Source organism: Perissodus microlepis, chromosome 11 (genome assembly GCF_051167445.1).
Source record: "Perissodus microlepis isolate ML-2025 ecotype Zambia chromosome 11, ASM5116744v1, whole genome shotgun sequence".
NCBI classification, from domain to species: Eukaryota; Metazoa; Chordata; class Actinopteri; order Cichliformes; family Cichlidae; genus Perissodus; species Perissodus microlepis.
The window spans coordinates 8,014,038-8,158,216 of record NC_140471.1 but is presented as its reverse complement, the minus strand read 5'-3'; the positions used below and the strand labels follow the sequence as shown (position 1 = coordinate 8,158,216).

Here is a 144,179-nt window from a genome sequence, read left to right as displayed (position 1 = left end):
GAGTTTGAGCTAAAAGTACTGACAGGAAACTGCATGCTTTTGCAAAGCGCGGTAACTGCAGGCAGAAAGTGAAACAGAGTGTTTGATCAAAACTTAAAGTGTGGTGTGACGTTGAGAAGTACATAAATAACCTGGCTTCCTTTTTCGTTCGTGTGTTCAGGTCTCCATATTCCGGAATATGTAAAATTAAAGATAATTTTTTTGAGCTTTGACCACTTTGAGCCTTGTGTCTTTCTTGGCCATTCAAGAATACAAAGAACTGGATTTAGTAGGCCTTATCAAGGAGTTTGGATCTCTGGACAAGTTCTTCACTGTACTGAAATCAGAAGATTAATCTTTTTACGACACTATTCTGAAGCACCTAGCAATGAATCTCAGTGTCTTCATGAATCCTCCAAAGAAATCCAAACTCGCCAGGTTTTTTTCAGCAGTGTTAAAAGCTTTTATGAAGCCGTTCAGCTGCTGCTTTAAAGGCAGTAGTGATGACTAAATTGTCATCTTGATTTTTTTCAAATGCCTCTTTTAAAATCTTAAAGCAATCTAGTCTGGCCTCAGAGTTAACATCTGAGGTATATTTTATTTTAAAACTATGTCATTCGACTTTAATTAGACTTAGAAATGTTCTTCATCGTGTCTCCTCATATTATCTTTACCCAGTGTTGGGAAGGTTACTTTTAAAATGTATTCCACTACAGATTACAGATTACATGCCCCAAAATGTATTTTGTAACATATTCTGTTATGTTACTCAATGACAGTAATGTATTCTGAATACTTTAGATTACGTAATATATTACCATGTTTTTTACAACTACATGAATGTACTATTGCTGTGTGATTTATTACTGAAGGTTACTCGCCGTACCAATACCAACTAGATGTTTAAATCTTAATATAAATGAGTAACAGTAGGGTGGACATTAGGTAAGGCTGCACTTTTTGAAGCAATCTCGTATAGAAAACTATTCTGTGCGTATATAAAACAGGTCCGCAGCTCCGAACCGTAGTAAAGGGACCTCTGGCTAATATGTCAGGTTCGTGTCAAAAACTAGCTTTACTTTGTTGTCTGGGTGAACTTTGCTAGCGAGAGACAGAGAGAGGCGTTGAAAGGCTGCTTCAACGGAACTTATTGTTTCGGAGGAAAACGCGAACACAGTGTACAGTCAAGTCTTAATAGCATAGCAACTGGGCTCTTTAGGCACTCTTCTTGGCTGCAGTGGTTATATTATATTTACATGCTTCCATCTCCCGTTTCTGCTCGGTGACAGCTCATACTTTTCCTTTTTCTCCCTCCCTCGCTCACAGACACATAACGGGTATGGCAGTCCATTCTCCCTGCAGCACGGACTACACTGCCCATGAGGCTACATTCTTTAGGGCGATGCCTGTAACACTCTGCCTATTGCCTTCATAAAAAACATTTCTTCACGTCATTATGAGATGCGAGATTGAGACAAAGGCATTTGAACCTCTTAATGCGTCTTTTGTTTGGGTTTCCACCGGCGTGGAATTACCAAAAATAGAGAGGGCATAGCCGAACATATGAAACAGGAAAATACCACCGTGTAATCCTTTTATTTCAACAAAGTAACTGTATTCTGAATACCACCTTTTTAAACGGTAACTGTAATGGAATACAGTTACTCATATTTTGTATTTTAAATACGTAACGGCGGTACATGTATTCCGTTACTCCCCAACACTGTCTTTACCATCACCCCCCACCGGCCGCGGCAGATGGCCGTCCCTTCTGAGGCTGGTTCTGCCGGAGGTTTCTCCCTATTACAGGTAGTTTTTCCTCCCCACTGTCGCCAAGTGCTTGCTCATAAGGGATTATTAATTAATTGGGGTTTTCTTGCTGCTACTGTAGGGTCTTTATCTTACAGTATAAAGCAACTTGAGGAGACAGTTGTGATTTGATGCTATATTAAAAATCTTAAATTTAACTGAATCTAAAAATGCAATATAGCATCACATCACTATTAAATCAACAACTGAAAAATAAAAAGAAATAAAAATAAAAAGCTAAATTAAAAACAGGGTCTGATTTGTCTTGTGCTTTCAAAATATATTGTCAAATATAAAAAGTGCTGCATGTTCTGGTCATCAGTAGTGTTGTTCCTGGCGGGTCGCTCTGCAGTACCATTGAGTACGGAGTACTCCGTGTTTCCCAAAGGCTATAGGTTGTTTTGTTTTTTTACAGGATCTAAAGGCTGCTGTTGTCGTTCTCCTTCTTTCACAGAGGGGTGATCAGTCTGTGTATGTTCATTTCTGTCTGATTTCTCAGACTTTATATCTAATTTAGTTCTGAGCTCAAATAAAATAATTATTGTGGGTGATTTTAACATCCATGTAGATGCTAAAAATGACAGCCTCAACATGGCATTTAGTCTGTTATTAGACTCAATTGGCTTCTCTCAAAATGTAAAAGAACCCACCCACCACTTTAATCACACTCTAGATCTTGTTTTAACATATGGCATAGAAACTGAACATTTAACAGTGTTTCCTGAAAACCCTCTCCTGTCTGATCATTTCCTGATAACATTTACATTTACAATAATTGATTACACAGCGGTGGAGAGTAGATTTTATCAAAGTAGATGTCTTTCTGAAAGCGCTGTAACTAAGTTTAAGAATATAATCCACCCACTGTTATCATCTTCTTTTTTTTGTGTCCCGTTTGGAGCTTTAGCCATCAGAATTGTTGTCTTAAGGCCAAGAAAGATGCCAAGCGGATTTATTTTACCAAGTGGATCATCATGGCCTTGCCATATTGGTCCATTTGATTGACCTTTATTATAATTATGTATTTATTTTATTTTCGGTTGCTACAAACGGGACAGACGTGACTGGGGGATAGGACAGGGAGAAAGAATGAAAGAAAGAGAGGGAGAGAAAGAAAACCAAAGGGGAGAAGAGATGGTGAGAAGGGGGGGAAGAAAGGAAAAAACAAACAAAAACAAACAAAACGCCTGGATCACCTGTATGGAGAAAAAAAACAGAAGAGAAAGCAAACAACAAAGAGCAACATAATAAAAACAGCACCATCACAATAAACTAGCTAGCAGTAGATAACAGTAGATACTAAATAATAAACGATATTGTGCAGCACGCAAGATAGACAGCGCACAATGTGCTTTGAGGCAGCAGCCAAGAAAGGTGTAGTCCGCGTCTGTGAACACCCGTGTGTACACCTGTGTGCATACCTGTGTGGATCAGCATGCTTGTATTCCAAAGGTTTCTCCATGTAACGATCTGCTAGGGAGTGTGGGGAGCCATAGCCCCGTCCACCAGGGTATGAAGCAGGTATGGAGGAGATCCAGGCCCCAGATATCCAGAGGCCCCAGAGTACAAGGACCCGAGGAGGACCACCAAAGGGGGGGGGAACCGTGCCACCCTCCTGGGAAGAGCTGAGTAGAGCCCCAAACGAGAGGTCCCCCCGCAGCTACGGAGCAGAGGCCAGAGGGGGTTGCAGTGGCGTGCCCGCGGGCTCCGCCGGCAGCCAGCTGTGCCAGAGAGGACCGAGCTTCAGGCCCAGAGGCCAGAGGCCTGAGGGCATCCCACCCCCCGGAAGGAGCCCAGCCGGGCCACAGGCCCTGCCAATCGGCCACCAGGAGTGAGCCGGTACATGCATGAGCGCCCAGCCCCAGATGACAAGGACCACCAACACACCAACGTCTAAGGGCATCAGCCACCGGCAGGGAGTGTGGTGAGGGGAGATAGGCCTCCGTACTTTAGAGGGCCTGAGATGTACCCAGAGAGGTTGAGTCTAAGACCCAACCTGACATATAGACACAGACAAACAGGCACACGCGGACACAGACGTGCATTCCCACCCCCATATGCACAACCAAATACTCGGTACTCACCCAACGTGTAGACAGACACAAATAGACACTGCACAGACAGTCGCACTCCCCAAACATACTCTATATCCCAGGTCCAGGTACCCCCGCCCCCAGAGGGGCAAGCCGCACCTAGACCCAGGAGATGTAACCCTTCTCTCTGGGGTGGAGGCAAGCGGACCACCTCCTTATCTGCAGTAGCAGGGAGGTCCCGCATCCCAGACCCCAGTCTGACGGCCAGCACCTCCTCCCAGCCCCCCAGCCCTGACGGCTAACAGAACCGGGGTGAGTGAAGACCTCAAACCTCCCTACGCCCGCTCATATGTAATGTTGTTGTGTGCTGTTCTAAAGTGCATTTAAAACTCAGGAGAGCATGGTACTAGCTTCCTCTCAGAGAGCAGCACGGCTCCTCCCGAAAACCCTCAGTGTCTAAATGCATTTAAAATTGAGGGTAGGGCACCAGCGCCAGAGGTGGGTTGGAGTACAACGACCATCCTCTGGATGCTGTAAAACGTGCCCACCCCCAAGGCCCTATATGTATGTGTTATGTGAGAGTGTGAGTAATGTGGATGTCTAGGTTGCAGAATAAAATTGAGGCACAGGCGGCCAGAAGGGGACAGAGGGGGAGTGCCTCCCCTGCACCCTGGTGACATACCTGCACCCCAAGCCCTGCGTGTGTGGGTGGGTGTGGTAGAGCGGGAATAGGGAGGCAGCTGAGGATGGGGAGGGAAGAAAGGGAGGGGCAAGCGGGCCCTCCCTGGGGCCAGCTCCCCCGCTGACCCCAGTAGGCACCCCCACGCTCTGGAACCCACCAGGGCAAGGAGGCCCAGGCCCATCCGGACCGGGGCCCGCAGCAGCAGCACTGCCCAGCCCCACAGAGTCCGGGGCAGCCCACCCGACTCCACCCCAGAGAAAACTGCACCCACCCCATCATCCAATCATCTCCCAAACTACACAAGACAATAGACACCCAGGTTGAGTTCATTCTCCCCCTCTCCTATATCTCTCCCCCCACCTGCAGAGTGAGCTCCTGTAGTGAGGAGACCACCTGCAAAGATGTAACAACCTCCCCACCAGTTAGAGAGCCCCCTAGTTGGGCCAATGCACCAGAGGTCCCCTGCACTGGGGCTGAGCCCCCCTGCACCCACCCGCCCACTGCTCCGGCGACACAACAGCCAGGACCCAAGCCCCCAAGGCCCGGCCAGCACCCCAGACCGGGGGGCGGAGCACCCCCAGACACCAAGCCTCCACGCCCGTCCCGGACCCTCCCAGGGGCAGCCAGGCTACCAGGCCAGTAACCAACGTCCGCCAGCACAGACCCTCCCCCATCTCCGCTGTACGCAGCCACAAGGAAAACACCATCCAAGAACCCCAGAGCTTCTAACCAGGTCATGGCCACAGCCCCCAGGTTAGGCCCTCCAGGGAAACGTCCCTAGGGACTCCCCAGACGCCCTAAGGCCGTCCCTACCCCCACATCAACCACAATAGCGAAGGCAGGACCAAACCATGACCCCCCACCCCCACTAGGTGATGAAGCCGATCAAAGGAGCCCAAAGGGATTGATCAAATGTGATGGCAGAGGTTGTATCAAGACTAATGTGATCTATTAGATGGTTTTTATATTGGTTAGAATTAAGATTATTTTTATTTTTCCAGTTAATGAGGACCATTTTCTTGGCAATGCATAGGGCCGTAAAAACAACGTGGGCTGTGTTTATTTCTGCAGTGACCTCATCCAAGTTGCCCAGCAAGCATACTAAAGGGGAGGCTGGAATGTTACATTTCAGACACTTTGATAAGTCTTCACATATCTCACGCCAAAATTTCTGAACTGGTGGACAGAACCAAAGAGCGTGGATGTAATTGTCCGGTGTATTTGCTGTGCAGTGTAAGCAGTTGTTGGAAGGCGTATAGCCCATCTTGAACATCCTATGACCAGTATAGTGCACTCTGTGTAATATTTTGTATTGTATTAATTGCAAACTGGGATTTCTGATCCATTGAAAGGTTTTTAAGCATATCTGAGACCAAAGGTTTGGGTCTAAGTTGATTGATAAATCTGCTTCCCATTTTGCAATAGGAAGGGATATTGAGTCATCTATTTTAGAAAGTGTTCTGTATATTTTAGACAATAATTTGGGGGGTTTTAGACTAAGAAATTGTACCACACTTGGTGGTGTTTGTAATTCAGCTTCACTGGGATTAAATTTCTTTTTTACTATGGATTTAATTTGTTGATATTCCAAAAATCGTTTCTTGTTGATCCCATATTGTATAACTAGTCTGTCAAACGAAATAAAGTCTGTTCCTTCCAATATATGTTCCAAGTATTTAATTCCTTTGCAACTCCAATCTGAAAAGTTTATCATATTATTGTTTTGTAATATGTCCGGGTTGTTCCAGATAGGTGTACGTTTGCATGGGATTAATGAAGACTCTGTCATTTTTAGAAACTCCCACCATGCTGTCAGAGAAGAGCTAATATTGATGCTTTTAAAGCATTCATGTCGTTTGATGTTTGAGCTGATAAATGGTAGGTCTGAAATTTCTAGGTTATTACATAGTGCCTGTTCTACATCTATCCAAGGTTCATCTAAGAAGGTGTGTTTAAACCATCTAGAGATGAACTGAAGCCTGTTGGCTAAAAAATAGTGATTAAAGTTAGGCAGATCTAATCCTCCTTTATCCTTGGTCCTTTGTAGTGTTTTTAAGCTGATACGTGGGGGTTTATCTTTCCAAAGGAATTTAGAAATGTACGAGTCTAGAGATCTGAACCAATCTTGTGATGGCTTATTTGGGATCATTGAAAATAAATAGTTTATTTTTGGCAAGATCATCATTTTTATAGCGGCGACCCTTCCCATGAGTGATATGGGTAAAGATTTCCATCTAGCCAGGTCGCCTTCTACTGTCTTTAAAAGTGGGATGTGGTTTAATTTAGTTAATTCTGAAAGTTTAGGAGAGACATTGATACCTAAATATGTTATATTTCCACATTGCAGTGGGGAAGGAGAAGAATTATGGAAGGAGCAATTAATCGGAAGAACTGTTGATTTCGACCAGTTAATTGAATAATCTGAGACACTTGAGAAGGAATTTATCAATGCAATTACCCCAGAGATATTGGTTTGTGAGTTTTGGAGAAAAAGTAACACATCATCTGCATAAAGGCTGATTTTATGTTCTATATTCTTACATTTTATGCCCTTAATTGTTGTAGCCTGTCTAATTGCTGCTGCTAATGGCTCAATAAAAATTGCAAACAGTGAAGGGGAGAGTGGGCATCCCTGTCTGGTGCCCCTCAGAAGAGAGAAGCGGGAGGATGTTTGGTCATTTGTTCTGACACAAGCTGTTGGGGAGTTATATAATATTTTTAACCAGTTTATGAAACAGGGTCCAAAACCAAATTTATGTAAAGTTGCAAATAGAAATTTCCAGTTAACTCTGTCAAATGCTTTTTCTGCATCTAAAGAAAATATTATGGTTTCAGTGTTTTTACTGCATGAGTAGTCTATTAAATTAAGTAATCTACGTGTATTTGTTGAAAACCAGTTTGGTCAGGATGAATTAAAAGGGGGGTTATTTTCTCTAATCTCTTTGAGAGAGCTTTGCAGATTATTTTAAGGTCTACATTAATAAGGGATATTGGACGATAGCTTGAGGGATATACAGGGTCTTTGCCTGGTTTTTGTAAGAGACTGATATTTGCAGAGTTCATATTTGGTGGTAGTCTACCATTTTCTTTGATTTCCTGCAACATCCTGTGAAAAACTGGTGCCAGAATTGTCCAGAATTCTTTGTAAAAATCTGTTGGAAAACCATCTGGACCTGGAGCCTTATTATTGGGCATACTTATCAGAGCTTCCTGGAGTTCACCTGGCGTCAGTGGCGAATCCAGTGCTATTGCTTGGGTGTCTAATAATTTTGGAAGAGTTATGTTGTCGAGAAATTGATCAATTTCGTTTTTAGATGGGTTTATTTGTGGTGTATATAAAGTTTCATAGAAATCCCTAAAAATGTTATTTATTTTTTTAGGATCATATATTGTATTCCCAGATAAATCTTTAACAGCACATATAGTTGTTTTTTCTTTATTGATTTTTAACTGGTTAGCAAGAAATTGTCCGGATTTGTTACCGTGTTCATAATTTTGCAGGCGAAGTCTTTGTACTAAGAATTTAGTCTTTTTATTAATAATTTCATTTAATTCTAGTTTTGTCTTGCGTATTTTGTTTAATATTTCTTGATCTTGGTGTGACACATAGGCTTTTTCTAAGGATTTGATGTTTTTCTCTAGTTCCTGAATTTTTTTGTTTTCTTCTTTCTTCTTATGTGATGAGAAAGAGATTATTTTACCTCTCATCATGGCTTTCCCTGCTTCCCAGAGGACAGATGCTGATGTTCCAGGAATGTCATTAAAGCCTAAATATAGAGTCCATTCTTTTTTAAAGTATTTGATAAACTCTTCGTCTTTGAGCAGTGATGTATTAAATCTCCAGTTTTTTCTTGGTGTAGTATTATTCATCTGTATTAGTGTTAAAGATACAGGAGCATGATCGCTGACAGCTATAGGATGAATCTCAGTGTCTGTAATGTTACTCAGCAGTGAGCTGCTGACCAGAAAATAATCCAGACGAGAGTAGGAGTGATGGACATGTGAGAAGAAAGTATATTCCTTACTATTGGGGTGAAGGGAGCGCCATGCATCGCAAAGACCAAAGTCGCTCATATACTGTTTGATTATATTTGTGGACTGCCAGTTACGCTGAGTTCCTGCTGTATTGAGCCTATCCATTTCTTCATTTAGTCCCAGATTGAGGTCTCCCCCCAGAACATTTGTGCAGTCTAGGTGTTCGGAGAGTGTACTAAAAAAACCGTGGAAGAATGAGGGGTCATCAACATTTGGACCATATATACTTACAATACCTAGCTTTTGGTTAAGTATAGATAGTTTGACGATTAGGAATCTGCCCTCTGGATCTATAACTGTATCGAGTACTGTGAAATTAATATTTTTATGTATTAGAATTGCTACTCCTCTTTGTCTAGAATTATAACAGGCTGAGAACACATTAGGAAACTCAGGTGTTTTAAGTTTATTCAAACCTGTGACAGGCATGTGGGTTTCTTGTAATAAAACAACGTCTGCCTGTAATTTTTTAAGTTGGTTAAGTATTTTTAACCTTTTTTCCCTAGAGCCAGCTCCATGCACATTCCATGTGACAAATCTTAGCATGCCCATAGTTGTGTGTTTGTGGCTAATGATGTACGCTGTGTGTCTCGCTTAGACGGGTGAGGAAAATGGAAACACATCATTTTTTTTTTTTTTGGTAAGTAAAGAGAAGAAAATGCGCGGCAAGAAGCTCCATAGGTCTGACTATGTGTGTGCATAATAACTAATATGAGCAAATGTGTGCATGTGTCCTATATCTGTGTGCGCTGTGTGGCTGTTGTAAATGTGTTGCCTTTAAACGCATGTGTGTGCGTGATCGTGCAGAGTAAGCATGTAGAAATAGACAGTGTCGTTTGTGAATGGATAGGGAAACAGGTGATCGACATAGTGATAGAAAAGAGAAGCAAATAAACCAAAGAGCAAGGTGCGCGACAAGAGAGAGAGAGGAAAAAAGAAATAAAAACAGAAACATTCCAATTAAAGCATTGGCGGAGAGTGACGGTGACGTTATACTAAATTAGCAAACTGAAATTACATAGTTAAGCAAAAGTTAATACAAGAGAGTGTGAGTGAAGAGAATAGTGTAGCGGATTCTTATCTGGTGTGCGGTCAATACAGCCATGGAGTGGTGCCAGGGTCGCGGTAGAGTTGTCCGTCCACGTAGAGCTGGTCCACGGCGATGACAGCCCGGGAGCCTTTCTGGATAAAACTACGTCGGACTGGGAAGAGGACCCTGCGTCGTTCCAGGATCTCTCTGGGGAACTGATCGTTCACGCTGAAATCCGTTCCTTTCAGCTCTCTGCCGCGACTCTTCACCTGCTCCTTCTGCTTGAAGTGGCCGAATTTGGCTACAATAGGACGTGGTCTCCCACTTCCTGTCTTCGGAGCCCCTATGCGATGCACTCTATCGAACCCTATGTTTTTCACCGTGTCCTCCGGCAGCTTCAGGTGGATTTTAATGAAGCTTCTCACGGTCGTTTCCGGGTCCTCTCCGGGTCCTCTCCGGCAGACTCTGGAATACCAGAAAACACCAGATTATCTCTCATGCTACGGGCTTGTAAATCTATAACGGTCTCTTTTATTTTTTTATTTTCTATGTTTAATTGGGTCACATTATCGGTTAGAGATTTGACCGAGTCCCGTAGCGTGGCGTTTTCCGCAGCAAGTGTTTCCACCTGCCGCTGGCTGAACTCCAGGGATTCTTTTAGAGATTTAAATTCCCGGTGTAAGATCTCCACCAGGGACAGCCTTGCATCGAAACTGGACAATCGCTTATCGATTGACTCCAGGATGTCGACGATATCTTTGCCGGCAGGCGATGTTGTGCCGGGGGAGTCTGCCGGGCGATATCTTTTAGATGACGGCGTCTCAGCTTTGGCCGGGGAAGACGCGCTCTGGGCCTTCTTCATTATTAAATCTTCAAAGCACCGGTCGATGTATTCTTGGAGAGCGTCTAAACTCTCCTCGTTGTCCTCCAGGGTGTTAGAGATGATAGGACAGATGTTGTTAGTTATATGACAGTTGGTTAGTTTATTTGGCAATACTGAAGTTTAAAGAAACTTTGTTAAATTCTATGCTACCATTTGCTTTTTTTTTTTTCCGCCAAATCTCCGGCGTCTGACGTCACCTACAACATGGGTTGCTTACCTTTCCCCGTCACTTCCGTCACTTACCTCTCCTGAAACCTCACTTACCTCTCCTGAAACCACTGTTATCATCTTCAATGCCCTGTACCAACACAGAGCAGAGCAGCTATCTGAACGCTACCCCAACAGAGGTCGATTATCTTGTTAATAATTTCACCTCCTCACTACGTACGACTCTGGATACTGTAGCTCCAGTGAAAACTAAGGTCTCTAATCAGAAGTACCTGACTCCGTGGTATAATTCTCAAACACGTACCCTAAAGCAGATGACTCGTAATCTGGAGAGGAAATGGCGTGTCACAAATTTAGAGGATCATCATTTAGCCTGGAGAAATAGTTTGCTGCTTTATAAGAAAGCCGTCCGCAAAGCCAGAACATCTTACTATTCATCACTGATTGAAGAAAATAAGAACAACCCCAGGTTTCTCTTCAGCACTGTAGCCAGGCTGACAAACAGTCAGAGCTCTGTTGAGCCAACCATCCCTTTAACGTTAACTAGTAATGACTTCATGAACTTCTTCACAAATAAAATTTTTATCATTAGAGAAAAAATTACCAGTAATCATCCCACAGATGTAATATTATCTACAGCTACTCTTAGTACCATTGATGTTAAGTTAGACTCTTTTTCTCCAATTGATCTTTCTGAGTTAACTTCAATAATTACTTCCTCCAAACCATCAACGTTAGACCCCATTCCTACAAAACTGCTCAAAGAAGTCCTGCCATTAATTAATTCTTCGATCTTAAATATGATCAACCTATCTCTAATAATCGGCTATGTACCACAGGCCTTCAAGCTGGCTGTAGTTAAACCTTTACTCAAAAAGCCATCTCTAGACCCAGCAGTCTTAGCTAATTATAGGCCAATCTCCAACCTTCCTTTCATATCAAAAATCCTTGAAAGAGTAGTTGTCAAACAGCTAACATATCATCTGCAGAGGAATGGCTTATTTGAAGAGTTTCAGTCAGGTTTCAGAGCTCATCACAGCACAGAAACAGCTTTAGTGAAGGTTACAAATGATCTTCTTATGGCCTCTGACAGTGGACTCATCTCTGTGCTTGTCCTGCTAGACCTCAGTGCAGCGTTCGATACTGTCGACCATAATATCCTATTAGAGCGATTAGAACATGCTGTAGGTATTACAGGTACTGCACTGCAGTGGTTTGTATCATATCTATCTAATAGACTCCAATTTGTGCATGTAAATGGAGAGTCCTCTTCACACACTGAGGTTAATTATGGAGTTCCACAGGGTTCAGTGCTAGGACCAATTCTGTTTACATTATACATGCTTCCCTTAGGCAGCATCATTAGAAGACATAGCATACATTTTCACTGCTATGCCGATGACACCCAGCTCTATCTGTCCATGAAGCCAGATAACACACACCAATTAGTTAAACTCCAGGAATGTCTTAAAGACATAAAGACCTGGATGGCCGCTAACTTTCTGCTTCTTAATTCAGATAAAACTGAGGTTATTGTACTCGGCCCTGAAAATCTTAGAAATATGGTATCTAACCAGATTCATACTCTGGATGGCATTACCTTGGCCTCCAGTAACACTGTGAGGAACCTTGGAGTCATTTTTGACCAGGACATGTCCTTCAACGCACATATTAAACAAATATGTAAGACTGCTTTCTTCCATTTGCGCAACATCTCTAAAATTAGAAATATCCTGTCTCAGAGTGACGCTGAAAAACTAGTTCATGCATTTATTACTTCCAGGCTGGACTACTGTAATTCATTATTATCAGGATGTCCAAAAAACTCACTGAAAAGCCTTCAGCTAATCCAAAATGCTGCAGCAAGAGTACTGACAGGGACTAGAAAGAGAGAGCATATTTCTCCTGTTTTGGCTTCCCTTCATTGGCTTCCTGTTAAGTCCAGAATTGAATTCAAAATCCTGCTCCTCACATACAAGGTCTTAAATAATCAGGCCCCATCTTATCTTAATGACCTTGTAGTACCATATCACCCTATTAGAGCACTTCGCTCTCGCTCTGCAGGCCTACTTGTTGTTCCTAGAGTATTTAAAAGTAGAATGGGAGGTAGAGCCTTCAGTTTTCAGGCCCCTCTTCTGTGGAACCAGCTTCCAGTTTGGATTCGGGAGACAGACACTATCTCTACTTTTAAGATTAGGCTTAAAACTTTCCTTTTTGCTAAAGCATATAGTTAGGGCTGGACCAGGTGACCTTGAATCCTCCCTTAGTTATGCTGCAATAGACGTAGGCTGCCGGGGGATTCCCATGATGCATTGAGTTTTTCCTTTCCAGTCACCTTTCTCACTCACTATGTATTATTAGACCTCTCTGCATTGAATCATATCTGTTATTAACCTCTGTCTCTCTTCCACAGCGTGTCTTTTATCCTGTCTTCCTTCTCTCACCCCAACCAGTCGCAGCAGATGGCCGCCCCTCCCTGAGCCTGGTTCTGCCGGAGGTTTCTTCCTGTTAAAAGGGAGTTTTTCCTTCCCACTGTTGCCAAAGTGCTTGCTCATAGGGGGTCATATGATTGTTGGGTTTTTCTCTGTATCTATGAAGCGCCTTGAGGCGACTTTTGTTGTGATTTGGCGCTATATAAATAAAATTGAATTGAATTGAATTTAATTGAATTGAATTTCTGGTCCACACCACTCTTTGCTGATGCGTTTCACGCAGGCTCCTGCGTACATCAGGGGTGTTATATGCCTTGTGGGGGTTGCTGCTGACATGTTATAAATTGTTATGTCTATATCAAGCTTTTAGCCTAATAACAAGCTTATTAAAGTTCTTCATGACTGGGCAAGGTGTCCTCTTTTTTGGAAATCAAAATATGGTCACCCTAGTATATGTGTCCATATTTGTAATTGTGTGTATCTGCTGGCTGTTGTTGCTTGCTTTTTTTTAAATTTCTGCCAATTTTTCACAGTTGAACAACAAGTACTTTTTGCCAAATCATAGTATTTCTGCTATCATATACAGTTAGCCTTTGCAGTAATTTCCATAGCTTAGTACTGCAAAATCAACAGTAAAAAACTCCAAAGGATGTTTGCAGTTTAGTACTGTAATTTGCATGTCATTGTGGGAAAATTCCAGGAGATTACATTATTTTTACGGTAACTCGCTGTACTCGTGGAAACAGCTGTAAAATACAGCAAATGTAACAACTGGTTATGTTACTGTGATTATACAGGGTGGGCCATTTTTTATGGATACACCGTAATAACATGGGAATGGTTGGTGATATTAAAGTCCTGTTTGTGGCACATTAGTATATGTGAGGGGGCAAACTCCTCAAGATGGGTGGTGACCATGGTGGCCATTTAGAAGTCGGCCATCTTGGATACAACTTTTGTTTTTTCAATAGGAAGAGGGCCATGTGACACATCAAACTTATTGGTAATGTCACAAGAAAAATAATGGTGTGCTTGGTTTCAACGTAACTTTATTCTTTCATGAGTTATTTACAAGTTTCTCTTTGTTCACAGCCATTGACATGTCGAAGAGGTTAACATGTGAGGAGCGGATCAAAATTGTGTTGATATCTGGTGAACGCAGTAACCGGGTCATTGCAGCAGATTTCAATGCAAGACACCCTACGAGACCACCCATCTCCCATGCTACAGTTAGCAAACTGCTTGCTAGTTTTGTGAAACTGGTTCAGTGTTGGATTTGCCAAAATGTGGACGCAAGAAAACTGTCACTAATGAAGAAACATCAGTGGCTGTCCTAGCTTCATTCAGCAAGAGCCCACAGCGTAGCACTCGCCGCATGTCACTGGAGAGTGGCATTAGTCGAACATCCCTTCGGTGGATATTAGCTACTCACAAATGGCACCCTTACAAACTCCAGCTACTGCATCATCTCAACGAGGATGACCCAGATCGGCACACAGAGTTTGCAGAATGGGCAAAACAAACATTGGAACAGGACCCTCAGTTCACGCAGAAGATTTTGTTCAGTGATGAGGCAAACTTATATGTGAATGGTGAAGTTAACAAACAAAACCACCGCTATTGGTCTGACACTAACCCACGTTGGATGGATCCCTCCAAGACTGTTGGAACAACAAAAGTGATGGTTCGGTGTGGTATATGGGGTACAACGATAGTGGGTACATTCTTCATCAATGGAAACCTCAAGGCCACTGGATATTTGAAATTGCTACATGATGATGTGTTTCCCTCTTTATGCACTGAAGCTGGCATGTTCCCTGAGTTTTTCCAGCAAGATGGTGCACCACCACATTATGGGTGCCAGGTCCAAGCATTCCTAGATGAACAGTTTCCTGGAAAGTGGATTGGTCGTCGTGGGCCAGTTGAATGGCCCCCAAGGTCTCCCAATCTGACCCCCTTAGACTTTTATCTTTGGGGCCATCTGAAGACAATTGTCTATGGTGTGAAGATACGAGATGTGCAGCTCCTGAGACTACGGATACTGGATGCCCGTGCTGGCATTTCTCCTGCGGTGTTGCTATCAGTGTGTGAAGAGTAGGAGAAGAGGGTTGCATTGACAATCCAACACAATGGGCAGCACATTGAACACATTTTATAAGTGGTCAGAAACTTGTAAATAACTCATGAAAGAATAAAGTTACGTTGAAACCAAGCACACCATTGTTTTTCTTGTGACATTACCAATAAGTTTGATGTGTCACATGGCCCTCTTCCTATTGAAAAAACAAAAGTTGTATCCAAGATGGCCGACTTCTAAATGGCCACCATGGTCACCACCCATCTTGAGGAGTTTGCCCCCTCACATATATTATTGTGCCACAAACAGGACTTTAATATCACCAACCATTCCCATGTTATTACGGTGTATCCATATAAATGGCCCACCCTGTACTATTACACCATCTAAATTTGTTTAGGTTTTGTTGATTTTAGCTCTGTTTTCAATACGATACTCCCGGACAGACTAATAGTTAAACTGCTGGAAATTGGACTTCCTTCTACCACCTGCCGCTGGATCAGAGACTTCCTCTCAGACTGTGTACAGAGAGTTCGAGTGGGGCCTCATCTTTCCTCAGCCCTCAGCCTTAACACCGGCTCTCCACAAGGCTGTGTACTGAGTCCCCTACTGTACACTCTGTACACACATGTTGTGTTAGTTCCCACCCAGACAACGCAGTCATCAAGTTTGCAGATGATACCACCGTGGTGGGGCTCATCTCTGGGGGAGATGAGACGGCGTACAGAGCTGAAGTTCAGAGGCTGTCAGATTGGTGTGTAAATAACAACCTGGACCTCAATACCAACAAGACAAAAGAACTGGTAGTTGATTTCAGAAGGAGGAAGTCTGAGTTGCAGCCTGTCAGCATCAACAGGGAGTGTGTGGAAAGGGTCTCCAGTTTCAAGTTTCTGGGTGTGCACATAGACACAGACCTCCAATGGAGCTCTAACATCTCTGCGATTTTAAAGAAGGCCGAACAGCGTCTCCACTTTCTGAGAATCCTCAGAAAAATGGACCTGAAGAAGGAGCTGCTGACCGTCTTCTACCGCTGCTCCATTGAAAGTGTGCTGACATATTGCATCGGTGTGTGGTTCTCCAGCTGCACCACAGCACAGAGAAATGCACTCCAGAGGGTCATCAACATGGCCCAAAAAATCATTGGACATCCTCTTCCCTCCCTGAAGGACCTGTACAGCACTCGCTGTCTCAAGAGGGCACACAGCATCCTACAGGACGGTACACGCCCAGGGCACCGGGTGTTTAAGCTGCTGCCATCTGGCAGGAGGTTCAGGCTGCTGAGGTCCCGAACAAATAGACTCAAGGACAGCTTTTACAACAGGGCAATAGCCCTGATCAATGCAAATAGCTGACCTGACTGGCTACCTCCCTGGACTTTTTTGGGGGGGGTTAACAATGGTAAAAACAGTAATAATAGTATATTTGTAAGGTTAGTATTGTGTTAGAGTAGAGTATATTTTAAGTATACTCTTATAGACTGGAAAGGACATTATGCTAGTACATTTATGTACTAGCATAAAAGGTACATCTAAAAGTTAATTTCAAGTATACTTTTATGTACTAAAACGGGGGCCAATATAGTCCCAAGAAGCATTATTAGTATACGTACTAGGTAACGTATACTTAGGAAATATACTTGAAGTATACTTCATGATATGAACTTAAAGTATACTTATTTTTTTGTAGAGAACAGAGACTAATTGTTACATTTAGAGTAATGTTTAAAAATGACTTCATTTAGCAGGGTGTTGCTTTTTTCTCTTCTTATTCTTTCTTATACTGTAACTTCATTAGTTTTTTTTATATGGTGGTACTTTTTAAGACACCTCTGCCTAACTACAGTGAACTAACCAAAAGTCTCGGAATATTTTCTGGTGGTCAGTTCAGGCGTCACATCCATGAAACCTACACCACTACAAACCTACACCACTACAACTTCACTCTCAAAATTAATAAATTCTGGGACAAGCAGAAACTGTATTTTTAGCGGTGCATTTTGTGAGAGGCCGGACTGCTATTAAATATACTCTCCTAAAGAAATAATTCCTTTGTAGCACCACTTCGTCTTGGTTCAGAATAGATGTCCTGGAAATGCATGATAATGTAACACAGGTTTTTATGCTTGTTCATGTTTAGCACGTTGGGTTGTGTTTTTAAAGCGATTGAACGTTTTTAAAGCGATCGAACGTTTTTAAAGCGTTTTTATGCACCAGGTGTGTGTCGCACTTGTTGCACATCTCAATGGGAGAGCGATTGCCGACACCACACCTTCACCTGACGTACAACGTTACATATGATGCACATCGGGTATTCACTATCAAAACAACAATTGGGGAAAGAAAATATTGATCAAGGCGGTTAATGATCCTTTCGCAGGTTGCCAACTACCATTAAATAACAACAAGAAGAAAATATTGATCTGCTTTTCTTAGTTTTGCATGTTTAAGATGCAATTCAGACTCTAACAAAGCTGCAAAGCAGGAGAACAACATGACCATCAACTATTCTGTGCCACAGATCCAGTTCGCTGCAGCACAGAGTTATGATGAGATGGTGGAAGAACAACAGAGACAATTTACGGACTGTTAACATGTGCAACTTAGGATGGATGGACTGGATGGAGCTCAGTCAGGTTAAATGCACGGTTGATTGGATTATATCTGAAGATTGTATGCTATTCATGACAACTCTGCTAGACTCCAAATTTCTCGTCCATGCGGGAGTATCTCAAAAGTAAATGAAACATCTAAGCTTAACACTTTTTCCCTAAAACTGACTGACATGGGACACATTAAAGTTGGATTGACACCAGCTAATCAGTCTGAAGGTAAGTGTTTTTTCACTTATTCGAGAGAAGTCCAAAACGCGTTCTTATTATTGTTTGTTTTGACTTTTAAGCTACCCTGCCAGGTTATTTTCATTCAAATCCTAAGACAAAATGTCGATAGCTATGAATGTGGAGACTCAAAAAACTAGTTAGTTAATAGTTGCCGATGGATTTATGAGACTTGGTAGAAACTTTGCAACAGGTGAATCGGTGAACTAACGAGGTTGCACCCAAATGCTTAAAGCTGTTAGCTGGTCAGTGTTTTCAGGTGTGCTTGTACTAAGTGTACGGTGCGGGCTGCTGACTTAGTCGGGCTAAAGCCGTTTAAGCATCGAGCTCAACTATCTTTTCATTTTTGTGCACTGCTCACTTGTCTTTTCTGTGCTTTTTGTCAGCACACATTTTCTGTTTATTGAAGCCTTTTGTGAATAATTTTGATCATGTAAAAACTGGGAATTGGTCTCTATTGACAATACTCTTATTCTTTTTTTTTTTTGGATTGCATATGTCTCTTAGGAAAGGTAATTGGTCATTGAACTTTTTGCAACTATGTGTATTTGTAAATTTTGTGGCTTCCGTGCACGCAAATTTATATTGTTCAGTTTGCATGTTAAAAGCCACAAACATGTAGCTAACTATAGGTTTTCTTGTGGAACTGAGAACTGTCCTGCCACTTTCATATCATTTTCTGCCTTTCATTCACATATGCTTAGGAATCACAGAACAAGAAGGGAGACCACTGAGGAGTTCTATAAGTTCACTGGTTACCTCAGCTGTCAAGTTCCTGGATGTGGGTATGCTGCACAAAACTTTACAACTCTTTGTGCCCATCTCAGACTTCACATCAAAGACGGGGAAAAAAGTATTATGTCCATTTGATGATTGCTCTAAATACTTCAGTGTCCGAACATCATTTTCCAGCCATATTTCTCGAAAACATAAGTAGACAGTTCAGCAGTCAAGGCAACAAGAAATTGCGGAACTTGCCATAATACAAGGACAGGACACAGTTAATCTATTAGAAGACAGTTGGCTTTGTGTCATTTAAAAATGCAGGCTGAAATGCTCTTGCCAACCAGCACTATACAGAGCATCATAGAGGAATTTCAGGATCTTCGCAGCTGTGACAAAATCAAAATCAAGAACTTTTTTCATAGAGGACTATATATATCTGAGACACTGTAGGGTTCCTGACAAAGCTTTAAAAGCAAAACATCACTATTTGTTACATCATGCAGCGCTTAACCTTCACTTTAGACCACTCATTCATTTGTGGACCCTTAGGTTTGAGAGCAAGCACTTGTATTTCAAAGCATGTACAAGAACAGTGCATAACTTTGTCAACTTATGCAAGACTCTAACTGAACGGCATCAGTTACTGCAGTCCTACCTCTCGGTGGACCAAATGTTTCCACCTATAGTTCAAATCATTGGAGAAACAAGTGATTATAATCATCATCTTTACAACACTGTCATTCAAGAAGCTGTGGCAAAAGCAGGCTGCACTAAGCTGCACTAAGTTCCCCTCAGCTGTGGACTTTCTTGGAGCTCCAGAGATCCACCCAGCAAGGTTTAAAGGTCTTGCTGGTAATTACCTGGGCAGTGTTTTACCTGTGGCTGTGTTCAAACGTGTTCACACCTGAATCCTCACAGCTCCAATCACGTCTGACACATCCTGATAGGAATACTTCAGTAAAGTACTCGATTAAATGTACTCTGTTACATTCCATCACCGGTCCCATCCACGCTGTCGTCCAATGGGGTCGGTGCCCCCACTGTGGGCACGCCCCTGTGTAGGGGCGGGGTTTAAACTTGATTTAAAACAGCGTGACAATAAAGAAATGTTCTTTCCAGAGTTTGTGTGTAAAAATGATCCAAATAAAGGTTGAAATCAAAGTGAAAATGTGCAGAACGTTGTTTATTTTATTTTATTTATTTATTTAGCACTTTTAATTACAACAGTGGTGCTGTACAAACATACAAATTACACAATAAAATAGCAATATCAATTAACATCAATGCCACATAGCTAATAAAAAATAAGTAAATAACTCTCATGTAGTATTAAAAGCCAGTGAGTAAATGCACGATCACCTCTAAGAACCAGCCTCACCTTGGTGATCTAAGAGCTGTAGGGGGCATATAAGGCTGCAGTAGGTCTGACAGACACCCTGGGGCCTGTCCATTCAGTGCTTTATAAGTCGGCAATAAGATTTTAGGCTTTTAACAGTTTTTATTCATTATCAGGAAAAGCATAAAAACATAACAAAGCAGACAAACAAGAGAAAAAAAACCCCAAAGGAAATACATTGAAGTCATTATATACCTGTGCAAATACACATACTGGGAAGGGGGGGGAGACCTGAAAGAAGAGAGAAACAAAAAAAGAAACAAACAAAAAGAAAAGGAAAAAAGAAAATAAATATTTACTCACAGATTTAGAAAAAAAGATAAACTACAAGAGTGAACTGTTGTCCTTTACACTCACTCCATATTTACCTGAGGACATCTTAGAAGCAGCCCCCTGCCCCTCAACAGTTGGGACAGATCATTTGGCAAATAAAAAAAGCAAAGGGGACCAAACATTTAGAAACAGATCCTCATTTCCTCCTAAAACAGCAGCATAACTTTAAATAATTCCCTGTGCCACAAAGTCACAGAGGGACATTTATCCTTAACCCAGTTAATGGGAATACATTTCCTAGCTAACAGCAATAGTTTATCACATAGTTTGCGCTGCGAGTAATTTAATGTTAATTCTTTTGAGGGTAGGCCGAGAAGAAAATATCCGGCGTCCCTTTGGAGCCGATTCTTAAAAATATTACTTAGTTCTTGAGATATGGAGCTCCAAAATCTTTTGATTAGTTTGCATTCCTAAAAGTAATGAAACAAAGGGCCAGTTTCTTTTTGACATTACAGAAGAGGGAAATACAGTGGCTTGCAAAAGTATTCGGCCCCCTTGAAGTTTCCACATTTTGTCACATTACAGCCACAAACGTGAAAGACCAACACAAAGTGGTGTACACGAGAGAAGTGGAACCAAAATCATACATGATTCCAAACAGTTTTTACAAATAAATAACTGCAAAGTGGGGTGTGTGTAATTATTCAGCCCCCTTTGGTCTGAGTGCAGTCAGTTGCCCATATAGACATTGCCGGCTTCATCATTTTCAGACCCCCGCTCTTTCGCTACTCAGGTTAAACATGATATAAGTCACTCAGATAACTTAAAAATGTAATTGTTTGGCTTTTTTCGGTGTTTTATTTGTTCGGGAGTAAATTGGTTTGGCTGAGATCAAAGTTATTAGATTATTAGATTAAATAAAACTTTATTAATCCATCGGGTGGGTTCCTCCGGGATTTTCACACAGCTGAATAAACGTCTAACAGAAAACTGATTAAACAGAAGTGTGAGACGGTCGAGAATTTACGCCAGTCTCCTGTTATATTTTAGACAGCAAGGAGCAGACGGCCGAGTTTATTAAACTCCACCGACACAGTGGTGACGCAAATCTGAAGGCTAGACCGTCCCATTTCACAGCCTCGCACTTCCGGCCTTCTCGGTCTTCGGAGGATCCGGCCCACGTAGACGGCGAAGGCCGGGTCCCCAGGAGGATGCAGCCGATGAATTGGGACACAGCTCATGTCTGACAGCAGTTTGAAGAGGAAATGGATTCTGTTCTGTTCTTCACTCATCACCTACCTGACAGCTGACACCTCACACCTGTTTCTCACCTGCAGGTCAGACAGGAGGACACACAGAGGATGGAGGGAAGGAGGATGGATCTGCTAGTCTGAAAGTTGGTCTGTCAGTTTCTGGTCAAGTTTTTGTTCAACAGGAAACATAAACAGAAGCAGGATTCATAGCAGCCTCCACTTGAACAGAAGCCTGCTTAAACTGTCTGCGTGTTTCTAGCTGATCTCTGTTTCCTGCTGATGTCACAACTTCTCCATTTTATTTGAAAACTGGAGGTGAAGATGGCAGATTGTTGGCTAAAATGGATGTCTGTGGCATCCTGCATTTAATGTTCAGCATCCTTGTGAAAAACCCTTTAAAAGTTGTTTAACATGTCCAAAAAGCCAAAACTGTTACAGATGACAAAGATGTTGTTTCTATGAGCTCGGCTGTACCTGCTAGTTCACATTTCAGTAGTAATGTTGATGATGAAGATCTTTATTTTTCATTGCTTTAGTTTTTATTCCACTGTTTCAAGGACATGCACTTAGTGGGGACAGCGTACTGGACAGGTCCCAGTCTGTATCGCTCTAAGACAGCTGGGTTAGGCTCCAGCGCCCCCGCGATCCTGAAAAGGATCAGCAGAAGTGGATGGATGGAGGGTCAGTTTATCAACATTAGAAAAACCAACATACTACCTGCCTTAAATGTGAAATGGACGGGCTTTATGTTTGCTCAAAAACTAAAGAGACTTTTCTGCAGCATTTCTCTCCCGACTTCTTTGCAGCACCTTTCACTGTCACACATTTGATCTTTACAGCAGGGCTGTGCCATATCATATACCATACTATAGAATTTTGACATAGTAGCTATATAATGTTAGTGCTACTTTATAGATCTCCATCACCCAATCCTCCGAAAACCTCTTGGAGTTGGCAGCACTCGACTGAGCCATTTTGTGCAGAAGAAGATTCAAATGATGCTTTAAACTCCTGATGTTATCTGAGCTCAGATCCTAAAGCCTAAGTCCAGACCTCTGCATCTTCATTCTTGTGGAAAAGCAGAGCAGATGTTGTTTTCAGGAGGATGCTGCTATAATGGCTTTAGTTCCTTGCAGGTGATTATGATGACAGCAGAAGCAGCAGGAACAACAAACAGCCCAAACTAACAGACAAACTATTAATGAAAGTCCAACCCAATCTCCTCCGTCCCCGTCTCCTCCACTATTTGCATCTTCATCTGTGAAACCTGCAGAGCAGAGACAGTGTGTGGACAAAGTTAGCCGGTATGCAGACATGTTTTCTTTTGTTACAGGAGTTTGAAACACATCTGCAGCTCATTCAGAGGCTTTGGGGCTGTACACACTTCATTTGAAATCAGTACAGCCGATCTCACAGCTGCTGGTTGTTTCTTTGAATCATAAGAACATTGAGACAAACAAGATGATCATGAAAATCATGATTGATTTGGCCTGCGTTTGATGCTGAACTGCGGTAGCTCCTGACATTGTGGTTTTATTTTGTCTGGGTTAGTTTGCAGCACTGCTGCACAGTTTACATTAAAGTGCACTTTTGCAGAGCGGACGACCCCCTGCACGACTGATGGGGTGAACCAAGGCCCTGCATCAGACAAAGAAGGATTATTTCAACTGTGAGTCATGCAAAGCAGCTCTAGTAGAGTCCTGTAAATGAACAGACTGGATCCCTGTAATGTACCACCTCAGTGACCAGTGGAAACATTCAAATGTTCAGGTAGTCATCCTAACTGACTTGGGGTTTCTGCCAGTGTGTTACAAGTGAAGCAGCTTGCCTGGTCTTCACACTGGGACTCATTTCTTTAAATCACCATTAATACAGTTTCAGCTGCTGACACATTCACTAGTGGGTAGTAATTAAAGCATGCTGCACCACTCATGAGTGCTATCATTCAGCACTCTCATTCATTTGTCTTAAAGCTGGTAATTAAACTCCCTGATGCCTCACTCTGTCTCACTCTTTTCTGTGTATGAGAGAAAGAAGATGCAGCTGTGTTTCTAACAGCTTCTCTGGAGGAAGCCCTGCACCTCTATAATCTCACCTGAGTCTGTGACTGTGAGCTTGATGGAGTGCCTGAACTCCTCGATGACTCTCTCACCACAGATGCTGTGGTTGGTTGTAATCTTGCATTCATATCTTCCTGTATCGCTGATGCTGATGTTCCTCACAATCACAGAAACGTCTCGCTCCTTCATGGATGAGCGTCTCAGCTCCACTCGGCATTTGAAGGACTCGTGCTGATAGTTCTCATCTGAGTGATGGCTTTGGAAGAACACAGAGCCGTCTAACTCGAGCTCGGGTCTGCTCCACTCTAATGCTGTGATATCTGCATCTGTGGGTTCCCGACACTGAAGAGTGACGTCTTGTTCAGACCTCACGTTGACATCTGTGTGGTCTAAAGTGAAACTTCACTCAAATGTGTGCTCAGATGAAATGATCAGAAGAGTTTCCTAACAGATTTAGTGATGAGAAGTTTGAGTCAGATCAATATTGCTGCAGTTTATTACTCAAGAATATAAATTTCTATAATTACATAACTATGAGTGTGAGATTATTATATTATCTTATGCCACGTTGTACCCCTAATTAAAGATTGTGAAATTATTATGTAGTTTTAGTTTGCATTATTCTCCAGACTTAGAAGAAGGTGATAACTATTAGATTTATCAAACTGATTTGTATTACATCAGACTGCTGATTTATGGTGAATGAATGATATTGTTTTATGATGCATGATACTGCTGAGTTATAAGAAATACTGTTTTCAGAGAATTATCGCCTTATTTGTCTGATTAGAAAAGAACAGAACAAACTGCACAGGAAGCCGAGGTCATAACTCAGGCTCACTGAGAGAGAGAAAGAATGTGGATGTTTAGCTTGGAGGGGCTGAAGCTATAAGAATGTGAGAAACGCTCAGACACTTGGAGATCAGGCGGACACCCTCCCGCGCTCATCTCCCCATCCGGATGGTTTATGGTCAAAGTGTTTGTATGGAATAAAGAGATTGTTGATTAAGCATTTATACACCGAGTGCTGCTCTTTCTTCAGCCCAAAGATCAAAGAACTGGAATTTTTAACATGAGAAAATCAAGAGGATTTTTTGCATTTTCTGTATATTTTGCAGTAACAGCAGTAGCAGGACAATCCAAACTCACCCAAGGCCGTCACTGTGAGCTTGATGAAGCACAGAACGATCTCTCTGTGCTGTTTTTGTTCCTGAACACAATCCCACACTTGTTTGTGCCGTTATCGCTGATGATGATGATGTTCTTCAGAATCAAAGTGAGGTCTCCATCCTTCAACTCCACTCGGTCTCCAAAGGACTCAGGCTGGTGTCTTTGAAACAAGTTACGATAGAACAGAGGATCTAGGCCATGTCTGCTCCACTGCAGCAGGGTGATGGCTGCAGCTCTGGGACACGGACAGCTAAAGGTGGCCTCTTGTCCGGGCTGCGCTTTGATTTCTGTGTGAGTTATGCACACACACACACACACACACACACACACACACACACACACACACACACACACACACAGATTAGTAATCTGTAACACTCTGTTATAGCTGCTGCTTAGTCTGTGTCTAACCCCTGACAAGTTTAATCATCTTCATAAAATCAGTGGATCTGATGCCAATAGACGTGTGTCTGTTTCTGATCGGTCAGAATCGTAAACATGGGAACGCTGCCTCTTTCATGTGAACACACTCTTACCTCTTGATTGATAAAGTCTGGGGTAATTTATCAAGTTGAAAACCACCTTCATGTGACCTCTCATCAGTAGGAGTAACGCAGCTCAGACAGGTAGGTGGGGTGAGAAAATAGAAGGATTTAAAAATAAATACAAGAACTTGGAAATGTTTTCACTGCCCACATGTTTCTATATCAGTGCTGCCAGTGAATTTTGTCCCCCCTTTCCTTTAGTCTGTGTTTTGTGGCGTCTCCCCGTGCTTTCTTTTCCTTTTCTCCCCCCTTTTACCACCAATCCACCAGCAGATGGCCGCGCCTCCCTGAGCTTGGACCTGCTGGAGGTTTCCTCCTGTTACAAGGGAGTTTTTCCTTCGCACTGTTGCAAAGTGCTTGTTCACAGGGAGCCGTGATTGTTAGCATTTCCTCTGTATTAATGTAAACTATTTCAGTCGAATACAAAATGCTTTGAGGTCACTGTTCTTGTGATTTGGTGGTAAAAAAATAGAGCAGAACTGAAAGTTTTGGGGACTTTGGTGTGAGTGAGCCTCGTATGTTGACACAGGGATAAAATTGCATTTTTTGAAACACACTGTTCTTTACAATCACAGCTCATATTTTTTATAATTTCCTTGTTTGCACATGTTATTAATAATCTGCTATCACAAACGTTTGATATAGACTAAAGCTCGTCTGCGTCATCGTCACCTGACTGCCAGCAGGTGTCAGGCTGACTGTGAACTGCCCGTCTCAAATATACAGTGGCTTGCAAAAGTATTCGGCCCCCTTGAGCTTTTCCACATTTTGTCACATTACAGCCACAAACATGAATCAATTTTATTGGAATTCTAGGTGAAAGACCAATACAAAGTGGTGTACACGTGAGAAGTGGAACAAAAATCATACATGATTCCAAACACTTTTTACAAATAAATTACTGCAAAGTGGGGTGTGTGTAATTATTCAGTGAGTCAATACTTTGTAGAACCACCTTTTGCTGCAGTTACAGCTGCCAGGCTTTTAGGGTCTGTCTCTACCAGCTTTGCACATCTACAGATGGAAATCTTTGCCCATTCTTCTTTGCAAAACAGCTCCAGCTCAGTCAGATTAGATCAGGGGCGTCAAACTCAATCGCACAGGGGGCAAAACGCAAGGCACACTTTAGGTTGCAGGCCAAACAAGATAAACATTTATTGAACACACTAAAACAATGTTTTTTAAACATAAATATGAATAAAAACAGACAGGAATATTATTCCAGATTAAATAAACTTAAATAAAATAAACTTTAAATATTTTGCTCTTCATAAAAATATATCCTGTCAAAATTATGCAAGTTAGAAATATGAACATGCTGCCAAAAACCCCAGAAAAAGTAAATGAAAGCAAACACAAGGGCAGTTTCATGTCGGTTACACTTTGACATACGTTTTAAAAAATGTCTTTTCCTGTTGTTGTGCATCGATTTAATGTTCAATATTTCCTCTCCACGGATGAAGATGGTCAGCTGTGCAATGTCCATCATGTCTGTACTTTCATCCACAGCCGAGTATGCAAGAAAGTTTTTGCTTCTTTCACACAACTGTGTTCTTAAATCAGTGGCCATCTCACAAACCCGATCAGCAATCGTATTTCTGCTCAGGCTCACATTTGCCAAAATCTGCGTTTTGTCTGAACACAAGACACCGCACAGCTTCATCATGCAGCTCTTCAGAGTGGTACCGGGCTGATTTGGCGCCTCTGCTACAATAAAACTTGCTTTCAGAACAGCTTCACTTTGTGATTTTGCTCTGATGAAAAAAGTCTGCTGAAATGTCAGATTCTTCTTTAGCTCTTCTACCTTCTGTAGTTTCTGCATTTAGGTTTTTCAGCTTATCCTGACGTTTTGTCTCGTAGTGCCGTCTTAAATTAAATTCCTTCATTACAGCCACATTAGCTCCACTAATAAGACACACGGGTTAACCAGCAATGTCTGTAAACATATATTCAGTCTCCCACTGGCGCTGAAAGGCTCTGTTTTCAGAATCAACTTTTCTCTCCACCATTGTGAGCGGCTAGCTTCGCAATAACAGAAGTTTGACTTGATTGATGCGGGAATGTTCCCCAGGTAGCCTAGGTGCTTCAGCACCCCCAAAATGAATCAAAGCACCCCCAAAGATTTCTTACTTTTTTGACAATATTTGCTGTTTGTGTGACACACTACTAAAAATATAAAAAGCATACAGTACTGTACTTGTTTGAGACGTAACATTTTAACAACAAAAGTATAGATAACCTCCCCCCCTCCCAAAATGGTTTGTTCCAGCTCCCCCCTGCTCTGGCTCTAGCGCTCTGTCTGCCAGAACGATGGTGGCTGAGACGCAGCAGAGCGGAGGTGTAAGTGCCTGGCTTAAAACAGGACATGTTGGCTGCATTTAACCTTCAGTTACTCTTTATATGGTTAGGTAGGAGTCAGACCATGTTTCTTTTTAGCTGAAAAACATTACACCAGGTAACCTGCTGTGTTGAAAACTTGTTTTCCGACAATGTTTGCTACCCTACGATCCGTCCTGCTCTGTAGTAAAATCAGCGACATTTGGCCGTCCTGTTGCTCCCATTGAAATGTATACAGCCTATTTAAAATCTAAAACTTATAATTGTCCGCAGCCTAAAGTTGTTACCACTGTCCTGTTTGAAATGGATACTGACTAGCTAACTGACTGAATGCCCATTAACCTTATAACTCCTGTTGTGTGTGTGCGTGCGTGTGTGTGTGTCTGTGTACAGAGAGACAGCCAGGTTCATAATGGATATAAGGAAGTTTTTTTCAAAAAAAAGGAGCCACATTCAGGTAAAAGTGTAAAATCAAATGATCCATCAATCAAGAATAATGTTGGATCAGTGTTTCAATATTTATATCTTTTATTAGATGTTCGTGTGGTTTGGTTATTTGCCTTTTGTGGTTGGAAGTACACTGAGAGAGGACTTTTTTTTATTAGTGATCTTAATAGTATTTTTTTCATATTAATGTAATTTTTCATCTAATTGAATACAATCCAGGGCCGTGCAGAGACGTTTAAAGGGGCGTTTGCTCAAAGTTAAAAAGGGGCACATTGAACCAGGCTGAATAACAACAACACACATTCATCAAGAATCTAATATGGAATCGCATCATACTATATCACTGTTGTGAGGTGGCGACAAGGCAAAGCCTATGTTTTACCTGATCGGGTACAATGTTGCTGTTGAGGGGTTGCTGTGGATAGTGCTGGAGGGCAGGGCTGTGTTGATCTGAGACTGTAGACATTAAAAAGTCCATAGGAGAGATGGTAGCTGATTAAACAAGTGTCATGAGATAATAACAAAATGCAAAGATTGGTGACAGCGCTTGGAACCATAAGGCAACAAAAAACTGTGAGAAATAAATTGGGCTCTGCCTGTGAATCACTCTTTGCTTCTCTTCTTCCTTCCATCCCATCATTTCATATATCACTCTCCACTTGCTGTCTATCTGAGAACAAGGCACAACTTGCTATTGCAATAAACTATAATCTAATTATCCACACCTAACAACTCTTGCACTTAATCTATAATAAAATGATGACAGAAAAATGTTATAGCACTGCCTTTAGTAGCCTCACACAGCTCCTACTGTTTCCTCCTCATGTCCTTACCAGCCATGTCTGGACAATGTTATATCATGAGTAATAATTTAAAAAAATCCATATACATAAAACAAACACATGCACGCACACACAGTGACATTTTAGACCTTCTTCAGAATACTGTATATACTATGGGCATCACTGTGCTGATCCAGAATCCTTACATTATTATTTATTACTAGAGCTACAATAATAAAGCAATGAGGAGGGGGAAGTAATAAATATGAAATAATGTATTTATGATGATTCCATTTGTTTCACTATCCACTCTGTGCAGGGGGAAAGCTTATTACATTTTTAAACTGTAGAGATACAATGATTTTACTGCTGTAAAATCCAAATTTTGTCTTATTTAAAATATAAATCTAATATAATCTGCTTCTTAATGTATGTTCTTTAAAATACAGCGTGTGTTTTTTAAAATATTATAATAATGCATAATTATGTGGACATGCATATCAGATCATTTTTTAGTGAAATATAATCCCCCCAGAAAGGCAGGAAAAGCTCTGTAACTTACTTTAAAACTAAATATGTTCACTAAAACGGTGGACAGAGCTACAGACCCATGACAGCCTTACCCAGTGAGCTAGCAGCTATGACCAGCACTACTTGTGCAGTTAATAAAAGGACAGGTAATGTTCGTCGCGCTGTTGCAAACACAGCACGCTCATTTGTTTCAGTTCGTCAAATTGCCACAAGACAACTTACCAACGTGTACGTAATAAGCCAATACTCCTGGGTGCTATACACTACAGTGTACGCTGTACACCTACTTACTGGTTTTGTCGCATCAGTCTGTATGGAATATGTCTGTGAAGGTTCTCAGTCATCCAGGTCATCGTAGTCAAAGGAGCTTGCAAAGAAAAGCGTCTGGACTTCTTTAAGTTTACTTGAAGACGTTTCACCTCTCATCCGAGAAGCTTCTTCAGTTCTAAGGTCAAATGGTGGAGAGTCCCAGATATAAACCTAGTGGGAGTATCCCCCCACAGAGGGACAAAAGGACCCCCTGATGATCCTCTAATCGCCTGAGCCAAGGTGTGAAACTGGGTGTGGGTCCCAATCAGCCAGAGTTTCGGGTGTGTTCATTGTGAAACCTGGCCCCACCTTATCATGCGAATTCCTGAGGTCAGATGGCCCAGGATGTGAGTGGGCGTTAAGGCGTCTGGGAAGGGATCTCAAAACTGGATTATAGATGGCAGAGAGTTGGTGTCGTAAACCCCCGCCTCTGTTCAAAGATGGTCGCTCACAGTGGACATAGATGGCTTCTTTCACTCCTCTTTCAAACCATCTGTCCTCTCTGTCCAAAATGTGAACATTGGCATCCTCGAAAGAGTGTCCTTTATCCTTAAGATGCAGATGGACTGCTGAGTCTTGTCCTGTGGAGGTGGCTCTTCTGTGTTGTGCCATGCGCTTGTGAAGTGGCTGTTTGGTCTCTCCAATGTAGAGGTCTGGGCATTCCTCGCTGCACTGTACAGCATACACCACATTGTTAAGTCTGTGTTTTGGCGTTTTGTCTTTCGGGTGAACCAGTTTTTGTCTGAGCGTGTTGCTGGGTCTGAAATGCACCGGGATGTCATGCTTGGAGAAAACTCTCCTAAGTTTTTCTGATACACCGGCTACATAGGGGATGACAATGTTGTTGCGTCTGTCCTTCTTATCCTCACTCGTTGGTGTCTGGTCTTCTTTTCTGTGCCTCTTTGCTGACTTTAAGAATGCCCATTTAGGATAGCCGCACGTTTTGAGTGCTTCCTTTACATGTGTGTGTTCCTTCTTTTTTCCTTCAGGCTTAGAGGGAACATGTTCTGCCCGGTGGTGTAGGGTCCTAATTACTCCAAGTTTGTGTTCCAAAGGGTGATGGGAGTCAAAGAGGAGGTACTGGTCCGTGTGTGTGGGCTTCCGGTAAACTTCGATGTTGAGTTTGCCGTTCTCTTCAATGTGCACAGCGCAGTCCAGGAAAGGCAAACAGTTGTCCTTTGTGTCTTCCCTGGTGAACTTGATGTTTTTATCCACAGCGTTAATGTGCGCAGTGAAGGATTCCACTTCTTGTGTCTTGATTTTGACCCAGGTGTCGTCCACATATCTGTACCAGTGGCTGGGTACTCTTCCTTTGAAAGAGCCAAGAGCCTTCCTTTCCACTTCCTCCATGTAAAGGTTGGCTACAATAGGTGACACGGGGGAGCCCATGGCACAGCCATGTTTTTGTCTGTAAAAGCCTTCGTTGTATTTGAAATATGTAGTGGTGAGGCAGAGGTCTAACAGTGTGCAAATCTGATCGGGTGTGAAGTTGGTCCTGTCCTCCAAGGAGCTGTCTTCTTGTAGTCGTTTTCTGACAGTCTCCACGGCCTCCGTGGTGGGTATGCAAGTGAAGAGAGAGACTACATCAAAGGACACCATGGTTTCATCTGGATCCAGGGTAAGTTTCTGGACCTTGTCGGTGAAGTCGGTGGAGTTCTTGATGTGGTGTGGGGTGTTCCCCACCAGAGGAGCAAGGATGGTAGCAAGGTGTTTAGCAATGTTATAAGTGGCTGAGTTTATGCTACTGACTATGGGTCTGAGTGGGACAGCTTCCTTGTGGATTTTAGGAAGTCCGTAGATGCAGGGTATGGCATCCCCTGGGTAAAGGCGGTGATATGTAAGGCGGTCAATAATTTTGTCCTTTTCAAAGTCTTGAAGGCAAACTATAACTTTCTTTTTGTAGCTGCTTGTGGGGTCTCGCTTTAAGGCTTCGTAGGTATTGTTGTCACTGAGGAGAGTAGTGATCTTTGTATGGTAATCTGTAGTGTTTAGGACCACGGTGCATCTTCCCTTATCAGCTGGTAAAACAGTGATGTTGTGGTCTTTGCTCAGGGAAGCGACGGCCTTCTTTTCCTGTATTGTGAGGTTGGATGGAGGGACTTTGGCACTGGAGAGCATGGCTGAGACTTTCATCCTGATTTGCTCTGCTTCTGTCTGTGATAATTTATTAATCCGTATGGCAGATTCTGTGGCTGTGATGAGGTCCACTATGGGCAACTGTTGTGGAGAAATGGCAAAATTGAGTCCTTTGGCTAATACTCTCTTTTCAGGTTCAGTGAGAATCCTGTCTGAAAAGTTCTTAACCCATTTCTCCTGACTGACTTCAGGTGTGTTTTCTTCTCTGGGTTGTGTAGGTTCAGGATGAGGAGTGTGTGTTTTCGAAAGCAAGGTGTGAAATTTCCTGCGTTGTCTTTCTTTTCCTTTAGAGTGTTGGGCCCGCTGAGCCTTGTCCACAAACTTGTAAACCTCTTCTAAGATTGGAGAGGGTAGAAGGATTTCCAGTTCCTGCAGGGTCTGGCTGATCTTGATCTGGAGGGCACTCTGGCTGATTGGGACCCACACCCAGTTTCACACCTTGGCTCAGGCGATTAGAGGATCATCAGGGGGTCCTTTTGTCCCTCTGTGGGGGGATACTCCCACTAGGTTTATATCTGGGACTCTCCACCATTTGACCTTAGAACTGAAGAAGCTTCTCGGATGAGAGGTGAAACGTCTTCAAGTAAACTTAAAGAAGTCCAGACGCTTTTCTTTGCAAGTCTGTATGGAAGAAATATAGTAAGTCTGTGTCTTTGAGTTAATTTGTGTTTCTCCTACAGCTCCGGACTGCAAAAAATGCGCGTGCTCTTTGTGAGCTCGTTCCCGGCTCATAACCAGCGCGTTCTGCCGTCAAGGGCGATCATTGGTTAAATGTGATCATGTGACTGATGCAAGCCAAATCCTTTTATTTAGCAAAACTGTGATTAATAGTACATATTATTGTTGAGGGGCACAGACAGGACTCCGCACGCCCACACACATAAAAAATAAATAAATAAATAAAAAAATTTTTAAAAGTTGCCTCAACAAAGGGGCACTTTGGGCACCCATCAGGAAAGGGGCGGGTGCTCAAGCCCCTCCAGCCCCCCCCCCCTCCTCTGCACGTGCCTGATACAATCTATTTGAGTTCCTGTTTCTCTTTATTCTTTATTCCACTATTTTATTCTAGTTGCTTCCGTACACTTTTTGGCACTTAACTACTCCCTCAGTTTTCAGCCGATTTTCTCCGTTCAAACTCTAAACTGTTCTGCTCTTTCTGCTAATGTGCGCTATGACTTTTGGTGTTTATTGCTATTATACTTTTTAAAATATTACACTTTTTTCCTTTAATTTGTCCCATTGAAATGAATGGGAAACTTCCACAATTCTGCTAAAACTTTCTCTTCTTTGAAACTTAACTACATGCTCATACTTTCACGTAGAAACTCAATTCAAACTTTAAAACGTTCTCAAATGATTGGGCTATTCCTGTGTGATTCAGCTTTTTCAGATCTGTTACCGTTTTCATTTAATGCCTCTTTAAGTTTTCAGTTGCAAAATTGTGATTTTTCAGAAAATACATGCGTTGTTATGGTTGCTATGCAATTAACTCAGAGTGAGCACTTGTCCTTTTTCAGTATTCTCTTCATGTCTGAACAACTTCTTGCTACTCGCTCAATTTCTACTCAACCCCCACAAATTATACATCAAAACGTAGGTATTTTTGCTGGCTTTCAGAAAATGTCACTATCATTGTTGTGGGAGTTGCATATTTTTTGCAAATCTCCTCAGAGCAACACTATGTCTGAAAACTCTCCATAGACAGTCAATGGAGAGTTTATTCAAAATCACCGCTGGATTTCTCTAATGAGGGGCATTTTCAAATTGTCATATCTCCTTAACAAAGCAAAGTTGAGACATGAGGCTTGTGCCAATATATCTTCAGACTCTCCTGATGCTCACAATTCAAAAAAAATTTCCTCACCTATTACCGTTTGGCAATGAATTACATTTGTTTCAGGGTAGGAAATTTGTCCCTCACTCAGATTTCTTCAGATTTCAATCTCTGGAAATGAGGCACTTTTTTCTCTCGTCATATCTTTTTGATGGATTTCCACAGAGCCCTGAAAATTTCCATGACTGTTCACCAAAGCCTGCTGTTTCTTACGGTGAAAGAATGATTTTGATGCTCCATAGAGATTTAGAGTTACCAAAGGTTGTTTGAGGGCAAGTCAAGGCAATTTTTGCTTCGCCTCTTCTCAGTTGCAGTGTGTTACAAGTCATATATCTTTAATAATTTATATTTTTTCTCTGAATTATGAAGACTCGAAGATTCCCCCATCTGTTCTGAACAAAACGATGTCTGAATGACCGTTCTAGCCCCTACGGTTAGGAAATTATGGCCATTTGTTCGAGGGGAATCCTGAATGTCAGAAATACACTGAAGAAAACTCATATCTCTCTAGGTGTCTGTGTGTGTAAGGGCTGATTACAGCAGGTGCAGCTAATTCAACTGACCTAGATATACCAAGCCCAGACTCTTAACAGCTCCTGTTCCCTTTACTCTCTGTGTATGTGTGTGTGTATCAGTATTTCTCCTATGTTAAAGTATTACTTCTCAATCATAGTATTTCAAAACACTTCTACTACATATTAGTACTTCTGCTCAATCATAGTATTTGTGCCAAATCATGGTTTTGGGGCCAAATCATAATATATCTGTTATGTTATAGTATTACTACTAAGTGGAGGAATTTCTGTTATGTTATAGTATATGTGCTGAATATAGTATATGTGCCAATTCATAGTATTTATCCCAAATTATAGTATTTATGCCAAATTACAGTATTTCTGCCAAAAAGCAGAAATAGTACCTTTTAGCAGAAATTTCTGCCAAAAAATAGTATTTATGTTAAAACATAATATTTCTTGCTAAATCATAGTACCCCTGCCAAATCATAGTATTTGTACTGAAACATAGTATTTCTGCCCAATTATAGTATTTGTACTAAATCATAGTACTTGTGCCAAATCATAGTATTTGTGCCAAAGCATTGTATTTGTATGGAGTCATAGTATTTCTTCTAAATCATAGTATTTCGATCAAATCTCAGTAGTTGTGGTAAAACGCAGTACTTCTGCCGTATCATAGTATTTGTACCCAATCATAGTATTTCTGCAATATCATCGTATTTGTGCCAAATTATAGTATTTGTGCCCAATTAATATTTCTCCTATGTTAAAGTATTACTCCTCAATCATAGTATTTGTGCTAAATCAAAGTACTTCTACTACAACTTAGTACTTCTGCTCAATCATAGTATTTCTGCTAAATCATAGTATTTTTGCCAAATCATGGTATTTGTGCCAAATCATAATGTTTCTGTTATGTTATAGTATTACTACTAAGTGGAGGAATTTCTGTTATGTTATAGTATATGTGCTGAATATAGTATATGTGCCAAATCATAGTATTTATCCCAAATCATAGTATTTATGCCAAATTACAGTATTTCTGCTAAAAAGCAGAAATAGTACCTTTTAGCAGGAATTTCTACCAACAGATAGTATTCTGCTAAATCATAAATAATGTTTTAGCACAAATTGTGTGATTTGGCTCAAATACTATGATTTGGCCGAATTTTCTGTGTTTCAGCACAAATGCTATGATTTGGCAGGAAAAAAATATTATTTAGTATAAATACTAAGTTTTAGCAGAAATACTATGTTTAAACTTTAAACTATTTCTGCTAATGTGTGTTATGACTTTTGACCATTGAAATGAATGGAAGACATTATCAATGTGGTCACTGATTTTGCATGCCGGGTTGAGCTGTGTTTTAGCTCAGTGAGATGAGCATCCGTTCTCAGACTGGGAGGCCAGGGTTCAAATCCCGCTTATGGCAACATTTCTTTCAGTTAACAGTTAAACTTTTTTTAACTCTTTTCAACACAAATTTCAGCTTTTTCAACCCTTTTCAGTAGAATTTTAAGTTTTTTCACCACTTTTCAGCACAAATACCAGCTTTTTCAGCTGTTTTCAGCAAAAACCTCTTTTCTGCAGAATTCTGCTCATTCAACTCTTTTCAGCAGAAATTCTGCTGATTGAACTCTTTTCAGCAAAATTTTCAGTTTTTTTCTGCTGTTTTCAGAAAAAAAACTCCTTTCAGCAGAAATTCTGCTCATTCACCTCTTTTCAGCAGAAATTCTGCTGATTGAACTCTTTCCAGCAGAATTTTCACCTCTTTTCTGCCCAAATCCTGCTTATTCACCTCTTCTGAAAAAATTTCAGCCTTTTCACCTCATATCAGCACAAATCCCAGCTGTTTTCAGAAAAAAACACTTTTGAGCAGAAATTCTGCTTATTCATCTCTTTTCAGCGCAACTTTCTTCTTCTTTACCTCTTTTCAGCAGAAATTCTGCTGATTGACCTCTTTTCTGCAAAAATTTCAGCCTTTTCACCTCTTATCAGCACAACTACTTCCTCATACTTTCGCCTAGAACAACTATTCAAACTTTAAAATGTTCACAAATTATTGGGCTATTCATGTATGATTCAGCTTTTCCATATCTGTTACGGTTTTCATCTTATCCCTCTTAAAGTTTTCAGTTGCAAAATTGTGATTTTTCACAAAATACATGCGTTGTTATGGTTGCTATGCACTTGGCTTCCAGTGTGCCACTCTAGGTTTCGCAGTCTTCTCTTCATGTCCGAACAACTGTTTGCTACTTGCTCAATTTTCACTCAACTTCCACAAATTATACATCAAAACGTAGGTATTTTTGCTGGCTTTCAGAAAATGTCACCATCATTGTAGTGGGATTTATAGAATTTTGGCAAATCTCCTCAGACCAACACAAAGTCTCAAAACTCTCCATAGAAAGTCAATGGAGAGTTTGTTCAAAATCACCGCTGGATTTCTGTAATGAGAGGCATTTTCGAATCGTCATATCTCCTTAACGAAGCGAAGTTAAGACATAAGGCTTGTCCCGGTATATCTTCAGACACTCCTGACGCTCACAATTCAAGAATTGTTTTCTCACCTATTACCATTTGGCCATGAATTACGTTTGTTTGAGGGTAGGAAATTTGTCCCTCGCTCAGATTTCTTCAGCTTTCAAACTCTGGAAATGAACCACTTTTTTCTCTCGTCATATCTTTTTGATAGATTTCCACAGAGACCTGAAAATTTCCATGACTGTTCACCAAAGCCTGCTGTCTCTTACGGTGAAAGAATGATATCGATACTCCAAATAGATTTAGAGTTAGAAAGCGTTGTTTGAGGGCAGGTCAAGGCAGTTTTTGCTTCGCCTCTACTCAGTTATGGTGCATTACAAGTCAAATATCTTTAATAATTCATATTTTAATGATAAATTGTCAACACTTGAAGATTCCCCCATCTCTTCTGAACAAAACGGTGTAAGAATGACCGTTCTAGCCCCTACGGTTAGGAAATTATGGTCATTTGTTTGAGGGGAGTCGTCACTATGAGAAATAGACTGCAAAAATCCTGTGTCTCTCTCTGTGCTGCCTGCACCTGTTTTGGCGGGAAAAAGTGCACAGGCTCTCTGATTGGTGGATTCAAATTCAGCATCTCCCAGGCAGCTTGACTGAGCTAGAAACTTACTTCTCTCACCCTTTTATCAGCTGTCCATTTTGCTTTTCCAATTTTTCTGTTTAAGTTATTACTATTGTGCTAAATCATACTATTTCTGCTATTTTATAAGATTTGTGCCAAATATAGTATTTCTGATTAATTATAATTTTTCTACCAAATCATAGTACAGTATTTTTGCTTTTTATATGATTTTTATAGGATATTTATATTACTTAATATAGTATTTCTGCTTTTTATAGGATTTGTGCTTAATATAGTATTTCTGCTAAATTATAGTATTTCTTCTTTTTATAGTATTTGTGCTAAAACATAGTATTTCTACTAAATGTAGTATTTATGCTTAATCATACTATTTCTGCTTTTTATAGGATTTGTGCCTAATATAGTATTTATGCTTTTTATAGGATTTGTGCTTAATATAGTATTTCTGCTAAATTATAGTATTTCTGCTTTTTATAGTATTTGTGCTAAAACATAGTATTTCTACTAAATGTAGTATTTATGCTTAATCATACTATTTCTATATATTTCTGCCAGGTCCCCAGGCAGCCAATCCTCTGTGAGGACTGAGACATTCAAATTTTCAAATCAGGGCCTGCACGGCTTCCCAGCCAATCATATATGTGGGCTGAGGCATTCAAATTTGCATACTGGGGCCTTCATGGCTTCTAAGCCAGCCAATCATATCTGGGGGCTGAGGAATTCAAATCCACAAATCAGGGCCTGCACGGCTTCCCAGCCAGCCAATCATATATGTGGGCTGAGGCATTCAAATTTGCATATTGGGGAATTCGTGGCTTCTAAGTCAACAAGTCATCCATATATCTCTAAAAATTCATATTTTAATGATAAATTGTCAACACTTGAAGATTCCCCCATCTCTTCTGAACAAATCGGTGTAAGAATGACCGTTCTAGCCCCTACGGTTAGGAAATTATGGTCATTTGTTTGAGGGGAGTCGTCACTATGAGAAATAGACTGCAAAAATCCTGTGTCTCTCTGTGCTGCATGCACCTGTTTTGGCGGGAAAAAGTGCACAGGCTCTCTGATTGGTGGATTCAAATTCAGCATCTCCCAGGCTGCTTGACTGAGCTAGAAACTTACTTCTCTCACCCTCTGTGTGTGAGTGAGTGTGTGTGTGTGTGTGTGTGTGTGTGTGTGTGTGTGTGTGTGTGTGTGTGTGTGTTTTTAGTGAGAGAGAGAGAACCCTACCCTTATTTGGCAGCATGTCATTGTAGGATTTAAATTGAATATAGTTAGACTGCTTGACTGGATTAGAGCCTGTGTTTGTGTGTCCCTCTGTGCATTTGTGTTTCAATATGTGTCCATATTTGTAATTTTGTAAGTTATTACTATTCTGCTAAATCATACTATTTCTGCTACTTTTCAGTACTTGTGCTAAATACAGTATTTCTGCTAAATCATGCTATTTCTGCTTTTCATAGGATTTGTGCCTAATATAGTATTTCTGCTTTTCATAGGATTTGTGCTTAATATAGTATTTCTGCTAAATTATAGTATTTCTGCTTTTTATAGTATTTGTGCTAAAACATAGTATTTCTACTAAATGTAGTATTTCTGCTTACTCATACTATTTCTGCTTTTTATAGTATTTGTGCTAAAACATAGTCTTAATTTAAAATTACAATATTCATAATTCATCACAGTGTCTCTGGTAAAACACAGTATTTCTGCTATGTTGTACTATTTTTCTAAATCATAGTGTTTCTGTAATGTTTAAGTATTTTTGGCTAAATATATGCTTTCTGTTACCTTATACTATTTCTCCTAAATTCTTGTATTTTTGAGAAGTTATGTTTCTGGTAAGTTACAATATTTCTGCTAAGTTCTGCTATGCTAATGTATTTCTGCCAAGTATTACGTTTTCTCTAAGATATTGCAGTTCTGCTGAGTTATTCCATTTCAGCAAAGTTCCTTTGCTTCTGCAAAGATTTTAAAATTTCTGCAACTTTTCAGCTTTTTCAGCTACTTTTTGCATACAGCTTCAGCTTTAAAGCATCCACACTGCATTTTCGCAGGAAATGCAAATTTTTCTAGTTGTGTATGATTGTCAGTCCAAAGAGGGGAATGTGAGGAGAAAGTACAAGGTCAGGAAGAACCAGGCCCAATCTGACACACAGACCATAATAATAAAAGTGGAGAATGATCAGAATCATTTCAGAATTTTCAAAGAAATCAAGATTCAGTTTTGGCAGCAGAGCACAGGGATGCACATGAGACTGAAAATCAAGTCTTCTGTATCTTTGTAAGTCCTGTGACTGTCTGGCAGTCGGTGACCTTCACCTCTGATGAAAAACTGAAATTAGATCTTTTCTCAGCTGATTTTAAAAAAGAAATGTGAGTAATGATCCAATCAATCATTGTTATTGTTGGCCAATACTGTGAAGACCAAACTAGGATTCACGTAAACACTGAGATTCAAAGTATAATTCAATGATTATTGTCATAAATGACAGATATAGTATTTTTCTATTTTGTATCGTATGTTATTCTGTTTATCTTATTCTATTGTTTCCCCTTGAAATCACCTCCAGTTTGCGCTGATCCAGGATGTCACAGGTCTTGGATTCAGTTGTGGAGACGATGGTCTGGTAGCGAACACAGATCTTCTCCACGCCCTCCACCTGAGCTCAGTTTGAATCCGTCTCATTTCTGTCACACTGAAATGGAAGAACTGGAAAATAGACTTTTGACACGATTAATAAATAATAAAAGGAGGAAATACATTTATACAAAATCATTACAAATGTCCATTCATCACTGTAGCTTTGCATTGACTTTAATTCGACCATTTTTATATTATAAATGTCTTATTATAATTATTATTGTGCATTGATGAATATCTGATGGATTCACTTGTTTCTAATCTGACAATCATCCACCTTCATGCTCTGCAGAGCAGCCAGGCTCTCCAGCATGGACGCCATGTCGGCCATCTTCTCCAGACGGCGGCAGAAAGAGTCAAACTTCCCGAAGATGTAGTTCTCACTGAAAACACGCACACACGTGTGTAAAGGTTAGCTTGACGCTGCTGACATGCTCTGACTCAGAGTCAGTTACTGATCACCTGAAGTCAAACTGTCTGTTCTCAGGGTTTTCTCTCAGTTTGTCTCTGACGCTGTGGAAGCTTCGCTAATACGCCGCATTCAGATTACAGCAGTCAGAGATTCTCTGCAGCAGCACCGGCCTGACACACACACACACACACACACACACACACACACACGCACACACACACACACACACGCACGCACGCACACACACGTTGCTGAGTCCATTTGTTAGTCTGAGTCTAAACTCTATGACGATCTGAACAGAAGTTTAAGTCTAATGTAAGTTTCAGGTGTGCTGCGGTACCTGCTGTGCTCCCAGACACGCCTCACACCCTGCAGCAGGTAGCTCCTGAAGGTGCTGATCATCTGGTTGGTGACCTTGAGCAGCAGTGAGCTCATCCTCTCTGAGGTGTTGTAGTACTGGGACACCACGTGGATCATCTTGATGCCGTTCATCAGACTGGGAATGTGCTCCAGCATCCTGGTCTGTGGGCCCGGGAGAAAAGGAAGACGGAGGATGAGAGACGGTTTGTCCGGTGACTGATACGAGCTTCAGTGTGAGAAACAAAGCTGCTGACACAGCAGGAACAGACAGCAGCCTCATTACTGACATGTAGAGATCAAATAAATGCACATTCAGGCTGAGCTGGAGAATCCTGTATCCACCATATCTGATGCAGTAACAAGAAAACGGTTTGTCATCAGACACGATGCAAAAGAAGAAATAAAAACCATTAAAAAAGAAGCTGGTGGAGGTGAAACACCCGACTCATCAGCACAAACTGACAAATTCACCATCACAGAAAATACAAACTAATAAAAAAGATCAATCAGAGAAATACTGCTGATAAATCAGAGCTGGAACATCTCAGACTGAGCTGTGATCTCTGTCCTGATGAAACCTGTTTGTCTCTTTGATCTTTTTAAACATTTTTAAAAGTCTGAAACTAAGAAAAGAAAAGAAGTCTTTAGTTTTTAAACAGTCACTTTTATTCTTTCTTCTTCTTCTTAAGTTACAGACAGGCCTTTGTCTCAGCTGTGATTTGTGACTACACCCTCTCTGTGAATGTGTGACGATGTCTTCACTGTTTTCTGTTCCTCACAATCATGAAGGACTCAAACAGCTGCAGACGGTTTTATACAGAAAGACATGAAGAGTGTTTTTCTCACAGGAGTGGATTTTTCCACAGATCCAAAGAACTTGTTGAGGGTGTAAGAATACTTGACATTGTCCTTTGCCTCGTTGGCCACCACAGTGATGTCTCTGTCCTGATAAATCAATAAATCGATCAGTGATGACGTCAGCATCGTCGAGACAACAGCTGTGAACTGAACAGGAAATAAACTGCTGACCAGATCTCTCCAGGCACGCAGGCACCGAGACTGAGCCACCTGCAGGACCCCCAGAGTCCTCTTCACCTGAGAGCCCTTCACTTCCTCCAGCAGACTGACACACACACACACACGCGCACACACACACACAGAGGCACACACACACACACACACACACACACAGTTACAGTTGTTCAAAGGCTGTTTGCTTGTATTCGTGTCAGTGTTGATGTCGTATTTGCACATAAACTCTATATTGCAGCGGTCCCCAACCTTTTTTGCGCCACGGACCGGTTTATGCCCGACAATATTTTCACGGACTGGCCTTTAAGGTGTCGCGGATAAATACAACAAAATAAAACTAGTACCGGTACCGAAAAAAAGAAAATTTATTCATAACACACGTGAAAAGACCCAGGAAAACTGAGTAAGCGATAAAAACGATAACAAAATAACGCTGAAAAACGATAAAAACCCTGAAAACCATACATTTCACACCTGAGCCTCAACTCTCGCGGCCCAGTACCAAACGACTCACGGACCGGTACCGGTCCGAGGCCCGGGGGTTGGGGACCGCTGCTATATTGGACTCTGACACAAAAACCCCGAGAGGTGGATGAATGTGACGTTACACACCTGAGCTCTGAGTCCTCGAGTCTGATCCAGGCTCGTGCTTTAAGACACGTTTCTGTGTACATTTGCTTGGAAGAAGCCGTCTGTGGATAAATCCTGCTCTCCACCTCAGCTGTCAGGTTTATCCAGAGAACGGCCGTCCTGACTTCCAGCAGCCCCACAGTCCTCGTTTCTAATAAACTGGCATTACTGAAATGAACTGTCTGCCTCGCTGTTCAATAATCTGCTCTTTGCCAATTTCCCAGCAGAACCTTCCACTCATATCAGCATTTTTCTGTGATTCTCACATTAACTAAGCATAAAAAGCTGAAGCCAACCTCAGAGTTCCCCGTAGTGAGGAAGAGTTTCCTCTGAGCCACAGCTGAGTTTGATGTGTCCACAAAGGAAGACTGACAGGAAGACAGACTCTGGGAGAAAGGCAGATATTAAAAGATATGAATACAAAGTACGGTGCAACAAACAGCAGATTATGAAGAGCGGTTAGACCTTCATGTGTCCGTCATTTAAATGTGATCAAAGTTACCTGTTTGACATCCTGATAGAAGAAAATCAGCTTCTTGGATCTGTTTGCAGCAAAGAATTCATGGATCAGACTGAACTGGAAGAATCAGACATTAATGCCTCAAAGGTTCAACTCTGAGGAAGGATCACGTCTCTGAACTTACTCTGTCATCAGAGACGATGGCATCTTCCACCGCCGCCTCCTCCAGGCTGCCGGCGTCTGCCAGCCTGCTCATCAGGTATTTATGTCGGGCATCCAGAGCTGCCCGCCGTTCCTCCTTCACGGCTCTCGCCTGTTTGGCTACTTCTCTCCTCGCCTCATTGGACAGCAGCATCGTCCTTTTACCAGACACCTGGAGAAACATCAGCTCAGTCTACAGACGCAGAGATCAGTGAGAGCTTGGCCCAAACATCTGCAGGTTTCTGAGGACCACGTTTGACCCTGACTGGAGGCATCGATTCTGAGTGCGACTGCCTAAACTGAGCTACTGTCCCCCCCCCTCCACTGAGACGTTCTCCTGTGATGTGTCATGGGGGGAAGTGTTCCTCACGGTTGGACTCGTGAGAAGTTCAGTCAGTTTATTCAAACTTTAAAACATTTTCAGTCTTTTCAGCAGAAACAAATGTGAACACAGCACTTTTTGATTGAGTATAAAAGGATGAAAGAGTCATTGATTAGTAACATTGTTGCTGACTGATGCTGTTGTAGAGCTGTCTTTGGATCCTCACGTTCCTGGAAGCCTTCCCTGGATTGCTCAGATATCATTAACTTGTTTGTGTTCAGTAGAATCAGGTGTTGTGGATGGCGGTCGTAGCTGTGTGAGGCCTGTACAGTCAGCGCTGTGTGAGCGCTGTGTAACGTTAGCTTAGACTTATTTCTGTTGTTATCATCCTTCAGGTTAATGTTGTTTTCATTATGCATCACAGGAAGTGTGGGTGGCTGTTAGCCTCACAGCTCATGGAGAGTTGCTGCTGCTCTGCCTCCTTTTTGATGTTTCTGCTCTTTGTGGCTTTGTGTTACTTTGTGTCGTGTCTGAAACAAAGTGAGTCCATGTTACTAACTGTAGTCGGCTCTCTGTCTCATGCACAGCTGACTGTTGTCTGAATGAAAGTATTTTTATACTTTGTGTAATCTGTTGGGTCTTTGAGCCCTTTTTAAACAGCATATGAGCCATATGTATGTGTGTATATGAAAGGTTGTTTGTAATACATAAAATTGTTGCTTATTCTAGAGCTGTTGCTGTGCCTGATTGGTCTACTCGCTCTAAACTAAAGGTTGACTTGATTATTTTGGTTTTTTACATGTTGTCAATAAACCAACTTCTTTATGATTTGAACGGCATCTCTGACGTGTCACAGGCCTGCCAGCTTTCTTGGTGATTGGTATAGTTTTGAGCTTCATGCTCTGGCTGTTGTTGGGTTTTCCTCTTTTATATTAAAGCTTTTGTCCTACATTTGGCTCTAAAGTCTAATTCTAATCCCAGCACTGTGTCTGGGTGTGTGATGGTTGTTTTCCTGCTCTTTCTCATGAAACAGTCACAACATTCTCAGTCCAACTTTCACTCTTTGCTGCAGCTGCAGTGAACATGGTGCCGTTTGCCTTTAAGAAAGTTGTGCACAAAGGCTTTTTCTCTAGCAGACAGCTGTGTGGCTAAAAGTCAGATCACCTCCTCCCATCATTTTTTGCCACCTCAGTCACACTGGACTGAAACAAGAGTGAAACTAGGAAGAATCAGAGTTTGTCCAGTGACTGCACTGATTTTCTTCATATTCACAAACTGATTCTAAGTAGTTGCATCAGCCAGCTAATCACCCGGACACTGAGCGTCCAACACGCTCCCTGAAGGAAACGATTACATCCTCCAAACAATCACAATCTGTCTCTGAATGACTGTAATTATTCTCTGATTTGTGAATAACTGGAATTTATCAATGGAGACACGTTGCCAACATGATGAAGTCAGTCTGAGTCGCATCTCTTTGGCTAACTTAACTCAAGCCTTTCCATGACAGACCCGATCAGGAGCGACTGTCCTGGACACTCCCAGCATCACAGGGACTCACAAACCCGTCTACCACAGTGAGAAGACTGATCGTCACAGGCCCACATGTAGCTTTAGATCACACGTGTGCACTTCCTGTGGTCACTGCTTTAACTCTAGACTCACCGAGGGGCCAGTGGTTGGTGAGGCAGCAGCAGCTGAAGTCATGTGACTAATGGCTCTCAGGTTCTGTCCTCCTATTCGCCGGTGTCCTTCACCTGTCACACCTGGTCCAGAAAGAGTGAGAATGTTCAGAGCTTTAATGGAAAAGAATATTATTACATATAAAAGGCCTGTAACAAGTATTGTAGTGTTAATCAGGATGAAGTCCATCATGAACACTTCAGAGTGGTTCAGACAGTCGGTGTTTCATCCACAGAGCCTCCAGTCTGCATATCAAAGGATCCTGAGGAATGACAGTGAACCCCGAGTTCCCCTCATTACATTCATGTGTGTGACTGTGAGGAAAAGGTGATTGTATGAACGTGTGTGAGCGAGTGAATGAGGCTTGTATCAGAGTGGAGATAATGTCAGCGGCACAAGCTGGACGCTGCCAGGTGTCACATGTGAATCTGTGCATCAGTGTCTGCACCTTTGTGGAGGTGAAGCTCAGGAGGTTTGGATTTGTTCAAAGCTCTGTCTGCTCCATCTTTCTTTCCCTCAGGCCTCTCCAGATCAGGAAGGAGGTCCTGTTCTCCTTCTCCCTCCTGGACTTCTGGATCCAGGGAAGGATCAAAGTCTCTCAGCCCAGCATCAGAGCTTCTGGCTGGGGGAGGACTGGAAGTTTCAGCTGGAGGCTGAGAGCCTGGATCTGCCATCTGAGTCACAATTCAAATATTCTCAGTAATCTCATTTTTAAAATATGCAGCTCATTCATTTTGACTGAATGTGGGACAGGAGCACATCTGTACTGCTTCAGCTGGACCTCCAACAGCACTTTGTAAATGTTGGACTGTTTGATCTTTCAGCTGCTTCATGAAGCTGCAGATCTTTTCATTGGGTAACAGTTCTGACTGCAGCATGCGCTGCTCTTAAACCTGCAGCTATAGTTGTGCATTAATAACCTTCACAGATGTCCAGGTTACCCCTGCTGTGTGCTCTGATGCACATGTGCTAATTTCCTTTTTTCTTACATTTGACTGATGGTATCATCTTTCTGTGAAACTGTGCTGCCATCATCTATCATAAGACCACAGATAAAATGAAGATAAATCTGGTGTTAATAAAGCTCCCAAATAAAAACAAGACTCAGTAATAATAATGAGACGATGTCAGATCAGAAACCAGCAGGGTTATAATACCTGTGCTGACTCACCTGTGTGCGTCTGTCTGAGGACGAGTCTCTGATACTCTGGGACCAACCAGTGAAGTCAGACTAACAGTGGAAACAGGAAGTGAATGAAAGTTTGACTGTCTCCATGGTAACCCAGGCCGGGGGATTGTGTGTGTTTCTTAGTGACTCTGTAACCAAACACACAACAAAGCTGCCTCCTCTGTGGGTGTTAATTCATTTATAGTTCTTGATATCTGAATTCAAACTCCAGCATAAGAAAGCAAGCAGCAAAACTTTATTTAAACAGGCAGAAGCACAACGTGCTGCTCAAAGCAGAAGCACAGAGGAGAGTTTAAACCTCAGTAAACAGATCGTAAACACTGATCATGTGATTCAATAGGTTATTCCAGCATTACAGGTAAAAACAGCTTCAGTTATATTGTTGGAAACTGACGCTGGTCCCAGATAACCTGAGGTGTTGCTCTTCAACCTGTAGATGTGGTTCAGCATTAATGGAGCTTCACATATTTGCTGGTTTGTGCACTAATAATTACTGAGGTCCCAGACTCTGCTTCAGTCCATCCAATGTCCTGCTGAGCATCTAATCAGAGTCCAGGTTTTAACGAGAGGCACTTTCAGAACTAAAGTGCAGTTTAAAAACACGTCACATGAAGATCACAATGACACTGTCAGTGGTCTTTGAGATTCATGGTCACAGCTCCACAGACTCTTTCCAAGTCTGTCTTCATTCAGGTTCAGCTCTGTGGAAAGGCATCGATCCTCCTCACAGAGAGCAGCGATCAGCAGTGAGCTGGCTTCACTTCCTCGTGTCCATCACGTCTCGAGCTTTATTTGCTCTGCTGTGATCTGACTGATTCCATCTCCTGATCATTGATAACATGCTGCTGCAGGAGTTTATCCAGACGTTTGTTTAAAACAGGTTCAGACACTTTTTCAATAAACTGTGAGCGAACTGTGAGCAGCCTCTCAGCTGCTGGGACTCGGGCCTCAGCTGGGACACTCCTCATTAAGGTTTCTGTTCTTGGTGCTGAAGGAACAAAGATAGATAACAGACATGTAACAGGACGCTGACCTGCAGATGAAAAGAGACTTAAGTATGATTTCAGTTGAACTTTTATGAAATAACCAGATGTTTGCAGGGTCATTTCTGCTCTAGCTTCTGGCAGCAACCTTACCTGCAGGTAAACAGTTGATTTCCAGGTTTCTGTCCCCTCTTGGTCTTTGACCATCAGAGTCACAATCTCTGGATTTGTAGTCAGGAAAACTTGAAATGTTGGATGGTAATTTGGGCCAAACTTTAAGTGAAATTGTGTTTGCTAAAAACCAACAGAAAGGTGCCATTTTCATGACCAGTGGGTTATCCAGCAGTTTGATTCATGTCAGCAACATTTAGTTTGTAACTGCTGACTCACCTCTGGCTGTATCCTGCTCTCAGGGTCACAGTGGACACTGTACCTTTGACCGAAGCTGAAAAGACAGTCAGCAGGGGTCTGGATGCATTCAGCACCACGTCCTTGTTGGGCCTTCAGTGACAGGACAGTTTATTATGCTGCTAACGTTAATAAGTCTGTTCACCTGTAGAGCTCATTTAAACACATCAGGTGTAGAACATCATGTGTCATGACATGTCCAAATTCACAGGCTGCATCCTCCTGAGGACCCAGCCTTCAAGGTCTACGTGGGCCGGGTCCTCCAAAGGTCGGGTAGGTGGGAAGTGAGCGGCTGTGATGGTCTGGCCTTCAGATTTGTGTCACAGCTGTCTCGGTGGAGTTTAATAAACTCGGCCGTCTGCTCCTTGCTGTCTAAAATATAACAGGACACTTGAGTAAACTCTCGACCGTCTCACACTTCTGTTTAATCAGTTTGATGTTTATTCAGCTGTGTGAAAACTGTAACTTCAGCCAAACCAAACAAAAAACACTGAAAAAAGCCAAACGATAACATTTTTAAGTTATCTAAGTGACTTATATATCATGTTAAACCTGAGTAGCCAAATACCGCAGGGGTCCAAAAACGATGTGCTGGGAGTTCACTGTTCTCGCCAGCTCTAGTGACCCTGGACCTCCCGGTTAGCTATCGAGCTGGTGGGTAACAGACGTCTCCAAAAACGTTGGAGCACTTTTGCAAATATGTGATATCTTGACAAACCGAGCAGATATTTGAAGTTTACACTCCTACATTCTCAAACAGGAGCCCCAGCAGAGATGGATGGCTGGCGCGGCTCTCTGGCCAGCAGGTGTGGAGACCCCTGGCTGAGGCAGCTGAAGCTGTGGGTGGCTGTCAGCCAGCTCAGGATGCCTTTTGGGCTGCAGCAGCATAAAATCCTCAGCAGCCTGGGTAAGCTTGCGTGAGCTCTCTGTGGAGGCTGTTGCAGCTGAAATGGCTCACCCGAGCCGTGCAAACTTAGTTACCTTCAAGGCTCCAGAGTCAGCTGAGGTCAGCAGTTCAGCCTCTGGGGAGGCCCTGGGGAGGTTACAATCCCTGGAACAGCCAGGTCTCTACAACCAGAAAGTCTTTGCATGTGCAGCTTCAGAACCAGACTTGAAGTTCGAGTTAGTGTTCGATGTCCCAGAAACACTCAGGTGCTCACTGAGCAATCTCTTGAGGCGAACACTCAGAAAATAAAACAGTCTTTGGCTGAGCCTTTGTGGGAACATTCATCGTCTGTGCTGGAAAGGTGGAAACATCTGGGAGATGCAGCCTTAACACACTGGGTTTCACACGTCCTTGGAGGCAGCTCAGTAAACTCAGGGATGCAGACAAAATCAGCACTTGCAGGAACACAATGTGCCCTCTCACAATGAGCTTGGAAGCATAAACTGAGTTTTCCTCACTGACTGTTTTAGACAGTATTGTGGGAGCAACACAAAAAGCAGCTTCAGAGAGCTGGAAACACACAGTTTAGTGTCTTTGCCTGCTCGCTTTATGTCACAATAAACAGAAAACTCATTGTGTCTCATGTCAGAATCAAATCACTCATATACAGGAAAGGAAGAGGCGGAGCTTATTTCCTGCAGGGAGAGGTTAGCAGTCTGTGTCTTTCTCATTTCTGACTCCTAAAGAGCTGAAAAACACAGGCTGTTATTGGCTGGCTGACACTGGGATTAATGTCCTTGAAGCCAGCAGTCTTTAATGTCCAGGTTCAGAACGGGCAGGTGAAAAACAGTCCTTTATGTTCTCTGATTTTCAATAAACCGTCCTGATTACTGAGGGAGCAGAGAAAGTGTCTCCATCACTCACCACAGCTGGATGCTCTGAAATCCTGGAATCCAGCTGTGGAGAGGAGCGCCGGCGGCGTGGACGCAGTTTAGTAATCAGGGAACGGGAGACAGGAGGGAAACACAGCTGGGACCAATTACACACACGAGACAGGAAACACTAACACAGGACTGTCAAAGTAAAACAGGAAATATGACACAGAGTCCAAAGTAACGAGACGTGGGATACAGTGAAGACACATAAACAGAAACCAGAACTATAATCACAAAACAAACTCAGAAACATAAAGAGTGAATCAGCTGATTCAGTGTTTGTGACAAAAACATTGGATCCTGGTTAATAAGTTGTATTTGTTTGTTTCTGTATTATTTTGTGTATCGTTCTTATGAGCTGTTGTTTTTTCAGTGAAATATTATTTAATTGTTTTAAGCTTTTTGTTGACTTTGAAGCGCTTAAGTTCATATTTTTGAACATTTAATTTGTTAGATTATTGTAGAGTGGATAAAACTGTCAAACGCACAGCTGCTTCCAGCATGGCCGGAGGAGAGGTGGCCGAGCAGATGCACAACACACACAGCTCACAGGTTTGCATTTCTAGATATTGCAGATGTTGCAGAAATTGACAGTAAAGAACTCAGAGATCCAGCGCTGTCTCCTGCCCCTGATTTATATACCACAACACAACGACAGGCGTAACTCACACAAACGGGTAACATGAGGCTCAGATGCTTTGGACATGTTCACATATACAGGACACAGAATGATGAAGATGGAGCTGCAGGAAGGAGGAAAAGAGGAAAAACACAGAAAAGATTCACAGATGTGGTGAAAAAGGACATGACAGGTTCTGTTTGTTAGTTTGTTTTTTCTTTATTTGGTAAAGATTCAGAAATAAAGAGAAGATCACATGTTTGAATATAATATTAATGTTCTGTAATTACACAAGTTGTAAAATCTTTCCAGAGTGAGACAGAGACTGTGCAGGGACTGTAGAAGGACAGAGCAGCAGCAGAGCAGTCCAGATACACTGATGATCCTCTGTCAGATCCAGAGGGACACACAGGGATGATGCTGGACATTGTGTCTGACAGTGGAGCTGTTCTCAGAGCAGTTCACTCTGCAGCACTGACAGTCATCTGCACTTCATTCCTCTGTCAGTCACTGCTGGATGAAGCTCTCCTCTCCACCTCCCAGTAACATGGCCCAGTCAGAGCGTCTCTACACACAAGCTGCTGCTGCTTCAACCTCTCTGGATCATCAGGACACAGCTGCTCCTCTCTCAGCACACACACCGTCCTGTTTACCATCATCACCTCCACCTGCAGAGAGAAGGAGGAAGAGCAGAGGAGATAAACGAGTGTTTCCAGAGACTCTTCATCAGCTGTCAGTCAGTGATGCAGCACATCCAGTATAAAGAGCAGCAGGGACTTCAGTGCTGGGACTGTACTAGGACTCATTGTTGCTTCACTTTCTCTAATCTTTGGATTTTTATTGAACTTGCTGAAAATGTTTTTCACTCCTAGTTTGAGTTTGGACTTTCATTCATTAGAAGAACCTTGGTGTGTCCACTCTGAGCTCTGTAGGAACCCCAACAACAAGCCCAACAATCCAGATGGACGGTTCCAGCTGTTAACTGGAGGAATTCCATCCAAACATCTGCTCTCACTAAATTCTTCCTCACCTACAGACTGTGTTCTTCACTGCTTTAAACTTGGAAATGAATGCAGTCATTGGTCTGCGTGCTGCTTTGTTCAGAGAGCTGATTGGCTGTTGACAGTGTTTGATCAGAGCGTGTCAGCCGTTACTATGGTGACCATAAAGGTGAGAAACAGTAAGTGTTTGTGTCCAATCCAGAAGCCTGTCACCATTCTCCTCTCACAGCTTCACTGAGAAGCTGCAGCTTTACAGGAAACACTGGATCTTTGTTTCATACTGACTGTGTTTAGTACAATACTGCTGACAGCACCACCCACTCACTCCATCACTCTACTGACCTCAGTTTCTCCAGTCTGTAGTCTGGACTCTGCTGAAGATCAGACAGCTGCTCCAAATTTGAATGCCACAGGTTGTTTCCTCTCAGGTCCAGCTCTCTCAGATGGGAGGGGTTGGACTTCAGTGCTGCTGCCAGATAATCACAGGTGATCTCTGACAAATCACAGCCCCTCAATCTGTATAAAGAATGAAAGATACACTAAAGGACACTCAAGGCTGGCTTGGAAAGGAATGAAGTCCATGGTGGGGATGCAGAACAAGGAGCAAAGATGAATGTGATGCTGAATCAGCAGAAGACTTGGACTCATTGGATTCCAGCTTTGATATCATTGATTTCAATGAAGAGCTTTGTGATTGTAGCAAAGGGCTGGTAGCTCTGAGAGTCCCACTGATGAGGTGTTTGTGTGGAAATCTCTTAGTGGGACCAAGAGAGAAAAAGCCCTGGTCCTGATGCTGTGGGAGGGAAATGATTGAAGTGTGCTGTGAGGAACTGACTGGGAGATTTTCACACATTTTCCAGTCCTCCTTGGAACAACAGGAAGTTCCCAGCATATGGAAACAAAGGTTAAGTGTCCTATGGCACTTAATTCTCTTTCCCATCATTCATGCTGGCAGTGGAGGAGATTTGGATGTTGGACTGTGTTTTGGATGATGTGTGTATGTTTGTGTTGGACTGCTGTCTGTAAAGCAAACGCACATTTTGCTTTGGATTTCAGTGTCAGACAGACTTTAAGGTGGAATGAAGAGTTTGAGAGTTTCACAGTGAATTATCCAGTGGAGGATTTTTCTTCTTCTTTGAAGGTTTGAAATGTGAACATTGTTCTGCTACAGTCAATGGACTAAACCAGAGAAGAAGAAAACAGACTTTACCATGAAGATCCTCAGTGTGGATCAGTATAATATCAGCCTGATGTCTGCAGTTTAGTGTCAGCACAACTTTCACATCATATTCATCTCAGCACAACTAAAACATGCTGATTGACCTCAGAGTTTCAAGTTCACATCCTGGACTCTTCAGGAAACCACACAGATGCTTCACTCCTGGATCCTGCAGCTCCTTGTTGTTACTCAGGTCCAGCTCTCTCAGATGGGAGGGGTTGGACTTCAGTGCTGCTGCCAGATAATCACAGCTGATCTCTGACAAACCACAGTCCTCCAATCTGTATAAAGAATGAAAGATGTAAGTTTATTAGACAAAGTGTGAGCTTGAAATCATTCAGTGTTTCATCATCTGTTGAGAGCTGAAGAAGGTTCAGAATGTAGAAGTTTAGAAAATGGAAACTCCAAACAGCTGAAGCCAACAGGAAGCAGCTTCAAACAAACACAACAAGAGAAAAAACTCTGAATGTTTCACATTAAAGTCGTACATTTCTCATATAAACAGGAAAAAGACTTGAAAAAGTCGTGTTTTTCCTTCCAGGAACCACATGGCTTCACTTTTAAAGGTGAAGTGTGAAAGAAATGGACATATTTGAAGTCAGACACCTTTTTCCAGTCACATTATTAAAGCAGACAAACTACAAGCTCATTTTCATTCCAACAAGTCATCTTCTGACCTGGACTAACAACACTGGTCTCTATGTGCAGCTGGCTGTGAGACCAGTGCTCAGGGAGCGTCTACAAAGTGCAACACTGAAAGAACATCACACACTCATTTGCTTCCAGCACTTTCACACAAACATCTACTGTCATTATTGTCACCAAACTCTGTGGATCCTTTATTGCAAATTCAAATGGGATCAAATGGTCAGACAAAAGAGGGTTATGAGGAAATATGATGAGATGTTGTGTATTAGCAGCAAGTTATTGAATAATTTTCCTCAGAAACCAAACAAAATGATTGACAAACATGTTTTTACAAACTCAGTGTTGGACTTGGATCAGCAGGATAAGCTGATGTTTAAAGGCATTTGAGTCTCGCTGTATGAGAGTCCAGTTATTACTCAATATTTATGGATGATGTTCTTTCAGTGTTGCACTTTGTAGACGCTCCCTGAGCCTCACAGCCAGCTGCACATGGACCAGCTGACATTACCCAGCATTAGAGGCGGGTGTAAAAAATTAATGTTCCCATTTAAATGGTTTTAATTTGAATAAAACGATGTTGATTCATTCAATCCTGAATCGATGTTTAATATAAATGTATTTTGCCAGAATCTCAGGTTAAAGCTCACAAACTATTTCAACAAGCAGCAAACAGCTAAAACAGTAAATGAGAGCAGCTAAACACACAAAGATGGAAACACAGAGCGTGGATCGTTCACTCGACGGCACGTACACGGACACGCCGTCGGGGCTGAAAGTGGACAGCTCACAGATCCTGAAGCTGCAGGTTTCATCTGTCTCCAACCAAAACTGAGTGAACCAGCAGCAAAAGAAGATCCAAACTCTGCTTCACGTTTGATAAATATGCTCATGAATTCTCTCTGACTTTGGCTGTTCCTGCCTGCACAGCTCTCTCTCTCTCAGTGTACTCCAAGAACAGCTTCAAACATCTGTTTCTGCATCATTCACTATTTATTAGCCACCAGTCTGCTGTTGTGTTCAGTGCTGTCGGCCTCTGACAGGAAAGCCTCATTTCTGCTGTTCCATGGAAACTTTTTAAAATGATGACAGATTACAAACTCTCAGCTGTGTCTGTAATCAAACCTCTGTAACTTTGCTTCACTTCAGCAGCATCAGGTCATGTTCACGTGTTGATTCATGGTTTGCTTCAGTTTTTGATCGACTGCAGAATATTTTGAAGGTCGTCTGCTATAAAAAGCCAGAAGAGGAAAATCTGCTTCATGTGTTTCTGTTTGATCCTCAGTGACTTTGACACAAAGGCCTCTGCTGTGATGATCACACCTCTGATCAAGTCTCACAGTGTCACAACTGATAAATGATCAGAGTTAGAATATTTCTGACTGTCTGCTGTGTGCCGTGACCTTTGACCTGCTAAAGAGAGTCAGCTGTGGATTATTCATTGTTGTGTCTGATACTTAGAACTGTGAGGAAGAAGCTACACAGTTAATCAGGGTCCCCTCTCTCTGAATCAGGAAAGGTGGGCAGGCCGCGTGTGGGCCGCGGGCCATACGTTGAGTATCACTGTTTGAAATGTGAACATTGTTCTGCTACAGCCAATGGACTAAACCAGAGAAGAAGAAAACAGACTTTACCATGAAGATCCTCAGTGTGGATCAGTATAATATCAGCCTGATGTCTGCAGTTTAGTGTCAGCACAACTTTCACATCATATTCATCTCAGCACAACTAAAACATGCTGACTGACCTCAGAGTTTCAAGTTTACATCGTGGACTCTCCAGGAAACCACACAGATGCTTCACTCCTGGATCCTGCAGCTTGTTGTTGTCACTCAGGTCCAGCTCTCTCAGATGGGAGGGGTTGGACTTCAGTGCTGCTGCCAGATAATCACAGCTGATCTTTGACAAACCACAGTCCTTTAATCTGTATAAAGAATGAAAGATGTAAGTTTATTAGACAAAGTGTGAGCTTGAAATCATTCAGTGTTTCATCATCTGTTGAGAGCTGAAGAAGGTTCAGAATGTAGAAGTTTAGAAAATGGAAACTCCAAACAGCTGAAGCCAACAGGAAGCAGCTTCAAACAAACACAACAAGAGAAAAAACTCTGAATGTTTCACATTAAAGTCGTACATTTCTCATATAAACAGGAAAAAGACTTGAAAAAGTCGTGTTTTTCCTTCCAGGAACCACATGGCTTCACTTTTAAAGGTGAAGTGTGAAAGAAATGGACATATTTGAAGTCAGACACCTTTTTCCAGTCACATTATTAAAGCAGACAAACTACAAGCTCATTTTCATTCCAACAAGTCATCTTCTGACCTGGACTAACAACACTGGTCTCTATGTGCAGCTGGCTGTGAGACCAGTGCTCAGGGAGCGTCTACAAAGTGCAACACTGAAAGAACATCACACTCATTTGCTTCCAGCACTTTCACACAAACATCTACTGTCATTATTGTCACCAAACTCTGTGGATCCTTTATTGCAAATTCAAATGGGATCAAATGGTCAGACAAAAGAGGGTTATGAGGAAATATGATGAAATGTTGTGTATTAGCAGCAAGTTATTGAATAATTTTCCTCAGAAACCAAACAAAATGATTGACAAACATGTTTTTACAAACTCAGTGTTGGACTTGGATCAGCAGAATAAGCTGATGTTTAAAGGCATTTGAGTCTCACTGTATGAGAGTCCAGTTATTACTCAATATTTATGGATGATGTTCTTTCAGTGTTGCACTTTGTAGACGCTCCCTGAGCCTCACAGCCAGCTGCACATGGACCAGCTGACATTACCCAGCATTAGAGGCGGGTGTAAAAAATTAATGTTCCCATTTAAATGGTTTTAATTTGAATAAAACGATGTTGATTCATTCAATCCTGAATCGATGTTTAATATAAATGTATTTTGCCAGAATCTCAGGTTAAAGCTCACAAACTATTTCAACAAGCAGCAAACAGCTAAAACAGTAAATGAGAGCAGCTAAACACACAAAGATGGAAACACAGAGCGTGGATCATTCACTCGACGGCACGTACATGGACACGCCGTCAGGGCTGAAAGTGGACAGCTCACAGATCCTGAAGCTGCAGGTTTCATCTGTCTCCAACCAAAACTGAGTGAACCAGCAGCAAAAGAAGATCCAAACTCTGCTTCACGTTTGATAAATATGCTCATGAATTCTCTCTGACTTTGGCTGTTCCTGCCTGCACAGGTCTCTCTCTCTCTCTCAGTGTACTCCAAGAACAGCTTCAAACATCTGTTTCTGCATCATTCACTGTTTATTAGCCACCAGTCTGCTGTTGTGTTCAGTGCTGTCGGCCTCTGACAGGAAAGCCTCATTTCTGCTGTTCCATGGAAACTTTTTAAAATGATGACAGATTACAAACTCTCAGCTGTGTCTGTAATCAAACCTCTGTAACTTTGCTTCACTTCAGCAGCATCAGGTCATGTTCACATGTTGATTCATGGTTTGCTTCAGTTTTTGATCGACTGCAGAATATTTTGAAGGTCATCTGCTATAAAAAGCCAGAAGAGGAAAATCTGCTTCATGTGTTTCTGTTTGATCCTCAGTGACTTTGACACAAAGGCCTCTGCTGTGATGATCACACCTCTGATCAAGTCTCACAGTGTCACAACTGATAAATGATCAGAGTTAGAATATTTCTGACTGTCTGCTGTGTGCCGTGACCTTTGACCTGCTAAAGAGAGTCAGCTGTGGATTATTCATTGTTGTGTCTGATACTTAGAACTGTGAGGAAGAAGCTACACAGTTAATCAGGGTCCCCTCTCTCCGAATCAGGAAAGGTGGGCAGGCTGCGTGTGGGCCGCGGGCCATACGTTGAGTATCACTGTTTGAAATGTGAACATTGTTCTGCTACAGCCAATGGACTAAACCAGAGAAGAAGAAAACAGACTTTACCATGAAGATCCTCAGTGTGGATCAGTATAATATCAGCCTGATGTCTGCAGTTTAGTGTCAGCACAACTTTCACATCATATTCATCTCAGCACAACTAAAACATGCTGACTGACCTCAGAGTTTCAAGTTTACATCCTGGACTCTTCAGGAAACCACACAGATGCTTCACTCCTGGATCCTGCAGCTCCTTGTTGTTACTCAGGTCCAGCTCTCTCAGATGGGAGGGGTTGGACTTCAGTGCTGCTGCCAGATAATTACAGCTGATCTCTGACAGACCACAGCGCTTCAATCTGTATAAAGAATGAAAGATGTAAGTTTATTAGACAAAGTGTGAGCTTGAAATCATTCAGTGTTTCATCATCTGTTGAGAGCTGAAGAAGGTTCAGAATGTAGAAGTTTAGAAAATGAAAACTCCAAACAGCTGAAGCCAACAGGAAGCAGCTTCAAACAAACACAACAAGAGAAAAAACTCTGAATGTTTCACATTAAAGTCGTACATTTCTAACAAGAGTATTTTAAAGACAGCGTCACTGATGATCATCTTCTGCCCAGTAAAACTTTGGTTTTCCACATGTGAGTGTTAATGATGCACAAAGACTGTGAGTGCAAAGAGGGAGCGAGGAGGATGACAGAGAGATGGTACAGGAGCATCAATATGGGCTCAAAATGTGGTCATAAATATTTTGTACTTGTAAATCGGTTTTGTACTTGTATGTGTAAAAAAAATTTGTGTGTGCGTAAAAAAGATTTGTATGTGTAAAAAAAATTTGTGCGTGCAAAAAAGATTTGTGCGTGCGTAAAAAAGATTTGTATGTGTAAAGAAGATTTGTGCGTGTGTAAAAAAGATTTGTGTGTGTAGTACTTGTAACCCTGCAAGTTACAAGTACGAATTTTGACCCTATTTTTCTTCCTTTAAGCTGATTGGTCAATGTCATGTCAATCACAAATTAAACAATCCAATCAGAGAACAGATGGGTTTGGCTGTCGGAGGGGCGCTTTTTTGAACTGCAGGTCCTTGAAGGGTAATCTCTATATAAATATCCGATAGCAGTTAGGTCCCCTTACTTTCAGCAGCTGTTGAAAGGATAAAGTTGTGGTATGTCAGTGTTAGAAATACCATTATTACTTTAGGATTAGTTTAACACAACACCAGGGCTGACCCGGGACCATTGCTGTGAGTCACAGTGCACAGCATAAAAGTCCTTTCACATCAGACGCAGGATGTGCTGCTAATGCTAATTGCTAACTAAAAGCAAAGGATCCAGAATTTGTTGCGCTGGCTGCTGGGCTCTGTGGGTTTTTGCAGCAGCTCTACCTTTACTAGATGCACCTGCTCCTTGTCGTTTTTATCTCTGACTTTATGTCCTCTACAAGAGTTTCTGGGTTTTTTTGCTAGTTCTTCAAATGTTCAATAAAAACATGTATGCTAATTCATAACGAAGAAAGCTTTGTAATGAAGACTCATTTCCAAAACACTGCCCCCCCCCTGCGGTCCGCAGCGCTGTTGAAAAGGCTGTGGAAGTCCCGTATTAAACACGTAGTCCTGTGACACAAAAATCACCAAACTCGGACGACCACAGACTGTTTTCCTTCCTGGTGATGAAGGAAAACGCTGGGTTGGCATGTAAAAGGGCATTTATTCCCTTCAAAGACCTGCAGTTCAAAAAAAGCGCCCCTCCGACAGCCAAACCCATCTGTTCTCTGATTGGATTGTTACATTTGTGATTGACATGACATTAACCAATCAGATGAAAGGAAGAAAACTAGGGTCAAAATTCGTACTTGTAACTTGCAGGGTTTTTTTTGACTAAGTCCACACACAAATCTTTTTTACGCACGCACAAATCTTTTTTACGCACGCACAAATCTTTTTTACGCACGCACAAATCTTTTTTACACATACAAATCTTTTTTACGCACACACAAATTTTTTTTTACACATACAAATCTTTTTTACACACACACAAATCTTTTTTACACATACAAATCTTTTTTACACACACACAAATCTTTTCTACTCACGCACAAATCTTTTTTACACACACAAATCTTTTTTACATATACAAATCTTTTTTACACACACACAAATTCTTTTTACACATACAAATCCTGATTTACAAGTACAAAACTGATTTACAAGTACAAAATATTTATGACCACATTTTGAGCCCATACATCAAGAACCCGGCGAGGAAATGAGCAGAAGGATTTTGGAGCCTGTTGGATTGAAGCTTTCACAGAGACATGTTTGATTGGACACCACCAGCACAGACTTTTATTTTTTAATTTACATGTAGATAAAGATAATAATAATAAATAATTGAAAACAAAATATTTGAAGACTTTTTCAAGCCTGTGTTTAAAAAATAACTCTTTCCAATGGCAGTCACCTTTGGATCCTATCAAACTGTTAGACACATCACCTATGTGGCCCTCCATGGTATGGAGGCCTATCTCCCCCCACCACTCCCCCTGCCAATGGCAGACGCCCGCAGACATCGGTGCGTTGGTGGTTCTTTGTGTCCGGGGATGGGCGTCCAGGTACCCACCGGCTCACTCCTTGGTGGCTGCTTGTCGGGCCTGGAGCCTGGGGCTCGCTCGGGCCCCTTCGGGGGTGGGGTGCCCTCAGCCTCTGGGCCTGGGGCTCAGTCACTCTGGCACAGCTGGCTGCCGGCGGAGCTCACGAGAACGTCACTGCAACCCTCCCTGGCTTCTGCTCCGCGGCTGCTGAGTGACCCCTCATCTGGGACTCTCCTCAGCTCTTTCTGGGATAGTGGTGCGGCTGCCCCTCTGTTGGTCTTCCTTGGTCTCTTGTGTTCTGAGGGCCTCTGGATGTCTGGAGTCTTGATCTCCTCCATACCTGCTTCATGCCCTGGTGGACGGGGCTGTGGCTCCCCACACCCTCTAGCAGATCATTACATGAAGGAACCTTTTAAAAACAAGCGCGTCCATGCTCACAGGTGTACACACGGGTGATCACACACACAAACTACACCCTTTTTGGCTCCTACCTCAAAGCACACTGTGCGCTGTCGATCTTACGTGCTGCACAATAATGTTTAATATTTAGTATTTACTGTTATATTCCCATATATCATCGTGATGTTGTTTATTATGTTGCTCTTTTTTTTTTCTTCTGCTTGTTTTCTCTTTTTTCTTTCTCAACAGGTGATCCAGGTGATTGATATATGTATTTTTGTCTGCTTATTTTGTTGGTTTTTGTTTTTTGCCCTTTATCCCCGTCCCTCTTCCCCGCTGTTTTTCTTTCCCTCTTTCTTTCTCCCCTTTCTTTTCCCCAGTCAAGTCTGTCCCGTAAATAAAATAAAATACAATAAACAATAAAAGGTGAATCAAATAGACCATTACGGCAAGGCTGGGATGGTCCATTTGGTAAAGTAAATCCGTTGGGCATCTTTCTTCGCCTTTAGACAATAATTCTGATGGCAAAAGAGCCAAACGGGACAGGCAAAAAAAAAAAAAAGACACATAACCTATAAGATCACATGAGGGGTTTTTCTTTTTTTTGTTGAACAAAAAATTATATTTGACAACTATTACAGCAGGATCAGTAAACAGCCCCCCCAACCCATCCAAACCAATGCAACCACGGCCCAGCCAGTAACCAAAACAGGGAGCATCGATTCACTGACAGCTGTTCCAGTGTTACCCATGAAAATAAATGATCATGATCTTTTACCCAGTATAATAAAGCCCTTATATTTGATGCCCAGTAATACAACAAAGATTTGCCTCCTGCGCTCCCCGGTCTGTGTAATAAACTCTGTTTCAGCCTGGGTGGCTTTTTGTTCCAAATAAAGGAAGAAATGTGACTGTTCAGATTGTTAAAAAAGACTTTGTTAAAAACATTGGAAGACATTGAAAAAAAAAAAATACTAAAATTTAGGAAATATACTCATCTTGATATTTATTCTACCACCCAGCAAAAGAGCCAAAACTCACATTTTCCAAAATCCTCTTTAAGCTTCGACAATAAAGGAAGATCGTTTTATACAAGTCTTTGTGGTTTTGTGTCACCCAGATGCCAGAGTACTTAAACTTGTTATAGCTGGGTTTAAAAGGGGCTAAAATAGACAAAAACTCCCCAGTTGTCGTACAGATAGACTTTGCCTCGCTCTTCCCAAATTGACTTTATATCCAGAAATTGTCCCAAATTCCTTACGTATGCATTAAGGTGACCTTGAGGCTCTTAAAGGTGCCTATAAATAAAATGTATTATTATTATTATTGTAAGTCTATCCAAAGGTTTGTGGAGGCTATTCGATGGGTTGGAAATAAATAAAATCATGTCGTCGGAATAAAGAGAGACTTCATGTTCGATACCCCCTCGATGTTTTCCCTCAACACCAACACATTGTCTCAGAGCAACAGCTAGCGGTTCAATGGCAAAAAGGAGACAGAGGGCATCCCTGTCCTGGGGGACAGATTATTGTTAGTCCGGACGGCTGTTAGAGGGGAGCAATACAATACTTTTATCCAAGATACAAAATTAAAGCCACATTTTTTAAGCGTATAAAAAAAATCCCATCTCACCCGATCCAACACCTTTTCTGCGTCAAGCCAAATTACAGTTTCCAATGTATCACCTTTAACATGGGTATAAATTATATTTAATAGAGCTCTAATGTTAAAAAAGAGTGCCTAATAAAGCCCGTCTGGTCCTGTGAAATAATGGAGGACAAATACTTGTGTAAGCGACGGGCCAACACTTGAGCCAGGATCTTGGTGTCTGTGATGAACAAAGATATTAAACGACATGAACGACAATCTAAATGGTCTTTTTCCTGTTTTACAATTAAACACATCACTGCTTGATGCATTGTTGGAGGCAACGACTGTGAGAGGAAGGATTCTTCAAAAGTTGATTTTAACAGTGAATTCAGTTGGTCAGAAAACTTTATGAAGAAATCAGATGGATACCCGTCGGGGTAGCAGATTTTCCAGACTGCATGCTCCTTATGGCTGTTTCAATTTCAGAATTAGATTGAGTTCATAAGCATAGCTGCGCAACTTTGAAATCAGATACTCAGCCTGTTTTGTGAGATTGTATTCAGTTTGTCATTGTAACCGCTGTGTATATAATACAGGCTCAGGAGAGTGGCTGTACACAGCATGTAGTTTAGTAATTTCATCAGCTAACTGAGAGAGGCGCTCGGTCACTATTTTATTCTGTTTTGCACAAAATGAAATTATTTGGCCTCTCAGACCTTTTGTAACTGACAAACTCTTCATCTGCTAACAACACTGAGTTGAATCTCCATGGCTGACAGTTGAAGCAGGCATCAGGAATACACACTGAAAAAACAAGAGGAGAAATCACCAGAGTCTTATAATCACATTCTGTAACTAAAGGGAGACGTTTTTCTATACAAATATATGTTTTATGGACATTAGAAAAAAAAGAGTATTGACGTGAAGCAGGATTATGAAATCTCCATACATCAGCTAGCCCATAATTATCAAGAAAGCTCTGAATGACACATGGTGACTTTGGACTAAGTGTACTTTTGTGTGAACTGTGGTCCATAGCAGATAATGAGCAGTTTAGGTCTCCCTCAAAGATGATATTGTGTGATGACATATTGGGGAGCCGTGTAAAGACTTTAGTGAAAAATCTGTGATCGTCCCAATTAGAGGCGTAGATATTTGCTAAGATCAAAGGAAAACCATAAACTATATTTTCTGCACTATAAGTCGCACTTAAAATCCTGTAATTTTCTCAAAACAATAAATAAAAAAATGAATACATAATTTTTTTATTTTTATTTTTTTAAATCTGACTGAGACCCAACCCCCAAACAAAATAGAAGCTACATCAGAAAGGACCTGGTCCCTGTAACCCCCCCTGTAGACAGATCCACATATGCGGCCTGTCCTTGTTTAGTTTATTAGAAGTCAAACCCTCAGGCTCCCGCCGGCCACGTGAAATAACATATCCTACAGATAGATGCACGTCCTAACAAAATATAGACCCTTTCCAGAGACGTTTATATTACCATAAAACAAAATGAACCAAAATATGCTTATCAAATAATTTTCAGTGTCTTAGCAACAAGTGTCTCCAAACTCTTTATCATAACGTGGACGCTGTTAACTTCAGCTGTAGCACAAATGAAGACTTTGTAGGTTCAGAAAAAACTATTTTTGAAACTCAGCAGGAGCCTTCAGAGACACGTGTTACTCCATTGCAGGAAGTCCAACACCTGCTCTGGGGCACAGACTTTTATGACAGTCACATGACAGTCTTTTCTTAACAGAGAGTCAAGATGGCAGCAGTGTGTTTGGGCTGCTGTCCGACTCTGTTTGTACTATGTAACCCACATACAATGAGGGTACTACTTTAAGGACTGATATGAGGAGAGATGGACAGCCTGCCCAACCAATCGAAATGCACAGGTCCCAGTATGTTTTGACCAATGGGAGAGCAGCCTGCCGCTGTATGTCCCGCCCACGTGCTCTGTGTTCGCTGCTATGTGTGGAGGTAGTCGCGTGCTGGCAGGAGAAAAGAGAGACTGAAGCTTTTGAGCTGGAAAAAGTATTAGATACAAGTTGCAACCAACTGTGCTGCACATAAGTTCACTGGTTATTAGCTACCTTTCATGTTAAAAGTAGCCACAGTGAGTAAACAGGCAAATGCTGCAGTTTTCTGGTGACTTTAGAAAGTACCGCGTGGAGCTAAACTGTTAGCCTTTGTTAGCTCTGGGTGCTATCAACTGCCTGAAAGTTCATCTCAATCTGCTTCCAGAAGTAAGGTAACACTTGAAGCGCAACTTATGTTTATTTTCCTTCACGTCGTATTACGGTTATTAAAGAGAGAAACAACATGTCCTGTTACGTTATTTAGAGCCCCGCATTTTCCGACCGAGAGACACCATGCCATTGTCTTCGGCCGTGATGCACTGAGATCGGTGAGCACATGTTGTATGTCTCAGTTAGTTCACGTCTGTTTCACATTTTATCGTTGAGAAACTGAATTAATCTCAATTGTTTGATTAATAATTGTCGCATATGCGACATATATGCATATGCACTGACTTTACTTGGTTTAATGCATAGTTTGTGTAAGAGAAATGTTTTATTTTTGCAAATGTGAGTATTTTTATTGCAAATTGATGTTGAGTGTGATTTCAACAAAATCCTAAGTTGTGAATTATAGCTAGAACAGCATAATTAATATTTGAATTGCTCTTCTGACCCTGTCTGTTGACAGGTCAGGTTTTTTTTGTATGCTGAATTGTTCCTGAGGTGGATTCCTCCGGTGAAATAGATGGCGAGCCTTCCCACCTGGACTTAGAGAGACTGAGATTCGCTTCTTTTCCACTTGATGATCTGTTGCACCTTGCGGTGTGGTAGGACTGTATCACTCACACTTTCACGCACAGCTGGTTATACATAAGACCAATGACTGACATTCTCTCACCCCTAATTTCTTTCACACCCTGGGAATTTTTTGGACTTTACCCCTTGGACAATTTTTATTTGGGACTTTAAATAATGAGCTGTTGTGTAGAACATTCTCCACATGTGAAAAGAGTGTGAGATTTTCATTTGAATGTACATTGGATTTGTGTAATCTGTTTCTATAAGAGTTAAGGAGTCAGGTTACTAGGGTGCACCCGAGCATTGAAACCCAAACATTGAAAACCAAAAGTAACACTTGGCCAAGTCATTGCTTTAGTAGTTTGTTTTACTTTTCTTTTAATTTTTGTAAGTTTCCTTTCTACCATTGTAAAGTGTCTTTAACCTGTGCTTGTCAACCTTATGGTTTATTTCACTAAAGTTGGCTGGTTCTTTTGAGTTACATTCTTGTCTCTGTGTCTCATTTAAACACACCCCTGTGCTCCTATAGTCGAGCCTATTGGCCCGTTGATATATTCTTTTCAACAATTCCCCTTACTGTGTTACAACTAGTTACTGTGAATGCTTGAAAAGCTTAGAAAAACCATTCAACCGGTCAACTTAGAAAAACCATTCAAACACCATTTGATTCCTCTTCTTTTGGACATAACTGCTTCTACTTTTCTCATTTTTAACATTTATACTTTTAAAATTATTCAACTTTATTTAACAAAAATTTATAATGTATTTCAATGGGAGACCCTTCAAATTCTCATTAAACTTACTCCTCTTTCAACTCTAACTACTTCCACACACGTTGACGTAGAGCCACCATTCAAACTTTAAAACGAAGCCAAGACATTGAACTATTCAACTTGTATTTGTATTTTCAATATCTATTATACTTTTTCTTCAGTTCCAGTTTAAGTTTCATCCTTTTTTTCAGCAGTTTCAGAGTTTATAATGGGTGTGTATGGGACGGAATGTTGGCGCTAGAGTGAGACAGCTGAACTGCTAGAGTGAGAGGAGCGAAAAAATTAATCTTGAAATCTTCTCTTTAAACTGCTGCTGTGTCCACAGTGTTTGCTCTACAGGTATGATTTTACCCTCAAAACGTCACCATCGTTGTTCTCTTTCCAACACTGTGTCTTTGAAAGCTCAGAGATGTAAACTTTTTAAACTGTGTGGATCCAAGTGGAGGGATCACTTTTTAGTCATTCAGTGATTCAAAGAATATGCCCTTTTAATATTCATTGAGATGTTTTCTGACTAAATTTTATTTTATCATTACTCATCTTTTTCTAATTTAGGTTTAAAACATTTTCAGCTATTTTCCAAATTCTTCTGTGTGAACATCAGCTTTTAGCAGTTCAGCACTTTTTGTTTCAGGTTAAAAATTGTTTTTTTTTATTTCATTCAAAATTTTTAACTTAAGATTCAGCAATTATTCCTTATTTAAGCTCATACATTCAGATTTCAGCATTCACACTACAGTTTCTTCAGAAAATGCACTTTCTAGTGTTTTAGTTTTTGTCTTCAAAAATGCAAACTCTCTGCTTGTATATGATCACCAAACACTGCTGGCTTTAAGATCTTCTCATTTAAAACCTGTTTATTGCAATCGTGGATATCAGGGAAGCTTCTCTGCACCGTTCCTGTCAGGAGTTCCAGCTTGTCTCCGTTGTGCTTCAGCGCCACCTCAACTGACAGGGTGTCGCAGACGCCGTGGGAAATGCAGTGGCTTATTGGTGAGAATGAAGGCTACCTGGACACGACTTGGAAAAACACCTCAGCCTAACCCGACTGGATTTGACCGCATCAACTACTGGCGCTCTCTGGATATGGCTTACACCTGTCTGACACCTGTTGTTGAGTGTAATACAATAACCCCGCCCAGCGTTCTCCCCGTCTACGCTCAGGTGGAGTAAACCCTCAGAACCTACGGCCGATAGGTCGGGCACCCACATCGGCCGATGAGCCACCGATACCACTAAGAATCAGTCTTGTTAATACTTGATCGCTAGCAAACAAAACTTTTCTTCTTAAGGACTTCTTCACTAATCAGGAACTGGATCTAATGCTTGGAAACCTGGCAGAGAGCCGGTGAGTCCAGCTGTTTTACTGAACTTTTACCTTCTGACTGTGAGATGACAGGACGTGGTGGTGGAGTGGAGGCTGTTTTTAGGAAGAAGCTCGCATGCAAACAACTCTTAACTGAGTCTTATTCAAGTTTTGAACTTTTGATGTTTGTTGTTTGGGGCGTCCCAGCCGACACTCGGTGCAGCTGTATACAGACCTCCAAAACATCACAAGGATTTTATTCAAGACTTTTTAGCTGCTATCGTGCCAAACTGTGATCAAACTTTAATTGTTTAATCCAACACCTTTTTCCAGTCACATTATTAAAACAGACAAACTACAAGCTCATTTTCATTCCAACAAGTCATCTTCTGACCTGGACTAACAACACTGGTCTCTATGTGCAGCTGGCTGTGAGACCAGTGCTCAGGGAGCGTCTACAAAGTGCAACACTGAAAGAACATCACACACTCATTTGCTTCCAGCACTTTCACACAAACATCTACTGTCATTATTGTCACCAAACTCTGTGGATCCTTTATTGCAAATTCAAATGGGATCAAATGGTCAGACAAAAGAGGGTTATGAGGAAATATGATGAAATGTTGTGTATTAGCAGCAAGTTATTGAATAATTTTCCTCAGAAACCAAACAAAATGATTGACAAACATGTTTTTACAAACTCAGTGTTGGACTTGGATAAGCAGAATAAGCTGATGTTTAAAGGCATTTGAGTCTCACTGTATGAGAGTCCAGTTATTACTCAATATTTATGGATGATGTTCTTTCAGTGTTGCACTTTGTAGACGCTCCCTGAGCCTCACAGCCAGCTGCACATGGACCAGCTGACATTACCCAGCATTAGAGGCGGGTGTAAAAAATTAATGTTCCCATTTAAATGGTTTTAATTTGAATAAAACGATGTTGATTCATTCAATCCTGAATCGATGTTTAATATAAATGTATTTTGCCAGAATCTCAGGTTAAAGCTCACAAACTATTTCAACAAGCAGCAAACAGCTAAAACAGTAAATGAGAGCAGCTAAACACACAAAGATGGAAACACAGAGCGTGGATCGTTCACTCGACGGCACGGACACGCCGTCGGGGCTGAAAGTGGACAGCTCACAGATCCTGAAGCTGCAGGTTTCATCTGTCTCCAACCAAAACTGAGTGAACCAGCAGCAAAAGAAGATCCAAACTCTGCTTCACGTTTGATAAATATGCTCATGAATTCTCTCTGACTTTGGCTGTTCCTGCCTGCACAGGTCTCTCTCTCTCTCTCAGTGTACTCCAAGAACAGCTTCAAACATCTGTTTCTGCATCATTCACTGTTTATTAGCCACCAGTCTGCTGTTGTGTTCAGTGCTATTGGCCTCTGACAGGAAAGCCTCATTTCTGCTGTTCCATGGAAACTTTTTAAAATGATGACAGATTACAAACTCTCAGCTGTGTCTGTAATCAAACCTCTGTAACTTTGCTTCACTTCAGCAGCATCAGGTCATGTTCACATGTTGATTCATGGTTTGCTTCAGTTTTTGATCGACTGCAGAATATTTTGAAGGTTATCTGCTATAAAAAGCCAGAAGAGGAAAATCTGCTTCATGTGTTTCTGTTTGATCCTCAGTGACTTTGACACAAAGGCCTCTGCTGTGATGATCACACCTCTGATCAAATCTCACAGTGTCACAACTGATAAATGATCAGTTAGAATATTTCTGACTGTCTGCTGTGTGCCGTGACCTTTGACCTGCTAAAGAGAGTCAGCTGTGGATTATTCATTGTTGTGTCTGATACTTAGAACTGTGAGGAAGAAGCTGCACAGTTAATCAGGGTCCCCTCTCTCTGAATCAGGAAAGGTAGGCAGGCCGCGTGTGGGCCGCGGGCCATACGTTGAGTATAACTGTTTGAAATGTGAACATTGTTCTGCTACAGTCAATGGACTAAACCAGAGAAGAAGAAAACAGACTTTACCACGAAGATCCTCAGTGTGGATCAGTATAATATCAGCCTGATGTCTGCAGTTTAGTGTCAGCACAACTTTCGCAACATATTCATCTCAGCACAACTAAAGCATGCTGACTGACCTCAGAGTTTCAAGTTTACATCGTGGACTCTCCAGGAAACCACACAGATGCTTCACTCCTGGATCCTGCAGCTTGTTGTTGTCACTCAGGTCCAGCTCTCTCAGATGGGAGGGGTTGGACTTCAGCGCTGCTGCCAGATAATCACAGCTGATCTTTGACAAACCACAGTCCTTTAATCTGTATAAAGAATGAAAGATGTAAGTTTATTAGACAAAGTGCTTGAAATCATTCAGTGTTTCATCATCTGTTGAGAGCTGAAGAAGGTTCAGAATGTAGAAGTTTAGAAAATGGAAACTCCAAACAGCTGAAGCCAACAGGAAGCAGCTTCAAACAAACACAACAAGAGAAAAAACTCTGAATGTTTCACATTAAAGTCGTACATTTCTCATAAAAACAGGACAAAGACTTGAAAGAGTCGTGTTTTTCCTTCCAGGAACCACAAGGCTTCACTTTTAAAGGTGAAGTGTGAAAGAAATGGACATATTGAAATCAATGATACCAAAGCTGGAATCAAATGAGTCCAAGTCTTCTGTTGATTCAGCATCACATTCATCTTTGGCCCTTGTTCTGCATCCCCACCATAAATATAAAACTCACATTTTCCAAAATCCTCTTTAAGCTTCGACAATAAAGGAAGATCGTTTTATACAAGTCTTTGTGGTTTTGTGTCACCCAGATGCCAGAGTACTTAAACTTGTTATAGCTGGGTTTAATAGGTGCTAAAATACACAAAACTCCCCAGTTGTCGTACAGATAGACTTTGCCTCGCTCTTCCCAAAATTGACTTTATATCCAGAAATTGTCCCAAATTCCTTACGTATGCATTAAGGTGACCTTGAGGCTCTTAAAGGTGCCTATAAATAAAATGTATTATTATTATTATTGTAAGTCTATCCAAAGGTTTGTGGAGGCTATTCGATGGGTTGGAAATAAATAAAATCATGTCGTCGGAATAAAGAGAGACTTCATGTTCGATACCCCCTCGATGTTTTCCCTCAACACCAACACATTGTCTCAGAGCAACAGCTAGCGGTTCAACGGCAAAAAGGAGACAGAGGGCATCCCTGTCCTGGGGGACAGATTATTGTTAGTCCGGACAGCTGCTAGAGGGGAGCAATACAATACTTTTATCCAAGATACAAAATTAAAGCCACATTTTTTAAGCGTATGAAAAAAAAAATCCCATCTCACCCGATCCAACACCTTTTCTGCGTCAAGCCAAACTACGGTTTCCAATGTATCACCTTTAACATGGGTATAAATTATATTTAATAGAGCTTTAATGTTAAAAAAGAGTGCCTAATAAAGCCTGTCTGGTCCTGTGAAATAATGGAGGACAAGTACTTGTGTAAGCGACCGGCCAACACTTGAGCCAGGATCTTGGTGTCTGTGTTGAACAAAGATATTAAACGACATGAACGACAATCTAAATGGTCTTTTTCCTGTTTTACAATTAAACACATCACTGCTTGATGCATTGTTGGAGGCAACGACTGTGAGAGGAAGGATTCTTCAAAAGTTGATTTTAACAGTGAATTCAGTCGGTCAGAAAACTGATTTTCCAGACTGCATGCTCCGTATGGCCGTTTCAATTTCAAAATTAGAGACAGGTTCCTCCAGAGTAGCGATCGCATCTTCTCCCAAGGAGGGAATATCAAAAAACTTATTGAAATCATTGTAGATCTCAAGGATAGTTGGTTGTCTGTTCTTAGTCGTAGCTGGTGAGCTGATAACTTGCCTGTTTTTTCTCCATGTTCATAAGCGTAGCTGCAACTTTGACTCAGCCTGTTTTGTAGATATGAGATTGTATTCAGTTTTTCATTGTAACCGCTGTGTATACAGGGAGTGCAGAATTATTAGGCAAGTTGTATTTTTGAGGAATAATGTTATTATTGAACAACAACCATGTTCTCAATGAACCCAAAAAGCTCATTAATATCAAAGCTGAATGTTTTTGGAAGTAGTTTTTAGTTTTAGCTATTTTAGGGGGATATCTGTGTGTGCAGGTGACTATTACTGTGCATAATTATTAGGCAACTTAACAAAAAACAAATATATACCCATTTCAATCATTTATTTTTACCAGTGAAACCAATATAACATCTCCACATTCACAAATATACATTTCTGACATTCAAAAACAAAACAAAAACAAATCAGCGACCAATATAACCACCTTTCTTTGCAAGGACACTCAAAAGCCTGCCATCCATGGATTCTGTCAGTGTTTTGATCTGTTCACCATCAACATTGCGTGCAACAGCAACCACAGCCTGCCAGACACTGTTCAGAGAGGTGTACTGTTTTCCCTCCTTGTAAATCTCACATTTGATGATGGACCACAGGTTCTCAATGGGGTTCAGATCAGGTGAACAAGGAGGCCATGTCATTAGTTTTTCTTCTTTTATACCCTTTCTTGCCAGCCACGCTGTGGAGTACTTGGACACGTGTGATGGAGCATTGTCCTGCATGAAAATCATGTTTTTCTTGAAGGATGCAGACTTCTTCCTGTACCACTGCTTGAAGAAGGTGTCTTCCAGAAACTGGCAGTAGGACTGGGAGTTGAGCTTGACTCCATCCTCAACCCGAAAAGGCCCCACAAGCTCATCTTTGATGATACCAGCCCAAACCAGTACTCCACCTCCACCTTGCTGGCGTCTGAGTCGGACTGGAGCTCTCTGCCCTTTACCAATCCAGCCACGGGCCCATCCATCTGGCCCATCAAGACTCACTCTCATTTCATCAGTCCATAAAACCTTAGAAAAATCAGTCTTGAGATATTTCTTGGCCCAGTCTTGACGTTTCAGCTTGTGTGTCTTGTTCAGTGGTGGTCGTCTTTCAGCCTTTCTTACCTTGGCCATGTGTCTGAGTATTGCACACCTTGTGCTTTTGGGCACTCCAGTGATGTTGCAGCTCTGAAATACGGCCAAACTGGTGGCAAGTGGCATCTTGGCAGCTGCACGCTTGACTTTTCTCAGTTCATGGGCAGTTATTTTGCGCCTTGGTTTTTCCACACGCTTCTTGCGACCCTGTTGACTATTTTGAATGAAACGCTTGATTGTTCGATGATCACGCTTCAGAAGCTTTGCAATTTTGAGACTGCTGCATCCCTCTGCAAGATATCTCACTATTTTTGACTTTTCTGAGCCTGTCAAGTCCTTCTTTTGACCCATTTTGCCAAAGGAAAGGACGTTGCCTAATAATTATGCACACCTGATATAGGGTGTTGATGTCATTAGACCACACCCCTTCTCATTACAGAGATGCACATCACCTAATATGCTTAATTGGTAGTAGGCTTTCGAGCCTATACAGCTTGGAGTAAGACAACATGCATGGAGAGGATGATGTGGACAAAATACTCATTTGCCTAATAATTCTGCACTCCCTGTATGATACAGGCTCAGGAGAGTGGCTGTACACAGCATGTAGTTTAGTAATTTCATCAGCTAACTGAGAGAGGCGCTCGGTCACTATTTTATTCTATTTTGCACAAAATGAAATTATTTGGCCTCTCAGACCTTTTGTAACTGACAAACTCTTCATCTGCTAACAACACTGAGTTGAATCTCCATGGCTGATAGTTGGAGCAGGCATCAGGAATACACATTGAAAAAACAAGAGGAGAAATCACCAGAGTCTTATAACCACATTCTGTAACTAAAGGGAGACGTTTTTCTATACAAATATATGTTTTATGGACATTAGAAAAAAAAGAGTATTGACGTGAAGCAGGATTATGAAAACTCCATACATCAGCTAGCCCATAATTATCAAGAAAGCTCTGAATGACACATGGTGACTTTGGACTAAGCGTACTTTTGTGTGAACTGTAGTCCATAGCAGATAATGAGCAGTTTAGGTCTCCCTCAAAGATGATATTGTGTGATGACATATTGGGGAGCCGTGTAAAGACTTTAGTGAAAAATCTGTGATCGTCCCAATTAGAGGCGTAGATATTTGCTAAGATCAAAGGAAAACCATAAACTATATTTTCTGCACTATAAGTTGCACTTAAAATCCTGTAATTTTCTCAAAAATCGACAGTGCGCCTTATGGATGAATTCTGGTTGTGCTTACTGACCTCGAACCAATTTTATGTGCTACACGGCGCTCAGAAACATTTCAAAAAATGTTTTGGTACGACTTTGCTAAGCTACGAGGTCGCACCGCTTGATGGATTGTTGGAGCATTACAGCTACCGAGGAGCCTCGCGGAGTGGTACGTACTCTGCTTTAAAGTAATATTACTGTATTGAGTGTGTATAAGGACCATAAATGGCACCTGTAAGAGACACGGTTACAAAGAGGATTTCAAACTCCAGGCTGTCAGTCACGCAGTAGAACCTGGGAACAGAGCAGCTGCTTGTTATTATGCTCAGCGTCTGTTAGTTTAGATTTTGACTGCACAATTGTGAGCTTTTTGTTATGCACAAAAACAACATTGTTTTCTTTTATTTATGGAGCATTATTATTTAATAAATGCTGATAATTTATTTCTGAGTAATTGTTTCATGTACATCTATGCTGTATGTTAATAAATGTGCCTGTGTGAGATTTGGGACACAGCTTTGACTAAGAACTCTCTTTTTGTTCTTACTTTCTGGCTTTAAAAATATCGATATATATATTGTATATCGCCATCCAGCTAAAGAATATCGAGATATGAATTTTGGGTCATATCGCCCAGTCCTAATATTGCAATAGGTTGTCCGTTAAACTCAAGCGGGGCTTGGGCCCTCGCACGGCATAGAATTTCCACACAATCCTGGTAGTAGTGACGCTCGGCTATGACGGCGTGCGGAATACCAGCTGGCTTTCTCGGGATAGGGCTCCTGTGTGAGCGGTCAACAATAACGTCTTTATCCATACCCAGCACTTCACGTAGTAGCACAGATACGGCCGTGGAGGAGCTCGAGTCCAGGCCCTCTGGGATCCCTATGATGTGGATGTTAGCTCTCCGCTTCCTGCCTTCATCACATTTATCCTTCAGGTCAGACAGCTCCTCCTTCATACTCTCTACTGTAGACTGCAGGGTGGTCACCTCATCGCTCCACATTGACAGCCCATCCTCAGCTTCTTTCACTGTAATCTTTACTCCATCAACTTCAACGTGCGTCGCCGCCATGCTGTTAGCGATCTCATTTCTCAGTCCTTGGGCGTCAGCCCTTATATTGTCAAAATCTTCTTTCAATGCATTTCTGAGTTCTTCTTTTAACAGCGTACTAATGTCCTCTTTAATGGATTGAAGAAGCTCCCATTTTAGAGCAGTAGGATCCACATCACGTCTGTTGAGTCTGCTCTTCAGCGGCCGTAGAGCTGGACGCTGCCCTTTGGCCATCATCGATACTCTTGCCCGAGATCGCACCGGGCCTAGTCGCCGCTCCTCCTGTGAGCTTGTATTTTCAAGGGTTGGATGCCATTTCTTCTCAAATAAAGTTATAATATAAAGTATAAGACTGTTAACTTCAGCTGTAGCACAAATGAAGACTTTGTAGGTTGAGAAAAAACTATTTTTGAAACTCAGCAGGAGCCTTCAGAGACACGTGTTACTCCATTGCAGGAAGTCCCACACCTGCTCTGGGATACAGACTTTTATGACAGTCACATGACAGTCTTTTCTTAACGGAGAGTCAAGATGGCAGCAGTGTGTACGGCCTGCTGTCCGACTCTGTTTGGAATTAAGTTTTAGTTTTTATTTGTCTTCAAAAATGCAAACTCTCTGCTTGTATATGATCACCAAACACTGCTGGCTTTAAGATCTTCTCATTTAAAACCTGTTTATTGGAATCGTGGATATCAGGGAAGCTTCTCTGCACCGTTCCTGTCAGGAGTTCCAGCTTGTCTCCGTTGTGCTTCGGCCCCACCTCAACTGACAGGGCACCGTAGACGCCGTGGGAAATGCAGTGGCTTATTGGTGAGAATGAAAGCTACCTGTATACGACTTGGAAAAACACCTCAGCCTAACCCGACTGGATTCGACCGCATCAACTACTGGCGCTCTCTGGATATGGCTTACGCCTGTCTGACATCTGTTGTTGGGCGTACTACAATAAACCCGCCCAGCGTCCTCCCCGTCTACGCTCAGGTGGAGTAAACCCTCAGAACCTACGGCCGATAGGTCGGGAACCCACATCGGCCGATGAGCCACCGATACCACTAAGAATCAGTCTTGTTAATACTTGATCACTAGCAAACAAAACTTTTCTTCTTAAGGACTTCTTCACTAATCAGGAACTGGATCTAATGCTTGGAAACCTGGCAGAGAACCGGTGAGTCCAGCTGTTTTACTGAACTTTTACCTTCTGACTGTGAGATGACAGGACGTGGTGGTGGAGTGGAGGCTGTTTTTAGGAAGAAGCTCGCATGCAAACAACTCTTTTTTTTTTTCTTTTTTTTTGCCTGTCCCGTTTGGCTCTTTTGCCATCATCAATTATTGTCTAAAGACGAAGAAAGATGCCCGATGGATTTACTTTAACAAATGGACCATCCCAGCCTTGCCGTATTGGTCTATTTGATTCACCTTTGCTTTTATTGTTTATTTTATTTTCATTTGCTGAACACGGGACAGATTTGACTGGGGAAAAGAAAGGGGAGAAAGAAAGAGGGAAAGAAAAACAGCAGGAAAGAGGGACGGGGATAAAGGGCAAAAAACAAAAACCAACAAATCAAACAGACAAAAAATACATATATCAATCACCTGGATCACCTGTTGAGAAAGAAAAAAGAAAACAAGCAGAAGAAAAAAAAGAGCAATATAATAAACAACATTACGATGATCTATGGGAATATAACAGTAAATACTAAATATTAAACATTATTGTGCAGCACGTAAGATTGACAGCGCACAGTGTGCTTTGAGGTAGGAGCCAAAAAGGGTGTAGTTTGTGTGTGTGAGCACCCGTGTGTACACCTGTGAGCATGAACGCGCTTGTATTTAAAAGGTTCCTTCATGTAATGATCTGCTAGAGGGTGTGGGGGGGCCACAGCCCCGTCCACCAGGGCATGAAGCAGGTATGGAGGACATCAAGACTCCAGACATCCAGAGGCCCTCAGAACACAAGAGACCAAGGAAGACCAACAGAGGGGCAGCCGCGCCACTATCCCAGAAAGAGCTGAGGAGAGTCCCAGATGAGGGGTCACTCAGCAGCCGCGGAGCAGAAGCCAGGGGGGTTGCAGTGACGTGCCCGTATTCAAGACTTTTTAGCTGCTATCGTGCCAAACTGTGATCAAACTTTAATTGTCAGAGATTTTAATATTCACGTGCTGTCCCTCCAATCCTCTGGCCAGAGATTTTTTAAGTTTGACTCCTTCAGTCGTGCTCAGTTTGTGTTGGGCCCAACCCAGAAACAGGCTCATATGTTGGATCTTGTGCTGTCTTTAGGGGTACCGGTCCTAAACATGGAAACATGTGATGCTGTTTTTTCAGTGTTGTGTTTGATATATTTTTATCTCACTGCCATTTTACTCCTCTTATTCCAACACCCCATTGTCGTCTATTTAACCCATCTGCAACAGAACTATTTTCTATTGCTTTTAAGAAGTTTAAGATCTCCCCTCGGCGATGGTACCGAGCAGATGACATCTAATTTTTATGATAAATGCCAAACTGTCCTTGATGAGGTTGCTCCTTTTAAAACTATGAAACTACAATCGGACCCGTGGATAAACGAGGCCGCTCGTTCAGCCAGACGAGAGAGCAGGAAGGCTGAACGTAAGTGGGAAAAAGATGCAGGTGTGTTTCTGATGCTGAGAGACCGTCTGTACAGGTATCAGGACACTGTCAATGCAGAGAAGTCAAAAGCTGTTTCTAATATTATTGAGAAATGCTCCAACAATCCTCAGCTTCTTTGTTCAATTATTTCTCCAGCTTCTCATATTAATAGTTCCTCAGAAACTTGTGAAAGGTTCCTGCAGTTTTTAAAACAGCTTCGATCTATGATCGGCCTGCCTTCACGTGACCTTTCTAAAATATTCACCTGCTCAATTGTTTTTGATCAGTTTGAGCCTGTGTGGTTTGATCAGGTGGAGAAACGATGTGATGGTATAAAGACATCATCTTGTCCAAATGATGTTGTTCCAACACATGTTTAAAAAAGATTTTAAAGGTTGTGTCACAGTCCTGGGTCGGTGACCCAGTGCTTTTGGTTTTGTACCTTTTCTTTTGATTTTATTACGAAGTATGACTGTCTGTTTTGGTTCCTGTCCTAGTATTTCAGCTTTCTAGTCTGGCAGTACTTCCTGAGTTCTTGTTTTTAGGTTTTGTTATTTGGACTCCCAGTGTTTATTCCATGCTCCCTGTTCTCTGTGTTCCTTCTGTCTGTCCATGGTGTTATTTTGTCTGCTCATGAGTCTGCATATGTTTAGTTCTGTGTCTGGTCTGGATCTCTCCGTCTGTCGTGTACTTCCTGTTTTATTTTGTAGGTCTGTGCCTTATGTCTGTGCGTTCAGCTTTGTGCTTTGAGTTTACGTCTGCCTCCGAGTCTTGCATTTTGGGTCCTTCCTCCCTGCCTGCCTGCACACAGCCATGACAGATTGTTGGTTCCGACATCTTAGCAATTTTCAACAGCAGTCTTAGTTCAGGTGTTGTACAGCCTGTTTTAAAAAACCTGATCTGGATCCTCTGTCCGCTCAAACTTCAGGTCTATTTCAAAGCTTCCCTTCCTGTCGAAGATTTTGTAAAAGATTATATTTGTTCAGCTGCAATCTGTTGTAAAGGTTTCAGTCTGGTTTTAAAGCTCGTCACAGCACTGAAACTGCACTTTTAAAAGTTCTTAATGATCTTTTATCAGCCACTGATCAGGAGACTCAGCTGTGCTTTTGGATCTGACCGCTGCCTTTGACACTGTTGACCACAGCATCTTGATGTCACCATTGGAGCATGGCGGCATCAAGGGCGCTCTATTAGACTGGTTCAGGCCTTTTATTAAATCGCATTATTACATTTGGGGCTTATATTTGACGGCAATGTGACCTTTGAAAAACAGCTGAGCTCAGTTGTACAGCAGTCTTTCTTCAAACTGAGGCTTTTGTCTAAGGTGAGATCATTTATATCTTTTAAAAACCTTGAACGGGCGATCCACGTTTTCATGACATCCCAGCTGGATTATTGTAACTCCTTATATGTTGGAGTTAGTGGGACCTGCCTGGCAAGACTGCAGCTGGTCCAGAAAGCTGCAGCTCGTTTTCTGACACAAGCTCAAAGACATTTGTCGTCCCAACAACCATATATACGCTGGTCCCTCGCTGTAACACAGTTCACCTTTGGCGTCCTCGCTGTTTCGCTGATCTTTTTTGTGCAATTTTGCATGCTTTTGTTTTTTACAGCGCGTTGTGTTCTGCGTCCTGATTGGCTGTAGACCATTGTCAGCCAATCTCGTGCCGTGTCTCCTGTACAGTACAGAATGTGTTCAAATTTACAGCAGTGTGACTCTGCAGTGCTGCACTGTATGTTTGTACGTTTTGTCCCCAACAAACAACAATGACGACGAGACGTTTTGCAGCTGTGGTAGCAGCCAAAGGCAGAGGAAGATGCTAACCATCATAGTTTCAACAAGGAGGCAAAAAGGTTGTAACTGTCCACAACAAGAACATTGTAAGGATGGAGTCAGCTTTGGCTTTTTGGCTCAGTGACCGCAGGAAAAAGAACATCGTGCTGGACACCAACATTATCTGCATAAAAACTCAAAAGCTTTATGAAACTTTACCTGACAGCAAGGAGCCCAGGCCATGGACGAGTGCTCCTCACACAGAACCAAGCTCGTTTAATGCCAGCAAAGGCTGATTTGACACATTTCAGAAACACTTTGCTTTCATTCTTTAATAATGAACTTATTTTTCTATGAAGGTTTGAACTTTGTTTAAACAAGAGAGAAAAGTGTGAAAATGTTCATGCCTGTCTGAGAAAAGTGTATAAAGTGTGCAGTGAGGGTTTAACTGCCTTAAAACTTCTATAATAATTGTAAAACATAAAGCTGCTACTTCATTCTGAGACTTGTTTTTAGAACGCAACTCGATAAACGAGCGACCGCAGTAATGTATTGTGTTTATTTTGAAAACTCTCAACAGGATCTTCAGATTTATTTTGAAAGGTTTATCTGGAAAACACACAAACACATAACCAGGAAACAAAGAGCGTGATATGAAACGATAGACGTTTTCATATGGTCATCATATATACATCGTTCTATCGAACAGCCCCAGCTCCTGCTGTCAGTCTCTGTAAATCTGCTCTTAAAACACATTTGTATTCACTGGCTTTTAATACAGTATGAGAGTTATTTGATATTTGATGTGTGCTATTAATGTTATGAGTTATTTTAATAGTTATTTTGGATTCTTGTACAGCACTGTGGTCAGTGCTGCTGTTGTAATTAATGTGCTATAAACACAAACAATCTGCAGTTAAACATCCAAAACTAAAGATGTGATCGCTGCCTTTAGAAAATGTGCTGATGCACAAGATATCAGCTCCATTAAGGTGGAATGTGGCCGTGTTAGAAACATGTTGGAAGAAGTTTGAAGCTGAAACTGTGAAGCTGAGAGAGCTCCAGCATCTGTCACAGGAAACTTTCTTATTTCCACACTGATGAAAGCATCAAGCTTTCGATTTCCTGCTGCTTTTATTGAGTCACACTGTGAAACTGAGCCACAGCTGAACCAGCATCCCTGTACAGCAGACACTTACAGCGCTTGGCTGCTTCCATTGAACCCTCTGCACAGAGCTTCAGTTTCCTCTTCTGGTCCCAAAGTGCAGAACAACAAGGTTTCAAACAGCTTCGTTCCAGCAGCATCGGCCACAGACATGCAGAGAGAATCCTTTGGTTGTGTTGTATGTTTGCATATCTGCTGTCTGTGTTGCTTTGTGAGGATGGATCATCTACTGCAGCTCCAGATAAACAAGCTGGACCTGAACCTGGTAGCTTCACTTAGAAGACACTTGTGACGGGAACGTGTGAGAAGTTTTGTGCAGACAAGTGTGGATTTAGAGTGTGGGACGAGCTCTCCACAGTCTTTGTGGAGATCCACATTCTGCATACTGCCTGTGAGAAGCTGCAGACATTTCTCCTCCAAATCCACTGAGCAGCTGCTCGTGGTGGTATTAGCTTCATGTGTGCGTGTTAGCATGAAGCCTCAGTCACACTCTGCTGTGGACACGGTCACGGACAGCTGGACGCCTGATGGACGAGTCGTCCTTCCTTTTAAACTTCTTTGAGCATGAGAATAGCTTGAGAAGCTCAGTGGACACTGTTCAGTGTTTTAACTCTCGCTTTCACTTCAGCTTCACCAACAACAGCACAAGCAGAGCAGCCCACTGCCCGCATGGCTGGGACAGCGCCCCCTGGTGACTGTAAACCACTACAACATGTAGATGGCCGTCTGCAGGCTGGATGTAGCACCACCGCAGAGACGTGCTGCAGCTCTGTTTAGTTACCCAGCTGACAGCAGAGGATGTAGTTTACTGTTACCAACATGGAAAACTGAAGCTTCATCAGCTGGAGCTACAGAGCTGAAGAACAAAGGAGACTGAATGGCCAGAATGATGTGGGAGGAAACATCAAGAGCGTGTTTGAAAGGAGACACATGTGGATGCTGTGCCAGTCTGTGGTCTGTCAGAAGTCAGCCGAATCACACTGCAAGAAGCTGCAGAATCTCAGAGGAGGAGATTTGGAAGTGTTTGTGGGACAAACTGGACTCAAAGAAAGAAGATGTTTGTGAAGTCTTTGGTGGAGGTGAGCAGTGTGAAGCAGAACACATGCAGATGAATCAGGAGGTCAGCATCAGTGTCTCCTTGTGGTGGACGGTAAAAGAATCAGAGCCAACGCTCCCGTCCACCCTCGGCATGAAGCATTGCTGTTTCTGAAAAAGGAGGACAAGTCCAGAGAAGACAGAGGAAGTACAGATGAGGGTGGGACAGGACAGCAGGACTTCCTTAAGACCTGCAGCTCCATCACACTGCTGCAGGTCCTCTTCATCACACATGTACCTGCAGCCTGTCTTCAAGTCCAGGAGTCACCTCTACACAGTGTAGAAGCCTCCTGTGCAGACCATGCAGCCTCTGTCAGGGAAGTCTGCACTAAAGCCTGAAAGACTTCAATCTGTCTCTGCTCCACCAGAGAAAGACCAGCACCGTACTTGTTGTGCATTCAAGGAGGGAACATCAGCACTGCATCGTGGGAACAACACGGCAGGAACAAAGACACAGCACGGCCGATATGAAGGACGAGGACAAAGGAAAGGTGAGTGAGAAGACCCTGGTGGTGTGGACGGACCTGCAGGGGCTCCAAGACTGAGGAACAGAGACGTCCATGTACCAGCTGAGGATGCTGCAGTGATCCAGGGAGCTTGGTCCAATCTGAGGCCATGTGAACTACGTGGACCACAGTTTCTTCACAGACTTCAGCCACGTGAACATCTGGAGATCCAACAGTGCACGAGCTGTGAGCCATCAGCTGTTTCTCTCATCAGCTGCTGTAATGAGAGCTGCTGGAATCATCTCGAGCAGCAGTAAATCACTGATGTGTTTTCTAACCGAAGATATGGGACTGAGCTCCGCTGAGCTCCTTTTACTTTCATCCAGATATAAACTGCTACAGTCTGCTGATTATTGCTTTGCCTCCATCACACGAGCTCTTTATCCTGTTCTTCACTCTCATTGGTTCTTTGTCTGCTTGTTTTTACAACAGGAGTCATTCTGACTGGTCAAAGAAGACAATCAGCTGTGACTAAATGTAACTCCTACAGCAGTGATGGGAATAACTACTGAAGCTAATCCAGTATCAAAGCTCAGGAATCAGCAGCTCCCACCTCGTTTTCTTTCAACAACTATTTTTAGCTGCTGTGTTTTTGTGTTTCTGCAGACCTCAGACATCCTGCTGCTCTGGACAACTTTTTCATTATTTTTATCATTATGTTATATGTATTAATATTTTAAACACTTATTCTTTGTATTTCTGCTTTGCTCCTGTCAAACTGCTTTAATAAAATCTGCTGCAGTCTAAACTGTGGACGTTCCCTTTTTAACCCTTTGTGAAACAATAAAGGTTTAAATCTGAGTATTCATCTATGTTAGTGTTTAATGGGTCTAATAGGTTGCTTTGGCCTTTCCCAGTAATATCTTCCCTTGGAGTCTGTGGTCCAGGCTTCTAAAACCATCCCAGGTTAACAAGAACTACAATCTAGAGGAGAGCTGCCATAAAAGGTGTGACTGATGAGATCTGACCTGCAAGGTTACTCAGGTTTGTTTGTATCAGGACAAGGTAGTTAGAGCTGGGCGAGTGTCCTCACCCACATCGGCTTCACACCTCTGCATCATCTACTGAGTAAGATAAGAGATTAGAAGGTCTACAAAGAGCTGAACCAGACTTCCTGTATAAAGGTTTTAGTTCCACAGATCGACAGTGTCAGCACAACTAAAACGTGGCGAGACTGACCTCAGAGTTTCAATTCGATGTTGTGGTTTCCCCAGAAGAACACATAGCTGCTTCACTCCTGAATCCTGCAGCTTGTTGGAGCTCAGGTCCAGCTCTCTGGGATACGAAGGGTTGAGCTTCAGCACTGCTTCCAGATAATTACAGCTGATCTCTGACAAATCACATCTCTCCAATCTGTATAAAGAATGAAAGATGTAAGTTTATTAGACAAAGTTCTTGAAATCATTCAGTGTTTCATCATCTGTTCAGAGCTGAAGAAGGTTCAGAATGTAGAAGTTTAGAAAATGGAAACTCCAAACAGCTGAAGCCAACAGGAAGCAGCTTCAAACAAACACAACAAGAGAAAAAACTCTGAATGTTTCACATTAAAGTCGTACATTTCTCATAAAAACAGGACAAAGACTGGAAAAAGTCGTGTTTTTCCTTCCAGGAACCACATGGCTTCACTTTTAAAGGTGAAGTGTGAAAGAAATGGACATATTTGAAGTCCAACACCTTTTTCCAGTCACGTTATTAAAGCAGACAAACTACAAGCTCATTTTCATTCCAACAAGTCATCTTCTGACCTGGACTAACAACACTGGTCTCTATGTGCAGCTGGCTGTGAGACCAGTGCTCAGGGAGCGTCTACAAAGTGCAACACTGAAAGAACATCACACACTCATTTGCTTCCAGCACTTTCACACAAACATCTACTGTCATTATTGTCACCAAACTCTGTGGATCCTTTATTGCAAATTCAAATGGGATCAAATGGTCAGACAAAAGAGGGTTATGAGGAAATATGATGAAATGTTGTGTATTAGCAGCAAGTTATTGAATCATTTTTCTCAGAAACCAAACAAAATGATTGACAAACATGTTTTTACAAACTCACTATTGGACTTGGATCAGCAGAATAAGCTGATGTTTAAAGGCATTTGAGTCTCGCTGTATGAGAGTCCAGTTATTACTCAATATTTATGGATGATGTTTTTTCAGTGTTGCACTTTGTAGACGCTCCCTGAGCCTCACAGCCAGCTGCACATGGACCAGCTGACATTACCCAGCATTAGAGGCGGGTGTAAAAAAATAGATTTTCCCATTTAAATGGTTTTAATTTGAATAAAACGATGTTGATTCATTCAATCCTGAATCGATGTTTAATATAAATGTATTTTGCCAGAATCTCAGGTTAAAGCTCACAAACTATTTCAACAAGCAGCAAACAGCTAAAACAGTAAATGAGAGCAGCTAAACACACAAAGATGGAAACACAGAGCGTGGATCGTTCACTCGACGGCACGTACACGGACACGCCGTCGGGGCTGAAAGTGGACAGCTCACAGATCCTGAAGCTGCAGGTTTCATCTGTCTCCAACCAAAACTGAGTGAACCAGCAGCAAAAGAAGATCCAAACTCTGCTTCACGTTTGATAAATATGCTCATGAATTCTCTCTGACTTTGGCTGTTCCTGCCTGCACAGGTCTCTCTCTCTCTCAGTGTACTCCAAGAACAGCTTCAAACATCTGTTTCTGCATCATTCACTGTTTATTAGCCACCAGTCTGCTGTTGTGTTCAGTGCTGTCGGCCTCTGACAGGAAAGCCTCATTTCTGCTGTTCCATGGAAACTTTTTAAAATGATGACAGATTACAAACTCTCAGCTGTGTCTGTAATCAAACCTCTGTAACTTTGCTTCACTTCAGCAGCATCAGGTCATGTTCACATGTTGATTCATGGTTTGCTTCAGTTTTTGATCGACTGCAGAATATTTTGAAGGTTATCTGCTATAAAAAGCCAGAAGAGGAAAATCTGCTTCATGTGTTTCTGTTTGATCCTCAGTGACTTTGACACAAAGGCCTCTGCTGTGATGATCATACCTCTGATCAAGTCTCACAGTGTCACAACTGATAAATGATCAGAGTTAGAATATTTCTGACTGTCTGCTGTGTGCCGTGACCTTTGACCTGCTAAAGAGAGTCAGCTGTGGATTATTCATTGTTGTGTCTGATACTTAGAACTGTGAGGAAGAAGCTGCACAGTTAATCAGGGTCCCTCTCTCTGAATTAGGAAAGGTGGGCAGGCCACGTGTGGGCCACGGGCCATACGTTGAGTATCACTGTTTGAAATGTGATCATTGTTCTGCTGCAGTCAATGGACTAAACCAGAGAAGAAGAAAACAGACTTTACCATGAAGATCCTCAGTGTGGATCAGTATAATATCAGCCTGATGTCTGCAGTTTAGTGTCAGCACAACTTTCACATAATATTCATTTCAGCACAACCAAAGCATGCTGACTGACCTCAGAGTTTCAAGTTTACATCCTGGACTCTTCAGGAAACCACACAGATGCTTCACTCCTGGATCCTGCAGCTTGTTGTTGTTACTCAGGTCCAGCTCTCTCAGATGGGAGGGGTTGGACTTCAGCGCTGCTGCCAGATAATTACAGCTGATCTTTGACAAACCACAGTCCTTCAATCTGTATAAAGAATGAAAGATGTAAGTTTATTAGACAAAGTGCTTGAAATCATTCAGTGTTTCATCATCTGTTCAGAGCTGAAGAAGGTTCAGAATGTAGAAGTTTAGAAAATGGAAACTCCAAACAGCTGAAGCCAACAGGAAGCAGCTTCAAACAAACACAACAAGAGAAAAAACTCTGAATGTTTCACATTAAAGTCGTACATTTCTCATAAAAACAGGACAAAGACTGGAAAAAGTCGTGTTTTTCCTTCCAGGAACTACATGGCTTCACTTTTAAAGGTGAAGTGTGAAAGAAATGGACATATTTGAAGTCCAACAGCTTTTTCCAGTCACATTATTAAAGCAGACAAACTACAAGCTCATTTTCATTCCAACAAGTCATCTTCTGACCTGGACTAACAACACTGGTCTCTATGTGCAGCTGGCTGTGAGACCAGTGCTCAGGGAGCATCTACAAAGTGCAACACTGAAAGAACATCACACACTCATTTGCTTCCAGCACTTTCACACAAACATCTACTGTCATTATTGTCACCAAACTCTGTGGATCCTTTATTGCAAATTCAAATGGGATCAAATGGTCAGACAAAAGAGGGTTATGAGGAAATATGATGAAATGTTGTGTATTAGCAGCAAGTTATTGAATCATTTTCCTCAGAAACCAAACAAAATGATTGACAAACATGTTTTTACAAACTCAGTGTTGGACTTGGATCAGCAGAATAAGCTGATGTTTAAAGGCATTTGAGTCTCGCTGTATGAGAGTCCAGTTATTACTCAATATTTATGGATGATGTTCTTTCAGTGTTGCACTTTGTAGACGCTCCCTGAGCCTCACAGCCAGCTGCACATGGACCAGCTGACATTACCCAGCATTAGAGGCGGGTGTAAAAAAATAGATTTTCCCATTTAAATGGTTTTAATTTGAATAAAATGATGTTGATTCATTCAATCCTGAATCAATGTTTAATATAAATGTATTTTGCCAGAATCTCAGGTTAAAGCTCACAAACTATTTCAACAAGCAGCAAACAGCTAAAACAGTAAATGAGAGCAGCTAAACACACAAAGATGGAAACACAGAGCGTGGATCGTTCACTCAACGGCACGTACACGGACACGCCGTCGGGGCTGAAAGTGAACAGCTCACAGATCCTGAAGCTGCAGGTTTCATCTGTCTCCAACCAAAACTGAGTGAACCAGCAGCAAAAGAAGATCCAAACTCTGCTTCACGTTTGATAAATATGCTCATGAATTCTCTCTGACTTTGGCTGTTCCTGCCTGCACAGGTCTCTCTCTCTCTCAGTGTACTCCAAGAACAGCTTCAAACATCTGTTTCTGCATCATTCACTGTTTATTAGCCACCAGTCTGCTGTTGTGTTCAGTGCTGTCGGCCTCCGACAGGAAAGCCTCATTTCTGCTGTTCCATGGAAACTTTTTAAAATGATGACAGATTACAAACTCTCAGCTGTGTCTGTAATCAAACCTCTGTAACTTTGCTTCACTTCAGCAGCATCAGGTCATGTTCACATGTTGATTCATGGTTTGCTTCAGTTTTTGATCGACTGCAGAATATTTTGAAGGTTATCTGCTATAAAAAGCCAGAAGAGGAAAATCTGCTTCATGTGTTTCTGTTTGATCCTCAGTGACTTTGACACAAAGGCCTCTGCTGTGATGATCATACCTCTGATCAAGTCTCACAGTGTCACAACTGATAAATGATCAGAGTTAGAATATTTCTGACTGTCTGCTGTGTGCCGTGACCTTTGACCTGCTAAAGAGAGTCAGCTGTGGATTATTCATTGTTGTGTCTGATACTTAGAACTGTGAGGAAGAAGCTGCACAGTTAATCAGGGTCCCTCTCTCTGAATTAGGAAAGGTGGGCAGGCCACGTGTGGGCCACGGGCCATACGTTGAGTATCACTGTTTGAAATGTGATCATTGTTCTGCTGCAGTCAATGGACTAAACCAGAGAAGAAGAAAACAGACTTTACTATGAAGATCCTCAGGGTGGATCAGTATAATATCAGCCTGATGTCTGCAGTTTAGTGTCAGCACAACTTTCACATAATATTCATCTCAGCACAACCAAAGCATGCTGACTGACCTCAGAGTTTCAAGTTTACATCCTGGACTCTTCAGGAAACCACACAGATGCTTCACTCCTGGATCCTGCAGCTTGTTGTTGTTACTCAGGTCCAGCTCTCTCAGATGGGAGGGGTTGGACTTCAGCGCTGCTGCCAGATAATTACAGCTGATCTTTGACAAACCACAGTCCTTCAATCTGTATAAAGAATGAAAGATGTAAGTTTATTAGACAAAGTGCTTGAAATCATTCAGTGTTTCATCATCTGTTCAGAGCTGAAGAAGGTTCAGAATGTAGAAGTTTAGAAAATGGAAACTCCAAACAGCTGAAGCCAACAGGAAGCAGCTTCAAACAAACACAACAAGAGAAAAAACTCTGAATGTTTCACATTAAAGTCGTACATTTCTCATAAAAACAGGACAAAGACTTGAAAAAGTCGTGTTTTTCCTTCCAGGAACCACATGGCTTCACTTTTAAAGGTGAAGTGTGAAAGAAATGGACATATTGAAATCAATGATATCAAAGCTGGAATCAAATGAGTCCAAGTCTTCTGTTGATTCAGCATCACATTCATCTTTGGTCCTTGTTCCGCATCCCCACCATAAATATAAAACGCACATTTTCCAAAATCCTCTTTAAGCTTCAACAATAAAGGAAGATCGTTTTATACAAGTCTTTGTGGTTTTGTGTCACCCAGATGCCCGAGTACTTAAACTTGTTATAGCTGGGTTTAATAGGTGCTAAAATACACAAAACTCCCCAGTTGTCGTACAGATAGACTTTGCCTCGCTCTTCCCAAAATTGACTTTATATCCAGAAATTGTCCCAAATTCCTTACGTATGCATTAAGGTGACCTTGAGGCTCTTAAAGGTGCCTATAAATAAAATGTATTATTATTATTATTATATATTATATTATTATAACACCAACACATTGTCTCAGAGCAACAGCTAGCGGTTCAATGGCAAAAAGGAGACAGAGGGCATCCCTGTCCTGGGGGACAGATTATTGTTAGTCCGGACGGCTGCTAGAGGGGAGTAATACAATACTTTTATCCAAGATACAAAATTAAAGCCACATTTTTTAAGCATATAAAAAAAAAAAATCCCATCTCACCCGATCCAACACCTTTTCTGCGTCAAGCCAAACTACGGTTTCCAATGTATCACCTTTAACATGGGTATAAATTATATTTAATAGAGCTCTAATGTTAAAAAAAGAGTGCCTAATAAAGCCCATCTGGTCCTGTGAAATAATGGAGGACAAATACTTGTGTAAGCGACGGGCCAACACTTGAGCCAGGATCTTGGTGTCTGTGTTGAACAAAGATATTAAACGACATGAACGACAGTCTAAATGGTCTTTTTCCTGTTTTACAATTAAACGCATCACTGCTTGATGCATTGTTGGAGGCAACGACTGTGAGAGGAAGGATTCTTCAAAAGTTGATTTTAACAGTGAATTCAGTCGGTCAGAAAACTTTATGAAGAAATCAGATGGATACCCGTCGGGGCAGCAGATTTTCCAGACTGCATGCTCCGTATGGCCGTTTCAATTTCAACATTAGAGACAGGTTCCTCCAGACTAGCGATCGCATCTTCTCCCAAGGAGGGAATATCAAAAAACTTATTGAAATCATTGTAGATCTCAAGGATAGTTGGTTGTCTGTTCTTAGTCGTAGCTGGTGAGCTGATAACTTGCCTGTTTTTTCTCCATGTTCATAAGCGTAGCTGCAACTTTGACTTTTGTAGATATGAGATTGTATTCAGTTTGTCATTGTAACCGCTGTGTATATAATACAGGCTCAGGAGAGTGGCTGTACACAGCATGTAGTTTAGTAATTTCATCAGCTAACTGAGAGAGGCGCTCGGTCACTATTTTATTCTGTTTTGCACAAAATGAAATTATTTGGCCTCTCAGACCTTTTGTAACTGACAAACTCTTCATCTGCTAACAACACTGAGTTGAATCTCCATGGCTGATAGTTGGAGCAGGCATCAGGAATACACATTGAAAAAACAAGAGGAGAAATCACCAGAGTCTTATAACCACATTCTGTAACTAAAGGGAGACGTTTTTCTATACAAATATATGTTTTATGGACATTAGGAAAAAAAAGAGTATTGACGTGAAGCAGGATTATGAAAACTCCATACATCAGCTAGCCCATAATTATCAAGAAAGCTCTGAATGACCCATGGTGACTTTGGACTAAGCGTACTTTTGTGTGAACTGTGGTCCATAGCAGATAATGAGCAGTTTAGGTCTCCCTCAAAGATGATATTGTGTGATGACATATTGGGGAGCCGTGTAAAGACTTTAGTGAAAAATCTGTGATCGTCCCAATTAGAGGCGTAGATATTTGCTAAGATCAAAGGAAAACCATAAACTATATTTTCTGCACTATAAGTTGCACTTAAAATCCTGTAATTTTCTCAAAAATTGACAGTGCGCTTTATGGATGAATTCTGGTTGTGCTTACTGACCTCGAACCGATTTTATGTGCTACACGGCGCTCAGAAACATTTCAAAAAATGTTTTGGTACGACTTTGCTAAGCTACGAGGCCGCACCGCTTGATGGATTGTTGGAGCATTACAGCTACCGAGGAGCCTCGCGGAGTGGTACGTACTCTGCTTTAAAGTAATATTACTGTATTGAGTGTGTATAAGGACCATAAATGGCAACTGTAAGAGACACGGTTACAAAGAGGATTTCAAACTCCAGGTTGTCAGTCACGCAGTAGAACCTGGGAACAGAGCAGCTGCTTGTTATTATGCTCAGCGTCTGTTAGTTTAGATTTTGACTGCACAATTGTGAGCTTTTTGTTATGCACAAAAACAACATTGTTTTCTTTTATTTATGGAGCATTATTATTTAATAAATGCTGATAATTTATTTCTGAGTAATTGTTTCATGTACATCTATGCTGTATGTTAATAAATGTGCCTGCGTGAGATTTGGGACACAGCTTTGACTAAGAACTCTCTTTTTGTTCTTACTTTCTGGCTTTAAAAATATCGATATATATATCGTATATCGCCATCCAGCTAAAGAATATCGAGATATGAATTTTGGGTCATATCGCCCAGTCCTAATATTGCAATAGGTTGTCCGTTAAACTCAAGCAGGGCTTGGGCCCTCGCACGGCATAGAATTTCCACACAATCCTGGTAGTAGTGACGCTCGGCTATGACGGCGTGCGGGTTACCAGCTGGCTTTCTCGGGATAGGGCTCCTGTGTGAGCGGTCAACAATAACGTCTTTATCCATACCCAGCACTTCATGTAGTAGCACAGATACGGCCGTGGAGGAGCTCGAGTCCAGGCCCTCTGGGATCCCTATGATGTGGATGTTAGCTCTCCGCTTCCTGCCTTCATCACATTTATCCTTCAGGTCAGACAGCTCCTCCTTCATACTCTCTACTGTAGACTGCAGGGTGGTCACATCATCGCTCCACATTGACAGCCCATCCTCAGCTTCTTTCACTGTAATCTTTACTCCATCAACTTCAACGTGCGTCGCCGCCATGCTGTTAGCGATCTCATTTCTCAGTCCTTGGGCGTCAGCCCTTATATTGTCAAAATCTTCTTTCAATGCATTTCTGAGTTCTTCTTTTAACAGCGTACTAATGTCCTCTTTAATGGATTGAAGAAGCTCCAATTTTAGAGCAGTAGGATCCACATCACGTCTGTTGAGTCTGCTCTTCAGCGGCCGTAGAGCTGGACGCTGCCCTTTGGCCATCATCGATACTCTCGCCCGAGATCGCACCGGGCCTAGTCGCCGCTCCTCCTGTGTGCTTGTATTTTCAAGGGTTGGATGCCATTTCTTCTCAAATAAAGTTATAATATAAAGTATAAGACTGTTAACTTCAGCTGTAGCACAAATGAAGACTTTGTAGGTTGAGAAAAAACTATTTTTGAAACTCAGCAGGAACCTTCAGAGACACGTGTTACTCCATTGCAGGAAGTCCCACACCTGCTCTGGGATACAGACTTTTATGACAGTCACATGACAGTCTTTTCTTAACGGAGAGTCAAGATGGCAGCAGTGTGTATGGCCTGCTGTCCGACTCTGTTTGTACTCATGTTTTAGTTTTTATTTGTCTTCAAAAATGCAAACTCTCTGCTTGTATATGATCACCAAACACTGCTGGCTTTAAGATCTTCTCATTTAAAACCTGTTTATTGGAATCGTGGATATCAGGGAAGCTTCTCTGCACCGTTCCTGTCAGGAGTTCCAGCTCGTCTCCGTTGTGCTTCGGCCCCACCTCAACTGAGAGGGCGCCGTAGATGCCGTGGGAAATGCAGTGGCTTATTGGTGAGAATGAAAGCTACCTGGATAAGACTTGGAAAAACACCTCAGCCTAACCCGACTGGATTCGACCGCATCAACTACTGGCGCTCTCTGGATATGGCTTACACCTGTCTGACACCTGTTGTTGGGTGTACTACAATAAACCCGCCCAGCGTCCTCCCCGTCTACGCTCAGGTGGAGTAAACCCTCAGAACCTACGGCCGATAGGTCGGGCACCCACATCGGCCGATGAGCCACCGATACCACTAAGAATCAGTCTTGTTAATACTTGATCACTAGCAAACAAAACTTTTCTTCTTAAGGACTTCTTCACTAATCAGGAACTGGATCTAATGCTTGGAAACCTGGCAGAGAGCCGGTGAGTCCAGCTGTTTTACTGAACTTTTACCTTCTGACTGTGAGATGACAGGACGTGGTGGTGGAGTGGAGGCTGTTTTTAGGAAGAAGCTCGCATGCAAACAACTCTTTTTTTTTTTTTTGCCTGTCCCGTTTGGCTCTTTTGCCATCATCAATTATTGTCTAAAGGCGAAGAAAGATGCCCGATGGATTTACTTTAACAAATGGACCATCCCAGCGTTGCCGTATTGGTCTATTTGATTCACCTTTGCTTTTATTGTTTATTTTATTTTCATTTGCTGAACACGGGAAAGATTTGACTGGGGAAAAGAAAGGGGAGAAAGAAAGAGGGAAAGAAAAACAGCAGGGAAGAGGGATGGGGATAAAGGGCAAAAACCAAAGACCAACAAATCAAACAGACAAAAAATACATATATCAATCACCTGGATCACCTGTTGAGAAAGAAAAAAGAAAACAAGCAGAAGAAAAAAAAGAGCAATATAATAAACAACATCACGATGATATATGGGAATATAACAGTAAATACTAAATATTAAACATTATTGTGCAGCACGTAAGATCGACAGCGCACAGTGTGCTTTGAGGTAGGAGCCAAAAAGGGTGTAGTTTGTGTGTGTGAGCACCCGTGTGTACACCTGTGAGCATGGACGCGCTTGTTTTTAAAAGGTTCCTTCATGTAATGATCTGCTAGAGGGTGTGGGGGGCCACAGCCCCGTCCACCAGGGCATGAAGCAGGTATGGAGGACATCAAGACTCCAGACATCCAGAGGCCCTCAGAACACAAGAGACCAAGGAAGACCAACAGAGGGGCAGCCGCGCCACTATCCCAGAAAGAGTTGAGGAGAGCCCCAGATGAGGGGTCACTCAGCAGCCGCAGAGCAGAAGCCAGGGGGGTTGCAGTGACGTGCCCGTGAGCTCCGCCGGCAGCCAGCTGTGCCAGAGTGACCGAGCCCCAGGCCGAGAGGCCGAGGGCACCCCACCCCTGAAGGGGCCCGAGCGAGCCCCAGGCTCCAGGCCCCGACAAGCAGCCACCAAGGAGTGAGCCGGTGGGTACCTGGACGCCCATCCCCAGACACAAAGAACCACCAATGCACCGATGTCTGAGGGCGTCTGCCACTGGCAGGTGGAGTGGTGTGGGGAGATAGGCCGCCTGAGATGTCCCCAGAGAGGTGGCGTCTGATACCCGACCTGACATATGGACACAGACAAACAGGCACACACAGATACATCCATTCCAACCCTCATGCTCTCATATCACGCAAACAACTCTTAACTGACTCTTATTCAAGTTTTGAACTTGTGATGTTGGTTGTTTGGGGCGTCCCAGCCAACACTCGGTGCAGCTGTATACAGACCTCCAAAACATCACAAGGATTTTATTCAAGACTTTTTAGCTGCTATCGTGCCAAACTGTGATCAAACTTTAATTGTCAGAGATTTTAATATTCACGTGCTGTCCCTCCAATCCTCTGGCCAGAGATTTTTTAAGTTTGACTCCTTCAGTCGTGCTCAGTTTGTGTTGGGCCCAACCCAGAAACAGGCTCATATGTTGGATCTTGTGCTGTCTTTAGGGGTACCGGTCCTAAACATGGAAACATGTGATGCTGTTTTTTCAGTGTTGTGTTTGATATATTTTTATCTCACTGCCATTTTACTCCTCTTATTCCAACACCCCATTGTCGTCTATTTAACCCATCTGCAACAGAACTATTTTCTATTGCTCTTAAGAAGTTTAAGATCTCCCCTCGGCGATGGTACCGAGCAGATGACATCTAATTTTTATGATAAATGCCAAACTGTCCTTGATGAGGTTGCTCCTTTTAAAACTATGAAACCACAATCGGGCCCGTGGATAAACGAGGCCGCTCATTCAGCCAGACGAGAGAGCAGGAAGGCTGAACGTAAGTGGGAAAAAGATGCAGGTGTGTTTCTGATGCTGAGAGACCGCCTGTACAGGTATCAGGACACTGTCAATGCAGAGAAGTCAAAAGCTGTTTCTAATATTATTGAGAAATGCTCCAACAATCCTCAGCTTCTTTGTTCAATTATTTCTCCAGCTTCTCATATTAATAGTTCCTCAGAAACTTGTGAAAGGTTCCTGCAGTTTTTATCAATAAGATAAAACAGCTTCGATCTATGATCGGCCTGCCTTCACATGACCTTTCTAAAATATTCACCTGCTCAGCTGTTTTTGATCAGTTTGAGCCTGTGTGGTTTGACCAGGTGGAGGAACGATGTGATGGTATAAAGACATCATCCTGTCCAAATGATGTTGTTCCAACACACATTTAAAAAGATTTTAAAGGTTGTTGGTTCCGACATCTTAGCGATTTTTAACAGCAGTCTTAGTTCAGGTGTTGTACAGCCTGTTTTAAACATGCTGTTGTACAGCCTGTACTAAAAAACCTGATCTGGATCCTCTGTCCGCTCAAACTTCAGGCCTATTTCAAAGCTTCCCTTCCTGTCGAAGATTTTGTAAAAGATTATATTTGTTCAGCTGCAATCTGTTGTAAAGGTTTCAGTCTGGTTTTGAAGCTCTTCACAGCACTGAAACTGCACTTTGAAAAGTTCTTAATGATCTTTCATCAGCCACTGATCAGGAGACTCCGCTCTGATTTTGGATCTGACCGCTGCCTTTGACACTGTTGACCACAGCATCTTGATCTCACCATTGGAGCATGGCGGCATCAAGGGCGCTCTATTAGACTGGTTCAGGCCTTTTATTAAATCGCATTATTACATTTGGGGCTTATATTTGACGGCAATGTGACCTTTGAAAAACAGCTGAGCTCAGTTGTACAGCAGTCTTTCTTCAAACTGAGGCTTTTGTCTAAGGTGAGATCATTTATATCTTTTAAAAACCTTGAACGGGCGATCCACGTTTTCATGACATCCCAGCTGGATTATTGTAACGAATAGTTATGTCTATAACTTCTGTTCCCTGAAGGAGAGGAACAAGGTACAACACATAAGTATGGGATATCACGCCCTCGCGTGTCCTGGCTGAAGAAACCTTTATTCACGCCTTTAAGGCAGATGACGTGTGATGACACGCGCACGGCCCCGCCTGCACATATAGCCGCTGTCATCACAGTCATCCCTCAGTTCGATAGCCGCTCTTCACCGAGCTAAACTGCTCAGTGGGGCCACCTTGTGTTGTACCTCGTTCCTCTCCTTCAGGGAACAGAAGTTATAGACATAACTATTCGTTCCCTTTCAGTCGATTCACTCGGTACAACACATAAGTATGGGACATATATACACGCCCCGCAGAGCAGCCACCGAACTGGAATCAGACCACCACATCCTTAGTGAGTGGTAGACCCAGCAGAAAGGACAGCATGAGCCACCGAAGGGGCTGTAACGTCCAACCGATAGAACCGCACAAAAGTGTGCGGTGATGCCCAAATAGCTGCCGCACAAATATCAGCTACAGGCACCCCTTTTAAAAGAGCCCATGAGGTTGCCAACCCCCTGGTGGAATGAGCTCTCACCCCGTGGGGCAAAGCAAGACCTCTGGTGCCGTATGCCAGTGAGATAGCTTCTATAATCCAGTGGGACAGCCTCTGCTTGGACAGAGCTCTATCTCTATTTGGATTAGCGAAGCAGACAAACAGCTGGTCACATAAACGCACATTCTGAGTGCGCTCAATGTAGGTGGGTAGCACACGCACTGGACAAAGAGAATGCATCCTCCTCTGCTCCTCAGATGCAAAAGGAGGGGAGCAAAAGCTCAGCAACTCAAACTCCATTGAGCTATAAGATGCAGGCATGATCTTGGGAAAATAGGCAGCATTTGGACGCAATACGACCTTGTGGCCATCAGGAGAGAACTGTGTGCAGGAGGGATGCACAGAGAGCGCATGAAGGTCACCCACTCGCTTTGCCGAAGCCAAAGCGAGAAGTAATGCAGTCTTATATGAAAGAAATTTCATATCCACAGACTCAATGGGTTCAAACGGGGGGCTACAAAAGGCCTCCAGCACCAAAGACAAGTCCCAAGCAGGGACACTGGACTTAAGTACGGGCCTTAGCCGGCAAACTCCTTTCAGAAAACGTATGGCGAGGGGATGTGCACCTGGTGTCACCCCGTCAAAGCCAATATGACAAGCAGATGTAGCTGCTAAATAAACCTTAATTGTCGAAAATGAAAGGCCCTTATCCAGCAGCTCCTGCAGGAATGTCAAAACATCCACAATAGAGTACTGAAATGGGAGAGTGTGGCGGTGCTGGCACCATTGCTCAAAGGCTCGCCATTTGTAAGCGTACAAGCCTCTAGTAGATGAGGCCCTAGCGCTCTGAATTGTCGCTATCACACTAGGTGGCAAACCCTTAGCAATCAAGTTTAACCTCTCATCAGGTAAGCATGAAGGCGCCACAGATCTGGGCACGGATGAAACACTTCTCCTCACGCCTGAGAGAGGAGATCCCTGCGGAGAGGGAGCTGCCAAGGACTCGCTGCTAGCAGGCTGATTATCTCTGCATACCACGACCTTGTGGGCCACCAAGGGGCCACTAGAATCAGAGAGAGGGAATGTGACGCACTCTCTCTAGAACTGGAGATATCATTTCCACTGGGGGAAATGCATACAGGAGCACGTCTGGCCATTGGTGCGCTAGCGCGTCCAAGCCCAAGGGTGCATCGTGGTCGATTATGGAGAAGAACAGGGGGCAGTGAGTATTTACCCTAGAAGCAAAAAGATCTATTTGCGCCTTGCCAAATAGGTCCCAAATCTGAGCCACTATTAAAGGGTGTGACCTCCATTCTCTCACCAGAGGACCCCCCCCTGGAGAGAAGGTCTGGCCCCAGGTTCAGATGGAAATACTTTAGAGCCAAGAACACTGCTAACAGCTCTAAGTGGTTGATGTGCAGCTGAGCTGGGCTACGGACCAGATCCCTCTCACTGATGCACACTCGCACAGCACTCCCCACCCTCTTAGGGAAGCATCTGTGGACACCACCTTGCGAAACAACACATATAGCCACTGTGATGACAGTGGCTATATGTGCAGGCGGGGCCGTGCGCGTGTCATCACACGTCATCTGCCTTAAAGGCATGAATAAAGGTTTCTTCAGCCAGGACACACGAGGGCGTGATATCCCATACTTATGTGTTGTACCGAGTGAATCGACTGAAAGGGAACTCCTTATATGTTGGAGTTAGTGGGACCTGCCTGGCAAGACTGCAGCTGGTCCAGAAAGCTGCAGCTCGTCTTCTGACACAAGCTCAAAGACATTTGTCGTCCCAACAACCATATATACGCTGGTCCCTCGCTGTAACACAGTTCACCTTTGGCGTCCTCGCTGTTTCGCTGATCTTTTTTGTGCAATTTTGCATGCTTTTGTTTTTTACAGCGCGTTGTGTTCTGCATCCTGATTGGCTGTAGACCATTGTCAGCCAATCTCGTGCCGTGTCTCCTGTACAGTACAGAATGTGTTCAAATTTACAGCAGTGTGACTCTGCAGTGCTGCACTGTATGTTTGTATGTTTTGTCCCCAACAAACAACAATGACGACGAGACGTTTTGCAGCTGTGGTAGCAGCCAAAGGCAGAGGAAGATGCTAACCATCATAGTTTCAACAAGGAGGCAAAAAGGTTGTAACTGTCCACAACAAGAACATTGTAAGGATGGAGTCAGCTTTGGCTTTTTGGCTCAGTGACTGCAGGAAAAAGAACATCGTGCTGGACACCAACATTATCTGCATAAAAACTCAAAAGCTTTATGAAACTTTACCTGACAGCGAGGAGCCCAGGCCATGGACGAGTGCTCCTCACACAGAACCAAGCTCGTTTAATGCAGGCAAGGGCTGATTTGACACATTTCAGAAACACTTTGCTTTCATTCTTTAATAATGAACTTATTTTTCTATGAAGGTTTGAACTTTGTTTAAACAAGAGAGAAAAGTGTGAAAATGTTCATGCCTGTCTGAGAAAAGTGTATAAAGTGTGCAGTGAGGGTTTAACTGCCTTAAAACTTCTATAATAATTGTAAAACATAAAGCTGCTACTTCATTCTGAGACTTATTTTTAGAACGCAACTCGATAAACGAGCGACCGCAGTAATGTATTGTGTTTATTTTGAAAACTCTCAACAGGATCTTCAGATTTATTTTGAAAGGTTTATCTGGAAAACACACAAACACATAACCAGGAAACAAAGAGCGTGATATGAAACGATAGACGTTTTCATATGGTCATCATATATACATCGTTCTATCGAACAGCCCCAGCTCCTGCTGTCAGTCTCTGTAAATCTGCTCTTAAAACACATTTGTATTCACTGGCTTTTAATACAGTATGAGAGTTATTTGATATTTGATGTGTGCTATTAATGTTATGAGTTATTTTAATAGTTATTTTGGATTCTTGTACAGCACTGTGGTCAATGCTGCTGTTGTAATTAATGTGCTATAAACACATAAACAATCTGCAGTTAAACATCCAAAACTAAAGATGTGATCGCTGCCTTTAGAAAATGTGCTGATGCACAAGATATCAGCTCCATTAAGGTGGAATGTGGCCGTGTTAGAAACATGTTGGAAGAAGTTTGAAGCTGAAACTGTGAAGCTGAGAGAGCTCCAGCGTCTGTCACAGGAAACTTTCTTATTTCCACACTGATGAAAGCATCAAGCTTTGATTTCCTGCTGCTTTTATTGAGCCACAGCTGAACCAGCATCCCTGTACAGCAGACACTTACAGCGCTTGGCTGCTTCCATTGAACCCTCTGCACAGAGCTTCAGTTTCCTCTTCTGGTCCCAAAGTGCAGAACAACAAGGTTTCAAACAGCTTCGTTCCAGCAGAATCAGCCACAGACATGCAGAGAGAATCCTTTGGTTGTGTTGTATGTTTGCATATCTGCTGTCTGTGTTGCTTTGTGAGGATGGATCATCTACTGCAGCTCCAGATAAACAAGCTGGACCTGAACCTGGTAGCTTCACTTAGAAGACACTTGTGACGGGAACGTGTGAGAAGTTTTGTGCAGACAAGTGTGGATTTAGAGTGTGGGATGAGCTCTCCACAGTCTTTGTGGAGATCCACATTCTGCATACTGCCTGTGACAAGCTGCAGACATTTCTCCTCCAAATCCACTGAGCAGCTGCTCGTGGTGGTATTAGCTTCATGTGTGCGTGTTAGCATGAAGCCTCGGTCACACTCTGCTGTGGACACGGTCATGGACAGCTGGACGCCTGATGGACGAGTCGTCCTTCCTGTTAAACTTCTTTGAGCATGAGAATAGCATGAGAAGCTCAGTGGACACTGTTCAGTGTTTTAACTCTCGCTTTCACTTCAGCTTCACCAACAACAGCACAAGCAGAGCAGCCCACTGCCCGCATGGCTGGGACAGCGCCCCCTGGTGACTGTAAACCACTACAACATGTAGACGGCCGTCTGCAGGCTGGATGTAGCACCACCGCAGAGACGTGCTGCAGCTCTGTTTAGTTACCCAGCTGACAGCAGAGGATGTAGTTTACTGTTACCAACATGGAAAACTGAAGCTTCATCAGCTGGAGCTACAGAGCTGGAGAACAAAGGAGACTGAATGGCCAGAATGCTGTGGGAGGAAACATCAAGAGCCTGTTTGAAAGGAGACACATGTGGATGCTGTGCCAGTCTGTGGTCTGTTAGAAGTCAGCCGAGTCACACTGCAAGAAGCTGCAGAATCTCAGAGGAGGAGATTTGGAAGTGTTTGTGGGAAAAACTGGACTCAAAGAAAGAAGATGTTTGTGAAGTCTTTGGTGGAGGTGAGCAGTGTGAAGCAGAACACATGCAGATGAATCAGGAGGTCAGCATCAGTGTCTCCTTGTGGTGGACGGTAAAAGAATCAGAGCCAACGCTCCCGTCCACCCTCGGCATGAAGCATTGCTGTTTCTGAAACAGGAGGACAAGTCCAGAGAAGACAGAGGAAGTACAGATGAGGGTGGGACAGGACAGCAGGACTTCCTTAAGACCTGCAGCTCCATCACACTGCTGCAGGTCCTCTTCATCACACATGTACCTGCAGCCTGTCTTCAAGTCCAGGAGTCACCTCCACACAGTGTAGAAGCCTCCTGTGCAGACCATGCAGCCTCTGTCAGGGAAGTCTGCACTAAAGCCTGAAAGACTTCAATCTGTATCTGCTCCACCAGAGAAAGACCAGCACCGTACTTGTTGTGCATTCAAGGAGGGAACATCAGCACTGCATCTTGGGAACAACACCGCAGGAACAAAGACACAGCACAGCCGATGAAGGACGAGGACAAAGGAAAGGTGAGTGAGAAGACCCTGGTGGTGTGGACGGACCTGCAGGGGCTCCAAGACTGAGGAACAGAGACGTCCATGTACCAGCTGAGGATGCTGCAGTAATCCAGGGAGCTTGGTCCAATCTGAGGCCATGTGAACTACGTGGACCACAGTTTCTTCACAGACTTCAGCCACGTGAACATCTGGAGATCCAACAGTGCACGAGCTGTGAGCCATCAGCTGTTTCTCTCATCAGCTGCTGTAATGAGAGCTGCTGGAATCATCTCGAGCAGCAGTAAATCACTGATGTTGTTTCTAACCGAAGATATGGGACTGAGCTCCGCTGAGCTCCTTCTACTTTCATCCAGATATAAACTGCTACAGTCTGCTGATTATTGCTTTGCCTCCATCACACGAGCTCTTTATCCTGTTCTTCACTCTCATTGGTTCTTTGTCTGCTTGTTTTTACAACAGGAGTCATTCTGACTGGTCAAAGAAGACAATCAGCTGTGACTAAATGTAACTCCTACAGCAGTGATGGGAATAACTACTGAAGCTAATCCAGTATCAAAGCTCAGGAATCAGCAGCTCCCACCTCATTTTCTTTCAACAACTATTTTTAGCTGCTGTGTTTTTGTGTTTCTGCAGACCTCAGACATCCTGCTGCTCTGGACAACTTTTTCATTATTTTTATCATTATTTGGCTCTTCTTTTATTATTATGTTATATGTATTAATATGTTAAACACTTATTCTTTGTATTTTTTGCTTTGCTCCTGTCAAACTGCTTTAATAAAATCTGCTGCAGTCTAAACTGTGGACGTTCCCTTTTTAACCCTTTGTGAAACAATAAAGGTTTAAATCTGAGTATTCATCTATGTTAGTGTTTAATGGGTCTAATAGGTTGCTTTGGCCTTTCCCAGTAATATCTTCCCTTGGAGTCTGTGGTCCAGGCTTCTAAAACCATCCCAGGTTAACAAGAACTACAATCTAGAGGAGAGCTGCCATAACAGGTGTGACTGATGAGATCTGACCTGCAAGGTTACTCAGGTTTGTTTGTATCAGGACAAGCAGGGAAGACACCTGGACGTCAAGGTAGTTAGAGCTGGGCGAGTGTCCTCACCCACATCGGCTTCACAACTCTGCATGATGATGAGTAAGATCAGAGATTATAAGGTCTACAAAGAGCTGAACCAGACTTCCTGTATAAAGGTTTTAGTTCCACAGATCGACAGTGTCAGCACAACTAAAACGTGGCGAGACTGACCTCAGAGTTTCAATTCGATGTTGTGGTTTCCCCAGAAGAACACACAGCTGCTTCACTCCTGAATCCTGCAGCTTGTTGGAGCTCAGGTCCACCTGTCTGGGATACGAAGGGTTGAGCTTCAGCACTGCTTCCAGATAATCACAGCTGATCTCTGACAAATCACAGCTCACCAATCTGTATAAAGAATGAAAGATGTAAGTTTATTAGACAAAGTGTTTGAAATCATTCAGTGTTTCGTCATCTGTTCAGAGCTGAAGAAGGTTCAGAATGTAGAAGTTTAGAAAATGGAAACTCCAAACAGCTGAAGCCAACAGGAAGCAGCTTCAAACAAACACAACAAGAGAAAAAACTCTGAATGTTTCACATTAAAATCGTACATTTCTAACAAGAGTATTTTAAAGACAGCGTCACTGATGATCATCTTCTGCCCAGTAAAACTTTGGTTTTCCACATGTGAGTGTTAATGATGCACAAAGACTGTGAGTGCAAAGAGGGAGCGAGGAGGATGACAGAGAGATGGTACAGGAGCATCAAGAACCCGGCGAGAAAATGAGCAGAAGGATTTTGGAGCCTGTTGGATTGAAGCTTTCACAGAGACGTGTTTGACTGGACACCACCAGGACAGACTTTTAATCCCAGGATTTGGATGAGCTTTCTGTCTTTATGTTCACAAATGATGCTGTAACTCTGTGACTGTCCTGGAACTGTCAGCAGTATGGTTACGTCCTTTTGACCCGAGTTTCCACAGCTCTTATAACAGCAGTGTACATTCACCTGCAGGCACACGTTGCCTCTGCTTCAGCTCTGTTTATGAAGCACAAACTGCAGGAACCAAACTCAGACTGGCTCATTTCAATCATGTCTGCTTACAAAGACACTTTGAAACTCTTATCAGTATGTTTCCTGTCCTACTAGGAGGGATCAAACTCTGGACCTTTGTTGCGGATCAGTGAAGGATGCTTAGAAATCCCTCCTGCTGCCTGAGCTTGAACATCATCAGCACTTTAACACTGAGCAGAGGGACGTGGAAAAGGCCTTCTGTCTTTATCTGACTGAACGGTTTCATTATGTGGGCTGAAGAAAACACAGTTGTAGACTATATTTATATGAAACATGTATATTTAATGCATTTAATGTATTTGAACCGTATTTAATGCATATTACAGGATGTAACAGCTGCATATGTGTCAACAATAATGGCTTTGATTTTGCCCCCCTAAGAACATTTCTGTAGATCCGCCCCTGCAGCAAACGTGTGTGAGAGCAGCCACGGCCCGCTCCTCCATGAATGGTTTCATTCACACTCATCTCATACTGAACACACACACTTTGTAGGAATCATCAGTACTTTGAGTGTTTCTCAGGTTAGCTTCATGTTAGCCATTTAGCATTTCTCCAGTCTGAGTCACAGAGCGTCACATGACGTGACAAAAGCTGATTGGTCAGCTGCAGTGATGGTGGTGGAGCAGCATTAATGATGATGCTGTAGAACAACAGGAACACGGGGATATCAGACTGTTAGTGGGTTTAGTCATTCCTGCTGCACTGTTTGTCCTTCTTATTGAAGTGACCTGCTGAGAGCTCACACTGTTCTCTGTAGAAATGATGTCAGTCTGACTCGTCACATGTTTGGAGGCGTGTTTGATGTTTGCTCTTCTGGAAACATCTCCGCCTCTTTTCTTCATCCTCCACCTCTCTTTTCTCTTCTTCAGTGTTCTGCAGCCACGGAGCCTCACAGCCGTTAGCACGCCCATACCTGAGCAGCTAGCATTACCCAGCATGCCATGCAGCAGTGTCAGTTTGTAAATGCGCAAGAATTCCTGCTCCAAACTGATTGCTGTGTGCCGTGACCTTTGACCTGCTAAAGACAGTCAACTGTGGATTAGTCATTGTGTCTAAATTGTGAGGAAGAAGCTACACAGTTAATCAGGGTCCCCTCTCTCTGAATTAGGAAAGGTGGGCAGGCCGCGTGTGGGCCGCGGGCCATACGTTGAGTATCACTGTTTGAAATGTGAACATTGTTCTGCTACAGTCAATGGACTAAACCAGAGAAGAAGAAAACAGACTTTACCATGAAGATCCTCAGTGTGGATCAGTATAATATCAGCCTGATGTCTGCAGTTTAGTGTCAGCACAACTTTCACATCATATTCATCTCAGCACAACTAAAACATGCTGACTGACCTCAGAATTTCAAATCGACATCGTGGACTCTCCAGAAAACCACACAGATGCTTCACTCCTGAACCCTTCAAGTTTCTGTAGGTTCCACTCAGGTCCACCTCTGTGAGATACAAGGGGTTGGACTTCAGCGCTGCTGCCAGATAATCAAGGCCAATATCTGACAAACCACAGTCCTTCAATCTGTATAAAGAATGAAAGATGTAAGTTTATTAGACAAAGTGCTTGAAATCATTCAGTGTTTCATCATCTGTTGAGAGCTGAAGAAGGTTCAGAATGTAGAAGTTTAGAAAATGGAAACTCCAAACAGCTGAAGCCAACAGGAAGCAGCTTCAAACAAACACAACAAGAGAAAAAACTCTGAATGTTTCACATTAAAGTCGTACATTTCTCATATAAACAGGAAAAAGACTTGAAAAAGTCGTGTTTTTCCTTCCAGGAACCACATGGCTTCACTTTTAAAGGTGAAGTGTGAAAGAAATGGACATATTTGAAGTCAGACACCTTTTTCCAGTCACATTATTAAAGCAGACAAACTACAAGCTAATTTTCATTCCAACAAGTCATCTTCTGACCTGGACTAACAACACTGGCCTCTATGTGCAGCTGGCTGTGAGACCAGTGCTCAGGGAGCGTCTACAAAGTGCAACACTGAAAGAACATCACACACTCATTTGCTTCCAGCACTTTCACACAAACATCTACTGTCATTATTCATATTCCTGCTCTTCTGGATTCACACGGAGCCTCTGCTCTATAATTACTCGTTGCCATGGTGATTCGTAGTATGCGGCTCCATAACTCAGACTGAGCATGCTCAGAGCAGATTGGCCCGACTCTGATCAGCTGATCTGGAACAGGAAACTGTGCTATATGTACATTATTACATCTACATCTGAATCTCAACACTCACAACACTCCAGCAGGAGCAGCCATCGGCCATCAGCTGTGCAACACTCACAAATATATCAACTGTGTTTAATATTTTGGCACGTAGATCATTCATGTGCTTCAGCTCTTCTTACATTTTACCACCAACATGTTTCAAAAGGAGCAGCTTTTACTTTGAAGGCCAGCTGTCTCTGTTTCCTGTTTTCATTGTTGGATAATGGAACAAGTCGATGCTTCAGTACATTTCTTATTTTTGTGTAACACAATTCAAAGTTTTCACGTTGTTCAGGCAGAATCGAGTGTTGAAGAATGAATTCACACGTCAATAAACATTTTCATTAGAGTTAGGCAGTGAACTGCTCATGCTGCATTCAAGTGCATCACAAACTATTGGAATTGGATCCAACTTTGTGAAGCAGATTTCTTCTCAGCTGCTATTTTGAACATTTCCTCATGAACTGTATTAAACTCTGTAAATGAACTGAGAACTATTTCTACATTTGAAACTATGGATTCATTCACTTCTGTACGTTAGTGTATAAATGAATGTTAGACTGGGCTCCATGGAAACACTTGGACTGGTCTCAGCTGCCTGCTTTCTGTAGTCTGTGGAGATCAGGGAAATAATTTTGCTGCTATTGTCCAGATTAATAATATAATCTACAGTATTGATATTGCATTCAGATGTTTAAAACATATTGGCACCCAATTAAGCCTTTATTACAGGTGCAGTTATAACCACTTTAAACTGTTGAGTTGAATCTATAATCTTAAATGCTTTTGAATGTTTGCTATAATCTTAAGTGTGTATGTGCTGATTTTGTTGAATTCTGAGTACATTCTGTGCAAAGTCAGAGTGACAGGAAACTGCAGGTTTGCAGAGCGTGCTTTTACAGAAGTGAAACCGAAAGCAGAGTCTAAGTGCAGGTTATTCAAATTGTCTTTTATACTTTTATATTCTTTGATTAAGCTTTTAGTAGAGGTTCTTGATTAAAACATGTATTCAGTAGATTACATATACATAGTTTCAGTTCGGTTATTACATATATGAGAGTGGCTTCTGTCTCTCTGTCTGGTGAGAGGTCAGGAGTTAGTCGGCGAGGTGAAATAGGGTGCAATTGTGGTTAGCACACAGACACACACACTCAGTTAGAGAGAATCATTTATAGGTGAAAGTTTAATCATGTTTTGCTCGGGGTTGCAAAAGAGCAGTTTGTCGCAGAACTGCTGCTGATGTATCAAGACGATAAGCGAGCGTCCGGCAGTGACAGGAAGTACCTGCCGTGAAGACGAAGACAATGTTCTTTTCAAACTGTGTTAAAAGTCATTGTGGTTTTGGAACCTATGTATGAAGTGTATCTGATGACGCATGAGGGGGCGTCATTAAATTCAAACCCTGATGGTATAAAATATCTGTTTATGTTTTGAGTAGTCGGAGATCAGCGCTGTCTGCGAACGGAGCTGGTCCCCCCACGCGTGTATTTCATTAAAATCAATTGTTTGACCAAGCTCTTCTGGACCTGGTTGTTTGTACTCTCCTTCCTCAATATTTGAACCTTAACAAGTCATTCCAACAGAGTCCTTTCTCTTCTCCAGCTTCTGTTTGAAATCCTCTCACAGAGCCTGAATCCTGCTTTGTTGTCATGTTTGTGCCTGTGTTAGGCTGCTCTGCTCTGCCTCATTCACATCCTGTTGTAGTTGTTACGTAATTTATCATAACATAATTGTTGATGTAGGTTACAAATAAGTCTTATATTGATTTGAATTGAATTCGTTGCGCTATGCTGCTTTGTTCACTGTGGCTTTGCGGGCTAATGTTTGTTGTGTTTTGTAGGAAAACCAGCCTACAAAATGCTGGAATGCGATCCAGACTGGGTACCCTCTATCAACCTGGGTCAGACCGAGTTTAAAGCTGCTACCACAGCGAGATTTGATTGGTTAAGAGAGAGTGCGAGATCAAAACAGCCACGAAAAGTCCCACATATATGTGCCCAAGTGTTGTATTGAAGCAATCAAGTGATGAATAACTATTTTCCAGTATGTTGTTTTGCAATGTTTTTTTTTTGTTTTTTTTGCATTGTTGACTTGTTTTTCACCGAAGCAGCTAATAAAGCATAATGGAATACAATTTTTCCTCTTTCTTGTAAGATTCTATAATAGAATGAAACAATAATGCCAGTTATAAATAAAGACAATAAATTGAATGAATTACGAAACACTTATTTTATTTCTATTAGATCTGAAAATGTTGTGTAATACTACAACCTGAAACAACAAATAGACGCGTTGGCCTGTACAGGAGATAATGGATAAAATTAACAACAGCTGTGAAATGGAATAGTCCAAATCACCAGTAAACTGGACCTGGGCTTGTTGCAGGGATCTGAAGTTACTAAACATTTTGTGAGTGTATGTACTCACACTTAGGACCATATAATAATAAATATGTGCGTGATGAAAGTTGGGCAGCACGCTAACGTCCTTACTCCACTCTGTATGCTCGTATAGGTCTAACCCTTTCACTCCTTTGATTTTTTCCTCGTACTTTTTTTTGCCTTTTCGTCAAGTCTGTCTTTGTACGCACCTGCCGTGTTCTCCGTCGTTTTGTACATAACTGTTTTTGGGGCAAATAAAATGCAAGTAGGGATTAAAACCGCAGAATTAATGATTACTGGTGCTGGAAATACTAGCGCTTGATGCAGTGTTTTGATTTTGTTGCCACGGGTACCCACAAAGCAATGCGCGAAAGTCACGTGGTCTGTCAATCTCTATTCACCACTCATCCAACGTGTGAAACCTGCTGTGAGGACAATTAAAGTGTGGCCAGAGGGGACAGACGCAGTGCTCCAGGACAGATTAAAAAACACAGACTGGAATACGTTCACCCACACAGACTTGGACCAGTACGCCTTATCTGTACTGGATTACATCTCCAAAACTACAGACAGTATCACCACCCAGAAACGGATCACCATGTTCCCCAACCAGAAGCCTTGGATGAACCGGGATGTTCGTCTCCTCCTGAAGGCCCGCAACACCGCCTTCAGGTCAGGAGATGCACACGCCTACAGTACAGCCTGGGCTAAGCTAAAGAGGAGCATCAAAAAAGCCAAACACCATTACAAAAAGAAGGTAGAAGAACACTTCTCCAACTCCAACCCCTGACGTATGTGGCAAGGACTCCAGACCATTACAGACTACAGGACCACCAAACCCTCCCCTGCATCCTCTGATGTCTCCTTCCTCAACGAGCTCAACAACTTTTATGCTCGTTTTGAGCGAGGGAACCCAACAACTACAACCAAAGCAGACGTGACACCGGACCACCAATCACAGACTCTCTCCCCCACCGATGTAGGAGCGGTGTTGAGCAGGATTAATGTCCACAAGGCTGCAGGTCCTGATGGCATCCCCGGGCGTGCTCTCAGAGTGTGTTCTGGGGAGCTTGCAGGAGTGCTGACAGACATATGCAACCTGTCCTTGGCCCACGCTGTGGTACCGGCCTGCTTCAAATCCACCTCCATCGTCCCGATACCCAAAAACTCCAACCCATCAAGCCTCAACGACTACCGCCCAGTAGCCCTCACCCCCATCATCACAAAGTGCTTAGAGCAGCTGGTCCTAGCACACTTCAAATCCTGTCTCCCCCCCACCCTGGACCCCCACCAATTCGCATACCGTCAGAACAGGAGCACAGAGGATGCAGTCTCCATCGCACTGCACTCTGTCCTCTCACACCTGGACAATAACAACACCTACGCCAGAATGCTGTTTATAGACTTCAGTTCAGCGTTCAATACAATCCTCCCCTCACAACTCATCAGGAAACTGACAGACCTGGGCATCAGTTCCCTCATGTGCAAATGGTTACTGGACTTCCTGACCAACCGCCCCCAACATGTCCGGCTGGATAACCACTGCTCATCTACAATCACAATGAACACCGGTGTACCACAAGGCTGTGTGATGAGCCCCTTCCTCTACTCCCTCTTCACCCACGACTGCAGACCTGCTGATGGTTCCAACACCATCATTAAGTTTGCAGATGACACCACGGTGATTGGCCTCATCAAAGACAGCGATGAAGTCGCCTACATGGAGGAGGTGGATCGTCTGGCCGAATGGTGCGACACAAACAACCTGCTGCTCAACACCGGGAAGACCAAGGAGCTCATCGTGGACTACAGGAGGAATGCTGACCCACATCCACCAATCTACATTAAAGGGACGGCTGTGGAGCGTGTGGGCAGCTTCAAGATCCTGAGTGTCCACATCTCTGAGGATCTCATCTGGACGAACAACTGCTCCAAACTGGTCAAGAAGGCTCACCAGCGCCTCTTCTTCCTGAGGACTGAGGAAGAACCACATGTCCTCAGACATCCTGGTGAACTTCTACCGCAGCACCATCGAGAGCATCCTGACCAACTGTATAACAGTCTGGTACGGGAGCTGCTCTGCCTCGGACAGGAAGGCGTTGCAGAGGGTCATGAAAACTGCCCAGGGCATCACCGGAGCACCACTTCCTGCCATAAATGACATCTACAGGAAGCGGTGTCTGAAAAGGGCTGGGGAAATTATCAAAGACCCCAGTCACCCAGCACATGGACTCTTCACCCTCCTGCCCTCTGGGAGGCGCTACAGGAGCCTCCGGATTAAGACCACCAGGTACCGGAACAGCTTCTTCCCCACAGCTGTCAGACTCCTGAACTCTGCCTCCTGACATCTGACCCACGTTAAACTAATGGACTGAACATACACACACCCACAACCACCTACACACACACACACAATGGATAAAAAGAAACAAATGGACAACTGTACCCTCATACACATAATAATAACATGGACTGAACCACCACTCACAACCACCAGCACTTTATATAACCACTTTAGAAATTAGCCACATACTTCACTTATCTTAACTGCACTACTGTAAATTCTGTATAAACAATCATTCTGTACAATACAATAATTTTAATTCTACACTGTTTATAACTTGCACAGTTCATATTTCTGTATAGTTTTCATATTTATATCCTGTTCATAGCCTGTACATACTTATAGCATATTCATAACATACCTTCATACTGTGTACATTATAACATACCCATAATAGACCCATATTTTGTACCCTCATACCTATAAACAGACCCATTTCTGTAATATATTTATATATCTATATTATTGCTAATATATATTTTGTAATATATCTATATCATGGCTAAAGCACTTCTGGATGGATGCAAACTGCCTCTTGTTACCTTGTACTTGTGACATGTGCAATGACAATAAAGTTGAATTCTATTCTCTACAGCCTCATCAGTACTGACTTCATCTTCACTGACTGATGGAGCACATCATGAACATGTGGTGGCTGAAAAGCTGTCCTGTCAAACATCTCCCCGTCACCACTCCACTTCTGTCAGCCTTTAAATGAACCCTTGTCAAGTCTGTCACTTCTATTTGCAGCCAAAAGGAAAAACTGTTGCTCAGTCGTTTGGAAAGACACAACATTTCTGAAAGCACTCAAACTTCTTCACATTTGTCTTCAGACACATCCTGAACATTTAGGAACTAAAGAAAGTTTCAAACATCAATCAAAGATCTGAAATATAGAAAAACAACAACAGCTGCAGTCAGTGAACTCACCTCAGAGTCTCCAGTCGACAGTTTGGACTCTCCAGTCCAGCACACAGACGCGTCACTGCTGAATCCTGCAGCTTGTTCTCTCTCATGTCCAGCTCTGTCAGATGGGAGGGGTTGGACTTCAGAGCTGAGGCCACAACTTCACAGTGAGTCTCTGAGAGTCCACACTGAGTCAGTCTGCAGTGTTGGGGAATAACGGAATACATATACCGGCGTTACGTATTTAAACAAAATATGAGTAACAGTTTAAAATGTGGTATTCAGAACACAGTTACTTTGTTGAAATAAATGGATTACACAGCAGTCTTTTTCTGTTTCATATATTAGGCTGTCCCCTCTCTATTTTTGGGAATTCCACGATGGGGGAAACCCAAACAAAACACGCATTAAGAGGCTCTAATGCCTGTGTCTCAATCTTGCAGCCCATGTCACCTCTACTTGCAGTCCGCAAAATGAAAAATTATAATTCAAAAAACTATTTAATATGAAGGCAATAGGCAGAGTGTTACAGGCATCGCCCTAAAGAATGTAGCCTCATGGGCAGTGTAGTCCGTGCTGCAGGGAGAATGGACTGTCATACCCGTGATGTGTCTGTGAGCGAGGGAGGGAGAAAAAGGTGGTGTTGGCCGTCTGATTGGGATCTGGGATGCGGGGCCTCCCTGCTGCTGCGAAGCCTGGGGCGGTCTGCTTGGGAAAGGGTAACATCTCCTGGGTCTAGGTGCCGTTTCCCCCTCTGGGGGCGAAGGTACCTGGACCCGAGGTATAGAGTATGTTTGGGGAGTGTGATTATGTGTACATGTCCATTTATGTCTATCCCTACGTTGGGTGAGTGCTAAGTATTTGTATATGTGTGCATGAGAGTGGGAATGCATGTTTGTGTCTGTGTGTGCCTGTTTGTCTGTGTCTATATGTCAGGTCGGGTCTTAGACTCCACCTCTCTGGGAACTCCCAGGCCCTCCAAAGTATGGAGGCCTATCTCCCCTCACCACACTCCCTGCCGGTAACTGATGCCCTCAGGGGTCGGTGCGTTGGTGGTTCTTGGTGTCCGGGGCTGGGCGCTCACGTATGTACCAGCTCACTCCCGGTGGCTACTTTGCGGGGCCTGGCGCCTGTTGCTCGGTCAGGCCTCTTCCGGCGCCGTAGGGGGCCCTTGGGCCTCCGGCCTCTGGGCCTGCGGCTCGGTTCACTCTGGCACAGCTGGCTGCCGGCAGAGCCGGCGGGCACACCAGTGCAGCCCCCTCTGGCTTCTGCTCCGTGGCTACTGGGTGACCCCTCGTCTGGGGCTCTCCTCAACTCTTGCCAGGAGGGTGGCACGGATGCCCCTCCGGTGGTCCTCCTTGGGCTCTCGCACTCTGGGGTCTCTGGATGTCTGGGGCCAAGATCTCCTCCATGCCTGCTTCATGCCCTGGGGGACGGGGCTATGGCTCTCTACACCCTATAGCAGACCATTACATGGGGAAACCTTTTGAATACAAGCATGCTGATCCACACAGGGGTGCACACGGGTGTTCAGAGACATAAACTACACCTTTCTTGGCTGCTACCTCAAAGCACATTGTGCGCTGTCGGTCCTGCGTGCTGCACAACAACATTCAATATTTAGTATTTACTGCTGTTTACACTTATCTAGATTAACGCGATGGTGTTGTGTTTAGTATGTTGCTCTGTGTTTTTTGCTTGTTTTCTCTTCTTTTTCTCTCAACAGGTGATCCAGGAGATTTTTTTTTCTCTCTCTCTTTTTAAGTACCCTTTCTCACTGTCCCTCTTCCCTTCTGTTTTTCTTTTCCTTCATCTTTCTTTCTCCCTTTCCTATCCCCCAGTCATGTCTGTCCCGTCCGTAACAACAAAGGTCGATCAAATGGACCAATACGGCAAGGCCGCGATGATCCACTTGGTTAAGTAAATCCATTGGGTATTCTTGTTGGCCTTCAGACAACAATTCTGACGGCTAAAGAACCAAATGGGATAGGCCAAAAAAAACAAAACAAAACAAAAACAAACAAAACACAAAACAGAGTGACGTCATAATCTCTTGAACATCTGCTCTTCACATCTGTACTTCAGCTCCTCTTACTGGTCTATATGATGGACTGATTATCCTGGACTTTACATGTTAAAGGAATTCTAAACTCAATTCTGTATTTAACAAGGATGTGTCTGAGAAATATATTTTATTTCCTGGAATTAGGGGTGTGATGACATTTAAAATAACGATGATTAAAAAATAAAATATCACGCCTGGTACAATCCCAGGACCCTGTTACAGGAAGCTAAGAGGCTCCGAGTTTGTTCACCCTGAACTGATGGAAATTGGGTTTACTGTTTTATAAAGAGAGTAAACTTAAAGTCTGATTCAGTTACCATGGTAACAGAACCAAACTGAACCATTAAGTAGAGTTTTGACTTATCCAAGTAACTTCACAGTTAAAACTGAATTTTCTGTACCACGAAGTCGGTTCAGTTTTTACTAGAGATGGCACGATGCCACTTTTTTATGTCCGATACCAATATTATAAATTTGGAAATCTGCCGATACCGATATGAATCCAATAGTGTATTTCATAATCAATAAAACTGTTTTTATAAATATTTTTCTACATTTTGTACAAGTTCATACTCAAGTTTTAAAAAACAAAACATTAAAGCTATTCTGTTATACCTGCATCAGGGTTCATATGCCTTTTTCAGGGTCAAATTCAAGCACTTTTTAAGCACTTTCAAGGTTCCTTTTCAAGCTTTTCCAGCACCCCCCCCCCCAATGTGAATTGAACTATATGAACAGATCACATAGTTCAATTCAACATATAACACTTTAAGAAATCACAAGCATCTACTTAAAATCTATTGAATTTATTATCCGTGATATTATTATGTACAGTTCCAATGGTTTTTGTTCATCTCCCTTAAATAAACAGGCAGCCTTAAAAGTATGAAATATTCATATACAAATACACATATAAATGTGTGTACTGTCTCAGTGGCTGATAGTGAACCACAGGCCTCAGTGTGAGCTTGAAGACATTTATAATGTTTAAGTAGTTTAATGTGTAGGTGCTGACCATAAACACATTTTGAATGAAAGCCGGGGAACTTTGGTAGCACAGAAACAAGTGGCTATTCTTTGTGACCATATGGATCAGTCCCTCATTTTAAAATTTAAAATACGAGTAGAAAGTGATATTTTTGACTGTAAAAACCACAAGCATGTTTAACGAATCATTTTCATAACTTGAAATACAAATAGAAATTGTACATTTAAAAAAAATGCACAAGTTTTGCAAACAACAAAGTTATATGGTACTATTTACCTAAAAATGCAGCCAAGGCAAAACTCCCAACTCTTGAGCCACGAATGCCACATGTTGCCATATCATTTTTTGATTGGTCGACATGGTAAATTTTTCCACCAATAGGGATGGAGTGTTTTTTCTTTTTCTTTTTTCACTCATAAGCAAAGCATGTTTGCTAGCGCTCTCCTTAGAAAACACCGTTTTTTACCTTTCTTCCCGGAGTAAACGCCACTGTCTTATTCAGAAAAAAACAAAACAAGAAAACATCGGTTTTACGTGGCCTATCAACACTATTTAAAAGCTGGTATATAGCTTGAAGTCCGCACGTTCGACCCAAGTTGAAATGGAGACTGAGTCCGTCGACCCCAGAGGGTTAATCAGAAAGCCTTAAGTTAGCTAGTTATGTATCGGGCTAATGTTTAAAGCTTTCACTTGAGTAAATTAACTCATATTACTGCTAAGTGATGTTAGCTAAGTTCACAGCATATTCCATAATAGCGCTGCAGTACTGCATCACACTCAGTGCATTTCAATCATTTCTCCAGTAACGTACACGTACTGGAAAATTATTTACTAGGACTCACCTATTAGGGCTGGGCGATATATCGAGTTTTTTAAAAATATCGATATATTTTTATACGAGATATAAGATGTGACCATATCCTTTATATCGATATATACGTTATAATTATAGTTGTGGAGCCACAAGTTTGCCTCTCTTTCGTCCACTTTTGTCTTTACGCAACGTTACTCCGCCTCGCCTCTCCTTCACTGAACACAACTCCCCCTCCTCCCCCATAGCTTCACCTGCAGGCAGCGACAAGATGAACACGGCAAATCTCCGTTAACGAGTTACTGCGCATCGCTCCGTGCGTGGGGCTGGACGGCGTCAACATGCTAACGAGCTAACCACGCTAACGAGCTAACCACGCTAATGCCATGCAGCCCACAGGGGCTGCACAGCCTAAAATCCTTTCATTTTCTCAAAAGTTGACAGCGCGCCTTATGTATGAATTCTGGTTGTGCTTGATGACCGCGAACCGATTTTATGTGGAACACGGCGCTCAGCAATCTCTCATAAAATGTTTTAGTACGACTTTGGTAAGCTACGGAGCTGCACCGCTTGATGGATTGTCGGAGCATTACGGCTACCGAGGAGCCTCGCGTAGTAATACGCACTGTGCTTCAACGTAATATTACCGTATTGTGTGTGTATAAGGACCATAAATGGCACCTGAAGCGGATTTCAAACTCCAGGCTGTCAGTCACGCAGTAGAAGTTGGGAACAGAGCACCTGTGAAATCTGCCTATGTTATTATGCTCAGCGTCTTTTAGTTTACATTTTGACTGCACAATTGTGAGCTTTTTGTTATGGACAAAAACAACATACTTTTCTTTTATTTATGGAGCATTATTTTTAATAAATGCTCATAATTTATTTTTGAGTAGTTTTTTTCATGTACATCTATGCTGTATGTTAATAAAAGTGCCTGTGTGACATCTGGGACACAGCTTTGACTAAGAACTCTCTTTTTGTTCTTACTTTATGGCTTTAAAAAAATATCGAGATATATATCTTATATTGCCATCCAGCTAAAAAATATCGAGATATGAATTTTGGGTCATATCGCCCAGCCCTATCACCTATCATGCAGAGCGCAAACTCCGCCATTGTCGTTTTCCATCAAACACTCATTAAAACAGCAACCTACAGGTATGTTAGCGCACTCATCCCCGACTGTCCGAGGGAGGGGCGAGGTCACACGTTGAAACAGACAGAGGTGCAAGGCAGCCCAGGCGGGGAAAATTTGCTTTTACATTTTGCGACTCATTTTATTTCTCTGTCTGATAAGAAAACTATTCAATCAGATAGTTATTTGTGGTGAATGAAATACAGTTACACTTTCAAGCACTACATCTGAAATTCAAGCACTTTTCAAACCTTAAAAGGACAACATTAAAAGTCAAGCATTTTCAAGGATTTCAAGCACCCGTACGAACCCTGCTGTATCCAAAAAATACACTGCACCCAAAATATTTCATAGTTCAGCTACACTGATCAATCTAATAAACTTAAACCTGCACCATCCTCCCAATTCTGGTATTCTAAAGAGTACTTAGCGGAAATATTAAACAACCTAACTAATAACCAGCCAAAAAAATAGGGAACCACCACCCACCCTCCTCCCTGTCTGCTACATAGAAAAGGATCCTGGTGTTATTTGTCTCTCAGAAACAGTTCATAACTTCCCTTCAACTCATTCATGTCACCTAAAAGGTAAACCTGTTTCTCCATCACCTGTTCAGCTCTGATGATTCAGTAAGGACATCTCCTGGTTTCATCTTCATGTTTCCCTCTCACCACATATCCAAACCGACATCATGACCAGCAGCTTTACAGCTGTGGCTCCAGCAAACATCAGCTGATACTAGAAATTAATATTAAATAAATTCTAACAACAGCTGATCAAGCTTAAACGTGCTGCTGTTGATTAACGCGTCATCCGGCGGTTTCCTCTTTCTGGCGCAAAGTGGGTGATAAACAAACAAGAGAGAAAAGCCGATCAGCTGATCATTGATCAGTTTCATGATTGAAGTAGCAACAGGAGAGGGAGGGGGAGAGAATGAGAGGAGAAGAGGCAGCTGTGCAGCAAAGACACAGAATAACTCCAGCTTTGTGTCTTTGTTTCACTCTCGCTGAAGTCCGGGACAAATCGATTCCTTTTCGCCTAAATATAAAACTCCGATGGCCAGTCCAGCTGTGGCTCCATAAATCAGTTGTTAAGCTTAATGTGGAAAAGCTATACAAACATTCAGAGTTGAACTTACACACTTGCTTTACTTCTAGTTTTCTCCGAGATGAAATGCTGCAGTTTGGAGGCACGTAGAAAGGCTCCAAATGCTCAACCAGACCGCTGACAGGTCTCGCACGCAACAGCCGCTCTATCACGTGACGAATACTGATCTACTGTGCTAAGGTCATGAGCTGGGTTATGCCATGTAGCAAGTTTTGTGAGGTGATTTTGTGATACTTCGGATCGGATTAAATTTTTTTTTATTTGTCTCCGATATCCGATCCAGTAATTTAGGTCACTATCGGACCGATACCGATACGTAATATCGGATCTCTCCATCTCTAGTTTTTACCGGGGTAAATTGCCATGGTAACATATGCTGTGAACTTATGCCAGAGCAGTTTAAGATCCAGATTAGAGAGCAACAGGTATGACATCACTGCCTCTTGGCCAGTAAGATGCCACCATTCCTGGAGGATCAGTCCGAGCTCTGTGCGCCAGCAGTAGGTACACAGCATGAGCTCAGTAAACACAACTACAAGAAGCAGATTTTGGTCTCCAAGGTGCTGAACAAAAACACACACCTATGTGGTGGCATATTTCTCTATAAATGATTAAAAATGAAGATTTTCAATAAACTTTTTTAACAAGTCAGGAAAAAAAAAAAAGTACTGATCTATTGGGCAGTTTGATATAATCATATATATCGGATGACGATATGAAAACGTCTATCGTTTCATTTTACGCTATCGTTTGTTTCGCAGTTCGCAAAATTAACTGTTTACGGCAATAATTTTTCATGGTTTTGATGGTCACTGTACTTGTTATATTAATTTAGTTAATTAAGTTCTCTTTCTCTTATATTTAATATAACCACACTACGCACGGAAAAGTGCCTGTTTTTATGCGTTGTCGTTAGCAACAACGACGGTAAAACCATCGCGTGTCCGCTTGTTTATTTTCCACATAAACCTTTCACAATAAAGCTCAAGATCCTGTTGAGACCTTTCAAAATAAACGGAATCATGTGAAAGAGTATGCAGAGTGTTTACGGATGACAAGCAAAAAGAGCCGTCAGGTGCTAGAAAATAAGCCTTAGACTCAAACGTTAGAACAGGCTTTTCCCCGCAGCACGCCGTGTAATAAATACTCACAAAGAAATATTGGCTGTTACAACTTATGTCTAAAACAAGGTTAAAACACTCGACTCCAGGTACATGACGCCCAGCTGGAAACACTTCACACAAGTCGAGCTGCCCGAGATTCACAGAATTTACAGAAAATGTAAACTTTTTGTGATTTATATCGTTGTTGGGACGATAGATGTCTTATATCGGGATATGAGATTTTGGTCATATCGCACAGCCCTACTGATCTACACTAATTAAAGGTGTTAATGATCACATCTGGACTCACCGAGCCTTTCTGCAGTTCCTCACAGCTGGAATCAGTCTGTGTCGTCCCTGCTCTGATGTGTTGTACTTCTGCAGGTCCAACTCATCCAGAACCTCCTCTGACATCTGCAGCATGAAGGCCAGAGCTGAGCAGTGGATCTCAGAGAGTTTCTTCTCTGATCTGTTCTCTGACTTCAGGAACTCTTGGATCTCCTGATGTACTGAGAGGTCGTTCATCTCCATCAGACAGTGGAAGATGTTGATGCTTCTGTCAGGAGAGATTTTATCACTGTTCATCTCCTTCAGGCTCTTGATGACTCTCTGGATGGTTTCTGGAATATTCTCTGTCTGACCCAGCAGACCTCCTAAGAGTCTCTGGTTGGACTCCAGACAAAGGCCATGAAGGAAGCGAACAAACAGGTCCAGACAACCGTTTTTACTCTGGAGGGATTTAGACATAACTCTCATCAGCAAATCATCCGAAAATGAAATGTAATAGTAAGGATCATCTGGATTATTTTCAAGGAAGTCCTTCAGCACCTCTGTCTTCCTGTTGGTGTGACAGTGGAACATGTAGACTGCAGCCAGAAACTCCTGAATGCTCAGATGAACAAAGCAGTAGACTGGTTTCTGGAAGATCACACACTCTCTTTTGAAGATCTCTGTACAAACTCCTGAGTACACCGAGGCCTCTGTCACATCCAGACCACACTGCTCCAGGTCTTCTTGGTAGAACATGATGTTTCCTTTCTCCAGATGTTCAAACGCCAGCCTCCCCAGCTTCAGAAGAACTTCCCTGTCAGCCTCCGTGAGCTCCTGTGGACTCGTCTCATGTCCCTCATGGTACTTGTTCTTCTTCCTCTTTGTCTGAACCAGCAGGAAGTGTGAGTACATGTCAGTCAGGGTCTTGGGCAGCTCTCCTCTCTGCTCTGTAGTCAACATGTGCTCCAGAACTGTAGCAGTGATCCAGCAGAAGACTGGGATACTACACATGATGTGGAGGCACCTGGATGTCTTCATGTGGGAGATGATTCTGCTGGACAGCTCTTCATCACTGAATCTCCTCCCGAAGTACTCCTCCTTCTGGGCGTCATTGAAGCCTCGTACTTCTGTTAGCCTGTCAACACACGTAGGAGGGATCTGATTGGCTGCTGCAGGTCGGGAAGTTATCCAGACAAGAGCCGAGGGAAGCAGATTCCCTTGGATGAGGTTTGTCAGCAGCTGGCTGACTGATGACTTCTGTGTGACATCAGAAAGCAGCTTCCTGTTGGTGAAATCCAATGAAAGTCTGCTTTCATCCAGGCCGTCAAAGATGAACAAAAGCTGAGAGACAGCCAGCTTCTCTGCTGTGACCTTCTGTAATGTTGGATGGAAAACATGGAGCAGCTCCAGAAGACTGTACTGCTCATCTCTGATCAGGTTCAGCTCCCTGAATGAAAGCAGAACCACCACACTGACATGTTGGTTCTCCAAGCCCTCTGCCCAGTCCAGAGTGAACTTCTGCACTGCGAAGGTTTTTCCAACACCAGCCACGCCGTTGGTCAGAACCACTCTGATGGGTCTCTGTTGGTCAGGTAAGGCTTTAAAGATGTCCTGGCACCTGATTGGACTGTCATGGAGGGCGTCCATCTTGGAAGCTGTCTCCAGCTGCCTCACCTCATGTTGGGTATGAACCTCTTCACTCTGTCCCTCTGTGATGTAGAGCTCAGTGTAGATCCTGTTGAGGAGGGTTCTACTTCCTGTTTCATCACTTCCTTCAGTCACACGTTCACATCTCCTCCTCAGACTGATCTTATGTTCATCTAAAACCTCCTGCAGACCAACATCTGCTGAAAGAAAGAAAAACAGAAAGAAAACTCTTCAATGTCTGAACAACAACAAGAAGTCCAGTTTTCAGAAATGAGTCCATCAGCAGACAGATGTTCAGTCTTACTTTGTACACAGCTGCTCTGACTGGCTGTCTGCAGTCCAGCTCTGGTTCTGGATCTTTCTCCACACTGGGGACAGGACGAGTCTCCTGATGAAGCAGACTGGTCCCAGTATGAGGAGATGCACTGTCTGCATAACCAGTGTCCACAGCTGGTAGAGACTGGATCCTTCAGGACGTCCTGACACAAAGCACAGCAGGACAGCTGCTCCTCCTCACAGACACCACTCCTCTTCCGCCCTCTGTGAACACATTTCTTTATCACTAAAATCATTGACTGTCAGTGACAAACATCCAGATTTGATGACACTGTGCAGAAGCTCTGATGGTCACAGAGAAAAGTCAAAGTGGAGAAACTTGTGTTTGAGTTCAGAATCCAAGTTTCCTTTGCTGTTCCTGTCTTATTAAAACACAGAGTGATCAGCCTACAAACTCCACAGTAAAAGCCTTCATCACAGAGCTGATTATGTCCTTCACTGGATGTACTGGAAGTTTGGGATCCATCACTTTGAACTGACCTTTGACCTCCTCTAAAAACTGTGGTGGAGCAGCGGTGTCACATTAAGAGCTTTCAGCTTTATTTTGAAAGAGTTCAGTCAGCAGGAAGTGAACTTCTGGGTTCTGATTTTCTTTCTCTTATTTTACAGAAGTGAAGAAGAAGAAGAAGTAAAAGCTTTGAAATGATCTGAGTGATATTTTTGAACATTGCCACCAAATTGAGTTCAGCCTCCAGCAGTAACTTTTTTTCATGATGCCTCCCTGATGATGTGATGTTTGATTACAAACCTGTTTATGTGTTAGACATTAATCACATGAACACAGGCAGAAAAAAGAAGCCAATGAAACAAATGACAGAAACGTGTTCATTCACTGCCATAATCCATATTTTCTATGTAGAGATGTTTGTAAAGAACACGTGTGCAGCGCTTTGTTCTGAGTATCTGCTGTCAGCACACAGTGCAGCAATAACTACAACCACACGTTTCTGTAGATCCTGAACATCAGCCTGGAGGAATCTGACCTCAGGTCTGCACACAGAGGAGCTTCACCTCTGGGATGATGCTGGCTTCAGCTCCTTCTACAATCAGGCAGAAGCTTCTGCACCATCAGGACACAAACAGAGAGGAGCTTCTATCCTCAGACCATCCAAGTCCTAAATCAGAACATGCTCCCCTCATAGCATCACCATCAGGGTTTAAACAGGACCTTACATCATGTTCTTGTCTCACTGTCATATTTCAGATCATATCTGATTCATTATGACGTCACACACTGCTACACTGATCCTGCTGCTTCATTACTGCTGATATTACTCTGCTCACTCTGTTCAGTTACTCTGTTTACATCACTTTGCTCATTTGCTTTGTTCTGCTTGCACTGCTCTGTCAGTACATGCTGTGCTAATGTGGCACAAAGCACTTTAACATTACATCTGCACAATGTTTCATTATTTCATTTAATGATTGTTTCTAATGTTTTGTCCAGTCACAGGAGCAGCTCAGCACATTTCACTGTGTTGTACGTGTTTGACGATGCCTGTGACAAATAAACAGCCTCGGACTCTTCAATCTTCTTTCTTTGGAGATCAGCTCAGTGGCCTGTTGAGACCATCTTTCTGTTTCTGATGACTCAGTTCAGATTATTATCCTGAGTCCAATATTCCTCTCTCATTTGTGTTCTGGGTCATCTTTGTCTCCTTTAAGTTTAAGATCACTTTTATGTAGACATATAAAATTACAAAGTGGTCACAGAATTTCAAACACCCGTAAATGAGTCAGCAGATCTCTTACATGGTCAGCTGAGCTCCATGACTGAAGAACATTGTTGCTGCAGGTTCATGACTGAAGTTTGGAGGTATGTCTTTGGACCAGTCACTCCTCACAGATACACAGCTGGATACTGGAGACTGTGACCTCTGACCTCTGCAAACACAAACACATCACATTCATATGACATGAATTACTGATTAATCTCTGTTTAAAATCATTTAAGCAGCTGCAAACACACAAACTGGATAATGTGATGGTTTCTGTCAGTAATAGTTGTCTCAGATTAGAGTACAGACGGCTGCAGAGACGTTCACATCAACAGAGAAGAAATCATTACCTTGGATTGCATTACTACTAGGATTAATACTAGCATTATCGTACCCGGACCACCATTAGGAATCATTTATGATGTCACTGGTAGAACACATTTATAGAAACAACCTTTGAACTCTGACTTAGCAGCTCTCTTACATGGTCAGCTGAGCTCCATGAATGAAATTCACTGTTGGTGCAGGTTCATCACTGAAATATGGAGGTCTGTCTTCACTCACGTCACTCCTCACAGACACACAGCTGGATACTGGAGACTGTGATCTCTGACCTCTGCAAATACAACCACATTGCATTCATTTCACATCAATTAGTATACCACAAAAGGCATGCAAGAAACACAGTATGAAGGCAAACTTCTGGCTTCAATAACATTCAATAGGTCAGGTGGAAACTTTTCTCAGATTTGATTCATGTTTTTATAGAACGATCCAGCCAAAAAAAATATACCATTAGGTCAGGGGTCGCAACCTTTAACACCCAAAGAGCCATTTGGAGCCGGTTTCCATGCAAAAGAAAACACTGGGAGCCGCAAATACTTTTTGACATCTAAAATGAAGATAACACTGTATATATTGTTTTTTACCTTTATGCTTTGTGTGAACAACTAAAGTGTGTTGCTTATGAAATCCATGAAGTGCTACAGAGAAAATTACATTTTATTTATGTAATTAACACATTTTGAACTCTTAAAGAAATATAACAAAAGGAAAGACACCCAGCTGAACTAAAATGATCCAGCAAACAAAAACTGTTGTGAGCCGCCACCCTTATATCGCCTTTGGGCTTTTGGAGCCTTGACCTGACTTTTAAAAAAATAATTGGAAAAAAAGCACTATGCTGTTACAAGATGAAAAACAGATATTTGCAAAATTCTGCCTAAATATGTATTTTACCTGGTTAATGTGTGTGGCGGGCGTGGTCTGCAGCGCCGCTGCAGGGGAGGCGGACGCACCTGAGTGGCACCTGCAATCACGCCTCACCGCCTTAACGTCTGCGCTGTTGTTGGTGTGTGTTGGGCTGTGAGCTGCAAAGCTATATCCGGCTGTATGCGTACAGCAACCGTGTGTGAAAAGTGGTCAATAAAGAGATGCTGAAAAGCATGTTCATGCAAACATCGTTGGGTCTGCTGTGATATGTTTACAATGGGACTTCTGCTCCTGAACCTCTGCGCACAGCATCTGCAGATCGGGGCTGTACGAAGTCACTTTCATCTTTATGCAGGACTGTAAGCTGTCGTCTGTGAGGCGTGAGCGGTGTTTGTTTTTAACATAGTTCACGGTGGAGAACAGTTGCTGACAATGTGGATCCCAAGATCCATAATTGGGCTACCTGGGGTTGAAAGTCTCGATAAATGCACGGCGTTTCGGCGGGTATATCGGCTTCCGCGAGTGTGACGCTTATTTTGAGCGATGAAAAAATAATAAAATATAATTTTATTTTTATATTTCAATATCACAATAATCTTCCAATTTAGAACTACAGGGAGTGCAGAATTATTAGGCAAATGAGTATTTTGTCCACACCATCCTCTGCATGCATGTTGTCTTACTCCAAGCTGTATAGGCTCGAAAGCCTACTACCAATTAAGCATATTAGGTGATGTGCATCTCTGTAATGAGAAGGGGTGTGGTCTAATGACATCAACACCGTATATCAGGTGTGCATAATTATTAGGCAACTTCCTTTCCTTTGGCAAAATGGGTCAAAAGAAGGACTTGACAGGCTCAGAAAAGTCAAAAATAGTGAGATATCTTGCAGAGGGATGCAGCAGTCTCAAAATTGCAAAGCTTCTGAAGCGTGATCATCGAACAATCAAGCGTTTCATTCAAAATAGTCAACAGGGTCGCAAGAAGCGTGTGGAAAAACCAAGGCGCAAAATAACTGCCCATGAACTGAGAAAAGTCAAGCGTGCAGCTGCCAAGATGCCACTTGCCACCAGTTTGGCCATATTTCAGAGCTGCAACATCACTGGAGTGCCCAAAAGCACAAGGTGTGCAATACTCAGAGACATGGCCAAGGTAAGAAAGGCTGAAAGACGACCACCACTGAACAAGACACACAAGCTGAAACGTCAAGACTGGGCCAAGAAATATCTCAAGACTGATTTTTCTAAGGTTTTATGGACTGATGAAATGAGAGTGAGTCTTGATGGGCCAGATGGATGGGCCCGTGGCTGGATTGGTAAAGGGCAGAGAGCTCCAGTCCGACTCAGGCGCCAGCAAGGTGGAGGTGGAGTACTGGTTTGGGCTGGTATTGTCAAAGATGAGCTTGTGGGGCCTTTTCGGGTTGAGGATGGAGTCAAGCTCAACTCCCAGTCCTACTGCCAGTTTCTGGAAGACACCTTCTTCAAGCAGTGGTACAGGAAGAAGTCTGCATCCTTCAAGAAAAACATGATTTTCATGCAGGACAATGCTCCATCACACGCGTCCAAGTACTCCACAGCGTGGCTGGCAAGAAAGGGTATAAAAGAAGAAAAACTAATGACATGGCCACCTTGTTCACCTGATCTGAACCCCATTGAGAACCTGTGGTCCATCATCAAATGTGAGATTTACAAGGAGGGAAAACAGTACACCTCTCTGAACAGTGTCTGGGAGGCTGTGGTTACTGCTGCACGCAATGTTGATGGTGAACAGATCAAAACACTGACAGAATCCATGGATGGCAGGCTTTTGAGTGTCCTTGCAAAGAAAGGTGGCTATATTGGTCGCTGATTTGTTTTTGTTTTGTTTTTGAATGTCAGAAATGTTTATTTGTGAATGTGGAGATGTTATATTTGTTTCATAGGTAAAAATAAATCATTGAAATGGGTATATATTTGTTTTTTGTTAAGTTGCCTAATAATTATGCACAGTAATAGTCACCTGCACACACAGATATCCCCCTAAAATAGCTAAAACTGAAAACAAACTAAAAACTACTTCCAAAAACATTCAGCTTTGATATTAATGAGTTTTGTGGGTTCATTGAGAACATGGTTGTTGTTCAATAATAAAATTATTCCTCAAAAATACAACTTGCCTAATAATTCTGCACTCCCTGTACAAGTTAAAAAAAGAACTAACATAAATAAAATACACTTCAGCTAAATACTTCTAATTTATTTTCCCAAACCACGCGGAGCCACACTATAAGGACTAAAGAGCCGCATGCAGCTCCGGAGCCGCAGGTTGCCGACCCCTGCATTAGTGTTAGTCAATGTTGCAAATGAACTGAAAAACAAAATAATTTGGTCCAAAGAAACAAAGTGACTATTAATACAACACAGTTTGTATTAATAGTTTCATTGGACGTCTTTGTCCAAAGCGACAGATGAAGGGCAAAGTAGATGCATTTGCATCAGCAGGAAAATACACCCCAAACTAGCATCATCATTATACAACTTTAACAACTGCCACTAAATTATACTTCATACACAGACCAGTGTTAGGTTAAGTTATGATGTCACTGGCAGAACACATTTATATAAACAACCTTTGAACTCTGAGTCAGCAGCTCTCTTACATGGTCAGCTGAGCTCCATGATTGAAGACCTTTGTTGGTGCAGGTTCATTACTGAAGTCTGGAGGTCTTTCTCTGGACCAGTCACTCCTCACAGACGCACAGCTGGATGCTGGAGACTGTGACCGCTGACCTCTGCAAACACAAACATCAATAACTGATCAGTTCTCTCTGACAGCCATATGATCAGCTGATCACTCTGTGATATTGTGTCTGCTTCATAACACTGACAGGTCAGCCAATCATCAGCCAGTTTTTCTGTCTCTGAATGAACTAAGTTTGTTCTCAGCTCTCCTCTCTGATTCTGCTGCACTGACTTCACTTAAACTTACAGAGTTCAGATCTTAGCAAGAAAACAAGTCAATAAAAATCAAACTCAGATCAAACAGTTTGAACCAATCACAGATCAATGATTCTGTCATGGCTATGTTGAAATGACTAATAAAGTTAGGAGTGTTCTTACATTATTGCTGCAGGTCCATGACTGTAAGGTGGAGGTGTTTGTGTAACCCCGTCACTCCTCACAGACACACAGCTGGATGCTGCAGATGCTGCTCCGTCCTCTTCCTCCATCTTCTTGATGTCAGGGTGGAGTTAGTCTGAGAGGTAAACACACACACTCAGAGGTGTTGTTGTACTGGAAGCATCACACTGACGGGTTCCTAATGTTGGAGCTTTGGCCCTAAAGTCCAAACCAGTTATTTTAGAGGCTCAAAGTCTTTAAAAAAAACACCAAAACCATCACATTATTTAATAAGTACATGACCAGGTGGATGAAGGAACTCAGTGCGTTTGGGATCATCATCATGGTGAGGAGCCCACATGTTACAGCTCCTTTGGAGAGAAGCTGAGGATCACTGCAGGAAGTGAGCTCATGAAACCAAAGTGCTGTTTGTGAGCAGGATGACTCTGTGTTATTGGACCTGCTCTGTGTTCTACATATGATCAATACTTCAAATATCTGTAAACATATCATCTTATATTTGTTGCACTTGGTCACATCTGTCTTTAAAAATAGATTTTTAATGTCACAGAGTTCTTTTCTACCTTTATTGATTTATTTTGGAATAAATTAAATATAAAGCTGCCAAAAACTGCCTGCAGCTTCTGCTCTGTGACAGGAAACTACTGTCAGGCTCAAAAAAACTTCAGATTATTCATCACAGAGTGTTTATAGATCACAGGACACGTTACAGTTTTACTGTCGATGTGTTAGTTTAAAAGAATGACTTGATAAGGTCTTACTGTGAATCTGCGCGCTCATTGGCTAATACCCTGAGACTGACAGGTGGTTATCCAATCAGCGTGCGGCATCACACGGACATAAGTTTGTTTCTGAAGGGATTTTCAGATTAGACCTGATGTTTCTGCCTACAGCCTGTTTACCGATATAATCAATATCAGATATCAGAGCAACAGAAACCTCGGTGATCAGGACGCCGGGACTGAGAACAGGAAGTGGCTCAAACGTCGCACTTTCATAAAATCAGCCTGAACTCCACTCAGAGTTTCTGTCGCCATTTTAGTTTTTAAAAATGTCGTGATAAAGGCGGGTCTTACTGTGAACTGCGCGTTCATTGGCAAGATTGACAAGTCGTTATCCAATGAGCGCGCGGCTTCTCCCGACATAAAGATGTTTCCTTTGAAAAACCAAAGTCTGATTATTTTTGCCTCCACTGACGGAGCCTGTTGTTCCCGCCACAGAGACACAGTAATGTCAGAGCCGTGTTAACACTCACCTGCTGCTCTCTCAGCTAAAGTCACTTCCTCTCTACTTACAGGAAACCATCGCTCAGAGGAGCCGACCGGCCTCACGTTTCACCCACAGACACGAACAGCATGGAATTATGTTATGTCATAAGAAGAAACATATTCATGTTAACACTCACCTGCCTCAGCTCCACCTTCCTCCTCCTGCTGCTCTGAACGGAGGATCAACACTTTCACTTTCACTGCTCCTCCCTAAACACAGAGGATGCTGGGACTTGTAGTTTTTACCTTGTGTGATATTTATAGCTGTGACACTAAATCACAGCACGAAGACTTCCTGCAAACATGTCACAGGCGATAAAAGTTTCACATTAAAGGTGAAGTTATTTTTCTGTCTCATATTCAATAAACAGTGAGCTGGGAAAACTGAAGAACAGACTTCAGACGTTCCCTGCAGAGTTTCTGCTGCATGTCTGCATGTTGCTGAGACTGAGCTGATGATGAAGCTGTGATGGGTTTATGGCACGTTTGGTTGTGGAGAAGAGTTTTACTGTCGGTGCAGGTGAAATGATCAGAGGTTACAGCCTCTGGCACTGGTTAAAGTGGAGGCAGCGATCAGGACGGCTGAGCAGCAGAGGTCTCGAGGGTCCTAAAGTGTAAAAGCATCAGTGTTAGTAACACAAAGATCACAGAATGGGATCATCCACACAACACTAACATCTAAATCCATGGCAGGAACTCTTCCAGTGTCCTGAAAAATCTGCGATGCTGAGATTAAAATCTGTCTGCTCATCTTAATGCAATATTTACTAAAGTCTGGTAGAAGTTTCCAGTCACTTAGAAGACGTGTGGATAGGTGGTGGGTTGTAGAGCAGACTGAAAGCTTTAGGTTCATCCTCTGATTAAAAACAGATACAGGAAGTATAACCCTGGTGTAAGACAGGAAACAGCAACACGGCAGCCATCTTTTTCCTCCCATGATGACCAGTGTCCCAGCAGAAGCTGGGGTTTGTTAGATCCTGTTTGATCCAGAGGAAACAGGCTAAAAGAGTCGATCAGGGGGGGATCATGGTTTTATTATGTGCTCATTATGATTGAAGCTCTGGTTGTGTGTTAGAGACAGAACCTGCAGATTCCTCCACTCTGCCTCCTCCTCTGCAGGAATCAGCCTCTTGGCTGGTTTTATTCACCCAACGTGAATAAAATCATCAAACTAATCCAAGTTCATTGTGAAATGCCTGAAAATGGAGGAATAAATCTGTCAGTTACCGTATAAAGTTTGAGTTTGTCAGTGTTTTACACGGAGACGGTCGTCAGATGTTGAATGTTTAGCATGAATGTTCCACATCTGGAGAAACCTTCAAGATTAAAGCCAGTGAAAAGTGAAGAGTTTCTGCAGCAGCCGCACTTCCTGCAAATGTGTTCTTTCAAAATAAAGTGAAAAGTCAAAAATTATATTCACGACAGGTTTAAAGGTGAAGCTGGTCACATGGTTTTAGTGGAATGTCTACGTGGGCGCGTCTGAGTGATTTTGACTCAGATTCGTGCAGCGTGGAGCAGTAAACACTTGTTTTTGTTCATCTGGACTCATGAATGATTCCAGTTAGCACATTTCCAGCCAATGAAATGTAACTACAGATGAAGACAAACACATTTAAGCTGCCTGACTCTTGAGTGTGGGTGCATGCTCCCATTTTCAGTCTGTTTTAGTTTTCAGTTTAGAGGAACGCTGCAAACTCACAAAAACTTCTTTCTTGTGAGGTTTTCTTGGCAGACTGATAAAAGCAGCAGCAGCTGGTGTTTGATGAGCAGACGTGTGTTTCCTGTTCTGTTATAATCAGCTTGTTACCATCACATAATGAACTCAGGCGTGACCAATGAGGTTCTTGTCCTTGTGCGGTTCTCTGGCACCAGCGCTGACTGTGACCTCCACCTCTGCAGGGTCGCCGCTGCTCGTGGCTGAGCTCGTGTTTGTCAGGCTGACAAAATAAAAGCTTCTTCATTTCTGTGGCTGAAGAGGAGTCTGCTCTTCTTCACCAACAGGAAGTGAAACATTTCTCACTGATTCTGAAATCTTCACTATTCTCACAAATTCACAGTAACACACACACGGTTGTGTTTTCATATCCTTGTGGGGACATCTATTTGACATCATGCTCTCCTCAGCCTTTTACTCTAACCATTAAGACTGAATGCCTAACCCTGACCTGACTGTCCCTGACACTAAAACCACATCCTGAGTCCCAAAAATGTCTTCAAACTTGTGGGGACGGGCATTTTGGTCCCCACAAAGACATGTAAACATGTACACACACACACACACACACACACACAGAGACATTAATGACCTCACAGGTTCATGTTTGGGGCTTTTAGCATCTTTGTGTGTCGGTCAGATTTAATTCACTCTTGTTTTGAGGTTTTGTGCCTTTTTGTTTCATTCTTTGTGCGTTTATTTTCTCTTTAAGCCTTTCAGGACTCGTGCTGTTGGCTTTTTCCTGGTGTGTTATTAGTATTTTTAATTTCTAAACTTATTCTAAAACAGGGGTGTCAAATTCAAATACACAGTGGGCCAAAATTCAAAACTGGAACAAGGTCGCGGGCTAACATTAATATTTATTGAAAAACAAATCTTCCTCCAGATTTAAGAATGAATCTCTTCTTATGGACTCAAACAAGTTTTGCTGAAAAACTGAATATGGAACAAGCAAAGCTTAATACTAAACAATATATATATTAGCTGTATAATACCAGTAGGCCATCTCTAATAATAATTTGGTATGGCTTCGCGGGCCAAATGTAATTAGGCTGCGGACCAAATTTGGCCCGCAGCCTAAACACAGTTTGACACCTGTGTTCTAAAAGATCACATAAATGTTCCATCGGTCCTTCTTTTAGAAGAAGGACCGATGGAACATTTATGTGAAAAAAAAAATATGATCATTTAATGTTTTTGTCAATCATTAAAAAATAAATCCTGGTCTTTCATTTTGCTGCTGCATTGTTCACAGAAACACATATTTTCCTGTTTCTTTCTGTGTTTCTGCTTTTGCCTGTTTAGCGCCGCTGAGCAGGAAAACCCAGACAAAAAAAACCCTCTTTTAAGTAAATGTTTGAGTCACTTTGGGTCTGAACTGTAAAAAACTGCAGACTGAAACAGATTTGAAGGCATCACAGGAACAGCTTCACATTCAAAACATGAAAGACAGGACTTTTATTTTGAAACACTCAGGAAATGACAGATGGAAAGTTTTTTAATTAAAACAACTTATTATTTTATGCATTAAGTTCATACAACCACCAAAACTGTGATGATCCTCACATCAGCTTTACTGTGTGAGGTCACATACACGATCATTAATGTTACTATTATTATTATTACTATTATTATTATTATTATTACTATTGTTACTATTATTATTATTATTATTATTATTATTATTATTATTATTATTATTATTATTAGAGACTTGCAGAGAGAAGAGGTGGAAACATTTTGATTTTCATAAATTTAACAGACTAAAAACCTACAAACACATTTGGTGCTGAAGAAAAATGGAAACTATCAGAACATCAGAATAAAAAAACTCAAACTGAAACCTGTGGGGAGGTCTGAGTGAGACACAGCAGAGCCCCATGGTGAGTGTCTGTCCGTGTCTGTGGAACAACAACGTTTGGATCACTTGCAGTTGCAGAGCAGCGTGGCGCCTCACAGCGTCCAGCGCTCGGGCGGCTGCAGGCTCCTCAGCTGCAGGGAGAAGATGAAGTTCAGGTCGGTGCGTCGAGGCTTCTTGTAGACGGGACACGAGTACAGGCTGACCGCCCCCCCGCCGCCAGGGGGACGCTTACTGTCGGCCATGTTGGCTGAGCTGACGGCAAAGACGTGGACCACAGAGCACAGAGAGGGGGGTGAAGAGGACCTGAGGGGCCGAGACCAGTGTTGGGTAAGTTACTTTAAATTAGTAACTTAGTTACATTACTAGTTACTTCTATCAAAAGTAACTCAGTTACTTCAAGTTACTTGTTACTTTCAAAGTAACTAGTTACTAGGGAAAGTAACTTTGGTTTTACTCAGAATTCTCTTGTTAATGTGTTGCTTCCATAACTTTGCCAGTCTTCTAGCTTGCTTACTTGCCACAAGTGCACTGTGCCACCTACCAGTAGAAAGGAAAAGATAATGTGCGTATTTCCACGAGAGAAATCCCACGCCACTAAACTTTGACCACTTTGGATGTCAGCAGTTGTCTACAAAGGTACCAAGTATGTCAAAGGCTATGTTTCCATTGTAGATGACACTGATGATGGCTTGGTTTTTGGGAAGATAGCTGTGATACTTGTTAACGATTCTGAATTATACTTTGTGCTCGAGTTGCATCACTCAGTACTCCTCATTGACCTTGGACTTCACTGCTTGCGTTGCCCTACAGAAAGAAGTGTGTGTGTGTGTGTATAAATGCACAAGAACATGTATTATTACCCACTACCACTTTATAACATGGTAGGCCTTTTTGTTGTCTCCCTACACCATTCAGTTTCCTACTAATTCTTTTTCAGGGATGGAAATTGAAGAAGAACTCACAAGCGTCCTGCCAGCACTAGACAGAGAGAAAATATTCTGCATTGTAGAACATCTGATGGACGTCATTGGTGTACAAAAAAAAGTGACCTTTTGTTTGTAGAGGCAGAAGATCTCAAACCCTTTCTCACACCAATTCAAATACGTAAACTTCTACTTGCATTTAAAGGAGGTTTGTGTAGGTTCTCCACAACCCACAGACTCATAGACTTGAGTCTATGATTTGAAGGTCACTCATAGACTCACATGTCACTGATGAGCCCTTTTTTCCTCACCATACCATTCTACACATGTTCTTTGACAGTGTAATATTGAGGAGCTTTTTGGGGCTCACATTTTCTGGTAGTTAATTAACATGGAAAACCTAAACAAAAGTAGACACTGAATCTAACACCATTAACCTTTCATTGGTAGTGGTAGGACTAAGGTTGTAAAGGTGTGACAAACTGTTTATGTTTCAATGTATTTTTCAACTTTTCAATGCAAGACCTTGAGTTTGTAGTTGTTTTGCAGTCCTGGAATTGATTATTTTGATCTTCAGACAAGGTCCACAAAAACTGCCTTTCTGTTACTACTCTATCCTAATTGCAGGGTTCATCTTTTAGTGGGGACATATTTGTTGAAATAGCCATATAAAGTAGCTTTTCCAATGATCTCTCTATTTTTTTTTTTAGATGGCAACAGACCAGAGAACCTGAATGACACAATTACTCCGGAGCTTTGCCCTGCTGCATCAGCTGAAACATCAAGGCATCCACCTTACCCCTCCTCCTCCACGTCCACCACTATGTACAACCATTACTCCAGCTCTTGGGTCTCACACTTACAGATTCCTTGGGAAAGATTTCCACTCCGACTGTCGCAAGAGGACACAGAGCTCATCCAGAGGACAGGAGAAGTATGGTTAGAATTGTTGTGGAGGCCATGCAAGTTCACTGCAGAAACCCTAAACATGCATCTTGTGAAGAGGTTGCTCAGATCATTGTAAACAGGTACCCTCAAACATTTGCAGGTTTTACTGAAAAGGGAGAAAGACTGGGTTGTGGACGTTATTCACTACTAAGAAGCATCAAATCTAGAGTTGAACATGTTAATCGAGATAATACAACACATAGACTTTGTCAAATAAAGAGAACCAGGAATGAGGAAGACTGCAGTCCCAACAGTAATGCAACCTCACCTAAAAAAAGTTAGATGCTTCGTTGATAGCTATGGTTGTATAAATTGGCAGCCAGTTGAACTTCCTGAGGGGGAAACGCTGGCTTCTTTAGAGGAAACAAAAGACATCCTGTTAACAATTTTTAATTCACAAGGACCTGGAGCTGTGGAGAGACCTGATGTGGATGACTTCATGTGCCTCACATATATTTCTCAGTGGCAGCTTATCAACAGTTGTCCCTCACTTTCAGTGCTGAAATTCAGGAGCAGTGGCCATTCTTGTTTACTCGGAAAGGTCTTTCAAACCACTTTCACAAACTCACAGGTATTGATATTAGTGAGCACTTAAGTCAGACTCTCAAAACCAAAGGATTGTTAACTGTTTCTCCAGCCAGAAGCTCAAATGGAAACTTGGTATAAGGACACTTCTCCAGCAGATAGAAAGTGAGGAAGTTTTGACCAACAGCAAGGTTGGCACAGCAGCCATGCTTCTCATGATGAAGTATTACAAAGAAAACGAAGACTCCCTCTTTGTCTTAGCAGATGTAAGCTTCTTTCATACAGCTCTAGGTTTAATGCTGTTTCTTGCTGTCCTGTTTTGTTGTTGTTGTTGTTGTTTTCCGCTGATGGGCTGATTCTTTGTCAGGTGTGTTTAATGTGCAGAATAATTCCCAATTATGAACAATTATGATATGTTAACACGGACTACATAAGGCCATTAATAATTAACTGTACATAGCTATTTGCTTTTTGATTATCTAGACAGTGTGAAGAAGTGATGTATTGAAATTATTTTATGTTGCATAATGACAATGTTGCCCCTATACATTTAAGGACAAAGTTTAATGACCGCCACTTGCTGGATGGTGAGTGCAGAGGGGCGTGTAATTGTTGAACTGGACAAAGAGAACACCTTTGCTGATGCAATGTCAGTCTTCTTTGGTTCATTCTATGTATTGAACCTGGAATACCAGGAGTCAGCGTGTGCAGCATTGGAACTAATTCAGAGGTATGTTTGAACAGTTAGCTAATTGTGATAGATGATGAAGAAATTATCCCTAAGTAGGTCATTTTTTCACATCACAACTCAATGTTACTGTATGTTACTATTTATTGTGTCATGCTTTAAGTTTTTTTGTAAGGATAAACCCTGAAGAGGGAACAAAATGTACCTCCAAGGTTGGGACAAGCAGAAGGACTGGGACCACTGTGAAGTGAAAGGTTGTTCACATTAACCCTCATGTCACAACTTTCCTCCAGCGGCTTACTGAATTTGAGTGGAAAACTTCAAATTAGGTAACTGTTGTTGCCATTTATAGTGAATTTCTTGTATAATTTAAGTGAACAATGTGTTGTTGTGTGTCTCCACAGACCATCCATGGCCCATGCTTTCTGGACATTTACATGAGGCGAACAACAATGAAGACAAGCTCTCTCGCCATCTTGCAAGAAGCTGTCTCTGTCCAATAGGATTTTTGAGTGCAACAATTTTGATCTTTTTTTCCTTCTTTTACCCGTTTGTTAAAATTTATTTCAGGTACTTATACTTTTATTGTCACATGTATTGGCTCGCCCTACAAATCAATGAACTCAGTCCACAAAGCAAGGTCAGAGTTCAGTGCAGGTCAGTCAAGTTTCTTCACACCACACATGCTCATCCATGTCCTTGTGGACCCTGCTTTGTCTGGACAAAGTGTATATAGAGGCAGACGTGTGGGGCTTGATGTTCTATTTATTTCAATTCAGTTTATTTGTATGGTGCCAACAAAATGAATGCCAAGGCACTTCACAGTGTAGGTTTAAGACCCTACAAAATATAACTAAGAAAACTCATCACTTGAGCATATGTTGTCTGTTATGATATGGATATGACATAACATCGCTATTGTTTGTACAGTCGTCTGAGAAAATACATAGGTTAAATGGTTTAGTAAAATGTATATATACATATACAATGTTGGGGAGTAACGGAATACATGTACCGCCGTTACGTATTTAAAATACAAAATATGAGTAACTGTATTCCGCTACAGTTACCGTTTAAAAAGGTGGTATTTAGAATACAGTTACTTAGTTGAAATAAATTGCTTACACGGCGGTATTTTCCTGTTTCATATTGTGGAGGGTCAGGACCATTGACTGTAGAAAAGATGGACGACGCAACACCGCCTCCTACCATTGTGCAAAAATGAAGCCAAAATATCCCGCTTGTGGAGGCTGCCATCTTGCAAATTTGGAGCCAGAGTCTGTGCAGTAGTAACTACGGGTGGAGCCGTGGCATGGAACTCCCGCCCACAGACATACGTCGGTACACCCCCCTCTTAACTTTTACGTAGCATGTCCGTTTTCCCGCTGCTTGCGCTACGCAAATTTTCCCGAAAGAGAAGGACCCGTTAAAACAAGGTAATCACAACAAATTCATACTTAGAAATCCCCCCCCACCCCCCCCCCCAAGTAAGTTTTAAAAATCAGTAACAACATACCTGTTAAACATGGTGCATAGCTACATTATCAGTATATTTTATGGGTAGGACCATCGTGTCTCAACATGCTAGCAATTGGCAATTAATACACCGCTGCTTTTGCAAATGTATATTGAATTATTTTATTCTGCTGTTAGACCAGGAATCAAAAATGGAGACCTCAACGTCAGCGTCTTCTGCCCACCTTGGCAATGTCAAAAGCGTCAGCCTTGTGGAGCAATCAAGCAGGACTTGCGTGATCTCCACCAGCAGTTCCCGCAGATGAAAATTATTTTCTCTGCCATCACCCAGCGATGCCAGTGGAGGCGTGTTAATCCAAAGAAGGTGGACAAGGCTCGACGCTTTGTAAACAATGTGATGACTACTTTTATTCTGTCTGTTTGTGGTTGTATTGTACATCATCCACAGATAAAGCATAGAAATCCTGACCAGTTTTTGCATGATGGAGTTCATTTCACCCCTTTGGGAAATGATGTATTTTTAAATAATATTGCCTTGTGTCTGAAAGACCAAATCCAGTAGGGTGATGCTGGCTTTGGACTTTCCACTAACATTTTGGCAGCAAAATCTGAATCAGGAATTATATTCTTTATGCTGTTTTTTTTTTCCCCTTTAAACTCATTTGTTAATTTTTCTTTAAATACCAGAGGAGCCATCACACTTTTCAGTGATTTCACAATTATTCCCCCTGTTCTTTCTTTTGCTGTCATTCTCTTCTAAATTTGTTACTGCTGAATGTTCTTGTAATAAATATTTTTTAAATCATCTCTGACATGCATGATTTCGATTTAATATTGCATTTTACATTCAGCAAATTTTCAGACTGTTTAGAAACACCATTGCTTTTCATTACACTGTTTTATTGAATGCTGTTAAAGACAACATGCAAGAAAATTCCATCTACACCTTTCATAAAATAAAAGAGAAGCTGCAGTCTACGATTAACAAGTTTAGAACTTAAATACATGGCACTTTATGCTAGGTAAGTGAAATAACAGTAAAAGCTGCATGTAAGTTCTATCATTAGCAGGATAACAATTTTAAGAGAAGCCAATTATATGTATATTGAGACAGTGACTGTTGTCCTCAACATATTACTGTTCCATGCAGTTGCATGTTTCTCTTAAGAAACATAATGTGGTGTTTTAGCCTTTGTATTTTTGAAATTCATTGTTATTCTATTAATTACTAAAGAAAGACTTATATTGTTAATTTGGGGTGGCTGTAGCTCAGGAAGTACAGCTGGTCATCTTCTGATTGGAAGGTTGGTGGTTTGATCCTGGCTCCCCCCAGTCTGCATGCCAAATATATTAAAAAAAAAAAAAAAAAAAAAAAGTCAGTACTTCAAATAGATGGCATGTCCATCATGTCATTAACTGCCAAGGGGTCTCAATCTGAAGACGGCTCCTAAAAAAAATCACAGACAGAGGAGAGAAAAATCAGTTTGTTAAGAAGTTTATGCCTCAAACCATAAGTCCTTATTTTCTCTGCTTTCTTGTTAATTGTATGACATTTAGCACATTTTGTTACACAATTCTACTAAGCTGATAATTGGCAAGGATTAATTAGTGTGTCTGTGAAGTTTCTCAGTCCACCAGGTCATCGTAGTCTAAGCATCTTGGAAAGAAAAGCATCTGGACATTTTTTCTGTTTCTTCTGCTGATGATTCAGTCCTGTTTATGTGGACTGTAAACCATGGGCAGCAGAGGAATAACTGGCAGTAACTGATAACGACAGCTAGGACTGAACAACTAGTGATTTATTGTAATTTAAATCAAAATTTAGTTATATTCTTTGACCATATGTTTAGTTATATATTATATATATTTCAATTCTAATCCAAAATACAATATATGTTCGAACAATCTGAAATAATGTCAATAAATCATTCAGCCCTAAAAGGCATCTGGTATCGCACATTACTCTCCATAAAAATGGATCAGTTTGGTCATCTGTCTGCAAACCAACTTGCCCGTTTTTGCCATTTCATTTTCTCTTCTTGCTAAGTGACTAAATCTGACTTTGCAGTACCATGTGTAGGCCATTTTCACAAGTACATGAATGTGGTTCACTTCAACACATGTGTTAAGAGATGTATTCTAAAACACTTCTTCAGCTGAGAATCAGAGAGGAGAAACACACAGGTTTTCTTGCTAGCAAGGGCAGTCACCAGAGTGCTCGCACGAGAGAGTGAGGGCTCAGAGACTCGCAGCTCTGAGACTGCCCTGGTCTTTATTTATACATCAGTGGGTGTTTGTTCCTTACATTGGAATGTGGAGGTGTATATGTATGTGTGTGTGTGTGTGTGTGTGTGCGTGTGTGTGTCAGAGTGTGACCCCATAGACGACTTCCCTAAACCTGCTGGTCTGGAAAATCCAACAGTTCATCTATATGTAAAAAAGGGCACTTAGACTAAAACTGACATAGCTACGTTTATCCTACCGTAAAACAATAAGACAAGGTATGACCTTTCCCATGCTCCCAGGATGTGGGTGTGAATGCCAGAGCACTCTGGAATGCACACAAAGCTTTTGCAGACTATTAAGGATCGCACATCCTATCACTACCATATGCAAACTTATATTATTAAAAGATTATACTGACTACTAAGTACAATTTTCTATTGACATTCCCTCCTGTAGTCAGTATAACTTTTAAGTGAGATATCAGTATGTAACACCTTGTTGTACATTTTATGTCACATCGTCATTAATCACACAAAGTCTTCATGTTCCAGCAGGTCGGATTCATCATCATCATTTGTCACGGCTATGTATGCAGCAACAGTGGAAAATATTATGCGGTTAATCATGAGTTTTAGACATGGCAGGATACATGTTACAAAGACACAAAATAAAAGTGAAAATGTTCCAACTCCGATGAGTAGTCTTTTTAGCACCTGTAGCCAGGAGCCAGTGTAAAGCCAAGAAAACCAGTCACTTGTATCACTTACATAGTCCTGATTTTGGGCCTGCTGAATCTTTCTCAAGGCATTCAGGGCGTCAGTCATGTTTGATGAGTGTACATTGTCTGGTATGTAAGTGCAGCAGGTGTTGCTGAAGAGGACCCAAAGTCCCCCTTTCTCTGCTAGTATCATGGAGTGGTTCTTCCCTGGGAGTTGGTCCAGGAACACATATAGTGTGGGGTGTGTTGACGTCCTGGGCATATGAGAACAGACATAACAGTCTGTATTTGCCGATTCTGTCGTGGATATAACGGTACCAGGCATTGTTCATCCACGGGTAGATGTGGTCTTGTGTCATGTCTCTTAGGTGGGAGTTGTCGTGTGTCTATCTTTTCTGTCTGCCTCGTGGTTCAGCTGTTTCCAGCATCAGCTGGGGTCCTGTAAAGGTGAGCGTCGTAGTCAAGGTAACCAGGAGGGTCCCCCTTCCCATGGCTACGTACAGGTCCGTCACACCCGACTACTTGGTTACTCTAGAGTTGGCCAATGGCTGGAGGTTGAAGTGCGAGCAATTCCCTACGGGCGCCCAATCAGCACTTCCCCCTTACCACTGAAGCAACCAAGTGAGGGTGAAACTTTCCCCTACTAGTTGATTTCTGTGGAGGAAGTGGAATCCTCAACCTTTTTGCAGTGGCTCTGATGTATCCAGGAGGGTCTCTCCGCTATTTTGCAGGCAGTTGGAATGGTCAGAAGCACTTGGTATGGACCCTCTCACCGTGGCGAGCTCCAATTTTTCCTTTGGAGTACTTGAACAAGGATCCAATCACCTGGCTTCAACCTGCAAGAAATAGGTGAAAGAGAGTCTTGCGGCAGTTTATTGTTCAAAACAACTTCTCTGTTTATCAACAATCGAGTCATCCAAATCCGCCAGAGTGGTTTCACGGATTGATTTATCTAGTGGCTCACTAGTAACTGGTAGTGGAAAAGGTCGCCCATGTATAATTTCAAATGGGGACAGTTTGTTATTTCCTTGTGTTATTCTCATCCACATTTTGACTAGGCCTACACATTCTGGCCATGGTCTGCCAGTTTCTTCCATTGTTTTCCTGAGCCTTTGTTTTATAGTGCCATTTGTTCTCTCCACTAATCCTGCACTCTGTGGATGGTAGGCACAATGATGTTTCAAACTGAAACCTAGTGCTTCAGATACTTTGCTGATCACGTCATTTACAAAATGGGTTCCATTATCTGATCTTATCAGAGTAGGAATTCCATATGTTGGAATGAAATGGTTGCATAGTGTCATGGTCCTGGGTCATTTTGACCCAGCGTTTTGTGTTTTATGATTATGTCCCTCTGTTCTAGTTATTCGGTGTCCTCCCACCTTGTGTCCGGTTCGGGTTCTAGATTTCCTGTTTTGTTCTGAAGGTCTGTGTCTGTTGTCATTGTGTTCAGCTTGTCTCCTCCGGTCCTCATGTGTATTGGGTTCAGCTGTTGTTCCCTCCTGTGTGTGATTAACCAATTACCTTGTGTGTGTGTGTGTGTGTATATTTAGTGGGTGTCGGTCTGTGTTCGTTGTCGGCTCGTCTGCGTTCTATGGTGTTCCTGTTCCTTAGTCTGCGTCTCTCTGCTCTGCTCCCCGTTTCGTTAAGATTTCAGGTTTGCTCTTTAGTTTCTCCCAGTTTAGGTTTCCGTTTGTACTTACTCACGCTTCGTTGCCTGTTTCTGCCACTGCCACCTTGTAAATAAACATCACTCGAAACATCAGTCACTGCCGCATTTTGGGTCCTCCTTTTCCTCCACACCACACGGCTCACCCCGCCAGCCGTGACAGTACGAGCCGACCAAACATGGACCCAGCAGCATCCGCACCTTCCCAGGAGTTTCGGGAGGAAGTAATCGACTCTGTTTCGAGGTTGGTTAACCTGTGGCTTGAACGTGAGGGAGAGGAATTTCACCGCGCTGTAGAAGCCAGGCTACAGCGGCTAATTTCTGCTCACCCCTGGCTACTGGACTCTCTTCACCCGCTCGCACAGGACTTCATTCTGAATGAACTGCACCTTCACCCTCCAGCCGCTACCGCTTCCCGACCCAGCCCGGTGGTGAATGTTTTGCACTGCCCGCCGGGCAATCTGCGGCCCGGCCCGCCGGATGTGGAATTACCCGGCCGGTCGGAGCTATCCCCTAGAAGGAAGCGACGTTCACGCCGCCGACGCCCATCGCCACAGCCGGGTCCCGAGACTTCTGAGTTGCCGGCTGTGGTGAGTGGAAAAGACACTTTTTCTGTTTCGCCAGACCGTGTGACTGTTTATACCGGGGCTGTGTTTTTTGAGTCAGCTGCCCAGCCGGTAGCTCAGTTAGCTGCCCAGCAGCCGCTAGCTCAGTTAGCCGCTCAGTCGTCACCTCCATCACATTCAGCCTCACGACCCATAGCCCAGTTACAGTCACAGCCAGACTTATTGGACACTATGTTACAATCCATAGCCCAGTCAATAGCTCAGTTGGTAGAAGACTCATCAGCCTTATTATCAGCTCAGCCGCCTATTCAGCCATTATCTTCACCAACTCCTTCTGTACAACAAGTTAAGTCAGTCCAACCCGAAAAGAACTATTTTTCATCTGTCCATTCCAAGCAGAGAGACAAACCGCACAATATTGTAATCAGTCCTCAAAAGCTGGCCAGTTCAGAGACTGAGACGCACTCCAGGGCCTCCCCAGAGGCTGGGTTTCAGCCCCCAGCCGACTCTGGACCCCTGGAGGTTAAGAAGCCAGCTAAGGACCGCACCCGGCTGTCGCTGCCTGAGCTGAGTCAATGCTCTGTGCAGCTGCAGTCTGCTTTGTGTTTGCCAGAGGCCACCGTGCCTGCTGGTTCTGACCTGTTCCTGCCAGAGGCCCGTACGCCTGCTGGTTCTGATCTGTTCCTGCCAGAGGCCTGTGCGCCTGCTGGTTCTGATCTGTCCCTGCCAGAGGCCACCGTGCCTGCTGGTTCTGATTTGTTCCTGCCAGAGGCCCGTGCGCCTGCTGGTTCTGATCTGTTCCTGCCAGAGGCCCGTGCGCCTGCTGGTTCTGATCTGTCCCTGCCAGAGGCCCGTGCGCCTGCTGGTTCTGTTCTGTCCCTGCCAGAGGCCCGTGCGCCTGCTGGTTCTGATCCGTTCCTGCCAGAGGCCCGTGCGCCTGCTGGTTCTGATCCGTTCCTGCCAGAGGCCCGTGCGCCTGCTGGTTCTGATCTGTGTTTTCCAGAGGCCCGTGTGCCTGCTGGTTCAGCCCTGCGTGTGCCAGGGGCCCCTGTGCCCCCTGGTTCAGTGACTATTTCCGCTGGGGGTTCTGGAGAGCACGGCCAGCACTTTCCTGTCTCCGCTGGAGGGTCCGAGGGGCCCGTTCAGCCGCCTGTCTCCGCTGGAGGGCCCGAGGAGCCCGTCCAGCTTCCTGCCTCGTCAGCTGGAGGGCCCGAGGAGCCCGTCCAGCTTCCTGCCTCGTCAGCTGGAGGTTCAGGAGGACCTAGCCAGCTTCCTGCCTCGTCAGCTGGAGGGCCCGAGGAGCCCGTCCAGCCGCCAGCTGCAGCCTCATCATCCTCGCCTGCTGCAGCTTCATCCACGCCGCTGGCAGCAGCAGCTTCTTCCACGCCTGCAGCGCCTCCGCCTCCGGCTTCCTCGCCGTCGCCTGCAGCGCCTCCGCCTCCGGCTTCCTCGCCGTTGCCTGCTGCAGCGCCTCCGCCTCCGGCTTCCTCGCCGTCGCCTGCTGCAGCCTCATCATCCTCGCCAGCTGCAGCCTCTTCATCCTCGCCCGGTCCAGCTCCGGCTTCATCCTCGCCCGGTCCAGCTCCGGCTTCATCGTCGCCTGGTCCGGCCTCCGCTTCGCCTTCGTCTGGTCCGGTCTCCGCTTCAGCTGCTTCATCCTCGTCTGGTGCAGCCTTCGTGTCTTCACCCACCCCAGCTGCAGCCTCCGTGTCTTCATCAGCTTCGCCGTCGCCTGGTCCAGCTTCAGCTTCATCAGCTCCGCCTGGTCCGGCCTCCGCATCCACTTCATCAGCTTCGCCTGGTCCGGCCTCTGCCTCCACTTCATCAGCTTCGCCTGGTCCGGCCTCTGCCTCGGCCTCGCCTGGTCCAGCCTCTGCCTCGTCCTCGTCTGGTCCAGCTTCAGCTTCTGCTGCCTCATCCTCGTCTGGTCCAGCCTCCGCCTTGCCTGGTGCTGCGGGGGCCACGCAGCCTTCAGGTCCCCAACTGCTGCCTCAACGTCATCGGTCATCTGCCAGGCCGCTTGTTGGGCATCGTCGCCACTGTGGACGGCCCCCTGAACGCTGCCACTGCCTTCCGCGTGGCCGGCCTCTGGACTTGCATTGCCGCTGCCGTGTGCACAGTCGGCCCCCAGAACTGTTTCCCCGTCGCCGCCGTTGCTGTCCGCACGGTCGCCCCCCTGAACTGTTTCCACTTCGCCACCGCTGCCTTCTGCGCGGTCGGCTTTTGGATCTGTGTCGCCAACGTGGCCGGCCTCAGAAGAAGCATTGTCCTGGACTTCTGAGTTGTCAGCCTCCGGGCCGGCCTCCTGAACTGTGTTTTGTTCTTGAACTCCAGCATGTGTGTTTGTTTTGACGCTTCACTTGGTTCGCTGGAGCTTGTTTTTGTTTGGTTTTGGTCCCTCCGTCCTGGGCCCCCCGCCGCCCGCCCTGGGTTGGTCGTCTGTTTTTGTTTTGGGCTGTCTGGAGCCAGCCCTTGGAGGGGGGGTACTGTCATGGTCCTGGGTCATTTTGACCCAGCGTTTTGTGTTTTATGATTATGTCCCTCTGTTCTAGTTATTCGGTGTCCTCCCCCCTTGTGTCCAGTTCGGGTTCTAGATTTCCTGTTTTGTTCTGAAGGTCTGTGTCTGTTGTCATTGTGTTCAGCTTGTCTCCTCCGGTCCTCATGTGTATTGGGTTCAGCTGTTCTTCCCTCCTGTGTGGGTCCTCCTTTTCCTCCACACCACACGGCTCACCCCGCCAGCCGTGACACATAGACACTTTGCAACTGAGATGGCGTCTGCTTTTTTCACTGGGTAGATTTCTGGCCATTTTGAGAAAACATCTATAATTACTAGAGCGTATTTTGAGCCCTGACACTCATTCAATTCAATGAAGTCCATATGAATTGTATGAAATGAGTGAGGTGGTGTAGGAAAATGTCCTCTTTTTGGTCTTAAGTTACCTTGGGTATTATTTTTTGGCAGGTCATACATGTTCTCACATATTCTTTTGCTAAAATTTCAAAATTTACAGTGTAGAATTATTAGTTTATTATAAAGATCATCCCTCAGATTATCCCTCCTGATGAGACATGGCTTAAACCATGGCTCACTAGAGCGGCTGTTTTGTGTAATGATTTGGGAAGAATGGGTTTTCCTGCTATTTTCATTATATCATCAGTGTCTAGTATTGCTCCGTGTTTTAGCCATTGCTTTTGTTCTTTTGATGGTGCTGCTTTTTGTTCGTCCTCGAGCTCCCCCTGCGCTGTCGATGGAGCTTGGCATGCTCCCCTCATCCTCCAGGTGTCCGTCTGTCGTCCACAATTTCCTCTGTTGGCCTCTGGAAAGCTCCCTGGCACAGCTCTCATTCCAACGCAGCTTCATGGTCCTTGCTGTGGCTCCGAAATCTGATCTCATGATGAGCCCCAAACAGCTTGACCTTTGACCTCAACCACTGCCTGGGCTGTCAGCTATGCCTGGAATGATTCTCGCTTCTCACTGGGCCTCTGAAGATTTCTCAGGAGATTCCTTTCAGCAACACTCTGACTGCTGCACCTGTATTTCCTTGCTAGAAGGAAAAACTTCTATTTGGAAAGCATGTCAACAATCATCAAACCACATTCTTTAGTTCAGTGAACTTCACTTATAGGCCATCAAAGCCTTATCTAAACATGGATGCACTACTTGTATAGGTTTAATACCCGTTAATGAACTGTTAATCACACAAATTACTGCAACAACCATAAAAACATAGTTTAGAAAACATAGAAAACATAGTTTCATGTAATTCATGTAATTCTGGACCCCTCCTCTTGACGCATGGACACTCCCATGAGTCAACTCATCAAAACCAGATTCCTGTCTGAAAGAAAAAGGTTAGCTAGATCACGTCCCAGGCAACATCAGGGCGTCTCCTCCTCCTCCGCAGCACCACCCCGGACCTACAATCCTGCAATAAAAGATGTTAGTGTGTTTTGCATATTAAGTTTGCTTAAGAACTGGCTCTGCCAGGAGCCTGCATACACACCATCATGGCCTGGAAAACAAGATTTGGAAGTGAAATCAAACTTCACACTTATAAACAATTGTATCATAAGAGTAATAAAGTATTCAGCACCAGCAAGACAAGTATCATGTGCAGGTTTTCTCAAATCAGTAAACTACAATTATTGCCATAATTCGCCTCAGACATGGATCATCCCATGTACTCAGTCAACATTAATGTAATCGGTGACTTCCCTCAAGCAAAGTCACTCAACTCATCAATCACTAGGAGCTCAATAGTGGCCAGCTAATGAGCCCCATATTAAACTATTCCATACATACTGCATCTCTTATTTGTTTTTCTCATGTCACTTGTCCGCTTCTGCTGAATCCTCTACATGCATTCTTAGAAAAAACAAACATTAGCAACACACATGGACAATCCTGGTGGTCAGGCACAAGTTAACAGGTTCCAGAGGTGCTATAAAAAGACCATAAAGTTAACCATCCATAGCGGTGGAAAGAAGTGACACTAGTTTCAACACAGGGAATGTCTCACATGTTATTCACATTGTCAAAGTAACCTTCACATTTTCCCAACAACACAGTGTAACAGCATCACCAACTCATAACCTATAAACACAGTTTTCTTCACACATAAACCCAGAAATCCTGTAGTAGAAAAACATTAACTAGTTGTCCTGTTATAAATCACATGATCAAACCACATGAAGAACTGTAATGCTGTAGAAATGCAAATGTTAGCGCTGCACAGATGTATACACACTTTGTCACAGTTA

At 42.7% G+C, this 144,179-nt stretch overlaps 3 protein-coding genes, 1 long non-coding RNA gene and 1 pseudogene across 17 annotated transcripts; 2 read left to right on the top strand and 3 right to left on the bottom strand.

Moving 5' to 3' along the window:
- Positions 1 to 39,836: 39,836 nt before the first annotated feature.
- LOC146377178 (dynein axonemal heavy chain 5-like) lies at positions 39,837 to 42,261 on the bottom strand. Its single transcript, XM_084943851.1, has 2 exons — positions 40,806 to 42,261; positions 39,837 to 40,436 (listed from the first exon to the last, which is right to left on the bottom strand). The coding sequence occupies exons 1-2, from the start codon at positions 40,979 to 40,981 to the stop codon at positions 40,301 to 40,303; spliced, it is 312 nt and encodes a 103-aa protein (XP_084799977.1). The 5' UTR covers positions 40,982 to 42,261; the 3' UTR covers positions 39,837 to 40,300.
- A 39-nt stretch (positions 42,262 to 42,300) lies between these two features.
- On the bottom strand, positions 42,301 to 50,028 carry LOC146377177 (uncharacterized). The gene is made up of 6 exons (XM_084943850.1): positions 46,325 to 50,028; positions 45,602 to 45,827; positions 45,136 to 45,236; positions 43,132 to 43,320; positions 42,990 to 43,029; positions 42,301 to 42,873 (listed from the first exon to the last, which is right to left on the bottom strand). The coding sequence occupies exons 2-6, from the start codon at positions 45,825 to 45,827 to the stop codon at positions 42,785 to 42,787; spliced, it is 645 nt and encodes a 214-aa protein (XP_084799976.1). The 5' UTR covers positions 46,325 to 50,028; the 3' UTR covers positions 42,301 to 42,784.
- A 397-nt stretch (positions 50,029 to 50,425) lies between these two features.
- On the bottom strand, positions 50,426 to 126,367 carry LOC146377175 (NACHT, LRR and PYD domains-containing protein 12-like). Of its 13 annotated transcripts, none has more exons than XM_084943837.1 (19): positions 126,242 to 126,367; positions 124,816 to 124,951; positions 124,356 to 124,487; positions 120,990 to 121,121; positions 120,540 to 120,671; positions 118,756 to 118,991; positions 116,845 to 118,648; positions 109,347 to 109,520; positions 102,810 to 102,989; positions 100,626 to 100,799; positions 86,486 to 86,662; positions 84,200 to 84,376; positions 81,917 to 82,090; positions 68,485 to 68,661; positions 57,076 to 57,252; positions 54,786 to 54,962; positions 52,498 to 52,674; positions 51,517 to 51,690; positions 50,426 to 50,841 (listed from the first exon to the last, which is right to left on the bottom strand). In XM_084943837.1, the coding sequence occupies exons 2-19, from the start codon at positions 124,923 to 124,925 to the stop codon at positions 50,832 to 50,834; spliced, it is 4,494 nt and encodes a 1,497-aa protein (XP_084799963.1). In that variant the 5' UTR covers positions 124,926 to 124,951; positions 126,242 to 126,367; the 3' UTR covers positions 50,426 to 50,831. The 13 variants fall into 13 exon arrangements, with proteins under 13 accessions (XP_084799963.1, XP_084799962.1, XP_084799965.1 ...); XM_084943836.1 differs by having other exon boundaries at positions 50,429 to 50,841; positions 116,845 to 118,651; XM_084943839.1 differs by lacking the exon at positions 81,917 to 82,090 and having other exon boundaries at positions 50,429 to 50,841; positions 116,845 to 118,651.
- On the top strand, positions 63,370 to 64,781 carry LOC146377176 (uncharacterized). 2 transcript variants are annotated; one of them, XR_014801648.1, is made up of 3 exons: positions 63,418 to 63,727; positions 63,825 to 63,888; positions 64,191 to 64,781. It is a non-coding gene; the product is annotated as an uncharacterized LOC146377176 (long non-coding RNA). The 2 variants fall into 2 exon arrangements; XR_014801647.1 differs by having other exon boundaries at positions 63,370 to 63,888.
- A 5,171-nt stretch (positions 126,368 to 131,538) lies between the features above and the next one.
- LOC146377174 (uncharacterized) lies at positions 131,539 to 137,830 on the top strand (annotated as a pseudogene).
- The last annotated feature ends 6,349 nt before the right edge of the window (positions 137,831 to 144,179 follow it).

What these genes read in the sequence shown, in the direction of transcription:
- LOC146377177 (XM_084943850.1), bottom strand. Translation starts at nt 45,827, where the DNA reads ATGGCAGATCCAGGCTCTCAGCCTCCAGCTGAAACTTCCAGTCCTCCC. An exon ending in TGAGCTTCACCTCCACAAAG is followed by an intron (nt 45,237 to 45,601) that starts GTGCAGACACTG and finishes TTTCTGGACCAG; the next exon opens with GTGTGACAGGTGAAGGACAC. An exon ending in TCTATCAGGATGTCAAACAG is followed by an intron (nt 42,874 to 42,989) that starts GTAACTTTGATC and finishes CCTTTCTCCCAG; the next exon opens with AGTCTGTCTTCCTGTCAGTC.
- LOC146377178 (XM_084943851.1), bottom strand. Translation starts at nt 40,981, where the DNA reads ATGCTGGAGCACATTCCCAGTCTGATGAACGGCATCAAGATGATCCAC. An exon ending in CGTGTCTGGGAGCACAGCAG is followed by an intron (nt 40,437 to 40,805) that starts GTACCGCAGCAC and finishes GCGTGTTTTCAG; the next exon opens with TGAGAACTACATCTTCGGGA.
- LOC146377175 (XM_084943836.1), bottom strand. Translation starts at nt 124,925, where the DNA reads ATGGAGGAAGAGGACGGAGCAGCATCTGCAGCATCCAGCTGTGTGTCT. An exon ending in TGTAAACTTGAAACTCTGAG is followed by an intron (nt 54,963 to 57,075) that starts GTCAGTCAGCAT and finishes TTCTTTATACAG; the next exon opens with ATTAAAGGACTGTGGTTTGT. An exon ending in TGTAAACTTGAAACTCTGAG is followed by an intron (nt 52,675 to 54,785) that starts GTCAGTCAGCAT and finishes TTCTTTATACAG; the next exon opens with ATTGGAGGACTGTGGTTTGT.